General features: G+C 34.1%; 9 protein-coding genes, 2 long non-coding RNA genes and 2 pseudogenes across 13 annotated transcripts; 6 read left to right on the top strand and 7 right to left on the bottom strand.

The window, feature by feature from the left end:
• Nucleotides 1–13177: 13177 nt before the first annotated feature.
• On the bottom strand, nucleotides 13178–17690 carry LOC124436004 (NACHT, LRR and PYD domains-containing protein 12-like). Its single transcript, XM_046985931.1, has 4 exons — nucleotides 17158–17690; nucleotides 16804–17124; nucleotides 16328–16772; nucleotides 13178–14312 (listed from the first exon to the last, which is right to left on the bottom strand). Exons 1-4 carry the CDS (start codon nucleotides 17591–17593, stop codon nucleotides 13178–13180), a joined length of 2337 nt encoding a protein of 778 aa, XP_046841887.1. The 5' UTR covers nucleotides 17594–17690.
• An 11-nt stretch (nucleotides 17691–17701) lies between these two features.
• LOC124436688 lies at nucleotides 17702–18508 on the bottom strand. Its single transcript, XR_006945432.1, has 2 exons — nucleotides 17871–18508; nucleotides 17702–17785 (listed from the first exon to the last, which is right to left on the bottom strand). It is a non-coding gene; the product is annotated as an uncharacterized LOC124436688 (long non-coding RNA).
• A 16105-nt stretch (nucleotides 18509–34613) lies between these two features.
• On the top strand, nucleotides 34614–35174 carry LOC124436689. Its single transcript, XR_006945433.1, has 3 exons — nucleotides 34614–34644; nucleotides 34711–34748; nucleotides 35091–35174. It is a non-coding gene; the product is annotated as an uncharacterized LOC124436689 (long non-coding RNA).
• A 715-nt stretch (nucleotides 35175–35889) lies between these two features.
• LOC124436687 lies at nucleotides 35890–40258 on the top strand (annotated as a pseudogene).
• Nucleotides 40259–61676: 21418 nt separating this feature from the next.
• LOC124436003 lies at nucleotides 61677–62990 on the top strand. Its single transcript, XM_046985930.1, has one exon. The coding sequence runs from the start codon at nucleotides 61677–61679 to the stop codon at nucleotides 62988–62990; it is 1314 nt and encodes a 437-aa protein (XP_046841886.1).
• Nucleotides 62991–63174: 184 nt separating this feature from the next.
• On the bottom strand, nucleotides 63175–64133 carry LOC124436899. The gene is made up of 2 exons (XM_046986871.1): nucleotides 63967–64133; nucleotides 63175–63671 (listed from the first exon to the last, which is right to left on the bottom strand). The coding sequence occupies exons 1-2, from the start codon at nucleotides 63999–64001 to the stop codon at nucleotides 63224–63226; spliced, it is 483 nt and encodes a 160-aa protein (XP_046842827.1). The 5' UTR covers nucleotides 64002–64133; the 3' UTR covers nucleotides 63175–63223.
• Nucleotides 64134–67088: 2955 nt separating this feature from the next.
• LOC124436002 (NACHT, LRR and PYD domains-containing protein 3-like) lies at nucleotides 67089–88383 on the bottom strand. Its single transcript, XM_046985929.1, has 3 exons — nucleotides 87746–88383; nucleotides 67212–67642; nucleotides 67089–67132 (listed from the first exon to the last, which is right to left on the bottom strand). The coding sequence occupies exons 1-3, from the start codon at nucleotides 88048–88050 to the stop codon at nucleotides 67089–67091; spliced, it is 780 nt and encodes a 259-aa protein (XP_046841885.1). The 5' UTR covers nucleotides 88051–88383.
• LOC124436001 (nucleotide-binding oligomerization domain-containing protein 2-like) lies at nucleotides 88108–88902 on the bottom strand. The gene has a single exon (XM_046985928.1). The coding sequence runs from the start codon at nucleotides 88900–88902 to the stop codon at nucleotides 88108–88110; it is 795 nt and encodes a 264-aa protein (XP_046841884.1).
• A 2778-nt stretch (nucleotides 88903–91680) lies between these two features.
• Nucleotides 91681–133794, bottom strand: LOC124436386 (NACHT, LRR and PYD domains-containing protein 12-like). 3 transcript variants are annotated; one of them, XM_046986302.1, is made up of 7 exons: nucleotides 125545–125677; nucleotides 125224–125428; nucleotides 118972–119059; nucleotides 106827–109013; nucleotides 92745–93184; nucleotides 92394–92480; nucleotides 91681–92219 (listed from the first exon to the last, which is right to left on the bottom strand). In XM_046986302.1, exons 4-7 carry the CDS (start codon nucleotides 109004–109006, stop codon nucleotides 91867–91869), a joined length of 3060 nt encoding a protein of 1019 aa, XP_046842258.1. In that variant the 5' UTR covers nucleotides 109007–109013; nucleotides 118972–119059; nucleotides 125224–125428; nucleotides 125545–125677; the 3' UTR covers nucleotides 91681–91866. The 3 variants fall into 3 exon arrangements, with proteins under 3 accessions (XP_046842258.1, XP_046842256.1, XP_046842257.1); XM_046986300.1 differs by having other exon boundaries at nucleotides 92394–93184; XM_046986301.1 differs by lacking the exons at nucleotides 125224–125428; nucleotides 125545–125677 and adding an exon at nucleotides 133597–133794 and having other exon boundaries at nucleotides 92394–93184.
• On the top strand, nucleotides 110191–112134 carry LOC124436388 (annotated as a pseudogene).
• Nucleotides 112037–114223, bottom strand: LOC124436000. The gene is made up of 4 exons (XM_046985927.1): nucleotides 114183–114223; nucleotides 113750–113915; nucleotides 113471–113634; nucleotides 112037–113385 (listed from the first exon to the last, which is right to left on the bottom strand). Exons 1-4 carry the CDS (start codon nucleotides 114221–114223, stop codon nucleotides 112212–112214), a joined length of 1545 nt encoding a protein of 514 aa, XP_046841883.1. The 3' UTR covers nucleotides 112037–112211.
• LOC124435999 lies at nucleotides 124610–126165 on the top strand. The gene is made up of 3 exons (XM_046985926.1): nucleotides 124610–125104; nucleotides 125213–125569; nucleotides 125680–126165. Exons 1-3 carry the CDS (start codon nucleotides 124610–124612, stop codon nucleotides 126163–126165), a joined length of 1338 nt encoding a protein of 445 aa, XP_046841882.1.
• Nucleotides 126436–127179, top strand: LOC124435998. The gene has a single exon (XM_046985925.1). The coding sequence runs from the start codon at nucleotides 126436–126438 to the stop codon at nucleotides 127177–127179; it is 744 nt and encodes a 247-aa protein (XP_046841881.1).
• Nucleotides 133795–144179: the final 10385 nt, after the last annotated feature.

The raw sequence follows: 144179 nt of genomic DNA, 5'->3' as shown, positions 1-144179 counted from the left end.
GTAAAACATTGTTTCTTTTCTCCAAGCTAATACTTTGTCGAATTCAGTCACCGTATTTGAAGGTAATTTGAAAAAACTCAGTTCACGGTTTCGTTTCTTGTTCATTGAAATACAAATTGTTGTCTTTTTAAGATAACGAAATCGATGGAGAAAACTTTGTGCAATGAAATTGGTTGGAACATGCTAATAGAAATTATTAAAGATAAGAAAAGTTCATCGCTTTGTGGACCTCGGTTACCGGCATGGTAAGTGGACCGTTGGTGAAAAATGTAAGATGTGTTTGATATTATGTGTGAATCAGGTTTCAAAATGTAAATTTATGCTCTGTTTTTTTTTTGTATGAAAGCAAACTGCACAGTTAGCATCGATGCAAGTGCGGATTATAAATCATTAAAGTGACTATATCAGTAATATTGCCTTAAGAAAATAATCTATTTAGATAGAGTTGATGATTTAACAACATTTGCTATGTATTTTATAAGACAAAAATTTTATCTTCCTTGACTTTTTTGGTCTCAAATTTGGCTTTTTTTTCGTGTTTGACGGCGAGGTGTTGTGAGTGGGGCTAGCTCAGCTAATGTGACGTACATTGTAGAAAACGCTGCTTTTTAACGATGTAGTTTCTAGTGATATTTGTGACAAAGTCGAGGAATGTATTTTTATTAAACTTTAATTGTGTTGGGCTCTTTATTATTGAATCATGCTATAATTCTACGGAGTTAAAAAACAGCGTGTTTTCTAATGCACGTCACGTTCAGTGAACTAGACCAAGACACAGCACCTCACGGTCAGATACGAAAATTCAATATGCCCCATTATCACCTCCCTGCCCCTTTCCCCATAGCGGTCATGTATTAGAGAACTTTTTGTCATTACAAACGCTTTTGGTATCACTCAGCTATGTATATTTTATATAATATAAGCTGTTTATTCACGTTGAACATACACTTCTAGTGGGAACCAAATGTTGAGAACGCCTTAAGAGTGGTAAGCTGACAAAAGAACAATAGAGTGCATTGAATAGACAAATTTGCATGTCAATTACAGCACAGCACACAGGCTTAGTGACTGCTGCTAAGAGGAACCAAGTAGCAACGCTGCTGATACAGCAGTATCCATGCTTAAGTGGATCATTTGGATCAAGTCATGAAAATATAAAAAGTTAAAGTCATATTTAATGATTTTCTAAGCATTATAAAATACAACAAGAGCGATCCCTTTGTTTACATCACCACGAGTTCCACTTAATCATTTGTTGGTTAAGATAGTCATGCTTTTATAAAAGTTTGATGCTGTCTTGTCTATGAAGATAGAAAACTTTGCTGTCACTAGCTACGAGTATTACGTTTGCACAAGACTTGCAGATGCTCTTTTGGGAAAACGTGGTAGTTACGTTCTCGTGGTACTTACGTATAAAATCTACCGCTTTTTGGAATAGGCTATGTCATAAGTCACTTACTTTCTTTCTAGTTTACAATTGCTCGTTATCGTTTAACATAATAGCATAGAAAATTCTATCATTAAACTACTTTTTAACAATTCTGAGCAAAGAAAATCAAAGATCGCCTAGTAAATATAGGAAGGAAAACTGCGAGAGAGGTTAAAGTTTACACATTGTTGGCATGAAAATTACATCATGCTTTCCATGTTAGATGATTTTGACAAAACATTTTTCTTACTTACTATCCAGTTATAGTCCAACATTCTTGGCAAACTTCCATTGTTCGTTCACTCCCTTAAGAGAGGCTGGGAATCACTTAAAGCCCGTTTCCACTTAAGAAATTTTTCCAAAGAATGTATAATTTTTAACATTGCACATGCTTTCGCCAGACCAATAACGCAAAGTTGAAAAATTTCTTATACGTAAAAACGGGCCTTTATAATTGTTGTGTAACTAGATCGCGCTTCGTATTTTTAAAAACAAAAAATAGAAAAAACTCGGAAGACGCTGGTTTGGTTTATGAGAATAAAAAGGCTGGTAGAAAACGGAAATTAGTTGAATCATCACAAATTATTCCAGATATACCTGAAGGGGACTCAGAAATAACAATTAATGAGCAGCGTGATCAGTTAGTGGCTTTTTGTAAGAGCAACAAGCAGGACATGATGCTTCTACACAGTTGATGGATGGGACCTTTCCCAAAAGAAGAAGAAATATCATCGAAGAAAACGAAAGGGCTTTGAAAGTTCTTAAGGACTACCCAACCGTTGCCAAGGACAAAGAAAGAGAGGTTATTTATTCGTTGTATATACAAAGTGTGCAAAAAACTAAAAAAGATAGGGAAATATGGCTATAGTTATCACTGTGCAAGACCTGCAAAATCCTTTAATTGTATAGACAGTTGGACTTCCAATGGATCATCTGACAGAAAATTTTTGCAAATAAAAACCTTTTTTAGAATGAGAATTGTGTTACTTCGAATCTTTTTCGAAATAGCTTGCGCACGAAAACGACAATGCGAAAAACCAGGTGGAACACCTAGGGTTAAAATATGTTACATGTTGTTCAAGCTTACAAACTTCCGTAAAATTTGGCGAAACCGTGCACGAACGCCAAGCATCCAAATTGAGGATAAGTTTACATTATTTTCTTTTAAATGCCATTTTCTTTAAAACTTTCATTGGTTATTCATATTTGGATTAATTAAACCACAAATTTATGCATAATTGAGGAAGATTATAACAAGATGGTATTTAAAAGCTCAAAATAATTTGCAATTTGAAAGCTATGCGTTCGTGTACGCATCGCCCAAATTTCTTAAAACTTTGTTAGCTTGTACAGAATGTGTCATATAGCTGTTGACGTTGAATGCCCAAGAATGCGCAATTCTGTGTGTTTATAAAACAGCTGTTTAGTGTGTAGGTATACACAATTGTTTGGGTAATACAGTTTAAGTGATTGTCATAAGTCATCGTGATTGTAAACTCTTTGTCTTAATATATATCAGTTCCATAGAAAATACATGCAAAAACAAAAATGGCATATGTGTTCACTTTTAGATAAAAGCTGAGTTAAGTAGAATCCTTCAGCGCGAACGCGTATCACAAGATATTAAAAGAGGCATTTGAAATGATACGATCTCGATTGCAAATATATAATAAAAAGCAAATTGTCAGTTGGAAAAGATTTTCTACTGAAAATATTTGTGTGTTCACGTTTATTATTTAAATTTCATTGGATAGTTAAATATTTACAACATCATTAAAGTCCATCATTGCTTGTTACACTTTTAATTGTTTACAGTAAATATTGTAAAATTAAGAAAAAAATAAATGAACAATATTTGTTTGCAAATCAAACTATACTTATAGATTTAGTTGTTGACTTTAAATGAATGAACGTTTATATGAAAGGAGAGTCCCGAGATGTATAAATTGTTCACTTAACTTGTTTACAAAACATATAAAGGTTTGAATTATGAACTTCAAGCAGGAGGTGGGATGATTTTAAGTTAAATACAAGTGGCTTACACACCTACAGGCTATTTCGTTATTGTTATTTGCGTTTATATAGACAAAGAATGATATATTTTTCTGAAGAGTCAGTTTTTCCGTGTTTTACCTAATGTTTAATGCCAAAAAATGTTTTATTGTGAGGTTGAATTTGCAAATGCATCAGGAATGCATACATAGTCTACTACTCTACTTACTATATTCGGTTATTTTAGATAATTATCTACAAACAAAGCGAGAACAAAATAAAATAGAATGAAATGTTTACCTTATGTGCAAGCTAACTTGTGCAAAATTTCCCTCTGTGCTAAATTTTCGTAAAAAAAAAGGCATCTTGAATTGCAAAAAAATCATTTTGAAAAAAAACAATGATTTTTTCCAAATATTTAGTTAATACCTTCCACATGAATTTTTTTGAAAAATTATCGGTTACTGCTGCAAATAAACTTACATATAAAATAAACCTTATAAATAAACTTACATTTAAAATTGACACAACAAAACAAAATCAATGTAATTTTTATAAATCAGTTACGGCATTAACGTATACACAACTGTAAAGGCACAAACGTTTTTCTAAAGTCTTTTCTAAACAGAAAATAGCTCGCCGATTGTTGGCTACGAAAAATCACCAACCTTTTGCCATTGGCGAATAACTTTGCCAATTTTCAGATGAATAAAATTTTTACTTTTCAAAGCTTCACTAAGACATTTAAAATCTTCACCACTTAATTTGTTATTGCAATTACTTAATTCAGTAAGTTTACAATTCTCACTTTTTAAATCTTCACTAAGTTTTTCAACGGTTTTTTATCACCTATATTACAATAATTAATATTCAATACAGTAATTTTGCAATTTTCACTATTCAATACTTCACTAAGATATTTACCACCCTCATCGTTAAAAATGTTTTATGCAACATCCAATTCAGTTAGATCGCAGTTCTCACTCTTTAATGCTTTACTAAGATATTTAGCACTCCTATCACCTATATTGCTATTACTTAAATACAATTTAGTAAGTACACAATTCTCACTAATATATTCAGCACCTTGATCACCTATACTATTATTACTGATATAAAGATCTTCACTAAGTTTCACTAAGATATTTAGCGCTTTGGTCACCTATACTATTACCACCGATGTTTAATTCAGTAAGCTTGCAATCCTCACTTTTCAAAGCTGCACAAAATATTTAGAGCCCTGATCACTAATATTATTTTCTTCAATATTCAATTTATTAAGCTTACAATTCTCACTCTTCTAGGCTATATTAGGATATTCGGCACCATGATCACCCATACTGTTATTACCGATATTTAAATCAGTAAGCTTGCAATCCTTACATTTTAAAGCTTCAGTAAGAAATTCAGCACCTTCATCACCTATACTGTTATTACCGATGTATAAATCAGTAATTTTACATTTCTTCAAAGTTTCATTAAAATATTAGCACCTTCATCAATTATTTTGCTAATACTAATATGCAATTATGTAAGTTTACAACTCTCACTCTTTAAAGCTTTACTGAGATGATTCCAAAAGTATTTTCCAAAATTAAAACAGATAAACCGTAAACAAATTGAAATTTCAGCTCTTACATTTAACAAATAGTTTTTCATTGGAAAACAGCTATGATTATCAAGAAACTTGCATTGGTAAAAAAAATTTTGAGTTTCTCGCATTCAGAAAGAAATTCAAACAATGCGCTTGAATGAACAGGCGTAAAAGAAACTCTATCAATCCTCATTTCTTGAGAAAAACTCTTTAACTCCATGCAAGCTGACCTCTTGACATCTTTGTCCTTCAACTCCTATAAGCACTTTACTCCTAGAAAACCAAGGAATTTATCGCTGTCCTCAGGAAATAAATTTGAAATCCAATCTACAAATTAAATCTACAAATTTAAAACACAATTTATTTTTAAACCATTGGTTTGATAGAAGAAAAGGCCGTATATCTAATGTTGATTGACTGGAAATTGATTTGCTAATGCAATAATTCAAAATCGGTTTTAATTCTTGCATTTTACATATGCTGAATGCTATAAAGACAATAGAAATGATTAGATAAACTCTTCATTTTCTTTTGTTTTAAATGTATTTTGGCTTTTGTAAAATTCAATCTTTGAAACAGTCCTAAAATATTGAAGCAATACATTTGTAAGTTTGCTCTGTAGTCGTGTGGAGCTAGACTGTTTCCGTCTAGCAAGAACCTTTTGGTAAAAAGAAACTAAGATTAAAGTTGCCAGCAAAGTACCAAAAGACAAATTTTGTTCAACATGTGTCATGTTATATTCTTTTCCATCTCCGATCCCTCAAATCTTTCTTTTAAAATGAAAGAAATTCCTTGTTTTGATCAAAAAAATGATGAGCTAAATTTTAAAATTAACCGCTAGCTAATGCACTATATTTTTTATTATAATCAACGTGAATAACTTAATAATTGTAATTAGATAATGTTCCCATTCATTTTAATGATTTATTCATTTTATAACATCCTATAATGTATCATATTATTTAATTCATATCAATCTGCAATAAAGATGAAATTTTCGTATTGTTGAAACATGTTTGCTTTGAAAAAATCATCGTTCTTATTAAATATCCTTTAGGCTTGTTAATACTTAACTATTAATTAGTGAAGTTTATTATTTGCAATGCAAATTGTGGGAATGCCAACTCTTCTTAACATTACAAATATACATGGATTACTCAATGAGCTATTGCAAACGTTTTGCACTACATCGTAAAATGCAGTTGCAAGGAAGATCGGCTTAACACTTGGTTCTACCTCACGTTTGTTTGAGCACATCCAATGAGTTTTAATAGTATCTCTACCAAAAATTCAGATGGGGAAGACATACAAGAGTAATTGAAACGAAACAAATTACAAAAAAGTTTAAATAGTATAACGATGATCATATCAATGTAATTATTTTAAGAAAATATTTTCCTACGAACAATTGAAAGATGATTGTAAACCAATAATAATGCGATGGTGACATGTGTAAAGAATCCTTTAATTGCTGCTTTGAATACCAAATCAGGAAAATTATAGTAGAAAGATAATAAGTAATTATTTTTTTTAAATCAGCCTACTTGGATTTAATAAAAAATTTCACGTAACCACATAAAACGTGTAGAAATTCTCCATTAATACATATAAATATTTTACCTTTGTCCAACAACGTTAATATCTTCTACTTCTTTTCATTTTTTCATATCTTCAACTAAACCAGAAATGAATTCAATCACCAAATGCCATTTAGGATCTGCCACTTGATCTGCCAGTTTTCCGAGGTTTTGCCCATCGTCAACAATACACCACGCAGCTAAAAATTCCTAAAGAGTTAAATGAAGAAAATAATAAAAAAAGCCTCGTTTATTTGGAACTTGATGAAAAATACCACAGTTTGCCAAATCTTGAAATTCTGTATTATTCTCTTCCTCAAAAATCAAATTTCCTTTCTCAATACCTCATTTTGCTTTTTCTTTTTTATCGGTATCAAGCAAGGATGGTAAAGGAAAGTCAAATAATATTTTGGCGTTGTTTTCTTCTTGAGAGAAGGATGGTGTCTCCATAATAAGATTTTAATGACTCTGTTGTACAATTCAGTGATTGTCGTTGGAATATCCTCAGCATTATTTATAAAGCATTCCTTTAGGTTCATACAGACGATATAAGTGTTGACGGGGATAAAACACAGGCTACGAAGCTTACTAGAATTATCAATGCAATTCAAAATCAGTTCATTGGTATTCTTATCATCAACACAAAACTTGTCGATATTATATTTGATCTGCTCTTCAAAAAAACCTAAGATCTCCACATTTCGGTCAAATTTTAGTTCATGAAATGCGTGTTCAGCTGTGGGTCGTGATGTTACAACAACAGTGACACCAGGCAACAGTTTACGTTTTACCAACAAACTTAATAATGTAAATGCTGGCATTTTCGCATTATGGAGGGGGCAATTACGTCCCTTCTAATGCAAAAAAGCTAAGTTACATAAGGAGGCCCTAATTGTTAATTCTTTCTGGGAGAATATCGTAATTACGACTTGACTGAAGCTGCAGAGAGGAACTTACGGAGTTTTGGATGAAGCTTCAGTAATCCACTTTTTCAAGCCTAATGTAACATTGGAAGATTACGCCACATCTACGTTTGTTTCTATGTGTCTGCGTAGATTTGATATGTGAAACGTGTCGATATTATGTGGAACGAAGAAAATTAGGAAGAGCCTGAAAGCCACTACTAGGAGTCTTCGCGGTTTAAGAGTAAGACAATACGTTGCACCGAATAACCCCCTTCCAAAAGATTTTCTTCATGTTGAGTAAAGCAAGCAAGAGCTGTTTCAATTTCTCGCCCAGTGTGTCACTTCTATTGATTGAGAGCGCCAGGCAGATGCTATCCAGTGTTGTTTCAGGAAAATTAAAGTGCAAAGTGACGATACAGATGTTCAGGCTCTGACAGTATGTCTGCTCCATCAACTACAAGAGCTGACAGCTAATGATATTGAACTCTGGGTAGCACTTGAAACCTGCACACATCTAAGTACGTTGTATAGCAGCTCATGAAATAACTAATTTTTTCAGTAGGGAAGATACCGGTGCTTTTGCCCGCTTTTCATACTTTCACTGGATGTGACACCATTTCCTGTTTTTCGGTAAGGGCAAGAAAACTCCTTGGATACCTGAAATATTCATCCCAATGTTACTCCTGTTTTTCTAGCCATGAGCAATGCACTTTTGGAAGTTTGTGATGAGTGGACATCATTTTTGGAGTGGTATACTGTGTTGTTGTATGACAGAGCGTAACAAAAATGTCAATGAAGCCCTTAAGCAGTTTTACTCGCAAAGGACAACAGTTTGACGCTTTCCCATCAACACGAGCAGCAATGGTCCAATATGTCAACTGTACAATCTAACAGGCTGGTACGCATAGGTACAGGAGCTTGCGCAAATCCCTTTCCTTCCACGTCTGCAAGACTAAAGATAGATCTTAGATGGAAACAAATATTGGCCCTTGAGGACAACATTACCAGAAATGATGAAGTCATGTCAGCATTTGGTCAAGTGTGGTGGCAAAAGTGTTTGTCATGGACGTTGTGATTGCTACAAGGTCAATTTGAGTTGTACAGCTCTTTCCAAGTGTCTTGAGGATTGCGACAACAGATTATTTAATAAGGATTTGTCCATCATTCGGTAACAATTTCATGCTTTACTTTTTAAACAGGTTTTTAACCAAGTGCTGAATACGTGCCTCTCTGTATACGTTGCTCAGATATACTCAGACATGAGCACTCAGATATACTCATACACGGGCACCATCAAAATATAGTGTTCCTATTGGAGCACGTTCCTGAACACCATGCCCGGGCACTCAGTATCTGAACACATTATAATAAGCTTCACAAACGAAATAAAACAAATTTTGTATATTTGATGATTACTGATAAAATTCTTAAAATCAGCTTTGCTATATTGGGAACAACAATCTTATTCTGCAACCTTCTTTTGCCGCACCCCCACCGCACTTTTCAAATTTCTCCGCGGTCTGGAGAGTTATGTTACAAAGAACATTTTCAAGATTCAAATGTTAAGGATTAATGTTTTATAAGAAATACGGAAAACGTTTTTGTCATATTTAGTCATGTTCTTTATGACATGAAATAACTCCGCAATAAACTGATTCTAGTTACCTCATAATTAATTTTAATTGCGTGTAAGAAAAGAGTTTTAGACAGAAACCGAACGTCGTATATTATGAACTTTTGTCCAATGATTCTAGTCAGTACCTGTTTTGTGATTACTAGAATTATTTGATTGCAATGGTTAATCTGAGCGATACTTTTTAAGAACAATTTGCTTTTTTTGATATTTGCCGAAATTCCCTAGAATAATTTTGACCAATATTTTGACTGTCAGTTCAAGGTGGCTGCCATTTTAAGAACATCCCCGAAAAAGCACTAAGAACGCAATTTTTTTTATAGTACTATATCAAAATTTTGATCATTATCACAAGAACTATCTTCATACAATTTTTAGTGATTTTAACTGAAAACGAACATATTTTGCACATATCTGCTGCACTATGTTTGAAAATTTACATTTTATATACACAATAAGTATATACATAATAAACAGGCGTGGTAATTTTTTGTGTTTTGTTTGACAAACTATTTAGTAGTTGACACTGTTTAAGCTTTTAGGTTTTTATGTTTAAAGGTCTGACAATTTAAATGTCTGATGTATTTTTTAATTAAAATGAGGCTTATTATTTTGTTTGTGCCACGGAATTCAATCATCTTAAGAATAGACTGTAACGTATAGCAAAGATAAAGCTTATAATTTTTTTTGTATTTTTTTTCATTTTAATTTTTTCGTGCAAATGGATACAAAAAATTGTAAATTTTAGTGAATTATCATAAAGTATGCTTACAAAAAGACTCTATGAATGTTTGACTTTTCTGCAGTGCATATATTTTGAATTGTATTGCTAAAGTCGATTGCAAAGCAAAAGCAATTTGATTCAACATTTCCATATCAGCAAGAGAGATACATTGCATACTGAAAGCTGGAATACAAATAACTGTCCTCTTATTCCATGTTAATGACTTTATAGTTCGTGCATATTTACTTTGTTATTTTCTGTCATATTGATTGTTCCTACAACACATCAGAAAACCTTGTAAAAACTTTGAAATGAAAATACTGTAAAATGTCATAAAACATATAACATCAAAAGCGTTATAAATACTTTAAAATCAAAAATAGAAGTAATATCCTTTTATGAAGATGATTAGAAAGAGTGATTTCAATTTATATTAGCACATCAGCGTGAGACAAACGATATTTAACCAAAGCTCGAATAAAAAAAATAATTTAATATTATTCTATTCTGTGTCAATGACATGATGAAAAGAGTTTAAGCAAAGACTTTGGACGGAGCGACTAATAAACAAAAATAGCAGTTTATCTTCCTTAACCAACACATCATCACAAAATTACCTTGTTTTCTTAGATGAGAGCGATTCTTTTTTGGTGAGCAATCTGTTGTTGTTTGTCTTTGTAACTGCGTTTGATTGATATACAATAACAGAATTACATACGGGTTATTTATAGAAGATATTTTTTACGGCATTGTAGAGGGACACTTAAATTTTTTCAAAGTGTATAAATGACTTACTAGATGGTGAATAAGTTACATATATGATTACATTTATGCATCATAAACGCGAATGACAGTTAAGTGTATCTTGTCTTTAAAACATTTTAATTTTTAAAGGCTTAAACTTAGAGATTTGAAAATAAAACGTTCTTAGAACTTAGCCATCATCTGTATTCTTTGAGTTAATAACAAGCAAATTATTTTGTGCTACGGAATTTGAATAATCTAAAGAATAGATTGTTATGTAAAGCAAAGATACGCTTATGATTTTGTTGTTGACTATATATTTTATAACAATGATTTTTACGAAATTTATCAATAGCTACAAAAGTTGTATATATCGCATGCATTATAACAAAATGCTGGCTTAATACTATATGGCTCTTTAAGCATTTGACATTTTTTGCTCATATATAGGTATAGGAAGATTGATAATTGTGGGAGGGGCTCATATTCAAATATGCACGTTATAATCCTTAGAGAGCCATCGACTTCAATGGAAATTAATACTTTTTACTATTTATACATGCATATTAGCCCTTCTCTCAAACACATTATAGGGATATACAGTAGGTCCACTTCGTGTGTAATTGGCTGCTGTTTATTTAATTAGATTATTAGCTGCCGTTAGCTATTTTATCATTTCTATTGGTCAAAAAAAGCAATTGACTGACTTTGACTATGTTAATCGCATGGGTAATTTGGTAAAAAGGTATGCGTGGCACGAAAAAATTCAATGGAGTGGCCCTAATGTATATTCATTACACTGTATCTCAATTATCGACTTTCTACACCCATACGGTCATACTTTTTTTGAAGTCAAATGCAAATGATGAAGTCTTGTTATGAGCAGATAGTAAAAAACTCATTTCTCAACTTTGCTCCTTTGTTATACCTGATAGAGTTTGTGGCAAGTATCTGACGTAATATTCTGTTTCTAAATTTTTAAAAAATCGAAGGACGCTTGTAAAAAGCTAATTGTTGTCAGTGACTTTTAAATGAAGTCAAAATACAATTACAAGAAAACAACTTTTTCTTAAATAAACACTCAAATTTTGCGTTCGTATGAATGTTGTCGGAATTGTCATCAGGAAAAGGATTTTTTATAAAAATATTCGTGTGTTTATGTTTATTATTTAAATTTCATTGGCTACTTAAAAATTTACAACATCATTTCAGTCTATCATTGTTTGTAACAATTTTACTATTTACATAAATGTTATAAAATTAACAAAACAAACAAATGAAAATTGTCTATCTAAAAATCAAACAATACTTTTACTTTACAAAATGAAGTAAAATGAAGGTACGTTTCCATGAAATGAAAGTTCCAAAATGCACATAAATTATTCATTTACTGTAAAGTAAATAAAAAATTATAATCTTTTAACTAGAGGTGGAATTTTACGAAGTAAAATATAAGTGGCTTGCGTACCTACAGCGTACCTAGTACAATTTGCGCAAACAAAAGAAAATCATGGCTATATTACTCATAAATTAGATGTCGATAACAGGTATGCATCAGGCTTGGACTGCTCTACTAGCAATTGCATGCGCTATAGCATATGAGCCCATTGTAAGGCCCCTTACTGAGAAATAAAATTAAAGCAGGCAAACGGGCATTGCACAAACTAACATTTAAAAGTACTTTTGAGAGGTGTCGAAGTCATTGGAAATGGATTAACTGTTCTTTTTACAACACTGAATTATTTTGCAAAGTTAAAAACAGCTTAGGGTAGCTTAATTCTGCAGAAATTGTTGTTTATGACAATATATTATCACAAAATATTTTGGGTATACTTTTTATGGTCCCCTCTAATAGTAAAAGGCTAAAGGGCCTTAAATTGAAGCAAGTCAGAGCCCAGTACACCACTGCAAACGAATGCTTTCTTAAGAGACAATGGTTGGCCAAGCTTAAGTACTAGGCCTTTCCGTTTGCAAACTACGTTGTTAGTGTTCAATCTTAAGTATTCAGTAAGTTTACAGTTCTCACTTTTTAAGGCTTCACTAAAATATTTTGTGCCTTGATTACTAATTTTGTAAGCAGAAAAGTACACTTCCGTAAGTTTACAATTTTCATTTTCAAAGCTTCAATAAGAAATTCAGCGCCTTCATCACCTTTATTGTTGTCAATAAAGATTCAATTGAGTAAGTTTACAATTCTCACTTTTCAATGCTTCACTAAGATATTTTGCACCTTCATCACCTATATTGTTATATTCAAGAGACAATTCAGTAAGTTTACAATTCTCACTTTTCAAAGCTTCACTAAGATATTTGCACCTTTATCACCTATTTTGTTAGTTTCAAGATCTAATTTAGTAAGTTTACAATTCTCACTTTTCAAAGCTTCACTAAGATATTTAGCGCCTTCATCACCTATCTTGTTGTTATCAAGATACAATAGAGTAAGTTTACAATTCTCACTTTTCAATGCTTCACTAAGATATTTTGCACCTTCATAACCTATATTGTTATAATAAAGAGGCAATTTAGTAAGTTTACAATTCTCACTTTTCAAAGCTTCACTAAGATATTTAGCACCTTCATCCTTCTATACTGTTAGAACTAAGACCCAATTCAGTAAGTTTACAATTCTCACTTTTCAAAGCTTCACTAAGATATTTTGCACCTTCATCACCTATTTTGTTGTTTGAAAGTTTTAAGTTAGTAAGTTTACAATTCTCACTTTTCAAAGCTTCACTAAGATATTTAGCGCCTTCATCACCTATCTTGTTGTCATGAAGATCCAATTCAGTAAATTTACAATTCTCGCTTTTCAATGCTTCACTAAGATATTTAGCACCTTCATCACCAACATCGTTTTTATAAATATCCAATTGAGTAAGTTTACAATTCTCACTTTTCAAAGCTTCACTAAGATATTTAGCACCTTCATCACCTATTTCGTTAGTTTCAAGATCTAATTTAGTAAGTTTACAATTCTCACTTTTTAAAGCTTCACTAAGATATTTAGCGCCTTCATCACCTATCTTGTTGTTTTCAAGAATTAATAGAGTAAGTTTACAATTCTCACTTTTCAATGCTTCGCTAAGATATTTAGCACCTTGATCACCTATATTGCTCTCCATAATAAGCAATTCAGTAAGTATACAATTCTCATTTTTCAAAGCTTCACTAAGATATTTAGCGCATTCATAACCTAAATCGTGGTCTTTAATACCTAAATCCGCAATTTTACAATTCTCAAATTTCAATGCTTCACTAAGATATTTAGCAGCTTCATTTTCTAGATTAATCAAGTTCCTAGATGCAGTGAATGTAAAGTTACCACATTTTAAAGTTTCACTGAGATATTTCAAAAAATAACGACTAAAATCACATAAATCAAAACGCAAAGAGAGTAATTTGTCGCCTGTCCAGTTTAATAAAAACTTTTTCATTGCAAGGCAGACATGATTATCAATAAACTCACACGATTGGAACACAACCTCATTTATGTGTTTGCATTCAGAAAGAAATTCGAAAAATGCTTTCGAATCAACAGGAGTAAAAGAAACATCTTCAATCTTCATTTCTCGAGAATAGTTCTTATTTAGTTGTGTACATGCTGACCTGATGACATCTTTGTCTTGCAACTCGTATAAGCACTTTACTCCCAGAAAACCAATTGCTTTATTGCCGTCATTGGAAAATAAATGTGAGATCCAAAATGTAAACCTGCAAATGTTAAATACAAAAGTTTTTTATAAACCAATCGTTCATCAAAGACTTAATACTTGCGTACGTATTGTGGCATAATAAGCAATTAGCTAGCTAATGCAGATTATTCTCTCTGTGGTCGAGCACAGCTAGAGAGGGTACATCTTATTTGAATCTTTCGGTAAGTAAAAAACTGCACACTGTTTTAAAGTCGATGAAGTAGACTTAATTACAGTCATTAGCTTAATAGTAGAAAGTAAAAATTCCTCTATTTGTTTCTAAAACCAAGTCGATCAAACTTAAATCAAGATATATTTACTAATTAAAGATTATTCGGTTTTTAACTCTTTCGTTTTTTTCCACCTGGAAAAAATTTGCGTCGTGTTTTTGTTTATTTTATAGCTAGTGCAATGCGTTTATCCGTTTCAACTAAAAATCTTGTCAAATCAGGAGAAACGTAGAATGAAGAAAGCATTTAAATAGTTTTAATGATATATTGTACATGTAATGTTTTGATGTCTTGTGCGTCATAGTGCATGTTGCACCAGTATTAACTGAGAAACTTGTGCGACAAAACACATCGTTTCTTATCCACTATTTTAACCTTAAAAACAACTTAATCTATATATTTCACATATTACATAAATTCAAACATACTGCTTTCACAATAAATCATCGCTTCTCTTAATTTGATTTGTTTCAATAAACGTGACAAGTCAATTTCGCCAATTCTTTAAGCATGCTGGTATTTTATTTTTTTACATCAGCAAAAAAATCCTAAAGTTTAGCATGTTCCGAATGTTGGATTTCTTAGGACTTTTCATACAATGGCAGATCTAGGATTTTAAATACAGTAGGCAAATTTCAAGACGTCAGAAATATGACGTCATAAAATAGACACCATAACATATGAATTTGATAAAGTAAGACACATTATTTATGCAGGTTTACACTGTCCTGCTGACCTTAGCAACTTATCTCAATATATGTAAAAACATACTGGAATAATAAACACCTGATATCCAATTCTTCCATTTACAAATAAAATATACAGTAAGTCGATATGGATAGCCGATAATATGAATAACTAATTGGAAAGGTTTAAACAACAATCCATTTGCTACAACCGATTAACCCAAATCTTATCATTTGATGAAAACAAACAAGAACGAAGTCATGAACTATACTTTAATGGTTACATAAGTTAAGCAAGCAAAATCAATCCTATAAAGTGAAATATCAAACATTACAACAAAATGGTTTTCGAAACTATGTACACAAATAAGAAAAGCAATTTAGCCAGTCAAGTGATTATTTGATATAGATTGCTAACAATCAAATAATTCTATTTTACAGACTCCTTGCTTAACTGCTAAACCTCGTGAAATGAACGCATTTGTCTAAATCATCATATTACAAATTTAGGTTCTAGCCTGTAATTGCATCATTAATACAAAATATTTATGATTGCATAACATTAATAAATTATGGTATAATATTACATATATTTACTTCAATGTAAGAGCCTTGTCCTGCTCGTCAAGATCGTTATTTACCACATACCTATTACATACCCATAATTCGGCTAAAAGCGTTGTATGGCTTAATTAATACACATCAGCTGTTATACATTATGCACCCCACACTATAAATTAAGTAGGAAGCCTTAGCCTTTATACTTTTTTTAGAATGTGGCGTAAATGATAACAGCGTCAGCTTCAGAGTGCAAAGTTAGTAAAAAGGCAGAAACACTGTTTTTAAACAGACAGACCTCTTTTGAAACCCAGCGACATTTTCAAAACTGAAACAACTCTCTGCAGAAGAGCATGAAGCTATGCCTTATATAATTACATGCCAGCTTTATATAAAACAGCTGCGATTTCTTATAACAATCCAACAACCAAACTGTGCATATGTAGTAGACGTAGTTACTGTTCCTGCACTTCCTGTCCAGCAGGACTAAAAACTGTGTAAACAAATTTCATCGAGGACAATAACCTAAACTACACTTGAAAGAAAAATAAAGACCCTACCGTTGTTCAACATCTTCTATTGTTTTAGTATCTCTGATGCTGCCAGATCTCTTCTTGTCTCCAAATAAACCAGCAACAAACTCTATTACCAAATGCCATTTAGGATCAGACACATTATTATCCAAAAACTTTCCGATGTTTTGCCAATCATCAACAATACACCATGCAGCGAAGAACTCTTGAAGAGTCAAATGAATAAAACAATAAAGATTGCGTCGTCTATCTGGTAATTGATGAAAGAAACCGCAATTTGCCCGATGTGGAAAATTCGAGAGACTTGGTTCTTCAAAAATCAAACTCTCTTTCGCAATGCCGTCTTTTGCAAGGCTTTTCATTATTTTCAGGTCATTGTCAAGTTCTTCCGGTAAATCTTTGAGAAGATAATTCTTTGGTGATGATATACTTTTAAAATCTGGATGGTGCTTCCGAAGTAAGATTTTAACTGCTCTTTGTACAATTCAGTTGTAGTTTTGGAATATCTTTTGCGTCGTTTCTAAAGCATTCTTTCAGGGTCAGACAGACAATGTAAGCGTTGACGGGGATATAGCACAAGCTACGAAGTTCGATAGAATTATCAATGCAGTTCAAGATCAGCTCGGTAGATTCCTTATCGTTACCACAAAACTTGTGAACATATTCTTTAATTTGATCTTCAAAAAACCCCAAGATCTCCACTGTCCTCTTAAATTTCAAAAGTTTAAATGCATATTCAGCGGTTGGTCGTGATGTTATTAGAACAGTGGCACCTGGCAACAGTTTACCTTTAATCAACATACTTAACACTGTAAATGCTGGCATTTTTCTTTAGCAAACACTGGGCCTTTAGTTTTAAGATTTTTTCATCCAATGGAAGCTCATCAAGACCGTCAATGATAAGAACGGTTTTTCTGGATTTGACATTATCAATTCGTAATCTGGATATGGCAATCCCTCATCACACAACATTTCTTGAAGAGTAATGTCAACATTTTTAATCGCACGACATCGGATCAAATGAACGTGCTTATCTCGCCAATAATTATCTGTATTGTTTTTCCATTCATGCATAAGTTTTTTTGTTAACATTGTTTTACCAATTCCTGGCCTTCCAATGACTAAAATAGAACGTGGATACGATGTTTCTTTCTCACCCTGGATTGGCTTAAAAATTTCGGTCACCATTTTCAATTGTCTAGCATCATGTCTAATTTCTAGATGACATTGAAAGATTTCATGTCTTTTATATTTTTTGGGATAAGCATTCTTTAATTCTCTTTCTGCTTGCATAATGACATTGACATAAATCTCCTCAAACTTTAATGGACGGTTATGATCATCCCCAAAGTCCTCATTTGTTTGAACGTCTTCGTTGCTGTCAAAATTTTCTTTTTTTCCAAAATGTTTGAAATCTTTCACGTTTTCGTAACAAATAAACTTCACAAAATTCTCTTGATGTTGTAAATAACCTGTACTTCCAGGCTACAATCGTCAAATAAGACAGCTCTAAGATTGTCAGTATTATAAAATGACATCAACAGACGCAACAACTGAATTAACGTCTTACTTTTATCAGCGTTGAGATTTTGACAAGCAAGTAATATGACGTCGTATGAGGTGGGTATAGTGTGATTTAATGAGGTTGTTTCTTTCAATTTAGGATGCCATGAACAAGAGTAATCGATAGGAAACTTGGCTGAAAAAGTAATCCAACGAATACGGATAATATAATGAGGCGAACAACCAAATGGACGATGTAAATGTAAAATGTAGAAAATCGAAATGTAACGCTTTTAGATTTATAATTGTCTTCACCATGATAACCAACATGTAGAGGTTTACTTTCCCCATCATTGTTTGCTGGATCGGATTGACCATAATGCTCGACTCGACGTTTTACATAATATCCATAAACCATACTCCAAATTAAGACAATACCAATATTTAAGCACACCACAAGAAAAATTACATACTTGAAATTTAGCCCATCTTTGTATTGTCTGAAACATCTTGATTCAATGGTTTTGATGAGAGAATTGTCATTGTTTTTTGACAATTTCTCATTATAACAATTAAAAGAGAGATCATTATATAAATTTAATGAAATACCAGAGACGATGAAGCCAAATATAACAAAGATAATCAATATTATTCTTCCAAACCAGTTAAAACTTTTCCATGGTATATATTCAAGACACTTCTCGATCATTTTGTATCCCTTAAATCAATGAATTGAACATGAATTAACACAAGTCTAAAAATCATTATATATTCAGCACTTAGCGAATCAACAAAAGCATTTTTGCTGAACGGTTGAAAGGAAAGAAATATTTAAATATCCTCTTCTCATAAGTGAATGATGCGATAAAAAGGAAAATGAACAATTTAAGAACTTAAATTTGTTAAGCGAATACGTTAAATAAGACCAAAACAAATTTTGAAAATTTCGTCAAGAGAAAAAGAAAACATAAGGTGGCCCATAAGGGTCATAGAAACGTAATAGTAAAAATTACAACAACAAAACAAAAGTTCACACCACAAACCTAACAATCACGATGCCATTTTGAAATTTGAGTGCAAAATATTAAAATATGGTAGTTTCTTCTGTGTGCTCTTAACACTTATTGTCTTAATTGTTACAAGTTTTTTTTCGATTTTCGAAAAATTCATAAAGATACACGAAATAAAACACCAAGCGATGTTTTCCACTTCTCCCAAGATCATAAATAAGTTTAATGATTTTAAAAAACAAGATCTAAAAAACTAATTTAGGCTCGTTGAGCCAAAACTGCCTTTTCTGTTATTAACACAGCGTTTCTGCATGTCTCGTTTTTCATTCGTTCTATCTAATGCATTATTTAAACATATATTTATTCGTTGTTACAAACTCTGAACTGCTGGTTAGTCATAGTGAATGACAATTGAGTAGTTCTTAAAAAAAGGAACTTCCCTTCAAGTTTTCTGGTTCATACAGAACAAAACTTTGCTCCAAGCCTTACCAAATTTATTCACGACAATGTCGACTAGAAATGGTTTTTGAACCGTCTGCCATTCATTGCACTGTAGCTTAAACAATGCTTTTCTTTAAAGTTAGCAATGTGGTCAAGCAGTTTAAAGATTTTGCAAGGCTCAGGTTTAGAATGTGAAAAACATTGACATTTATTGTACAACCGGATCTGCCAAGCATAAAGCTAACGTTTTTGTCTAAAGCTACAGCCATACACAATATACGTAGTGGAAAAGTTGATCTTCACGTCATAACATAACCAACAACTTTGTTTGGACTCACCAGTAAACAGATAGCTAATGCCAGAGTATTTTAGTAAATAATGATCGATAAATTAAATAATGCTTACTATTTATACTGAGTGTCTGTTGTCTTGTGTTTTACTAAGATAGCCATATGTGCACATGATTTGGTGTTTGACATAGTAAATCTAAAAGTTGCAAAAACGCCTGCAGATATTAAACGACAGATGAAAATCAGTATTAAAAGTTTTGGCACCATATCCAAAAATTTACACCATTGAGTAATTCGTATTATCATAGAATTCTTCTAGCTTACTACAGTATTCTTTAAATGTTTACATGTAAATTGAAATGTTTTAATAAAGTCGATTGCAAATCAAAGCAATTTTTCTACATTGGCAAAAGAACAAAAGCATTTTTAATTAACGCTTGAGTGGAAAGAATTTTTAAATGTCCCTTTTCTTACGTGAATGGCATGATAAAATGTGAAAATCAACATTTTAATGGCCTTAATTTATTAAGCAAGCCCGTTATTTAAGACAAAAATAAATTTTCGCAAATTTTGTCGCGAGAACCAAGAAAAAAATAATGTGGTTTATGTCATAGACACATAATACTAATAAATTTACAACAACAAAACTAAACTTTACACCACAAACCTAACAATCACGATGCTATTATGCAATTCTCGCTATAAATACAGAATTCACAAACCACATAAATTTTCTAAACCACTCACCGTGTACTCAAACTTGTACATTCCTCATTTTGCTTAAGTACTTAAAGTATTAAAAACCTTTCGGTTCATCATTTACCGCAAGAAGGGCATCTTGCCGTCAAAACCTGAACTGCTAACTGCGACGTAAGCAGCAAAGCCATGATCACGTGATTTTTTGCGGTTTACCGTTTACCGTTAACGCCAAACAAAAACTTTCGAATGTCTGTCTAAAAGTTTTTTTTTCATTTTCAAAAAATTCATAAAGATAAACGAAATAAAACAAAAAGCGATGTTTGAAAACTCCCCTTCGAGCAAGTGGATTGGATATTAAAAGTTTAAACAGTTAAAAGGCAAGAGGCGACCCAAAAATCAGATGTGACAAAAGAAACGTGTTGAACCGTCACGAAGAAGTCACAGTAAATGTGAGCATTATGAAATTTGATGACCTGGAGATGAAATATTTTTTCATTCAGCATTAGCCAAATGAGAAGCACATTAAAAAGAAAACATAAAAACTTTGGAGGATTATAAGCTACTGTATCCAGCTTACACGGCGTTTACCTGATACTGTCACATTGACAGACTTGACAGTACTCAATTTTCTTGATGAGTTTAGCACAAATCATTTGCACGATCTGCAGGGACGCCGGAACAAGGCTAATTGGGGGGGGTCTATATATTCATTTATGTGCGTTTTACTATTAGTTTCTTATGAAATCAATTGTGATTAGGGATTATAACGTATGAATATATGAATATCTGCTTCCTACCTTCATGTTCCGGCGTTGCTTATATGAGTACAAAAAAAGGGTATAAAAATCCTCTTATAACGTTTTAGCTTGCTTTGAAAAGGTTTAACAGTTGCCAACCAAAGTTAAGCAAGATCGAGCAAGGGAAAACCTGTTACGTTTTCAACTGAAGTGCCTAGTACATCTATCGTTTCCTCTAGCCAAGTAGAACCTGCAGGGACGCCGGAACAAGGCTAACTGGGGGGGGGGGCTATATATTCATTTATGTGCGTTTTACTACTAGTTTCTTATGAAATCAATTGTGACTAGGGTTTATAACGTATGAATATATGAATATCTGCTTCCTAACTTCATGTTCCGGCGTCGCTTATATGAGTACAAAAAAAGGGTATAAAAATCCTCTTACAACGTTTTAGCTTGCTTTGAAAAGGTTTAACAGTTGCCAACCAAAGTTAAGCAAGATCGAGCAAGGGAAAACCTGTTACGTTTTCAACTGAAGTGCCTGGTACATCTATCATTTCCTCTAGCCAAGTAGAACCAAGAGAAAAAACTCTGATCTGCCTTCCACACCATATTTGCAGTGTTAATCAAAAAAATTAAGAAATACACTGGGTTAAGACTGTGACAGGATTTATCAAAGCAAATAGATAAATGCAACATTACCGATTTTAAATGTTATCCGCACAAACCTCTTTAACAGTGCGAAAAGAGCGCTACTTCGCAAAAGATTTCATTCAGGAAAGCTATATAACGTTGCTATCTGTTAAACTCATGGATGATGTGGGTTTGTCAGCTAGAGCCGTTACTTGAATTGGCTCCAAGAAAGAATTTTTTACTTGTATTTTATAAAAGAAGCTATATGAGTCATTTTCTTGCTTGACAGGTTGAAAGATATCTTTTATGTAGTGAATGAAAACTATCAGAGAACGAAGAGTAAATATTACTTGAAAAATCATTGCACTTTCCCTTGCAAATAAGTTCAAATAAGTATCTGGGACCGTCTTTTTCTTTTGTATAGCTTCTAACTAATTTGATATTAACTTTATTATAGCTTAATTACACACTTTTTGCAAGGTTTCGATGTCGAAAACGATATATCAATATTGTGACATCTGTACAACATAAGAACAATACAAGAATAAGAATAGCTTTAAAAGAAATACTTCTCAATAACTTTTTCTTAGTCATTGCCTCATTGACTAAGCAACTCGGGCGGAAAGTAAAATTTGTTTCTTTAATTGTTCCGGCCACTCATCACACAATAGTCTAAAACCAGTATAAGAGTTTGTAAGCATTTCATTTAACGGTAGTTATCTCACCTGTTTTTAGGTTGAGATGACCATGACGAACAACATGGCATATGTGCCATTTGCTCAATCTGGGACGAAAGTCCTGAAATTGAGACCCACCCCCCTGAAACGGCAGTGTCGACATAGTTCTTCTTTCTAGAAAAAATAGCAATAACAATTCTATAATGTTAAGCGAGTTTAGAAGGTTCCCTTTAGGTGGTCATGGGAGGAAAAATTTACAAAAGTTTAATGGAAGCGAGAATGGCGAGATACTTTGGGAGTGAGAATAAAATTGTTTAAGAAACGCAAAGTTGTGATTATTCTTAGTGTTCCGAAGACATTGGGACAGAGGTCAATTTTCGGAATACGTGGCACCTACCGACGAAGGATTGTTATTGTGATATATTGTGAAAATTTCGTACTAGATATTACGCGCCCCATACAAACATGGCAAACGACGAAGCAAAACTCAATATAAAATTAACTCAACTGAAGTTATCTGCTCAAAGAACAGCTAAAATATTAGATTCAGAAAAGCGAGAAACTATCGAGCGACAACTAAACGCACTCAAAACAACTATTAACGAAGCTACAATAATAAAAAGCTGTGGAAGCAGGAAAATCGAAAAGACGACGACCGGAAAACGAAACAAAAATAAGTGAAGCCGAAGACGAAATAAACAAGCTACAACACTGACTGAACAATAGAAAATTTTAAAATTTAAAGTCCGTGGACTCAAAATAAGTGACGAAGGTATGTCGGTGAGATTACCAAAATAAATATTACGAAATTTGAGGGGAATACATGGATTGGCCCAGATTTTGGGGCAATTTACGGAGACGGTGGAGAAATCAAATATAGCTGCCATCAACAAATTCACATATCTGTGTGGATTCCTTGGAACCAAAGTTAAGCGACGGGTAGAATCTTTACCGTTTACCACAGAAAGATACAATAGAGCGAAGTCAATGTTAAAAGATCAGTATGAGAAGAATTCGGAAATAATAAAAGCTTACATAAAAGAGATCATGGACTTGCCTCACATCTCGGGAGCAAACACAAGAAAGATTGCAGAATTTATTGAAAACTTAAATCTCAGTGTCCAAGCTTTGGAAACGCTGGGTGAACTGAAAGATGTCCAAGGAAATGTTTCCATGACTCTAGACAAACGTCTAGCCATACGTAAGTTTGGACTTTCCCAAGCTTACTGAAGCAGTCAAACAGTGGACCAAGCGAAATCCAGTCTGTGAGAAAGAGTCAGACACACCTGGATGGAAATCTAGAAGGTCAGAGAAAGTCTTTCTACCAAAGAAAAGGGGTTGCGTCTACTGTGGAGGAAATCATAAGTCGGGGGAATGTAAAGTAATAAGTAGTGTCAAGGAGAGAAAAGCAATTTTAGTCAAAAAGAAACTTTGTTTCAACAATACAGCAGGACAGCATAATGCTAACGCTTGCTCGACCAGCAAGTCATCATGCAGAAATTGCCACAAACGACATCATACGAGCATATGTGATGTCGCCAATCGAGAAGAAACACCAAAAACAGGTCAGACTGTGTTGACTACAGATGGATGTACTAATGAAGGAATTTTCCCATTCTTGTTGTCAAGATAAATGGAATTACATGTCGTGCACTGATCGACTCTGGGGCTGGAAGCTCATACATATCTGGTAAACTTGCATCTATGCTGAGTAAAAACAATTGAGACACAAACCACTAAAGTTGACATGCTTTTGACATCAAAACAACAAGACTGGAAATCTATGAAGGGAAGTCGAAGCAATAGACAGTGATTGTTCAATGAAGGTGAAGTTGATCAAGGTGGAGAAAGAAGAGTTACTCACAGTGGACAATCCACACTATGAAAACTTACAAAGAGAGTTTGAACACCTGAAGAATGCAAAATTTGTTGATAATGATCAGAAATCTCAATTACCTGTCCATATCGTTTTGGGAAGCGGGGAATATGCACAGATAAAAACTCGCACGAATCCTCTAGAGGGAACTGAGGGGCAACCAATTGCAGAAAAAAACAAAACTCAGATGCTTTGTTATGAGCCCTGGTGTGGAACCAAACAGTAAAAGGATGTTGCTTACCCAAATTTTGCAAAAGGATTATAAAGATCTCTGCAGCTTGGATGTGTTGGGTCTACAGACACTGCTGAACACGACCAATCAATGGTGTATAACGAATTCAAAGAGCAATTAACGCGATCACCGGAGGACTGGTACGAGACCGGTCTTCCATGGCGTGGAAATCATCCACTTCTCCCATCGAACAAAACAGGAAGCACATGAAGGTTAGAATCTTTAGAGCGACGACTACAACGAAAGAAACTAACTGAAGATTACAACGCTGTAATCCAAGACCACAAGCATAATGGCATAGTTGAACCAGCAACTAACGTAGCAAAAGGTAATGAATTGTACATACCTCACAAAGAAGTCGTACGCGAGTCAGCGCAGTCCACTAAACTGAGAGTGGTGTACGATGCATCAGCAAAAGCTTCACCAGAAAGTCCTTCTTGAAACGAATGCCTGTACGCGGCACCTACGCTAAATAACAAGCTGTGGGAAGTGCTGGTAAGAGCGCGAAGTTTTCCTGTTGCAATCACTGGGGATATGCAAAAGGCATTTCTCCAAATTCGTGTACTCGAAAGTGAACGGGATTCTTTAAGATTTCACTGGCGACCAAATTCACAGGCTGATGTAGAAGTACTACGGTTGACTAGAGTATTGTTTGGATTGGTTTCTCCATTCCTACTTAGAGGAGTTCTCGAAACGCATTTGGATAACTGGAAAAGCAAAGCTCCAGACGCAGTTGAGGCTCTGAATAGGTGTCTGTACGTTGATGACATCATTTCAGGTGGATGCACTGTGGATGAAGCACGAAAAGAAATTGGAAGCTATTGACATTCTGGGTGGCGCAACCTTTATCCTTCGTAAGTGGGCGTCAAATGCAAAGGAGTTGGATGAAGGTAGTGTTAACAAAAATCATGAAGAGCAAACTGCTGCCAAACAACAGTTTGGGGTGCAGCCAACTGAGACGAAGATTCTGAGTACAACGTGGAATAAAGAGAAAAATACGTTAAGTGTACAAATAGGACATTGTGGAAAATTGCAAACGAAGCGCAACATTTTAAGTCGACTGGCGAAGATTTATGATCTAATGGGAACTGCATCCCCTCTGCTTTTGCAAGGCAAACAAATCTATCGAGAGGTGTGTGACCTGAAATTACCTTGGGACACGGAATTGATTGATAAATTGAAGCAGAGCTGGGAGAAGTGGGAAAACATCTTACCAAGCGAAGTGAAAGTGCCAAGAGCGGTTCTATCATTCCAAGAACCCATCTGTAGCTCAGAGATTCATGGATTTGGGGATGCCAGCGGTGAAGGTTTGTGCGCAGTCGTCTACACGGTGGCTAAACAACCATCTGGAGTTAATAGGAATTGCATGCAGTGAAATCAACACTTGCCAAGAGAGGACTGACTATCCCGAGATTACAACTTGTTGCAAGTCATATGGCCGCAAATTTGGTCTCGAATGCTAGCAATGCGCTGAGGCACATTCCACAGAAAACACTGCTGGTCAGATAGTACTGTAGCTTTATGGTGGATTAAAGGAGAGGGTGATTATAAGCAATTCGTGTCGTATCGAGTGGCAAAATCTGAGCTTCTAATGAAATCGTGTGGAATCATGTGCAACAACCAACAATCCGGCCACCTGAGCTTACAGTAAAACCGTGGATTGACTCCCAAAAGAGAAGCAAAGGCGACGAGAGTAGTTTTGAGAATGGCTATCGAGCGGTCAGACTTTGCAATATTCAGTGATATTCTTGAAAAATATCCATTGCGGAAGGCGATGCGAATTGAGGCGTGGGTGAAACGATTTATTGATAATGCTCGACAAAACAGTGATAATAGAAAGCACGGGCCACTGACATCTGAAGAAGTGGAAAAGCAGCACATGTCATAGATAAAATGGTACAAGCCGGAGTCACAGAAAACCCAAAGTCTCCAACGGATCTGATTCATTTAAATGTACAACCCGACGATGACAAGATTTTAAGATGTCATGGTCGGATTCAAGGAGAGTTCCGTATTTACTTGCTTTATGACGCTATACTCACCGTGAAGTCAGTTGAAGATGCACACTTAGACACACTCCATGGGGGAGTTATACTTTCGATGGCAAAGGTCCGAGAAAGGTATTTGGTTCCTCGGCTTCGTCGACTAGTCAAAAGGAAGAGATGCTAAAGATGCAAGAGATTCACGACCAAGCCGTATCAAGCTCAATACCTACTCCTTTACCAAAGACTCGAACAGAAGGAACCACACCGTATAAAGTCATTGGTGTCGATTTCGCAGGTCTGATTAAGTATAAAGTCAAGAAAAATTACAATGTGACGTCAGCAAACATCAAAAGAAGTTGCGAGTGAACGCCAAGGAGTTCAGACCAAGACGACAAGCTGATGAGCTTGCAGAGGCATTGCAAAGTGTCGTGGTTTTTATGTTCAATAAGTTCCGCCTCATAGACTTCGTAAGTATCTTGATTGTAGTATCGTAACGAAATACATTGTATTTTAGTACCAATCGAAAAAATGAAAAGATTAGCTTTATCCGTAAGGGAAAAACCTCCCATAACAATATTTAGGATCTTAATTGAAAACACAGCTTTAAAAATAACATGTAGATCACGTGCGAGCTTCGTGAAAATCTGTCGCATGCCATTGACGGGGGTTAATTTATACAAAATTGGCATTTGCCAATAGCTGGTGTATAGTAATATTCTCAGTAAATATTACACTTATGTAAATTTTTCCTCCCATGACCTCCCCTGAAGGTGAACTTTCTAAACACCTTAAACATTACAGAATTGTTATTGCTATTTTTTTCTGGAAGTTAGAGCTATGTTGACACTTCCGTTTCAGGGGGGTCTCAATTTTAAGACTTTCGTCCCGGATTGAGGAAATGGCACATATGCCATGTTGTCCGTCATGGTCATTCTACCCCAAAACAGTTGACATAACTTCCGATAAATGAAATGCATACAAACTCTTCTACCGCTCCTAGACTATAAGTAGAGTTTGGTTGTTTGGTAGTTTTAAAATCGCAATCGCAGGGAAGTGTCACATATTTATTATAAAAACCTCATAAATAAAAAGCGACAAAATGATCATTAAATATGTTTGAGCCAAAGGTAAGGGAGCAGCAAAATCTTGTCTGATTTGTGAATTCTGCATTTGAGAAATATACAATAAGTTTTACGTTTTCGGTTGTGGCGAATTCATTACTATTACGTATTTATATGACACCCATGGGCCATGGAAGAAATAAACAGACTTGCAAAATTATAAAATGAGCAAAATTCTAATTTAATAATCAGGAACTGTAAATGTAATGAGGAATACTAAATTATAGCAAAGATAAACCAGTATTAACAGTTCTACTCCTAAAACAATTTAAATGTTTAAATTACTCAAGATGTCATGACATCAGTCTATTTTCAACATTTTCAATTTGAATTTGCCCGTAAGGTATAAATTTATAAATTTCATTTCATGGTAACACAAAACAATGACGTAACACATATTTCAACAATCTTCAATCTGGATAAAACGATTTCTAATTTCTAACATGCATTTTATAAAATTGTTATAAAATTTGCAAATGGTATTGAATGAACAAAATTGTTCAAATAATGTATTGTTTTCCATATGTTTGATTTTAATGCTTTATGGCCATAGAAGGACTCTATGTTTCTGCAGTGCGTATATACTCATTAACTCTTATACTTTTATGAAATCACCAAAAAAGCATTTGGCAGATTTGGTCACGAAAACAAACGGAAGCGAAAGATATTTGCTACATCGCGAAAATCTTCAAATTCAAAGACAATATATATAACAAACGATACAAGTTTATATCACTAATAAACGGATTTGCTCATTTTGCTGGTCGATATTTCTATACTTATAAAATGACTCAAATAATTGAACAATTTAACATCAGCTGTAGAATTGTACTCTTTCAAAATAAATTCGCTTTCTGAGGCATATGTGTCATTAAATCATATCACAAAGTTAGTGAAATAACACATATATTTCACTATTATACAATACTTCTTCAGGTAATTTATAATAAATATACTTTCTGGCATTTTAGCAATATTAAAACTAATTCAAAATGTAAAAAGCTTAATAGATCGCAAACAATTTACATTTATGGACTGATTTATACATCGTAAACACACAAAACGATTCAGTTTATTTTGTCTCGGATTACTATCGTAGCAAGTGAATTTCCTTTGTACTAAAATAAAAGGTAGTGAATTTGTTCAACGTCAGTAACACAATCAAATGGACTAAATTTATCAACTTAATAAGCCTTTACTCCGAACAGTTACCCTTTAAAGCAAATGAAGATGTCGTGATGAGCAAATCCGGTATAGTGTAAACGCAACCTTAGTAAACTTACGTTAAACATTTAACGTTATTTGCAGTGCACATATTTATATATTAATATAGGTGTAGGTTGATTATTAATTTTAGGGGAAGGGTACATACTTAAATATGCATGTTGTAATGCATACAAAACAATGGATTTTAAAAGAGCTTAAATTGGCTAATGATGAAAATTTGAAATCTATCCTACACAATTATCAATCGGCAAGTGGATAATTTAAGATTGCCGTTTGCCGTAAACGCTAAACTAAAACTCTTTTTTTGCGCAATACATACAATAATAAGAAAAATACAAATATCATTTGAATATAATGCCCAATTTGACTCGAGTTACAAGAAATCGAAATTTGAGCATAATCAAGAGACGTGCAAGTCTTAAGACCTAAAAGAATGAGACGCCAAACTATACAAGATGATGGAGACGTTTAGTCAGAGATACGGAGATAAAACTCCAATGAGAGTTTTATCTCGGTAAAATCAGATAGTTTGTTTAATTAGAACTCAGGAGTTGTTCTATTTTGCGTATGTTATATTTTTGTTGTAATAAACATCCACACGAAATTTTAAAAATTACCGAAGGAAAAAGTTGAAGTTATTGGTGAATGAATTGGTCGTACAAATTTGGTAATTTAGCAACCGTTTGCAGAAGAAAATAAAGTACGAAAACTCAGGTTAAGGATTGAGGGTTGTCTGTAATCTTAACTCTATCAGTTGAAATATTCCGTATCGTGAAGTACCAACGTTTGGAACACCGTCTGTAAAAATCGTGCACAGCCACTGTTAATATCCTATCAAAATGTTAAAAACAATTGTCAAAATACAGTTCCCTCATTCGAGTTAAGTTTCAGAACAGTGAACCAGACCTTCATTCAGATTGTGCGAAATTTTCTATTATTAGCTGAATTTTGAGTCTAATATTAGCTGAGTCTAATGCAAATTTTTCCTATAAATCTCATCAATATTTCTCTCGGCAAACAAATGTCACTATTGCCTCAGGGAGCACATTATTAAATTAAAGTGCCCTTTCCGAAGTATGCCTTACGAAGAAGCGGTGATCGGATCAAAATATAATGTTCAGTCAGATAATTCTGACAAAACTTTTAACAGGATACTGTATAGAAACTCGGAACTAATAAAACTTGAAGCAACAATGATTCGGATTTTGACTCCAATATATGGATGGTCAGGCACTATTCCAATCTCATCTGCTGGAAAATTAGCGTTCTTTTGATTCAACAAACTACTAAACTGACGATCCAAATCCTCTGGTTTAAGTGAGCTGAACAAATTGTTGAAGCATTGAAAGCCTCAAATACGCACTTTAACTTTAAACCCAGATATTTCGCCTTCGCTTAGTCGGGATTTTATAATAATAAGGCATAGTGTGAAGACTCATACGAGAGCTAGGCGATTTATTTGTACAAATGGCTGCAACGCAACTATTTAGCATTTTCTGCTTTTATACTAGTGCAAAGGCAAGGCTTTTAGACGCTTATAGACTTTAGCTATGCTTCAGCAGTAGTGACTTGATAGTTATTGAATATAATTAAATACACGACTCTTGTATCACGAGTACCTTGGATGACGTCGAATTTAGCTAGTTTCAGCCTCCTCATTATACGGTTACATGGTTCACAAAAATTGTTTTTGAAAAGTTAATTCGCTTTAAAAATCAAACAGTTGACCAAATTCAAAATTTCGCAGCAACTTAAAATCATATTGCTAAAAACTGGCATCTGGAATGGAAGGGCACTTTAAGGTGTACATTGCACTCCCTTATTTGTAATGACTGAATGCTGTTTTAAATTACAAACAGCGTTAAACTGATCTCTACCTGCGTCCGCATTATGATAAATTGAAAAATCGTCTTTAAAACACGTTTTCCATCAAATACAACAGTGAAAATAAATTCTTAACTGTTATTAGTATTTTTTGTCCTTAAACATCACAAAAATGTATAAAGTCAAGAATGAAGAAAACATGGCTTTATGTTACAGTGTACTTTTCCTCTTATTTAGCGTATAATTTAAAACTACACGGTAGAATTTCTTTAAACTTTTGCATATTGTGAATATTTATATTGTCTAAAATATATCAAAATCTGGAGAGTGCACAAAAAAGTTGTAGAAAATCATCGACAATTTACGTGACACGAATGCGCGTAGTATAATATTATATAATTAAGTTGAGAATTTCAAGTCATTTGCTAAACAAAGGCCTGTAAATAAAAACTACGATAGAATTTTTTAAAACTTGGCCATGTTTATTGTCTATCACATATCCAAAATCTGGAGAGAGCACAAAAATATAAAAGGAATAAAATTCCTTGATAATGTACTCTGGTTTAAGCTGTGAAGTTGGCACCACATTCCACAAACAGCTCTATAGCTAAAAAACAAGTTACGTGACACGAATGCGTAATATAATCTTATATAATTAACTGATGTCCGTGTAATTTTGTAAAACAAAAGCCTCTAAATACTATTCAAGTAATATGAGTGGGAACACTTTTACAAATGTGGATGCTTTATTTGTGGACAGCTTCCATTAAAAAGTGGAGATGCCCACAAAACAATGAAGAAAGCAACGGGAAGAAGAGGGAGAGGGGTGGAAAGTCATTAATATATGAATTCAAAATGAATAAAAATTGTCAATATTTTGTCATCCAAATACGCATATTGTTTGATTTACAAGTTAAGCCTTTGTTTGCAATAGAACCGGAACCGCTACTTATTTACATATTACGCACATCTGTAACCATACATCAACGATGATTTCGATAATTCAAGTTTTGTATTACTTTAAGATTTTAGAGATGTTTAAAAAACGGAGAAATGCATGGTTATTATAAAAGTTTTAAAGTCCTTCCAGCTTCGTTAGTTAGACAAGTTTGTTTAACCCCACTCCCCAAAAGAATTAAGAAGTTATTACGTAAGGTTATAGCCACGACAGTTTCTTGCCATCCTCTATTACGCGAATTCGTGTCGTCTAAATTTGTCGCTAATTTTCAAAAACTTTTTTTTTGTGCACTCTCCAGATTTTGGATATATTTTTAGACAATATAAATATGTGTAATATGCAAAAGTTTAAAAAAATTCTACCGTGTAGTTTTTTATTAATAGGCCTTGGTTTGCAAAATTACATGGATATAGGATGTTAATTATATAAGATTACATTACGCACATTCGTGTCATCCAACTTTGTCGATGATTTTCTACAACTTATTTTTATGCACTCTTCAGTTTTTGAATATATAATAGATAATATAAATATGTGTAACATAGAAAACTTTAAAAAATTCTACAGTGTAGATTTTAAATTATATGCTAAGTAAGAGAAATGAAAAGTTAAGAATTGTCTTTTACTGATGTATTTGATGGAAAATGTGTTTTAAAGACGATTTTTCAATTTATTATTTTGAATGATAAATTTTGGTTGAATGTTGTGATGAGTGTTGTGATGAATATGGTGCCAATTTCACAGTAGTCCGTGATTTCCTTGTCCAATAACCCATCGAATTACAATAAAACTTCAACTTAACGATAAGTATGGTGCAATTTTTATATTATTAAAAAAGGAAGCTGAATGTGTACAAATGCATCAATGAAAAACGAGTATTTGCAGTGATGAAGTCAGTAAAAGTATGTAGGCATTGATAATATTATGAATATATTCTCACATTTACTTTAATATATTCTCTGATGATGGCTTTGGAAATTTGGCATTGCCTCATCAAAGACAACTTTATATGACAATTATGGCTAAAGTTATCTTTTGCTAGTTTCCTTAAACATTAGGTTTGTCTGAATCTTTTCGTGTTGCATGATCTTTAGTATGGCTGTAAGATTCTATGTTTATAATGACGCACATATTATATCCAGACAATAAAGAACAATTTAACCAACCTTTGCTTATTTCTTTTCTTTTCTTAAGCGAGGAATATCGACGACATAACAACATTTACCAATCATTGGCTTCTTGTCTTCTTTACTTTGTAACCGAAAGTGAAAGCACTCCGATGAAGAAAACGTGAGGCGTCAAAGACAAAGATTCGACCCATTGCATGTGACGTCACAATCCTGGTGACGTACCATCTGGAATACATATTATATATTAATCCTTATATGTTTGTAAATGATGATCGTCCAGGTTAATAAAGTCCTGAGAAGGACTGTTTTTGTTGTTGTTGACTGACGTTTCGACAACCTTAGCTGTAGTCATCTTCAGAGTCAAATGAGGAATAAACGTCAGGTTAGCCGTATTTGTTATCTGGTTCTTACGTCATTGTATTGTGTGCACGGGAAATGTGTATTGTCATTGTGGATTAGTGTGAAGTGAAATATTTTATTTTCAGTTGTGATGTGTGATTTAGGTGTGACGTTTTAGTTGTAATGTGTGGGTGTCAATTGTGTATTGTCATTGTGAATTAGTTTGAAGTGTAATGTTTTAGTTGATCGTTTGTTTGTATTGTGAGTAAGTCGTTTGTAAGGTGCCGGTAATTGCTGTGATCTGTTCAGGGGGGTTTATTCCAAGTTGGTATACCAACTTTCTAAAGTAAGCCGTTGTCTATAGTCAGTACGGTAGGTGATGCATTTTGCCGAGTCCCAGTCAATGTTGTGCTTTGTGATTCGGTGATGTTCGGCAATGTGATTAGTTTTGTCTTGTTTCTTAGTAGCTCGTTTGTGCTCAGTAAGAAAATAAGAAAACCTGTCAAACATCTCTCCGAAATCTGAGAAGACTCGAAGTTGAACCTAGAGGAACCGACGGAAAACACAAATTCGGGAACCGTTAAGAAATTGAAACTTAAATCGATTAAAACTGATTTAGACGGGGAAAAAACAAAAACAGAACCCGGAATTCATAATTTTGAACACAATCCGACAACTTAAAAAGTTCCAAAACATCCGAAGTTAAAAAAACTTCTTCAAATTCGTCCGTTGAAATAAAAAGGAAAAACAGAGCACGCCTTGTCCTGCGAAAGCAGAAAAATTAATCTCCGCAAAGTCGAACACAAACTCAAAAAATGAAAATAGCGGGAACGTCAAGAAGGATATTTCCTCAAAAGGAAATGTTACAAAGAAAACCTCCTCGAATAGCCCGTTGAAACTTAAAATTAGCTAAAAATTGAAGTAGGAAAAGATGACCGTGGGAGAAAAGAAGGAATGAAAAAAATTGATAAAAACAAGGAGGAAACGTTAAAGAAAGTGAAGAAGGAAAGAAGTTATTTAGATTCAGATGAAGATAATGGGCCACTGGTATTTTTTTATATTTTTGTTGTTTATCGTTCAAAACCACATTATTATTTTATTCGTATGTCGAACATTCACACGAGAAACATTCGGAAACAAAGTTTAAAAGTCCAACCGAAAACACAAACTTGCGAATTTGACGCGTTTGCAGGTTTTCATGTCATGTGACTTCGGTGTATGAATGAAGCATTGATTTGAATATAACTGCCATGTAAGCTTAGCAATGTCTAAATAAAGCTTGCCGTTCAGTCATGTTGTCAGTTCAATGGCATGAAGGTTCCGGGGGGTGGGGAGGTGCACTTTGAGTTTTCATTGGTTTTTATGCCGTCTTTCAATTCGTTTTGTTTTCTTTTTTTTATTTATGTCGAAAAAGGCTTGAAGGTTTGTATAGCGAAAGCTTTTTTCCAATGTTTCTCGTCCATATCGTTTAGTCTTAAAGATTTTTTGGTATTCAGGACGAAGATTTGTTTGCAAAAAAAGCAATCTGTCAACCAAAGAAAACGAAAAGGTTCAAATGACGAAGAGGACGAAGATGGTTACCAGCCAGCGGTATTAGATTAGCGATTTTGTTTTTCCATTCTTTTGTAAACGACGAAGAAAGGAACAGAAACTGTGAAAACGGTGTAACTATGTTTAGGGATATTTTTTGCGGTTAGGAGTTGTTACTCATGCGTGTTTCCATTGTAGGAGAAAAAAGACAAGAAGGCTGAGGAAGTTTAGAAATGGTAAGTCAAAGTTTCCAAATGCGTTAGAATCCTACGGACGACACTTACCCAGTAAACTGTAATATTAAATGGAACGCTAACTGTTCCGCCATCTTTGAAACCAATAATGATTCTAGTTTTCTGCGTTTTAGAAGTTCCATGATACTATTTTCGAAAAAAACAACGATATACATAAAATACAGTGGCACAAATGGCCATAATAAGTTTTATCTCACGAGATTAAGTAATTTGCCTATAAACGCAGATAAAAGGTGGCTTCAAAATGGCCTTTAGCCCAAGTATTAGCGTTCCAGTTAATATTACAGTTCACTCTCTCACCTCAACTCGTGTTTTGTGCTGCAGGTGGGAGGAGGAAAAACATCCGGAAGGTATAAAATGGCTCACACTAGAACACAAGGGGCCATACTTCCCACCGGAGTATGAACCTCTTCCTGGTGATGTCAACTTTTACTAGAACGGTAAGAGCTTATGATCATAATTTTATAACATAGTGTTCATATTTATGATATATATTTAACTTCTTAATGAATAAAATAACTTTATAGCAGTCGTTTGTTTTCGGTTGTTATTCTTTAGGTGTGAAAATAGAACTTTCTCCCAAAAGTGAAGAGGTTAGAATATATTGTTGCTATATTACTTAAAGAGTGTAGCTGCCATGGTAAATGGCGACTATAAGTCGAGTTACTCAGTAGTTAAAAAATGTGTCAAAGGTCATGCTTTGCACTTTTTCGGCTGTTTTATGGGACCCTGTGCATCAGGAGTAGAAATAAAATGAACTAAACAGACTCCATTCTTTTCTCATATCCTAAAGCAATGCTGTTGAATTCCTAATGCATCTTAAATATGGATTCAGAAGAGAGTTGTGTACTTCACAAGTACAGTTCGGCTACCAATTACTTATGCACAAAATACCAATTTACCAAACAATTAAGCAAAAGCATTACTGGTTAGTGTTCAATTGAGCACACTTTCAAAAATATCCCTACGATAATATGTAACATAATTGGACAAAAACTCTTGAATGCTACGTTAACAAGTAGCCATTGAAATCCAACCAAGAGCACTCTCCTCCTCCACAAACCTACAAAACCATCGTGGATACATCTTCGATGTATCTCTCTTTCGAGTTTCTTTTCATCAGGTGGCAGGGTTTTACGCAAAGATGTTGGACCATGAATACACGTCGAAGAAAATTTTTAACGACAACTTCTTTCAAGATTGAGAAAAGAAATGACGCATGGGGAGCGAGGGACGATTAAAGACCTCAGTAAATGTAATTTCAAAGAAATTAATGCTTATTATGTTCAGGTAATGATAGTTTTTCTTTTGTTGTAACTAAGGAACTTTGTGACCAAATTATTTTGAGCGGTGAACTGACAGTTTTGATAAGTTGTAAGAAAGTTGACTGGAAGAATGTCAACAGATGTCGGATATTTGTCTACCATCCAAAATATTATTCTTTTAATTTGGACAATCAAAGAAGCAGCGCTTTTTATCTTATTGTTTTTGTTTGTTTTTTTTACTTCAACAATATCTTGATTGTAAAAGTTTTCGTGCTCTGTAATTTATTATATAATTCTGAATTTAAAACTTGCTGATTAAATACATTATCTCCCCAGATAAACTTGTGTTTTGTGAAGTATAGCGTCCACTCCCCAGCTAAATTGTCAAACGGGCTACTGTTCATTAGTTCGTGTTTTGTAAAACGAACACCCACCCACCCCTGATAATATTTAACTCCTATTGATTACCGGGTGTTTGTGTCTAGAAAAACGAAAAAAGGAAAACATGACTAAAGAGAGAAACAAGTCATCAAAGGGAAGAATGAAGAAATTTTACAGGAGTATGATGGATAATCATCGAGAAAGAGTGGAGAATTTAAAGATCGAACCTCCCGGCTTTTCCGAGGAAGAGGCGATCATCCGAAGAAGGGAAACTGAAGAAAAGACTCCTGGCTAAAGATATCATCATTAATATTGGCAAGTTAGTGATTTAGATCCTATTTCGCGTTTGTTCGCACAAAAGTATTCGAGTTTTTCAACTCCTCCACGAAAAATCTAGATTGTCTTCTTAACTGGTAAACAGAAAAATTCATATTTTGAAAATAACTATTCAAATATTTACTACACTGTAAAACTAACGCCGTCACGTCTCTTTTTACGTAGAGATGCGAAAGTTCCCGATCCTCCTACCGGGCAAAGATGGAAAGCAGTTCATCATGATAATAAGGTGTGATAGTTGTTGATGACTGTGTACATTTTCTTACAAATTATGTTCGTTGAACATGAACAATAATGGATATGTGTAGACTTTGATTGCCATGCAGTGTTTTTGATGGATGTATATGGATCTACATTGAATCTTGGTAAAAAAAAATTTACAATATGAGATTTCTCATCCATTATAGTTTACGTGGTTAGCATGTTGGATCGAGAATATCCAGGGAAGTTACAAGTACGTCATGTTAAATCCAACATCAAGGATCAAGGTAATTAATATGTGATAGTTGATTTGTGATGTGCAGAATGATGTTTTTTTTAAAGTATGAATTTTGATAATTTAGGGAGAAAAAGATCGGCAGAAGTATAAAACCCCGCGTAAATTAAAGGTATGTGCAATCATTTTTATTATTTTATGTGATTTGTCTCTCCATATTGTTGTTTGCGAAAAACTGTTAAATGAATCCATTTAAGATAATCTGAAATGCGACTTTGCTTAGCAATCTGCAAATCTTTGTCTGAAGTCCAAACTCAGAATCCCAAATCTAAACATTCTATTTATACAAGAGTCCAAATTATGTATTGGGATGCAAAAAATGTCTTGTTGATTGATAATAATTCGGTAGGGTTTAATTTGTCAAATCCGTCAAGTATATAGGAATGATTGGAAATCCAAGGAAATGCGTATAAGAAAAAGGTATATTCATTGTCAGCTGATGATTTTAACTCATACAAAGCAAACGATGTTCCAAAATATTTATTGTGCAAATTAAAAATTTTGATTAACTGTAAAAGTAGCTATATTTCGATTGAAATATCATTAAACATATTTAATTTGCACAATTAAAATAGTGAATTATCTTTTGTACTTAGAAGTCACATTGAAATATGACTTTGGGGGGGTATTTGTTATTTTATTTAACTAGGAGCGGGCGTTGTTGTTTTTGAACAAGTTAACAGCATTTTTATTTCTTTATTCCAGAGGTGTAGCGTTGTATTTCATTGATAAGGTAATGGTTTTATTTGAACATTTTGTTCTGCTTTTGAACATTCTTATACCATCTAGGTGTTTTATATTCCTACATTAGCTTGCTCTTCCTTCTGGTCACGAGAAGGACGACGATACCGTGGACACAGTGGGTTGCTGTTCACTAAGATATGAGCACATAAGTAAGTTCATTTATTGTACATAATAAGTTCTCCTTTTTCAATCAGAGTATCTATTAAAGTAAACAATCAAATTTGAGTCAAACCCACTCTTTCACACACACCTTTTGCATTTCAGCTTCTCGTGATGGGGTCAACGTGTTAAAATAATCTTTTTGTCTATTCATACATATTGGTTTCTTTGACACAGAAAAAAATATGCTGTAAGTTTTTTTATTGTACTTAAAACAAAAATGCTGACGCTTATTTTTCCTGTTTGTTGTTTGTTTACAAAATATATATGTTTACTTTATCTTATAACAAATACGAGAAAAAATACTGTGGAGCAACTATAGTAAATGGTTTGAACCTCTTTTATAGTTTGTGAAAGTTAGTGAAGTTCCGAGAAGAACTGTTGATGATGATTTTAGTAAACATCGCTTTGATAGCGTTAACTAGCAATTTTTATTTTAACGTATGACCATCCCTAACAGTCAGTATTTTATCAATCTGGCGAAACAACTTTCGAAAACTTGAGCCATTTTTAGCAAAAAAACATGTTTTATTTACCATACCAAAAGCATCCATCTTTTTGTTTGTTGATATTTTAATTTTCTATTTTTAAGAACTTCATAAACAATTCAAGGACAAAGAATACGTAGTTGAGTTTGATTTTCTGAGTAAAGATTCTATTCATTATCACAACTTTGTACCTGTTGAAAAAAAGGTAAGATTTAGTTGTGATGTAAGTTTAATGTTGTAAGCATTTCTTATTTTGAGAAAAATGAAGAATGCGTTTGTGATCCTTGATCGTGCATATAGTTGGAAGTGTCAAGATAAAAATGTAGAAATCAGAAACTGTTCGTAGCCTTTTCAGTTTACATATTTATGTGTTCCGTGATTCTAATCTACAATTTCTCATGGGATTTCAGCATTTTAATTTACTTTCTAATGGTGTTTAGCCATTATAATTTACTTCATACAAGTATTTTGCCTTTCTAATTTATTTCTAATTAGTGTTCAGCAATTCTATTTTATATTTTATACGTAGGTGTTCAAGACTTTAGAATTGTTTCAGCAAGGGAAAACTGACGGAGACGATCTGTTCGATAGGCTGACTGTGAGTTGAGAAATTTAAAACAATTTTGCTTCAATTATTTGCTGTCGATTTACATTCAACTTTCCCTAATTTATCTTTAAAATATCTATTGAATGAATTGAACTCATAGTCTGTGTTCTTCCTCAGACAACATCATTAAACAAACATCTCTCAGATCTAATGAAAAACCTTAGTGCCAAGGTCTTCCGTACACACAATGCATCAATGACCTTACAAGAACAGCTGCATAAACTTGAGTTAGAAGATAATGTTGCAGCAAGAGTATTAGTTATAATCGCGCAAACAGAGCTGTCGCCATCTTATGTAACCATCAGGTGTATTGTTGTGAACATGGACTGCATGAAAAAATTTTTGTTAAGACTTAAGAAAAAAATTTTATGGTTGTGAAAAGTAAAATGCCAGGACAGTTAATTATAGTTATCATCGTGTGTTAACTATGTTTGCAATTTACTTTAAAGCTTTACACGTTCGTTCTCTCTTGTATAGCAAGACGTTTGAACAATCGATGTCAAATCTTCAGCAAAAGGTAAAGTCTGCTTATGGATATTCCACCTTCACGTGATAAACACGTGATATCATAAGTGAACAAGTAAGATTATGTAGTTCAAATAATGTTTGTTGAAATAGATTGACGACAAAAAAAGTCATAAAGGATGGGAATGTTGAACTAAAGGATCTTAAACGTGAAGCTAAAGGAAGCGATTCAGTAACACTTGCAAAGTATGTGTCTTTAAAATACGACGCTAAAAAAAACAGTAAACTTTAATATTTTTTTAAGATTCTCAAAATTAAACTCACCTTATGAGAATTCTGCAAATGGGACGAAGGTATATTTTGTAATGTACCATATTTCCTATAAGATGATAAAACTTGCATTTCTATGCATTAGTGTTGGAGTTGAGATGTTTGATGTCGTCATGAAGGATTTTAAATAACTGTTTTTTAAGGAAAATCTAAAGGAAAAAGGTCGCCATAGAACGTTTAAAGGAACAATTGTTTAAACTGGAAGTCTCACAAACAGATAAGGTATGTACGTTTTCGCTGTTACATGTTATAGAATTGGCTGAATTTGTTCTTTAAGTCAATTTGTTCTCTGATTTTCTACAAGTAAATGCATGCTTGGTGTGGCCAGATTCCGTGATTTTTATTACAAGATCCGTTCTGGTGAACTTAGACAGCCACACCTGTTCAGCTTTACATAATTTCATATAATCTTCTCAGCACAATACTAACTAAACATTACAACTAAATGATAGTATTTTAGAAACTTTCATTAGCAAACATGTTTAAACTAAACTATAAGTCATCTTCAGTGTTAATGGATAAATTATTTACAATGTGGAATATGTGTGTTTTACCTTACTGTATCATATTTTTATTTTATGTATTCCACACTGTAATTGAATTAATTATCCATTCGCGCTGAAGATGACTTGTAGTTAAGACGGATTGACGGATTTTTGATAATAAATTATTTATATATGGCCACACTGTGCGAATTAATTCATGCGAATCATTTCGTACAAAAGTGACGTCAAAATTTTTTTGTCAAAACATTCAGACATTACATAATGCTCATAAGCATCCTTACATTATTGTAAAGTCATAAAGGAATTGTCACCGGCAAAATAAAAGTTCAATGTAGGTAACATTATGGGACAAAGTTGTAAAACAATAGATATAAGTTACACACCAAAAATAAATAGTTTACTTATTAACTGGTGTATCCTTCTCTTGCTTTAGTTAGCACGCACATTTTAAATCACTTAGATATCCCGTCTTTTTAGTATATCAATCTTTATTGTGGATGTTATTTATTACTGTTGCATTATAAAACAACGTCTGATAAGCCCTTTGTATTGACTTTGTATTACCAGATGAAATATAATATTTCTATAAAAATCCAAAAACCATATTGAAAATATTTTTTGGCCATTCATATTTATTGTTGTCTTCACAATGTTCTGTAGTTTTTGATTAGAATGAAAATAAGGAAATTGCCCTTGGGACATCCAAGTTAAATTATCTTGATCCGAGAATATCGATTGCTTGGTAAGATCCAAATGTCTTCATATCCATCATTTTTAAATTGAAAATCGTAGTTTATTCATTGATCTGATGTTAACTTGAATTCTTGAACTGTAAATGTATGATTTAGGTGTCTAAAGAACGATGTCCCTATTGAGAAAATTTACAATAAGACGCAACGTCAAAAGTTCGCTTGGGCTATTGATATGACCGAGAAAGACTTTGTTTTTTGAAAATTTAGTATGTAGTTAGTGAAAATCTTAACTCTTTGTGAATTTATCATTTCAACATATTCTAATTGGACGATTTTAACCTATTTATGTCGTTCCTGATTTTTTTTGAAAGTAGACAATTAAGGTTTTTCTTTCGACGTAAAATCAAGACCATTTGTTCAGCTGACAATCGTGTGGTAAATACCTACATCAGAATTACAGTTCTCTTTCTATCTTTGCCATTGGTTGAGTTCAATTTTATTCTATTTTTCCCAAATTAAATATGAACATGCTTTTTGTCGTCCTAAATCACCACATAGCAATGCCTGACATTGTATAGTGTTTATTTGTTTTTGTCTCTACCCGTTATAGTTTGGTCATAGACATGCATGACCTGACCAAGATTACATAAATTCTATGTACGCGTTATTTTACAATTATGATTTCCGACAACTTTTCAAAAAGACGACATGAACAGCATTTCCAAAATGCGGCATGAACGACATTTTGAAAAGAAGACATGAACGACATTTCAAAAAGTGGTTACCATACAACAGTAACATGCACAAAATCTTGTTAGGGCTTACAGCACTATATGTTGGTGACGTCAAGTTTACGTCACGACACGACTTGTTTTCGTGCATAGAACATGACTTGTCTAACAATGTTATACCTCGACATGAACGTCAAGTGAACCCCTTTCTTCAACTTGGCAATAATGATGTCATGGTTACAAAGCATAAGTCAAAGTAAATTATAAAACACATCATCTTGTAAACTCAAGATTCGATTCAAGAAAGCAAGAGACAAGATTTAAAGCAATATTTCGACTTTACTTTAAAGACATTATGAAGCTAAGTCAAAGAAACTATGTAATGTGAGCGCGAGGCAATAGACGGCAATAAATGTTATTCCATCTCAAGCTCTTGACATGTTGTAATCGGCTTGGCATGTTTCTCATATCGCCAAGTTGTACAGTAGTTGGTGCAGTGGTTTAGCTTTTCCACGCTCAAAACCGCGTCGTTTTGTGTATCTGATCACTATTTTGAATCGCAGGTGCATTTGTTTTTCAAATTTGTCGTTAGAAGTCATGCTAAACTCCCAGTAGCAGATGCGTTTTTGTGTTTGTCACAAAGATATGTAATACATGCACGTAGCTGACACTATTTTACGCACTAGTGGGCTTCACAAAACGATGGGTAAATCAATAATCGATACACATTTATGTCTATTTCGTTGGCCAAAGTAAAGACGCGTTCTTCTATATAAACATTTTAGAGAGTTCCTTTTCTTCAGTGGATGCTTTTCATCCGACTTTCTAACTACAAAAGTTTGATTAAATTTTTCTAGCGTAACGTTTGATTCCCGATGTGCTGAGTTTCAATGATAAACAACGAAACTCGTGAAGATGTGTGAATTTAAGTGCACAAGGTATGGGACTTTTGATCGCGACCTTTTTTATTCAAGCAAGCTTTTCTGCTCATAGCCAGCAGCCAAAATCATTGGTTATTCTGGAGGTTATCTTTGATCAAAGGGAAGTCTTGAAAAGTGTAAATAACTGAACAGATCGAAAGCTGTTGGTTTGGTGTTGGCTATCGAACAGACCTAATGTTGCATTATACGTTAAATTTGTTGAACTTATCTAGTACTAGGAGGCGTCATTGTCACTCAAGTTGAGTTGAACAAGGTTACAGAAAAGTGACAAGAGTATATCATCACCATATATACTTCAAAGATTTGTTCTTCTACAAAGAAAACTTGCATCTTTCGGTAAACGTATATACCGTTGAACTCTTGCTTATTACTAACAGTTTTTGAATTCGATTGCTGATTTGTTTATTGTATCTCACGTATAAATAATCAAAGTCGACAACATCTGTGAGTTCAACTTGCACAAAAAATGGAACTTTGATCAAAACCACCAGCTATAAAGTCAATGTTTATTATGGTGATTTGTTTAAGCACGAACAACGAATGTTAAACAATAAAAAATCATGTGAAATAAATACATAATAAAAAAGGTAAAACCATGCATATAAAGATATTATTCACTTCAGGTTTTGGGGATTTATAAACTACGATGCAAACATAACAAAAATGCTAGTACATTAAAAATAAATCTGAAACAATCCAGTTTAGAAACGAGCAGGAAATAACAGCATGTTAATGAAAGGGTAAGACAATGGAATAATTGAAGTCGATGAAGAAGCAAATTCAAGAGAAACAGAACGCCCTTATATTCCTTTCTCATAACCTGGCACTCAAACCCTGTTCGACTTTTTGTATTCCCACCTGCAGCGTACAAGATGTATTGTCAGAGGGGCGAAACATAGTTCTTATGCACAGGAGGACAGTAATGGCCAGTCAAGTTATGCGCCCAACATCGAATGCTTATGTTTTTTGGCGTATTTGCTCATTTTTTTAAACTTTGAAGTGGAAGAAAACGATCAGATCAGTTTTAAACTCAAGATGTTGCAATCGCCCTATAGACAGCCACAAGTGTTCGTCACGCTGTACAAAGAAAATAACAAGGATTTCAATCTGGGATGGCGTTATCACCGCACCAGCAACTATACCACTCAGCCAGAGGAGAAAAATACCATCCCGTTGACAGTATGTCAAGTAAATGGGACAAAACAATACTGCCTTGTTTTATAACTGAGGTTAACAAGATATACAGTATACTTTGACTAATGCTTCTTCGCCATCATTGAACAGTTGAAGACATGCAGGAACTTACTTGGCCATTAACAGGGAAAAATGACATAGTTAGACAATTTAAATTGTAACTATAAGGAAGGAGAGCAATAAAGTATGTAAATTGTTTGGCATTGCCATATGGTGTATCAAAAAAGTAACGCGCATGCTCGTAGTAGATAAATCATAATGGCGTTTTTACTTTGTTAGCTAGGATTACTTAATTTGTCTGCTTAGACCTAGCTCACATATGTTGTACTATCATACATAAGTGCATTGTAATGGCTTTTGCAAAACACACAGTTCCGTAGAAACTGTTACCACTTTTTTTACTTTGTAATCGTTATTTTAGAACAAACTTATGCAAGTTTAACAAGGCGTATGACGTTGTATAAAAATCCTCCACTTTTCTTGTGTCAAATAATTCTCAGGTTTGAAGGCAATGTTGCCTCCCATGCAATAATTTACGACCTATTCAAATGTACTTCACTATTACATAACGACTTTTTTAAATGTCGTCTCTTATGACTGCATTTAACTACATCCGATTACATTCGACTACATTTGACAACGCATCATGTATTTCATGATTGTTGAAGAAACAAGTACCTGACGTGTGCTTAAGTATCAAGCACCGAAGCGCTTTGTAGCTGACAATATCCACTTTCCAATGCCATTAAATTAACTACGAACTTGCGTGTTACTGTCTTGATTTACCACATAGCAATGTCAGACATTGTACTTTATTTGTCGTCTTTGCTGTTACAATTTAAAGTGTCTAACAATGTCATACTTCTCTGTAAATGGAGAAGTAATGCAGTCAACGTTCTATCATGATGTTTATATGTTCAACATAAAAAAATCATAGACATAATGACAGCGATGCATCACACCATAAAATTGACAACGAACATGTACATGGCCATTATTTACAATATGACAATGCCATATACTTGACATAACTTATTTGTCTTCTTCCTTCAAGTTATGAAGTAAGTTGTCTAAGAAAGCAACAGTTCTATACAGTGAGCACCAAGTAAGTCCTTTTCTTCGTCTGTAAAATGATTGTGACGGAGCATTGCCTAAACATACAAAATCCTTAGTTATAAATGAACACAATAAATGTTATTTTGTGCATTTACTTCATATTTTTTACTCGGTTAACATGCCTCTCGGTACAGTGATCTAAATTTCTCTGCTTTAAAACAAACTTTTTTCGATTCTTTCCAATGTTAAAAAATGGTGGTATTGTTATTCAAAATGCATGTTCTTATTTTTGACTAGAATGTGCGAGCTGTTGAAAACCGTACGAAGTTACGAGCCTTGTTTTAATGCCACAGTTTTCATATGGTCATTATTAGGGGCGGATCTAGGCTATGTCAAATCCGTCGCGCGACTGATGTTTGAAATTCAAAAATTACCTATTCAAATTAATTAAAAATTCCTTAATTATTCTTCCTTTATTATCGCATTTACTTCGTGATAAAAATCAAGCTTTATTTATTATTGAAAACTAATGACTAATGCAATGAATATCTCGTTGGTAACCAGATCAGTTGAATTTTAGTTGACCTGGAATAACCGACTGATAAGCGGGGTGGCTTGACTGGTTCGACTGATAAAGGAGTCTATGAACGCCAAAAACGCTTATTTCGTTGGTCAATAGCCAGATCAGTGGACGATCTGGAATAATCTCGACCGATAAGCAGGGTGGCCGGACCAATAAGGGAGTCCACTTGCTATCGTGTAATTGGTTCGTTTAAATTTTGTCTTACTGTGATTGGTTTGACCGATTTGGACTGATAGCCAACTGAACTAACATAGTCAAGCTCACTGTCTGAATTGAATGTTTGATCGTTTCATAGTAATTTTCTGAAGCATGATAGAAACTAAACTACAATCAGATGGAATTTATGAAAATCTTTTACAAATTCATATATTGACATGAATGCTGCTTTTCAAACAAAACAACTGAAGTGTATGCATGAATGCAATATATCAAAGTCAATTTATGCGAGTGTGTGATGCGATTTATGTTAATATGGCGTATGGTAAGCAGATTGATGCTTCTAAAATTGTTGTTGCCAAAGGAACTTTTAGCTATGATTTCTTTAGTGCTTGAGGAATCGTGGTCGTTATATGGCAGCGCAATCCTACATTCCTTTCCTGCAAATATATTTCAATGGACAAAAAATCTGTGGCCACAAGGCGCCATACTATTATTTACTTTATCATAAACAAATCTTTGGGGCTTTTCAGTTTATGATCATTGATCATTCAATCATTAGACAGTTATACTACATATTGTTTAAGATTTGAGAAAACTAAAATTGATTACATGAGAGGCTGTTTACTATAACCTGTGATTTTGAGTCCTCTGACCCATGAAGCTTTTTATTTTGACAATTTGACTGGATTGGTATTAAACCTGAGTATTTCACATACATGGAATGTTGTCCCATGTCACATATTGTCCCTTTTCTAACTGAACACCTCATGTAGAGATGTAAAGGTGTGTTAATCTACGGCTCATACCAGATTGTTTGCCATAATTTCCAAAGGGCTATTGATGTATGAAAAGCATTTTCTATAAAGTAAAAATGTCTTCCTATGTATGCAGATAAACCTTGAAATTTGGCAAAACAGCAAAGTATTTTTCATGATCACTAGGTAATTTTTCTGATGATCATTATAATTTCTAAACTAAATTATTTCAGATTTACATTTAAACGAGCTTTGATCATATGAAAATATATTTATCATAACCAGTAAGCATGACACATGAACCAATTTTAACATTCATGTTATTTTATAATTAAAGGCATGTTGGTTACATTCTGTTTGTATTTGCAAATGCAATGCTACTAGTGATTGCTATATAGCACACCTTGTAGAAGATAATAGTCAAGTGAAATGCCTAATAAACAATTATGGCATTAAGCTAACCTTAACTGCAAATTCTCACTCTGATAATTTTTGCTTAATCTTTGGCAGAAAAAAATTTTGAGTTTTTCTCAAAAGGTGAATTTGCTGGCACTGATGTGGAGATGGGTAAAGGGTTACAATAAACTTGCATGGTTTGAAGTCTGAGCTTTTCTATATCTATGAACTGTCACTTGTAGTACGAAATTTCTAACTTAACACATTACATAGATGTTTGAATGGGGTTTCTAGGGGGGTCTATGCCTGACAACTTGACAGAAATTTTAAAGACTATATCTGTTTTTGAATAGTATTATTGTAAAATAAATTTTCACGTTCCTAGACATGCTAATAAGCCATATATTTGGCATGATAATGAGCTTAAATATTTGGCTAAGCATTCAAGTATTGTTCACTTTATTTTTTTTTTGAAAAAAGACGTAAGCAAAATGTGTTGTTTTTACGCAAAAACGATGCCCACAAAATACATTTGGTATTGCTCTAAAACGCTGAAAATAGCATTTTCAAGGCCCTTAAATCCAAAATTTCTCAGGGGAGAATGCCTCAGACCCCCCACACGTGCGGAGCGCCTCCAACGTTTTATGATTGATGTTTAAAAAATTCTAGATCCGCCACTGGTCATTATTGAATTTGTCCTGTTAGACTTCCTGATTGTACTAGTTCAGCTACTGATGGAAATTCAAATACTTTGAGGAGGCGAGTGATTAGAAACCTGTTTTCAACTCTATTTTGCTTGACATAAATTTTTCGTATAGATGACTTGCTGTGTTTACGTTTTGCTGGCAGGCAGATTTGGTCAAGTGTTTTTAGGCAACACTAGCAACAATGCTTTACCTTCATTGGGATAAATATGCCTGACTGATAAACGTAAACAATGCAAGACATCTTTGATCTTTTTGTTGAAGTTAACCATCATCACGTGGCTATCAAAATTCTCCATCATGTAAGTATGGCCATTTTAGGATTTTTCGTTTTTGAAGTTAGCTTTGATTGGGAATATTTGCAATCATTGAAATCTTCGAGTATCTCTACTCATCATGCTCAACCAGAAGCTCTACGCTTTTGAGGTGCAATTTTTCCGTCACAAACTCTATTTGCTACAAAAAATCTACTTGTATCAGTATATTTTATTCAGAGACAGCTGCATTTCAGTACTTTAATGCGGTTGATAATTTTTGTCTTTTTTTGATACTTAGGTCTTTGATGCTATTGTTGTCTGTGTTTCATTTGCATTAGATGTGGCATACAGGTATGGAAACCATTTGAGCTACTTTATTATCACACAGATCACTCTTTTAGAAGCAATGCTAATTGAATGCCATTGCCCTCATGAAAAACTACATTTTTTACAGCTCAAAAAAAAATATAAACATGGTTATAGAGTTTCTAGCTTATTTCATCTTTCACTTCTGATTAGTTAACCCTTAATATAATCCCAATAGTGGTAGGCCCTAGAATGTGTTTGGATGACTCTAGCAACTAGTATGTGCCCATTTATCATTCATTGTAAGGTAGTACAAGGCCCCTAGATGTTACTCCAGCTCCCCTAACATCCCCTGCTAGTAGTGGGCTATAAAGTGTAATTGGCTTCCTATTTGTACCTGCTTAATAAAAATCGTTTCTTTTCTGTCATAATACTGATGTATAGGATGCTGCTGGTCTTTGCATCCTCTTACAGCTTTGGAGAATAGTTAGGATTATAAACGGTCATTATGATTTTAATTATTTTCAGGAAGCTGCATTTGTTGATTCTGTTTTCGTTTACAAAGAATTTTTCTGATTTCCTAAACTATTTGGTTGTTTAAAAGATCGCTCTGTCTGTGAAAATTGAAATGGACCACAAAATATATAACTTCAAAAAAGAAATAGATCACTTACAAATGCAAGTGTACAACTACAAGATGAAATGTGAAGAACAAGAGATACCGAACAAAATCTTTTTATAATCATTACTTGGATGATTGTCTTCTAAAAGATTCCCTTTGATATATTTGACTTAAGAAGTGGTTAGAAACATGACTTAAAATCTTCTTTCTATTTATTTTAATTATTGGATTTTATTGTTTCACAGAAAGAGATGACCAAGCTTCAAATTGAACTTCAAAAAGATTAGAAAATATCGGTAAATCTTGACCAACCAAAACCTGATGACATATAATTAAAACACTATTAATATTTGATTTTCATATAATACGTACATGCAATAAACTTATATTAAAGATGAATAATTTTCTAGAAGAATTTTTGTTGTCAGTCACACTTATATAGAAATGTATGAAAACTACATTTTAGTACAATGATGAGCTTCAAAGAGATATTGTCTTAAACTTTTCACTCTTCGAATGATTTGTATGATTAATAGTGCGAATACGTTTATAAATATTTCGATTCAATAGGACTTTTTTTTGAGTACCTTCGTTTGTTCATGAATATTACTTAGATTTCATAAGATAATCAAGTATTGACAACATCAGTAAAGTTTATCATTGTTTGTTACAGTTCTTACTCTTTACAATAAATGTTGTAAGGTTAACAAAATAATTAAATGATTGAACTATATTAAAAAAAGCCAAATAAATTAACAAATATGTTTACAAATCAAACTATACTTTTACTCTAAACATTAAATTGACATATAGTTAAGTAGACACATTTCAAAATTGTTTTTAAATCAAGTAACGTTTATATGAAAGGAAATTCCAAAGATGTATAACTTTTTTATTACTTTTTTCATGAAACATATGAAAGTTTAAATAATGAACTTTAAATCAAGAAGTGGAATTGTTATAGATATGCATTAAGTGTTAGAGCTCGAATCCGAGTCAAAGTACAGTTCAATAAGTTCACATTTCTCTCTTTCCAATGCTTAACTAAGATATTTGAAACCTTCATCACCTATATTTTTACCATTAAGACAAAATTCTGTAAGTTTACAATTCTTACTTTTTAAAGCTTCACTAAAATATTTAGCAACTTCATCACCTATATTGCTGCAACTCATTTCCAACTTAGTAAGATTACAATTCTTACTTTTCAATGCTTCACTAAGATATTTAGCACCTTCATCACATTTATTGCTGCCACTCACTACCAACTTAGTAAGTTTACAATTATCACTTTTTAATGCTTCACTAAGATATTTAGCACCTTCATCACCTATATTGCTGCCACTCATTACCAACTTAGTAAGTTTACAATTCTCACTTTTCAATGCTTCACTAAGATATTTAGCACCTTCATCACCTATATTGCTGCCTCTCATTAGCAACTTAGTAAGTTTACAATTCTTAATTTGTAATGCTTCACTAAGATATTTAACACCTTCTTCACCTATATTGCTGCCACCCATTACCAACTTAGTAAGTTTACAATTCTTACTTCTCGAAGCTTCACTTAGATGCTTCCAAAAGTAATTGCCTAAAGCACACATATAAAAAGTTTAACTAATCAAATTTTTCGCCCCTTTATTTAACAAATAGTTTTGTATTGGAAGACAGCTATTAATATCAAGAAACTTGCAATTGTTAAAACAAAGACCAGTTATGTGTTCACATTCAGAAAGAAATTCAAACAATGCGTTTGAATCAACAGGAGTAAAAAAAACTCCATCAATTCTCGTTTCTTGAGAAAAATTCTCTAACTCCGTGCAAGCTTACCTCATGACATCTTTGTCCTGCAACTCATATAGGCACTTTACTCCAAGAAAACCATGGACTTTATCTCCAGTGAGGAAAAACATGTTTGAAATCCAATTTTTAAATCTACAAATTTAAAACACAAATATTATTTTCAAGCCGGTTTTTTTTTGTTCAAGAAAAGGTCGTGGGCTATGTAGCTAATGTTGCATGACATGAATTTGATTTGTTACTGCAATAATTCAAGGCTGTTTTAAACATCCTAATTTACATCTGCTAAATGCATTCGAAATAGAAATGATGAACAAAATGCTCATTTTCTTTTGTTTGAAATTAACTGGTCAAAAATCTGAAGCAATCATTTAGTAAACAAATTGAGATTACATTAGGCAGTAAAATGTTGAAAAACAAATTTTGTTCAACATTTGGCATGTTACATGCACCTTTATTGTTTAAAAATAATATTTCAGTGTTTTCTATTAAAATCATTGACACCGATCACTTAACTTTTTTTTAAAAATCAAAGGAGCCCTTCGCATCAATGAAATTAATTCTGATCTAAATGATCAAATTCACCACTGGCTACAAAGTCCTCTTATTATCATATTTAATATTAATAATTTAATAAATGTTATTAAATAAAGATCCCATTCTTATTACTAACCAAGCTGCAATAACGATGACATTTTTATACAGTCGAAACGTGTTTGCTTTGAAAAAATAATTTTCCTCGTTAAATGTATTAAAACATATCATAGTTTTTTTTTGTAAAAATTGCTTTGATAATGCCTTATGTAAATATGAGAGGAGGATTTCCGACAGTAGCTAAGTAAAATAAAAAACACCGAATATTTAAGATAAATGTTTAGTTATCAAGGTAACGTTTATAAATTCCAAAATTCCAAAGTTAGGGGGTGAGGGCGTTGGACAGTTGTTAAATCTACCCACAATATCAATTATTTAGAGATGCCAAACCTCTTTTTTTGCGCTTAGAACACTTATATAACAATTGTCTGTGTGTCTGTGTGTGCGTGTGTGTGAGAGAGAGAAAAGATAATATGACTGAATTCAGCCATTCACTATATTTCGTAAAATTTAGAATTGGTGTATACAGGATGATAAGTTAGTAACCGGAGCACACACAGCGGGCAATAAGAATGCAGCGGCAAATAAACAGTCTAGAAAGCCTTTAAAAGAAACTGAATAGGCTATAGGTAAAATCTCATATGAGCAAGGCTAATTCTAGAAATCTAGTAATTTAACAATTCACTTCTCAATTTAAATAAAGTATGCGAAACCTTTTAAATCTTATCATCAGGATCCTGACGCTTTTAACGCATTTAAAATTGGTTTGAAACCTTATTTATTTCAGATTCCCCTCAACCTAGAAAACCAGAAAACCAGAACGCTAAGAAAACCAGATTTTATTCTTTCCACCCGAAACTAAGCATGCTGATGTGTCATACTTTCTTGGATCCTTTCAGAGATTTTCAGAAGGAGTTCTATCGACTATCTTGTTCTCCTGGAGAATAAGCAAACAGAAACAGTACGTACCGTTTCCCAAAAAGGTAGCTCTGGTACTTTGTAGGAAAAAGGTGAATTCAATTTTGGCAGCTGGAGCGAATGAGTAATTTTTTTGGCTTTACTCTTCAACGAGAAGGACACGTAATATATAGTATGGAACAAACAACTCGTAGTGCATTATTATCTGTTTTTACATTGCTAAACAATCAAACATATCGTAGTAAGTTTAGAACTTTGCGCTTCACAGGCCAGGAAACTTTGTCCGGCCGCTCTCATCGAAGAGTACTTCAAATGAACAGTACACTTATGAGGCTCCCAAAATAGAATTTTTATTAGTTACTAGAAATCCATAAAGACATTTCTACATATACTGCCTGCCGATAATAACTCATAGATCCATCTATATTTGCTGCTCACAGCACAGCAGCCACAACATCTAGTCCTGTCATTATAAGGTTTAACCCTCCATAAATTGCAACAGAAGGTGTTTCAATGTTATTTACCTCAGCAGGTCATCTGAAGCAACATATTAATGGCAACTTCAGGAAATATCTGCTTGTTGTTTTGGTTTGATAGGAAGAGATCTTTTTTGAGACTAAACTTTATTTCTTCAGTTAAAGATACCATTGGAGCTGTCTTTCATAAAGACCTTCTCATCTCCATCATCTGCTTGTTAGATGTGATGTCTATACCCGTCAATTACATTAATGTCTTTTTCATATTTCTTTGCTACGTAATGACATTATAAAAGACATACTTCTCTGTGAGTTGCACAGCCTAGAAATGGCCAAGGTAATCTGTGCAAAAGTGCTCCCATGTCTAAAACATATTGCCAGTCTTTATCACTACCTGGGCTTTCGACTTGGGCTTCATGAGAAAGTCTAGACCAAATGGCATCACCAAAACTGGCATGTTAGGTTGCAATAACATCAAAGAAGAACAAAAATGGGATGAAGGATGATATGATGTAAGCCGTTGGTGACCGGTCATAACTCTCCCCCTCGTTAAAACACTGCTGTCTTTTTAACTACGCATCAAAACTTGTTGGATGATAAGGTATATCGGTAGACCTACCCAGTATCTATTACTTCGTCTGACAACATGGAGCCCCGAATTAAAGATTCTTTATACTTTAGGTTTATCTTGCTCTATAAAATTCATTGATCGACAATATAACCTTGCCTAATCACTCTGCTGTGATGAAAGCACTAAGAATATCAACCATTTCCAGATATTGTAGCCATACTCTGAGATACGTCTGCGCTCTTTGAGTAATGTTTTAGTTCTTATTACGTGTTGTGCAATCTTTCCACAGTCTACTAGAGTCCACTTCTTCCTATGAAATCTCTTTGTCCAGTGGCAGCTCAAAAAGAAAATGTGCTTCTGATAAAGTTTTGCTCCCTATTTTCAAGGTATATTTTAATGAAGATAAAATATGGCATCTAACTTTTAGTGTTTCATACCAACCAAAAATTTCTGTTTCACATAGATATTCATGCTCTGAGCAGGAAATTTCTGAATCAAATCTTGCATTAATTATTTTAGTTTTAATGCTCATTGCGTTGTTATCTAAGAAGCCAAGAACCTTTCCAATAAAATTTTGCAAGCAAACCAGTGTTGCTAAATTCAAAACTGAATTTGCATCTACACATTTTGTCTCCCACTCCTTTCTTGAGCTTCCTGTGATTTCTTGATTACTTTCATTGCCATTGAGAGAAACGTTATGTTCTAAAATATTACATGATTACAATAATGTTACCTATATTATGGAAAATTGAATCAATAATGGTGTAAGCAATTTATTATCATACTACCTGTACTTGCAAACTGCAAAGACACCAAGATTTAAAGCAAAGAGAAGGGTGTTCAAAGCAGCATAAACCAAGAGGTGAACACGGTCTGCAATGGCTTTTGCTTTACCGCTGAGCATGTAGGCGACCGCATTCGATAGGTATGCCAGATTTAAAAGCATTTTTAATCCAGTCTCAGCCATTAGATGATCAATAGACCCAGGGAAGCTCATCTGTGTGTGAAATGCACCAATGCGAGCTATTACATTGCTGAAAGGACCTCCGGTTTGCTCAGTTTGAATAATAGGCCGGTCAAATGTAATAATTGGATATTTTGTACCGTGTTTCTGAGCATGTTCTGCAATGAATTTAAGAGTTGAGTAGATACATGTTTTGTTATTTGGGTCCAGATCTATCATTGGCAGAAAAAACACGGAGGATTTCTTAGATGATATTCACTAACAATTGTGGACTGCATCACACCTGACCAAATTGTACGGGCATCTAAGTTAAAAAACAACGACATCTTCTAGAGGAGAGTGTTATCTGAACATTGGTCTGTAATCTCTCTAATATCAATGTTCTTGTATTGCAAGTAAAAGGGACATCTAGGCTCGGGTGTTGAAACTATCTGAACATGTCCGGCTGCAGAAATCTCAACTGTGTTAATTGATTTTTTCCGTGAGACTAGATGAGCATGAGTTGTTCCTGGTGTAACAGATACTACTATTCCCATAGCATGAAAAGAGTCCCTACAATCTTTAAAATTGATTTGTTTCAATAAACGTCGTAAGTCTTTTCCGCCATTTTGTTGAGCATGCTGGTATTTTATTTTTTCACATCGGTACAGAAAATTCAAAATTTTAGCATGTTACAAAAGTTGGATTTCTTAGGACTTTTCACACAGGGGAAGATCTAGGATTTTAAATACAGATATGACGTCATAAAACAGACGTGATATCACTTGAAATTGATAAAGTAAGACACATTATTTATGCAGATCTACACCGTCCTGCTGACCTTAGTAGCTTATATGAATATATGTAATAACATACTGGAAAAATAAACACATAAGCTAACCTGATATTCGATACTTCGATTTACAAATAAATTATACAGTAAGCCGATATGTATAGCCCATAACATAATCAGCTTTTTCAAAACGAAAAGGCGTTTTGTAAGAATGAAATGTGGTTTCTCACACCATTCAATGAAATTATAACATTTACCACTACCACATAATCATTGCTCTCCAAATACTCAACATGTTGTGTTAGTTCATGCAGTAATGAAAAAAATAGAGTACTATAAAGAGCTTTATGCGATTTTTGATTGAATTTAAGATGCTATTCTCTTTTGTAAATGATAACTGAGGCAGGTACATACTTTAGGTTAAATGAACGTTACATATTTTACTAATAAAACAGTAACAGGAGTATTTCTCCACCACTTTTCTATATTAGCCGTCAAGTATGCAACGTCATTATATATAAGGTTAAATGCCAGAAAATTTTTGATAAGTAATATTTGATAGTTCACTAATAACCTGAATAAAATGTGAATTTATGTAACAAAACTCTACTTTGAAAGAATGTTTTATGCAGTGCGGTGTTTGGAATTAAGTGAAGATATGATCTTCGCACTTTGCTGGACAATTTAAGCAATTGTCTCATGAACCTGAAAAATTCAGGCGACTCAACGGGATTCGAGCCCATTTCCTCTGCGGTGCCGGTGCAGTGCTCTGACCAACTGAGCTATGAAGTCACACAGTTGAGAGCAGGCCAATTTTGTTGGGCTCATGCTTTCTCGTGAAAGGAATGTCATATGAAAGAATGTTTTATACAGTACGGTGTTTGGAATTAAATGAAGATATGATCTTCGCACTTTGCTAGACAATTTAAGCAATTGTCTCATGAACCTGAAAAATTCAGGTGACTCAACGGGATTCGAACCCATGAATTCATGAGAATTCAAGATCATATCTTCATTTAATAGCTCAGTTGGTCAGAGCACTGCACCGGCACCGCAGAGGTCATGGGTTCGAATCCCGTTGAGTCACCTGAATTTTTCAGGTTCATGAGACAATTGCTTAAATTGTCCAGAAAAGTGCGAAGATCACTGATTAACCCGAAAACTTATCATTTATATTTGAGGAAAGCACACACCAAAGAAAGCATGCTTTTACTTTTATGGTAAATAGAAAAACAAAATACGCCTATTCTGGCTAACATTAAAACATTTACAATTATACCTCATTACTTACAAACATCCAGACTTTAGATAAAAGTAGGTTAATGAGATGTCATGTCTTAAAGAATCCTTAGATTTTTGCTTAGAACACCAAATTATGAAAATCGTAGTAGAAACATAATAAACAATATTTTTTTTGAACATTAGTTCTCTTAGATTTGATAAGAAATTTCATGTAACCAAATAAAACGTACAGAGATTTTTTATTAATACATATAAAGATTTTATCTTTGTTCAACAACGTTAATATCCTCTACTTCTCCTCTTTTTTTCATATCTCCAAGTAAACCAGCAATGAATTCAATCACCAAATGCCATTTAGGATCTGCAACGTGATCATCCAAAAATTGTCCAAGGTTTTGCCAATCGTCAACAATACTCCACGCAGCAAAAAATTCTTGAAGAGTTGAATGAAGAAAACAATAAATAAAGCGTCGTTTATGTGATATCTGATGAAAAACACCACAGTTTGCCAAATCTTGAAATTCATTATTATTCTTATCTTCAAAAATCAAATTTTCTACTTCAAGTCCCTTCTTTGCTTTTTCTTTTATTTTTTTTATATCCGTATCAAGCAAGAATGGTAAAGGGATAGTCAAATGATTTTTCGGCGTTTTTTCTTTCTTGAGAGAAGGATGATGTCTCCATAGTAGGATTTTAATTGCTCTGTTGTACAATTCAGTGATTGTCTTTGGAATATCGTCAGTATTATTTATAAAGCTTTTCTTTAGGGTCAAGCAGACAATGTAAGTGTTGACAGGGATAAAGCAAAAGCTACGAAGTTCATTAGATTTATTAATGCAATTCAAAATCAGCTCATAGGTATTCTTGTCATTACCACAAAACTTTTCGATATAACATTTGATCTGTTCTTCAAAAAAACCTAAGATCTCCACTGTTCGGTCAAACTTTAGTTCATCAAATACATTTTCAGCTGTGGGTCATGATGTTATAGCAACAGTGACACCAGGCAACAGTTTACGTTTTACCAACAAACTTAACAGTCTAAATGCTGGCATTTTCGCATCACGGAGGATTGAACCATCAATTTTCTGGCATTCTTTTTTAAAAGATAGTTCATCAAGAACATCAAAGACAAGAACAGTTTTTTCAGGATTATTGATTATAAAGTCATAAATTTTGGAAAATTCCTGATCTAAAAATCCATCACAATCACTTAACATATATTTGAGACTAATGTTGCCATTTTTAATAGCACGACATCGCGTTAAAAGAACTAGTTTATCAAAAAAAATCATCTGAATTTTTTATCCATTCAAGTAAATTTTTTTTTATTAACATAGTTTTACCAATTCCCGGCCTTCCAATAACTAAAATGGTATGGGGATACGATTGGTCTTGCTCGCCCTGGATTGGTTTAAAAATTTCTGTCGCTCTTAATAATTTTTTTGTATCTTCTCTTATTGTAAGTTAGCAATGAAAGATTTCGTGTCTTTTAAATGTTTCTGGATAAGCATTCTTTAATTGTCTTTCTACTTGTACTATGACGTTGATGTAAATATTTTCAAGATTTCGCCACTCTTTGGTCTTATCGCCATAGTCGTCATGTATTACACATGCTTCGTTCGTGTCGAAATTGTTTTTAATTTCTTCCAAAGGTTTTCCAAATTCTTCTTCTTTCTTTTTCAACAGTTTTGCACAGTCGTCTTTTTGGAGTGGTACAAAATTTAAGTAAACTGTACAAAATTTATCCTCTTTTAAAAGACTTATCAGTCCAAGCCTTATACGTCAAGTAACACTGCTCCAAAATTGTTACTGTTATTACAATTAAATTGACCGATAAAACTACTACAATTAATGTCTTACTTTTATCACCGTTGGGATTTACACGAACAATGGTAGAAATGGTGTGATTTAACAAGGAAATTTCTTTCATTGTTGGACGTCTTTTACAGCTGTAATTGATGGGAAATTTGGCAAAGAAAAGTAATCCAACAATGACAGACAATATAATGAAGTGAAAAACTAAATGAACGATGTATATGTAATATGAAGAAAACTTAAATGCTACGTTGTTAGACTGACGAATTTCTTCGCAATATTCTGCATGTAGAGGTTCACTTTGTTCGTCACTGTTCTCAATTGGACTGTCATTATCATTATGTTCAACTTGAAGCTTTACATAATATCCATAAACGATACTCCAAAATAAGACAATGCCAAAATTCAAACCTACCACAAGAAAAATAGCATACTTGAAAGTCAGTCCATCTTTGTATTGTATGAAACATCTTGATTCTATGTTTTTTAAGAGAGAACTTTCTTTGGTCTTTGATATAATCTCATTATAGCAGTCAAATGAAATATCACCATATAAATTTAATGAAATACCAGAAACTATAAAGCCAAATAAACCAAAGATAATAAGTATTATTCTTCCAACCCAGTTAAAAGTGCTCCATGGAATGTATTCAAGACACTTTTCCATTGGTATGCTTTAAAAAAATACATTAGTTAATTACATAATTTTAAATATAAAACGATTACCGGGTTTAGGGATAAGTTTTCAAATTGAGGCAAATTTATTTGACTTTTCCTTTGATGTGAAAACTCAAAAAAATTTTCATGTTACTAATGTTTGAATGACTACACTAAGATTTTTTAAGTTTTGTGGTAAGCAAATTAGTCTGAAAATTTTTACAAAATTTTCACTTCATTAAGAGAAAAAGAGCAGTCAATAAAACAACGATTAAGTAAGACAGCATTTCCAATAAAAAAATTATCATTGGGAAACATATGATGTTCAACTTCACATAAGTTAATAGAATTCGAAAGTCGAGCATAATTAAGTAAGAGAATGGAATTGACTTTGTAAAAGTTTGTAAAAAATGCTGTGTCAGTATTACTACATGGCTTAAAAGAGAAGCTAAACTACACGATATGATAGATAATGTCAAATGAGGGGTGCGAATTGGGATGAACCCTCCATGAGAATCAATGCCTAATTCATAGAAAGACTGTCTGATTTCTCTGGTTAAGCAAATTATCTAATATTTGACGGAGCATTATGCCATTGTGAATCAACATCTCCTCATTTCAATGTTCAGTCACGCAAAATATCAATCACTTGTCCGAAGGCAACTATATAAACAAAACGTGCAAAAACGTGCCTTCTAATGTGGTGTAAGCTAATTGACATAAAGAAGCCCTAATTGTTCAATTTCTCTTAAAAAATATCGTAAGTGCGATTTGACTACAGCTGCAGAGATGAACTTAGGGAGCATCATAGTCAAAAAGTGTGCAGGGGGGGATTCTTTTAATGTAGTTTTATCTATCACAATGTCTACCTAAATGTCTAGGTAGACAATGTTTAGGTAGATAATGTCTAGGCCACAAATTGAAAAGTTGTTGCAAGCAATAATACGAGAACAAAATCATATAAAGATGAAGGCCCAATCTGTTCAAAATTGTCTAGAATAATTTTATCAACACAAAATCATTTATTTACACAACTTGATTATTAATCCTATGTCTTTGAATCATTTTTACGTTTCACGATCAATTTGTGAGCTTGTATGCATTTATTTTAATGCTACAACAGCTATGGTTTTTGAGATATGCCAATATTAATTTGTATACATCAAAATACTTGCATTTAAGCTCACAAACTGATCGTGGCACGTAAAAATGATTGGAATTCATGTGATGATTATTTAAGTTGTGTAAATAAATAATTCCGTATTATTAATATAAATCTTAGTAATTTCAACCTGATCAGATCTCCATACATTTATTATTCATAAGCACACATTTCAAGTACTTGGCCCCTCATCTGTTGGAACTGTCCTTCTACTGTTTTCAAATACTTACTTGTGTCAGCAAGTTAATATCAACAGCTGACCCATAACTCCCCAGCACCTCAAGAGCTATGACGTAGGTAACCTATTATTTGTTTGTTGAATTATATTAAGGTTAAATGTTCTATACCTTTGTTTGAAAATAAATTTTCCCAATCTTTAGGCCACACAACTTTTTTGTAGCAAAGATAAACTTATTTGGTGATCAATATTTCCACTTCTAAAACGACTTAAATATTCAAACTATTCAAAGACGACATCAGCACATTTGCAATTTCAAAATTCGATTCGTGAGGCATCATTATATTAATGATGTAGCACATAATTTACAAATATGCTGAATAGGACGGAACGACTAATAAATAATAGCAAACAATTTAGGTTCCTTAACCAACACATTATCACAAACGTACCTTGTTTTAGATGACAGTGATTTGTTTTTGGAAAGCAAATGTTTGTTGTTGCAGTTGTAACTTTGATTTATTCAAAACTACAGGATTATAAGCATCAACGGTATATCTATATCTATACGGTATCCATAAACGATACTCCAAAATAAGATAATGCCAAAATCAAAAAATACCATAAGAAAAACTGCAGTTAAAAGTTAACCATCTTTGTATTGTCTGAAACATCTTGATTCAATGCTCTTAAAAAAGAACTTTCTTTCTTCTTTGATATAATCTCATTATGACAATTAAATGAACTATCAAGATATAAAATTAATGAAATACTAGAAGCAAAGATGCCAAATATGCCAAAGAAAATCAATATTATTCTTCCAAAACAGATAAAACTGCTCCATTTTATGTATTCAAGACATTTTTCCATTTTTATGATTAAAAAATGTGTTAAATCGTCACATTACTTTGAATTAAAAACAAGACTCTAGCATTGGCGTTCAGTATCGTAGCAAGTGTGCAGATTTACTCCCCCTATTAAAATTCTAAAAGATTACCATTATTCATTTCTTTAGAAATCTACTGTTCTCACAGTCAGTGAACACAAAAATATTTGCATAGCGTAAGTAAAAAGTCGGGCTGGCTACGCTAATGCTGGCGTTACCCAAAGCTCTAGGTACAAAGTCGCATGCGAAATTCCAGTATTGTATATACCTCATGCAATAATCTACTTCGTGTCTAAATGACTATCTTGCATTAATATATATTTCCGACAACATCTGAAAAACAGGCGTGTGAATTATTTAACTAATAACCAGCACTATTTTCTCATTTCTCAGCTCGTCCTAGATCTAACTATATTTTATTCCAGACAGGGTTTTAACCTTCACTTTGCAACCTCAAAAGGTTGTGTCTTGCATTAGGCCAGAGAGTTTGTCAGAGAGTATCGATCAATTTAATGTACCATTTTTGCTTTGCTCCAAAGCCATCATCAGAGAATAAAGGCGGATCTCCACCAGACGATTTTTATGACGATCGTCTTAAAATTTCGCTGCGCCACATGCGCAGTAGGAAATAAAATCGTCAACAAAATCGTCAACAAAATCGTCAAAGACGATTGCAAATTGCAATGTGAAATTGAGAAAATGGCGGATGTGAATCAAACTTTAATGCATTATTTACTTCTTCGAAGGCATTTGATTTTACTGCATGCATGTAGAGTAAGATCCATGAAAACAAAGCGAAAACGACAAAGATTTTGGATGCGTAAACTGTACGAGGAAAGAAATGAGAAAGGAGAGTACAATTTGCTGGTTAAAGACTTGCGATTATACGATCATGAAATGTTTTTCAGATATTTCAGGATGTTACCTGACACTTTTGAGACCTTGTTGGGGTATATTGCCCCGATGATGAGAAAGAAAGAGACAAAAATGCGAGAACCAATAAGTGTAGATCAAAGACTTTTAGTCACTCTGCGATATTTGGCAACTGGGGAAGCTCATACAACTATCGCTGCCAATTATAGAATGAGCTCAACGACTGTTGGTCGAATTAACTACGAAACATGCAACGCACTTTGGGACAAACTAAAGGAAATGGGTTTCATGAAAACACCTTGCACTGAGGGTGACTGGAAAAAAGTATCTAAAGATTTTGAAGATCGATGGAACTTTCCTAATATGCTGGGAGAAATTGATGGAAAGCATGTGCAGATGTTTGCTTCTGCTGGACAGGCATTGAGTTTTTTTAATTACAAAAAGACTCATAGCATTGTTTTGTTGGGAGTTAGTGATGCAAATTATAGATTCACACTGGTTGATATTGGTGATAGTGGGCGGCAAAGTGATGGCAGCGTGTATGCCAACAGCAATCTTGGCTATGCTATTGAAAACAAGCTTCTCAACATGCCCACAGATGGCAAGATTACCCATTCAACGAAAGTACTACCCCACGTATTTGTAGGGGATGATGCATTTGGCCTAAAACGCCACATGATGAAGCCCTATCCTTTTTCAAACCTGTCTGAGAGGAAACTAATTTTCAATTACAGGCTAAGCAGAGCCAGACGTGTCATTGAAAATGCTTTTGGTATATGTGCTAGTCGGTTTCGTGTGTTTCATAGGCCTATAGTTGCCAAAGTTGATAATGTGATTGCCATAACTAAAGCTGTTGTGGCATTGCATAACTTCCTTATGAGCATAAATGAAGATGACGATTCAAATCTATACTGCCCACCATCATTTGCTGATCAAGATGGGCAAATGGGTAATGAGTTTAACCCTGGTGAGTGGCGACAAGATGCAAATTGTATGAATGGATTGGGTGACATTACAGATGTTGGTGCATCAAATAACTATGGTGCAGAAGCTAAGTGGGTTCGTGAACAATTTGCTGATTATTTTAATAATGAAAGAGCAGTTGACTGGCAGTGGCATATAGTAAGGTGTTCAAAATAAAAAACAAATTTAAAGCCATTTATATTCAATATGAGCATTAGTGATGTGAAGGGTTTTCATACAAAAGGGGTTTTTCACTTATGTAGTTAGCAATACATGTTTAAGCTATAATTCTAAAAATAAATGATTTCACTTGCTATATATCTGTATTCATTGGAAGGAATGTATCTTGTATAAGTGAGAGTATGTTATTAATTTTTAATGTGATCTGTGAAGTTCTACAACCATTTTCTTTAGGTATCTGAATATTGTAAATCATACAAAAGCTGTTGAATTTTTAATTTAGCTAGTCTGAGTTGCTTTTTTTCCATATCTCTTAAAACTGGAACAAGACTCACTCTTTTACCTGACATTCCTTCTAAATAATTTACCATTTTTCCATCCATACTCTTCATATGGTCAAGAAATGGGTTTAGTTGATCTTTAGAATTTGGATGTTTTCTTTTACCATATTTTGCCCCATCTGATATGTTTAAACAGCTTGAAGAAGGCTGACTAGGTCCTGGAGATTGTGATGAGGATATGTCCAATATGTTCTCTGGTATTGTTTGGATTTCAAGATCCACATTGCTGTGAGTTTCCAAATTGCTTGTTTTCTCATGAAGAAATCTCATAACCTCAAAATATTTGCATGTTGGAAGTGTCGAAGCAGCTGCCCCAGATTTAGACAATGCTCGTCTCCTATCAAGGCATTTTTTTAGAGAATCTTTAAGGTTCTTAAAAATTTTCTGAAGGTATGGAACTGAAAAAAGGGCAAGAAACAAATTTTGTTAGAGTTGACATAAAATACGAAATAACACATATAGTCAAGGAGCACAGTCAAACGAAATGGGGGGACGAACACTATTACGCAGAAACGTCGAGAAGTTTTCCTGTCCACTTTAGCATGTTTAACATGTTACATCACAATAACCAAACAACACATAAATGAAATTCTCAAGTTTCTTAAAGTCCTCCATTAATTTAGAACACTTACCTTCTCGCTGGAACATTCGAGACAAAGATTTCCATGCATTAAGTTTCATGGTCCTATTTTTGTAGTTTATATTGCTTGTATCCCACAAGCAACTATAGTCTCGGAGAGCTTGCAAAAACATTTCCTTATCGAGCTCTCCAACATCTTGTACCACATTTTGATCAACAAAATGTTGCACCACTGAGATATTCCTCGGAGATGCAAGTATTTGAATCTCTGACGGTATATTTTCTACAGGATTTGTACCGTTCAGTTGGAATTCGTTTTCTCCACCGGTGGCAGCCATTTTGACTTTAGAGAAATGGTAATTAGTTTCACGGGATGAAATTTCATTGGTTCAATTTACGACGATCGTCAAGCGCTCGACGAAAAGTAGAAACCGTTTCTACTTTTCGTCGAGCGCTTGACGATTTAGTTGACGATTTTTATTTCCTACTGCGCATGTGGCGCAGCGAATTTTTAAGACGATCGTCATAAAAATCGTCTAGTGGAGATCCGCCTTAACATATTATTAATCCTGACACAATTTTTATGCACATAAAAAACATGTGACTAGGACGAGTTTTGATCTTGCATCTTCAAGATATTAGTCCGCCGCTCTACCTATTGAGCCTACCCCTTGGTAGCTTGACAGGTTGAGCGGCGGACTAGTTTCTCGAAAGTGCGAGTTCCAAACTAGTCCAAGTCACATGTTTTTTATTTGCATGAAAGCCGTAACAGGATTAATAATCCTGCTTTGTAGCAATTAATTCAAAAAAATATGTTTAAAGGTAAAAAAGCAAGATTCTAGAAGAGTTTCAAGCTAAAAAGAACGCTACAAACCAAAATCAAAATCGTAAAAGTAAGATATACAAAGAGTGTAAGCGCGTTTTATGAATGACGTGCATGTAGCTATTAATTTAAGTATTGTCATTCACGAGGAATACATACGACAGTTTATAGCACAGGATAAGTTCAGAAAAACACAAAGACATTTACAATGTCTTATAAAAATTTTCACACATGGAGCACTTTTCCTTACGGTCATGCAATAATGAATTCTTCAGAAGATTACCTCAATTATCTATCTTGTTTATTTTTTACTAAAAAAATATTGCGTTTTTATGAATATTGATTTTGTATTCATATTACAGGGTTTTTCAAATGTAAAGGAAGGCTAGAAAGAACTATTAGGCACATGCTCCACTGAGTTCTATCAAACCTCTTAAAATAAACAAGAAAAACATTTCTTGATTTTATTTAGGATGTGCTGCAAATAACAAAGAAATATTTCCCATTGTTAAAAACTAATATTTTTAGACATTTTATATATTTATAGAAAGAAGAATTAAGCCAGAAGGAAATAAAATAGAATAAAATGTTTTACCTTGTGTGCAAGTCCACTTTATAAGAAAGCTTACTGTGTGCAAAATTTTCGTGAAAGCGAGAGAAAAATTACCCAAACAATAGAAATATTGAGCATATTGAAAAATTAGTTTTGAAAAAAAAAAAAATTTTTAAAATATCTTGGTGTTCAAACTGTAGAAAACTTTTTAAAAAATATCGTTTATTGCTACAAACTTTAAAAATTTTTACATTACATTTTCTTATGCTTAAAATTAACGCAATAATACATAATCATGGTTAATTTTTATAAACCAGGTACAGCAATACACAACTGTAAATGCACAAAATGTTTTGTTCAAGCCCATTATTTGCCACATGTAAGAACCAGGTCTTTCCATTTGGAGAATTACTTGTTTAGTGTTCAATACCCAAATTCTAAGTCAACAACCGATATTTAAATCAGTTGTTTACAATTCTCAATTTCAATGGCTTTACATTGAGATTTTTAGCCCTTTCAACACCAATAAATTGTTATCATTAATACATTTTATAGAATTTTGTGAAACTCGACTTTTTTAAAGTTCAATAAAACCTTTAATATTTTTATCATGTATCATGCAAAGAGAAAATTACTCTTGGGAAATATAACTAAAAATAAAAATCACTTGTAGGAATATAAATTCTCACTTTATAATGTGTTACTAAGATGTTTAGGGCCTTGAACACTCGTACTGTTACTATTGATACTCAATTCAGCAAACATACAATTCTCACTTTTCAAAGCTTCACTAAGAAACTTTGCACCTTCATCATACATATTGTTATAATGAAGAGGCAATTTAGTAAGTTTACAATTCTCACTTTTCATCTTTATCACCGGTATTGTTATTGAGGATATTTATTTCAGTAAACTTACATCTCTTATTTTCCAAAGCTTCACTAAGATACATCACACCTTTAGCTACTATTTTGTTGTTACCAATATCCTATTTGATAAGTTTCCATTCTAACTTTGAATGTTTTACTAAGATATTTAGCAGCTTCATCACCTAAATTGTTACGATACAAACTAAGTAAAGTAAGGTTACAATTCTCACATTTCAAAGCTTCACTAAGATATTTGCCACCTTCATCAGCAATTCTGTTCCTATCAAGATTTAAGCTAGTAAGTTTACAATTCTCACTTTTCAAAGCTTCACTAAGATATTTGGCACCTTCATCACCTATTTGGTTGCTATCAAGATTTAAGCTAGTAAGTTTACAATTATCGCTTTTCAAAGCTTCACTAAGATATTTTGCACCTTCATCACCTATATGGTTGCTATCAACATTCAAACTAGTAGGTTTACAATTCTCACTTTTCAATGCTTCACTAAGATATCTTGCACCTTTATCACCTATATGGTTATTGGAGATATGTATTTTAGTAAGCTTACATATCTCATTTTTCAAAGCTTCACTAAGATATTTTGCACCTTCAATGCCTATCTGGTTGCTATTAAGATACAATTCGGTAAGCTTACAATTCTTTCTTTTTACTGCTTCACTAAGATATTTTGCACCTTCTTCACGTATATTGTTTGTTTGAAGATTAAATTTTGTAAGTTTACAATTCTCACTTTTCAAAGCTTTACTAAGAGATTTTGCACCTTCACCACGTATAGTGTTTTCCCTAAGAGACAATTCAGTAAGTTTACAATTCTCATTTTTCAAAGCTTCACTAAGATATTTAGCACCTTCTTTCCCAATATTGTTAGCCCTAAGATACAATTTAGTAAGTTTACAACTCTCACTTTTCAAAGCTTCACTAAGATATTTGGCACATTGATCCCCTTTCTCGCTAAGAATAAGAGACAATTTAGTAAGTTTACAATTCTCACTTTTCAAAGCTTCACTAAGATATTTTGAACTTTCTTTACCTATACTGCTACCAAATAATTTCAACTCAGTTACTTTACTATTCTCACTCTTCAAAGCTTTGCTGAGATGCTTACAAAAAACATTGCCGAAAGTACAAAATTCAAACTCTAAGTTAATCAAAATTTCCGCTCTCTCACTTGACAAATAGTTTTTTAAAGGAAGACAGCTTTGATTATCAAGAAACTTGCAATTGTTAAAGGAAAGACCTTTTATGTGTTCACATTCAGAAAGAAATTCAAACAATGCGTTTGAATCAACAGGCGTAAAAGAAACTCCATCAATCTGCGTTTTTTGAAAAAAGTTCTCTAACTCCGTACAAGCTGACCTCATGACATCTTTGTCCTGCAACTCGTATAAGCACTTTACTCCAAGAAAACCAAGGACTTTATCGCCGTCCTTGGAAATTAAGTTTGAAATCCAGTTTTTAAACCTACAAAATCAAAATACATAGCTTATTTCTAAGGGTATATGTAATGTTGTATGATAGGAATTTGATTGGCTAGTGTAATAATTCAAGGCCCATTTTAAATGTCGACGCTTGTTACATCTTTGGAATGCGTTAAAGTTAATAGAAATGATAAGATAAAATTCTCAATTTTCTTTTTTTAAATGCGTTTGGCTTTTGTCAAATTCAACGTTTGAAACAGGCCAACGATGGTGACGTAGCATTTTTAAGTTTGACCCAGAACTATTCTGGGTCCGTCTAAGGAGAATCCTTTGGTAATCAAACTAAGGACTAAAAAAGCCTGCAAAGTTTTAAAAAAACAAATTTTGTTCAACATGGGACATATTATACAGCCTCTTCTTTTAAAATTAAATTTTCAGTCTCTTTCTTAAATCATCGATAGCGATTACTCAAAGTTTTCTTTTGAAATAAAAGAAGCTCTTTGCATCAATAAAACTAATCTTGACTTAAATGTTTAAATTTACCACTATAGCTATAACGCTCTCTTATCATATTTATAGTTAATAACTTAGTAATTGTAATTACATAATGTTCCCATGGCGATTTGTTTATATACGTGTAACTTGGGTACTCTTTGGTTAACAGACGAGAATCTGTAATTAAAATTTTGACAATAACAGTAGCATATGTTTAGTTCTCCTCAGTTGGTGTTGATTGTTATTTCTATGACAATATGATGAATATTTGTATGTAGTATGAAAAAAATTGTTTTTCGCAGAACTTGCTTTGAAATTGCGTTTTGTAAATACGATAGCAAGACTTCCGACTGTCCGACAGTAAGTAAATTAAAAAATATCGAATTATCAAGTGCGCTTTTTTGTTCTTATGTGTTATGATTGTATTACATTCCATATTTATTGTAAAAATAATGAGAAAGATCAACAAAATTTAGCAATTTTTTCTTGATTAATTTTACCAGGAATAATGCTAAAAACATTAGTTCTGTTGCCTCATTGGTCTGGTCCACACGGAGTTGTTGTAAATTGTCATGTCAAATTATTTACCGTGTAACTGTGTCTTATTATAGATTATAAGATATATTATTAAATTGATGACAAATACTATAGTCATGTCAAAGGAGCACTTTCTCACCGCAATGCGTCATTGCGGTAGGATGTAGGTTAAAACGGAATGGCAAAGTTACAAGTCATATTTAAACGCCTAAAACCACTTCCGAATAACTATACATAAATATAGCTTGCAAGCGTTGGTTCGGAAGTTCGGAAAAGTTGACGTTATTGGTGTATGAACGGGTCATACAAATTTGATAATTTATAGTCGTATTGCAGAAGGCAATAAATTTCGAAAACGCAGATTAAGGATTGACGGCTGTCCGTAATCTTAACGAGGTCAATTTAATTATTCCGTATCGTGAAGAACCAACGTTTGGAACCCCGTCTTGTAAAAATCGTGCACAACCACTGTAAATATCCTATCGAAGTGTTAAATATTATATTCAAAATACAGTTCCATCGTTCGAGTAAAGTTTGAATACAGTGAGCCAGCACTTCGCACAGATTGTGTGAAACGAGTTATGTGACAATAACTATATGAAGAATCGCTCATTCCTTAAGATCAGTTCTGCAAGAACCGTTGCACGGTCAGTGTTCAAAAACAAACCATAGAACTCAAATTACAATAACCGGAAGAAAAAAATTGATGATGGATCAAGAGGAAAATCAATTGAAAAGGAAGTTGCCATAGCAGAGGAAGAAGAATAGTTATTACTTGACATTGATGGAAGTCAAGTTGAAAATAGTTGATAACAAAGAAAACAATTTCATGGCCATGATTGCAAAAACGATAGAAAACAAAATGAAGTTGTCCGTTACACGTCTCTAACGCTGCCCAAGAGAAACTAGAGACAGAATAGCGTTGTATAGCTAAGAATCTAAAGATATATAATAACCTTTATGAAGCAGAGAAAGTAATCTTTTATTTAGAAATGTTAACGGAGTTCAAAAATAATGGCGACGCGCCAAATTCCTGTTTAAACATCTTAGTCGCTCAGGATGATTGACTTAGCAAAGTTGGTCAATATTACCATTTGCATATTACCAACTGGTAAGTGTCTCGAATTTTTCTCGTATGTTTACATTTCAAACATCACGTTTGTCAGACAGAACGTCCGGTTTCAAATAGTAAAAGTTACGTTTGTGGAAATCGCAGATTTCTACAATTGCAAAAGATCTTTCTTATATTATATGATGAATTATTAAACTTTGCAAATTGCCTAAGGTATACGAATGTAATTTTAAGTTGCTACAGCATTTGAACAATGCAAAATCGTATAAATATGTCAATGACATGACGAAGACCTGTTCAACTTGTTCCTCAAACTTTAAACAATCTTGAGCAAACGTTACGTTTCTAATTTGAAAGCAATGTTTCGCCTGACAAACGTAACGTTTGAAACGCGAACAAACGCCAAAAATTTAGGACACTTACCAGTTGAATGCAAATGGTGATATAATGGTGAAAAAAACAAACAAACGATGATCTAAGCCATAAACTGGCAGACATTTGTCAACCAATATTAATCGTTTAACTTGGAAAAAACCAAATAAATACATAAGATCGATCCAAAGAAAAGCTCACTGTGCCAAAGAATAAATGCCTGAAATTTGGTAATTACTGAATCATACGATTTGCGGCTTGTTTCTTTAAGTTGGGAGTTTTCATATAAAGCTTGTCGAAGTTTGAGTTACAATTACTTAATTAACCATAGCGTAGCTGATATTGTAACATTGCAATCTAAGCATTCGATTTGAGATACTGCAAAGCTAAACAAAGACTTGGAAAGCTGGCGACCTTTATCACCAATGCTTTAACACTACTTGGCGATATGTACATTGAGTTTTTGACTCGCAATCTTGAGCTTTTCAAGCCAAATTTAAACAAGGAATGTCGTTCCTTGTGTTTGCCTCGAATACCCGCGTAACGGAGTTCTTGTTTTGCGAAGATTTACATGTTCACATTCCTAGTATTAAAGTAATAAAATTAGCCAGACAACTACAACCAGATCAAAGGCCAATACTTACACCAATGTACATCGTCTCTATAAATGCAAAGGACATCACTCACAATGAAATTTATTTCCACTCAACAAACACAACACAGACAGCAGCAGGCAGCCTTTTTTATAACAAAGTTTGGCAACAATTATTGCCCTACCAGATGAGCCTAAAACCAGCATATGTGACTGCATATCACGGCAAAACTTTAAAACATTTCTCCAGTAAACGCTTCAATCTTCAATTCATTAGTATTATACTACTAAAGTCGCTAAGTATAGTCTCTATCTTTAGAGCAGGTAGACTTTGTTTTATGATAAATGTGAGATTATAGCTTCAAATGCTGAAGTTTTAGAAATGGTCTCATGTAAGCAACTTGATTCTCACAACCATTCTATCAGCTATATGTTCTATAAGGCAAATCAGGTTTGGATTCCGGGTGTAATGCTGACAAGAAACTTCCCTTTGAGAAAGCCTTAAAAAGTATTCAGCAAAGTTGGTGCAGCAGTTCCGTGAAAGAACGAAAAAGCGTATACATCTTGCCAAAATTCATGCCTTCAAAAAAATGGGCATGGGGTCCTTAAAATGATTATGAAGTTTAAAGGTTTAAACTAATTTATAAAATAGCATCATTACTAAATGGAATTCTTTGCTGCTACCATAACATGATAAAATTCAGATGTTTTACAGATGGAATTGATTTGAAGAAATGCATATTATTTTTTCGTACTTGCACCACAACATTGAAAATATTTAAAGTTTTCCACTGGTGAAAAATTATATGAACTTTCCTCTACCCCAATAGTTTGTCATAAAACAAAAAGAAAATTTAAAAAATGATTAAAGCCATAAACTTCTGAGTGTTTTATGCAGTGGGGTGTTTGAAATTATATGAGATATGATCTTCGCACTTAGCTGGACAATTTAAGCAATCGTCTCAGGACCTGAAAAAATCAGGTGACTCAACGGGATTCGAACCCATGACCTTTGCGGTGCCGGTGCAGTGCTCTGACCACTGAGCTATGAAGTCACACAGTGGTGAGCAGGTCAATATTGTTGGGCTGATGTTTTCTCGTGAAATGAATGTCATTCGAATGTCATTCGACATTCATTTCACGAGAAAACATGAGCCCAACAATATTGACCTGCTCACCACTGTGTGACTTCATAGCTCAGTGGTCAGAGCACTGCACCGGCACCGCAAAGGTCATGGGTTCGAATCCCGTTGAGTCACCTGATTTTTTCAGGTCCTGAGACGATTGCTTAAATTGTCCAGCTAAGTGCGAAGATCATATCTCATTTAACCATAAACTTCTATTCGCAACAGGAGGGCTATATCTATTTTACTCATTTTAATGATTATCTACAAGGCAACTATTAATGATAATGAACTTTCAAACAATGCTTTAGATACGAGCATGTAGTCTACTGAAAACTCTAGGGTTTAACGAACACCCTCAGACTTCATCATTTACCAAGCAAAGTTCTCGCAGTTCTTGGTTTTAAGATTGTATCGGTCCAAATGATTCTAACTAAGGAAAAGATAAGCAATGTAGAGACATTGTGCTGTATTTTTTACACAGTTTACCTCTTAGTATCCCTCAGGTTACATCTGTGTAAGGATTATGAATCGCTTTTTTTTCCTTATGTCTAAATTGAGCCTTTTATTTTAGACATTTTTTTGCGCATAAATTTTCAGCATTGAAAAATTATTAACAAATGTTTTATAGATGTATGAATTTGGAAAATAGCATGTGAGAATTTGCAATGTTTGATCATGTTTGCTGACCCGTTTATTCAAACGGTCAGTGGCGTAACAGTGATGGGGTGACTTGATATTATGACCCAAACAAGAATTACAATATAAATTAAGTTAATAAATAAAAACATATATGAGAAATTAATAGCAATACTATTATGTTACATCTCAGCAATTTTAGTATATTGTTATTAAAATATGAATATTTTGTTGAGAAGTTTTTATGGATGTACTTTTAACAAAATAACATGTACTAGGTGTATATTCGTGCGCAAAAAATGTCACGTATTTTATGTATCTTCCCAGTTGATTTAATTTGCATCCAATTTTATGAAATTTTCATACATGTTATAAAGGATCCGTGAAATATTAGTTGCTTTTTAAAATATCATTCATGCTTTGACAAGCTATTAAAAATGCAGTTTCTGCTTCTCTACCTTTTTTTTCAATTTTCTGCGTTTCTTCGGTTTTAGATAGTGCTGTGAATGCTAAAGTACCTATTCTAGCATAAGTATATAAGATTTTCTGCAAATTTAGAGTCTACCACACATTTAAAACTTGGTGATGTAACAAAAAGAGCAATCTGGTTCTCTAATAAAAAGTATACAGTAAATTTACCTGAAATTGCTTTATGTGAACTCAGAAACTAATTAGAGGAAATACTAAACTAATACGTACAATTATTCAATCTATTTTCTATAGAAATCCTGAGGGTCACTAATGGCTGATTGACAGAGAGCCCTCCGTGGTTGTGTTACGCCATTAAACTCACTCTCCCCACCAAACAATAGAATACTTTATTGACAGATGCATAGACTCGATGATGTTGTTGAAATCATTGCTGATAAAAAATAGGTGGCACGGGGGGGGAGCCAATGGACTTTTCCATAATCTACTCTCCTTACCAATAAATTAAAAATGCTGACCGTCTTTTTTGCGCTTAGAGGACTTAAATCAGAATTGTCAAGAAAATGTGAGTGTGTGTGTTAGAAAAGATATTATGACTCAAATAAGACATTCAAAATATTTCATAAACTTTGGAATTGGTGTATACAGCATGATAAGTTTGTAAGCAGATCATAAACAGCGGGCAATGAGAATTCAGCGGCAAATAAACAGTCTAGAAAGCCTTTGAACTGAATGGGCTATAGGTAAAATCTAATATGAGCCATCAATATGTAGAGAAACAATTATTTATCTATTCACTTCTCAATTTAATTAAAATATGCAAAACATTTTAATTCTTATCTAATCAATCCTGAGGCTTTTAACGCATTTAAAATTGGTTGGAAACCATATTTCTTTTATGATTTCCCTCAACTTAACATTATACCTATCGTTTTACAAAAAATTCTCGAGGAGAAGACCACAAGATTGATAGTAGTTTGGAGATGGCCTGCAAAATTTTGATGGCCATTTGTCTTATGTAATGCCTATTGGGGGCATCGGGGCTCTGAGGAGGGGTAGTACCTTTGGTGTCTGGCTGCTGCACTCTACCTGGTAGGGTGGACAGGCATCACTGGCCCCCACTCATCCCTGAATCTCTCACATGTGGCTCCATGCGCCATGCCCCGGTACACCGTCTCAGCAGGCGGGCTAAACCATGTGAGGGGGTGGTGTCTACACTGCACCACTGGGCGGACGATCAGCGACAGGCAGCCAACGGCCAGGGCGGAGGGTCCGCAAGTGTCCCAACAACCAAGTGCAAACTCCTGCTGGCTAGAAGCTCTAGCCAACAGGTACTCGCCAAAACGCACCGAACCAGCGTGGAGAGTCATGGTTCAATCCCACAACATGAATTCACGCAATTCAAAACGGCCCTCAGTCCCCGGCAGCCGAAAGGCAGAGGGTGCAAAGAATCTCCGGGCTCCCAAGATCTATATCTCTACATACAATGTGAGAACTTTGAAAGATGATGAAAAACTACTTGAACTGATGCAATAACTTAATGAAACAAAAAATGAAATGGCATACAATCGGCTTGGCAGAAACAAGAAGGAAAGGTGAAGAACTGACGCAGATTGATGCTGGCCACCTACTTTACACCAAAGGTGGAGATGTGTCAATGAAAGGTGTTGGTTTCTTAATCCACCAAAGCATAAAGGACAAAGTCACTGACTTTGAGGGCCTCAGCGACAGAGTAGCATCCATCGCAGTGAAGATCAACAGCAGATACTCGCTCCAAGTGATACAGATATATGCGCCAACATGCAGCCATGACGATGTAGAAGTGGAAGAACTCTATGAGGAAGTGACAAGAGCAATGGACAGGAGGCAAAGTCATTACCAGGTGGTCATGGGTGACTTCAATGCCAAAATTGGAAGACACCAACAGAGTGACGGAGCAACAACTGGCATGCATGGACTTAGAGAGATAAATGAAAGAGGAGAAATGATGGTTCAATTCGCAACATCCAATGGATTGACGATCGCAAACACAATGTTCAAGAAACCAGCAAAGAATAAGTGGACATGGCGCAGCCCAAACTGTGAAGTTAAGAATGAAATTGATTACATCCTCGTGAACAAGAAAGAGATAATGTTGAACATTGAAGTGATGAACACATTCAACATCGGGAGTGACCACAGAATGATCCGCAGCACCGTTAGAATGAACACAAAGATGGAATGAAGGAGAATGGTGAAGGCATCAGCACCAAAAATCAACATCGAAGGACTGCTTCAGAAGAGGGAAGAATTTCAAATTGAATTAAGCAACCGTTTTGAAATTCTAGGAAACGAGATTGACGACGTTGAGGAAAACGCCGCGCAACTAAGCGATACCATCCAGCGATGCGCAGAGAAGGTTGCAGGAAAAGTGATGAACAGGAAAGAGGAAAAGCTGAAGTCAGATACCAAAGCCTTGCTTAAGAAACGGAGAGAAATGAAAAGAGTAACAACAAGAGAAAAGATAGAATATTCAGAACTGTGCAAGACAATCAGAAAGAAAACAAGACAAAATCTGAAAGAAGAAAACACCAAGAGAATCAGAGAAGCAGTTGAAAGTGGCAAAGGGTTGAAAAAGAGCAAAACAGGAGATGGAAAGAAGGCTCTGATTCAAGCACTGAAGGAGAAGGATGGAAAGGTAACAACAGACAGAAAAAGAATCCTCGAGAGATGTGCAGAATTCTATCAGGCACTGTACGAAGATCCCTCCCAAAACATTCAGTTGAGACCAGCAGAAGAGACTCCAGTAATCATGAAATGTGAAGTGGAGAAGGCAATCCATCAGATGAAAAACGGAAAATCACCCTGTAAAGATCTTGTGGTAATAGAGATGATAAAGGTCGGAGGTGACATCCTAATGGAAAAACTTCAGCATCTTTACAACAAAGCCATTGAGACGGAAAAAGTGCCAAAAGAGTGGAAGAACGCCATCATTATTCTACTCTTCAAGAAGGGAGACAAGAAAGATCTTGCAAACTACCGCCCCATAAGTTTGCCATCCCACATCTACAAGTTGTTCATGAAAATAATCAAGAACAGAATCAGTGAAGAATTGGATTACAAGGAAGAGGTGTGGAAGGTTAATTTCTCAAATGTTGTTAGACAAAGTCGTTATTGTTTGTAGTTGTTGGTTATAGCGCTGTGCTATCATTCTTTTTGTTTAATAACATTCCAACTATTTGACGTTGTGATTATACTTATACATATTGCCAAGCGGGATGCTTGTAACAATCTATGTTTAACATCGATATTAGATTCTTTTCCAGTGAAAAGCGGGATGCTTTCACTGAAGGGCAATGATGTATTGTCTAACATTAACACCGGATTATGTTACTGATATTTAATATGGAATTCGAGCTTTGTCCATATGAACTGTTCAACATGCTTCCAAACAAAAAATGAGCAGGAATATTCAGTTGATTAATCTATGATAAACCTTTCACCTTTTAACTCTGCTATACCGGTCACAAGCCCGGGACTTGTAGCGTATAAGACGCTCTGCTTTTGAGCAGACTTGTATGGTTTACAAGGAAGAGGAGTGGAAGGTTAATTTCTCAAATGTTGTTAGACAAGGTCGTTATTGTTTGTAGTTGTTGGTTATAGCGCTGTGCTATCATTCTTTTTGTCTAAGAACAGAAAAGCTGAGCGAAAAGATCAATATAAAGAAAGGTGTCCGCCAAGGAGATACACTGTCACCTATCATGTTCACTGCTGCCATTGAAGAAATCGTCAAAAGAATACCATTGGATAAAGGCATCAACATCAACGGAAGAGTAATGAACAACTTAAGATTCGCAGATGACATAATCTTGTTTGCAAACAAAGAGGAAGATCTTCAATAACTTTTGACGAAACTGAATGAAGAAGGAAAAAAAGATGGTATGAAAATGAATAAGAAAAAAAACAAGATCATGTGCAATGACATCGCAAGAGGGAAGCAAAGAAGAGGGATCACAGTTGACGGAGAGAAGTTGGAGGAGGTGGAGAAGTACAAATACCTTGGAAAAATGTTAACACCAAGAAATGAAATCAGTGTTGAGGTCAATCAAAGAATCAATGTCGGATGGAGAAGATTCGGCAATACAGTCACTTTCTAAAGGAGAAAACATCCCAAACAGTTTGAAGAGGAAAATAATGGACACTGTCATTTTACCATCTATGACATACGGAGCAGAAACATGGGCGCTTACAAAACACCAATCAAGGAAGCTGGCAGTCACACAAAGGAGCATGGAGAGGAGCATACTAAATATCAGGCTAAAAGACAAGATCAGGAATGAAGTAATCAGAGAGAGAACCAGGGTGAAAGATGTCATTCAAACAGCAAAGGAAATGAAAGGCAGATGGGCAGGCCATGTGGCAAGAATGGAAAACAACAGATGGGCCAAATTGACAACATAATGGTACCCAAGAAACTGTACCAGAGGAAGAGGAAAGCCAAAGAGAAGATGGAAAGACAAGATCGAAGAGAAAACTGGAAAGACCTGGATGAAGAGAGCTAAAGACCGAATCGAATGGAAGAAGTTGTGGAGGCCATCTGCCAGCAGTGGCGTGAACGGCTGATGATGATGATGATGAATGCCTATTGGATATCAAGCAACGTTAATTAGTTCTTCCCAAAAAGAAAAACACTGTTTTCATGTCAAGAAAACCAGACTTCATTCTCTTCACCAGAAATTAACCATACTGATGTGTCATATTTTCAGGGATCCTTTGAGGGACTTTCAGAAGAATTTCTATCCATTATCTTGTCCTGCTGGAGAATAAGCAAACAGAAGCAGTACGCACCGTGTCTCAAAAAGTAGCTCTGGTACTTTAGTACGAAGAAGTTGAATTTGATTTTGGAAGCTGCTGAGAATGAGTAACTTTTTTTGGCTTTACTCTTACACCAAGTAGGGCACTGAAAATATAGTGCTTAAAACAACTCGTAGTGCATTATCATTTGTCATTACACTGCTAAACAATCAAACATTTTGTAGTAAGTTCAGAACTTTGCGCTTCACAGGACAGGAAACTTTGTCTGGTCACTCTCATCAAAGAGTAGTTCAAAAAACAGTACACATACGAGGCTCTCAAAATAGAATTTTTGTTAGTTACTAGAAACCCGTGATAACGTTTCTACATATACTGCCAGCCGATAATAAATCATAGATGCATCTATATTTGCTGCTCACAGCACAGCAGCCCCAACATTTAGTCCGGTCACTATAAGGTTGAGCCCCACACACACACACACACACACAAATTTCAACAGAAGGTTTTCAATGTTATTTACCTCAGAAGATCATCTGAAGCAACAAATTAAAAGTCCTATTCAATCCTATTTTTGGAAAAACTCCAAAATTTTATTTTTTTGTACGCTGAAAATTCAAGCAGCATTCGCATCAGAAATGTCTTTTTATGGCTAATCTTGCTCCATTTCACAAATCACTTGAACATTCTAATTGATAAAAAGGTTTTAGGTTCAAAAAAATTGAGGAGGATACGCGTATAATACCTGTATACATTGATTAAACTTTTGATTTTCGAAATCTATATATATTTTTATATTAAATTGTTATTTAATGAAATCAATTACTATTGTAAATATATAAAATACAAACTTAATAAACAGCATTTTAAAGTTCAAAGCTCATCGTCGTTGTCGCTTTTCTGGTCAGAGGCATCATCAGACAAATTGGCGCAGCTTTAGCCTTTACAATGTCCACAAACAACTGAAAATTGTAATCCATGCTTTCGGACCGTGCATTTGAGTTTGTCACATCCACTTTTGCATTTACAGCGTATAATCTGTAAAAGGCTGTCTGTTTCTGCTGGAAGATTAGTCATTTGTAGAGTCAGTGTAGTTGTTTCGTAGCTTTCAGCCCCATTTTCAGCATCAATTTTATTTCCTCACCAAAGCTGGACTTGAAAAAACACGCGGTGGCTGTGATATTTGTAGCTGCAGACGTCAGAGGAAGGTATTTTTGGCTTGATTTTTTTTCTCCTATGAGCTAGCTTTTCTCACAAACGTATGTATCGCAGATGGTCTAGACTCTGTCCTACTTTTCCATTGTGCAGTATAACAAGTGCATGAAAATGTCAAAGCAATCAAATTCAACGTAGAAGATAAGAATATATAGGAGGTCTGTGTCATCTCAAACAAGTATTTTAGATTTTGATTTAGCAGACTCACTTGTTGTTTTCACAATTAGTAAATCAGCGTCACCATTTGTATGATGTGTCTTGCAACCTTGTTCTCTTAGATAGCAACTTCAAGAAATATCTGTTTGTTCTTTTGGCTTGATAGGAAGAGATTTTTTTGAGACTAATCTTAATTTCTTCAGTTAAAGATACCATTGGAGCTGTCTTTCCTAATGACCTTCTCTTCTGCGTCATCTGCTTGATAAATGTTCAGTCTATACCCGTCAATTACAATATTGGCTTTTCCATATTTTTGCTACGTAATGACAATATAAAAGACATACTTCTCTGTAGGTTGCACACCCTGGAGATGGCCAAGGTATTCTGTGCAAACGTGCTCCCCTTTCTAAAGCATATTGCAGGTCTTTTTCACTACCTGGGCTTTCGACTTGTGTTTCATGAGAAAGTCTAGACCAAATGGCTCAGCAAAAACTGGCTAGTTAGGTTGCAATAGCATCAAAGAAGAATCATAATGGGGCGAAAGACACGTACACAGTGCATAGTGAAAGAGTGATAGGAGATATAATTGCACCTGCATATCACCTACCTTTACAGCAGATTTTGTTGGCAACGTTACAGCATGTTTTTTTTTGAACTGGTACTAGAAAAGGGACCTATCCTTCATTAAAGAAAGAATGTTTTCTCCCTCAGCCTTTGCATTTGTCTATTAAATTCTTAATTCTAGGTCTTGAGAAAATGGTTTGTGCTCTTGAAGGCAGTTAAGATTTTCAGAGTATGCTTTTTCTTTCTCTCTTTTCTTGCATGAGAAACATCCCTATCCTGTTCACCAGAGCTATAGTTTACACCTGTGTACTCTTGCATTAACCGACTGACTTCAGCATTAGCAGGCATCGCCAGAAGCCATGTAAGCCGTTGATGCGCGGTCATATCTCCCCTCGTTAAAACACTGCTGCTCTTTAAAATACGCATCAGCACTTGTTCGATGATAAGGTATGTCGGGAGACATACCCAGTATCTATTACTTCGTCTGACTACATGGAGCCCTGAATTAAAGCTTTCGTACACTTCAGGTTTACCTTGCCCTAGATAATTCATTGATTGAAGATATAAACTTGCACATTTAACGTACAGATTGTGTCAAGCTGCAGAAGAAAGGGAAGAATGTTGCTGATAACGTGTAATTGCAGATGCCACTTGCCTAATCACTCTGCTGTGGTGAAATCTCTTAGAATATCAACTATTTCGACATATTGTAGCTATAATGCTGAGGTACGTCTGCCCTCTTTGACTATATTGTTTTACTTCTGATTACGTGTTGTGCAAGCTTTCCATAGTCCACTAGATTCCACTTATTCCTATGAAATCTTTTTGTCCAGTGGTAGCTCAAAATAAGAACGTGCTTCTGATTAAATTTTGCCGCCTGTTTCGAAGTATAATTTAATGTAGATAAAACATGGCATTTAACATTAATCGTTTCATACCAACCATGTTGCGTTGAATTGCAATTCGTAAATATGCTTTGATGATTTGTTAATGTAAATTTTTGAATATTCAATCATAGCCTTGTTACTCCGTCTCAGGTTTTATTTTTGCAAGACAATTTTATGATTTCTACCATATTTTAGAAAGCCAATGTAATGGACAAGAAAGTCCAATGAGCTGCTTTGCAGAGAAATTATTGTTCTTGATCGAAGCAAAAAGCAGCTCGATGTGGTGCAAAATTTTGGTTAGTTGCAAGAAAACCTCAACAAATTTTAGGATATTAAATTCAAAGTATCCTAAATATTTGTAAAAGACCGTTACAATCTACTTGCGAAACAACTTCAAATCCAATTACGAAAGGAAGTATCTTCGTCTGGGATAGTACCCGATATGAAAGAAGTCGTAAAGGAATTGATGGTATTAACTGAGATTGAACATACTTCGGACAAAAAAGTACAAGGAATAACCATAAAGGAGAGGGAGAAAAAGATCGAGGTGATGCAGAGACTATGCATTTGAAGGTAATGGAAGCACTCGGACAATCAAGCAAAAGAATGTGTGGTGAGAAAAGGACGAGCAAACCTGTCAAAAGAAGGTCTAATGTCAGTTATGCTGTGAACTATTTACGAGATAAAAATGAAGCTATGAATGCATGGCGTAAGGAAGAGTTCGAATTAAAGCGGGCAAAACTTTAGGCGTACTGTAGAAAGCACGATAAGCTCAAGAAATAATGCTTCCACAACAACAAATGCAGGAGCAACAACATAAGCAGCATTGATCCTTGCACTATTGTCCCAATTTAACAAAAGAAAGCAAGAGCCAAAACGTTAAATCATGTACTCCCTTATTGTTTTTTTTTGCTATGTTTATGAACTGTTGATAATGGTTTTAGTTGACCAAGAATTTGATCAAAAATTTGTTGAAATATACTCAACATTACATTATATTATCCACAGGGGCGGATCTAGAGTATGTCAAATCCGTCGCGCGACTGATGTTGGAAATTCAAAAATTACCTATTCATATTAATTAAAAATTCATTAATTATTCTTACTTTATTATCGCATTTACTTCGTGATAAAAATCCAGCTTTTTTTATTATTGAAAGCTAATGACTAATCGAATGAATATCTCATTGGTAACCAGATCAATTGAATTTTAATCGACCTGGAATAACCGACTGATAAGCGGGGTGGCTTGACTGGTTCGATTGATAAAGGTGTCTATGAACGGCAAAAACGCTTATTTCATTGGTCAATAACCAGATCAGTGGACGATCTGGAATAATCTTGACCGATAAGCGGGGCGGCTGGACCTATAAGGGAGTCCACTTGCTATCGTGTAATTGGTTCGTGTAAATTTTTGTCTTACTGTGATTGGTTTGAATGATTTCGACTGATAGCCAACTGAACTAACATAGTCAAGCTCACTGTCTGAATTGAATTTTTGATCGTTTCATAGTAATTTTCTAAAGCATCATAGAAACTAAACTACAATCAGATGGAATTTATGAAAATCTTTTACAAATACATATATTGACATGACTGCTGCTTTCCAAACTGGGAATTTTTTCAAGAGGGCGAAAAATTTATGGATGAATTGTAAATGCTTCGCAAAGACGATCTCGCAAGCGACATTTCAGTCATTGAAGTTCAAAAGCAAGCCAACATTGTTTTCAGTTTTATCAGCAGAAATTTACTTCCAAAATCGTAAGTAAAGGACAACTGAAGTGTATGCATGAATGTAATATATCAAAGTCAATTTATGCGAGTGTGTGATGCGATTTATGTTAATATGGCGTATGGTAAGCAGATTGATGCTTCTAAGATTGTTGTTGCCGTAGGACTTTTAGCTATGATTTCTTTAGTGCTTGGGAATCGTGGCCGTTATATGGCAGCGAAATCCAACATTCCTGCAAATATATTTCAATGGACAAAAAATCTGTAGCCATAAGGTGCCATACTATTATTTACTTTATCATAAACAAATGTTTGGGGCTTTTCAGTTTATGATCATTGATCATTCACTCATTAGACAGTTATACTACATATTGTTTAAGATTTGAAAAAACTAACATTGATTACATGAGAAGCTGTTTACTATAACCTGTGATTTTGACTCTTCTGATCCATGAAGCTTTTTATTTTGACAATTTGACTGGAATGGTATTAAACCTTAGTATTTCACATACATGAAATGTTGTCCCATGTCACATATTATCACCTTTTCTAACTGAACACCTTATGTAGAGATGTAAAGGTGTGTTAATCTACGGCTCATACCAGATTGTTTGCCATAAATTCCAAAGGGCTATTGATGTATGAAAAGCATTTTCTATAAAGTAAAAATGTCTTCCTATGTATGCAGATAAACCTTGAAATTTGGCAAAACAGCAAAGTATTTTTCATGATCACTAGGTAATTTTTCTGATGATCATTATAATTTCTAAACTAAATTATTTCAGATTTGCATTTAAACGAGGTTTGATCATATGAAAAGATATTTATCATAGCCAGTAAGCATGACACATGAACCAATTTTAATATTCATGTAATTATATAATTAAAGACATGTTGGTTACATTCTGTTTGTATTTGATAATACAATGCTACTAGTGATTGCTATATAGCACACCTTGGAGAAGATATAGTCTAGTGAAATGCCTAATAAACATTTATGGCATTAAGCTGTCCTTAACTGCAAATTTTCACTTTGATAATTTTTGCTTAATCTTTGGCAGAAAAAAATTTTCAGTTTTTTCTCAAAAGGTGAATTTGCTGGCACTGTTGTGGAGATGGATAAAGGGTTACAATAAACTTGCATGGTTTGAAGTCAGAGCTTTTCTCTATCTATGAACTCTAACTTGTCGTACCAAATTTCTAATTTAACTCATTACATAGAGGTTTGAATGGGGTCTCTAGGGGGTTCTATGCATGACAACTTGGTAGAAATTTTTAAAGACTACATCTGTTTTTGAATAGCATTATTGTAAAATAAATTTTACGTTCCTAGACATGCTAATGAGCCATATATTTGGCAAAACATTCAAGTATTGTTCACTTCATTTTTTTTTTTAAAAACGTAAGCAAAATGTGTTGTTTTTTCGCAAAAACGATGCAAACAAAATACATTTTCTATTGCTCTAAAACGCTGAAAATGGCATTTTTAAGGTTCTGAAATTCAAAATTTCTTAGGGGAGAATGCTTCAGACCCCAGATGCGGAGCGCCTCCGACGTTTTATGACTGATGTTTGAAAAATCCTAGATCCACCCCTGATGTACCACTAGCCAATGTGGAATATCAAAAGGTTTGAATACTCCGTCTATCGATTAAACAAAGAAGTCACGAATTTTTGCGGAGGCTCAAGGCAAAAACAGTTAAATTTCCATAAAATTTCCATTCACATGTGAGTTGCAGTGCACTACATAGCAGTGCACAAAAATGTACAACTATCTACTACAGCTAAGCCCTATTTTCACATATTTTTTTGATGTCCAAAAACCTAAAGTAGTTGATAATATCCCAATATCCCAAACAGCCATTCCCCTGAAACAAAAACTCTACTCATATAAATACATAAAAGTCTCTCATGGGCTGTGTGAGTACACCATTTCTCAGAGTAGTCTAAAGATGAACATGCAGGGTATATGCTGGCTAGGTGTAAATCAGCGTTCCTCAAGATCTTGTAATAAACCGGATAATCGTAACATACATGCATCTTTTTCCTTCAACAAAAAATGTAAGTAAAAATATAAATTTCGCTACTAAGTAAAAGATGGAATGATTTAATGATGCGACTAATGAACGGTACCATAAAAAGGCTCAAATACTTCATTTGTAAAACAACAAACTGAAATTTTAAAGGAAGTACATGTTTGCATGTAAATAATAAACTGTTTGTTGATGTTCTCAAGATCAGCTGTGGGCTAGCAAAATTCAACGTTGTTAATGTTGATATATGAATAGATAATATGAAATCTTTTATACACTTTGAATGGAAATTTGGGATTTTTACAAAAATTTGCGTAGACTAAAACAAATTCTTCTTCGGCAAATACATCAAAGAGATAAGAGTTTATCAAATACTGCCTTGGCTTTTTATATGTAGTCATGATGTTAGTCGTTCCAAAACAATACAATACTCGTCTTGCTCTTCTTGGCAAATGTTTGAGAAACTCAAAGTTCACGCGAAGACGAAAACGATGTCAAACGACGACGTCACCAAAACTAGTTTCAGACCTCTTTTTTCAGACAACATTTTACCTGTTGTCCTCAAATCTTAAGATCGGTAACGCTAATGCAGTCAGCCATCATGCTGGCACAAACAATAACATATTTCTTTACAGTAGCCCATAAGAAAAACATTCTTCTCACTAGAAAATATTGTGTTACCTATCAGGAAACAGTTTAAAGACCGACAACTCCCGCAATCGACACATTAAGAGCAGGTAGAATAAAGCAATATGAACGATATTTAAAAAGAATGGAGACAATATTGTCATCCATGGAATATCAATCTCTTTTCTACCACTGTAAAAGAAAGGATGAATTTTCCTGCAATTTTTTTCAAAAGAAGACTTGGTTACAGTGCTCTAAGTACTTCAAGGAGTGTACCATCATCGCTGGTAACTTTAACAGACAGTATTAGTATTGGGGTACACCGGTAGATTCAAAGAGTGTTCAAATATCATTCGTCGTTAAGAGGGTACATCAGAATTTTGGGAAGTAGAGTGATACTATTGAAAAATTTTCCTGCAAAATAATACTTTGGCAATGAAAAGACTAACACTTCAACTGACCATGATGTTGACTAATATATGCCTAATTCTTAAAGCATTATCACTTAATAGCATACGTTTCTCGAGCATAAGAAGTAAATATTTCTCTTCCAACACTTGTTAAAAACGTTTAGGCCTGAACATTTTAAATGAAAATATGATCCAGCTGCAGCACTTAGTGAATTTAAACTACTTTCTGTGTACACTGAACAACAAAAACTATTAGACGTAATTCAAAACAGTGATTAATGGATGTTGTAAGAACGGACACGATCTCGAGATGGCCTAAAGCAGTTCTAAAGCTAGCTGGAATAAATGAATTTTCTTGCTAGAGCATAAAGGAAGCATCCTCGCCAGATGCGATATCGCATCTGGCGATAAGGTGCTTTAATCGATTAAAGCACCTTTATCAAATGATGCAATTTTTGAAGCAACTGGGTGGACAAATGATTCCACTTTTCAAATATACTAGGATAAGCCATTTTTTTATCAAAAGCTGAATTTAGCTTCCATTATTAAATGCTTCAAAAGGCTAACCATAAACTTTCTCTTTAGTAATGTTACATGTAACACTTGTCAGTATATTTGGGATTATGTTATAACTCGTTTGAATATCTCAAATGACTCCGTAGTAATGTGTCCAATTACGAAATAGAATTTAAAAATTAAATCCGATTCACCAGTAAGTTGAAATTTTATGGTAATTTTTTTTAGTTATTAAATGGATAACGATACAAAGGAGTCCTAGCTCTCCAGCAACACATTACAGAAAAAAACATCATTACTTTGGTGTAAAAATCTAATTGCACTATTTATGAGAATGCTTATCACTTAGACCCTGTCCACACTAATGCGTTTTCAGAGCGATGCGATTTTGTTGAAATAAAAACGAATCGTTTTCATTAAATTCACAGCAGTGTTTTCATAGCGTTTTTGGTTGCCCACACTAAAACACTTGAAAACGATGAATGTGTGGTATATTAAACTGCGCATGCTTATACATAAAACGCCCACGGCTATTGTGATATCAAGTGATATTTGCGCCATTTCAGGAAGTCATTGACGTCATCGTTTTTAAAAGGCTCCTTTTTGACCGTACATATCAAAACGAAACGCACGCGTTTTCAAATTTCTCCACTTTGGTTTTCAAATAGATGCGTTTTTCAAATTGCTCCACTTTCGTTTTCAAATAGATGCGTTGTCATTTGGCAGTTTATCCGTTTTTGAGCGTTTCAGTGTGGACGTAAGGCAAAAACGCATCAAAAAGTATGCGTTTTCAAAGGAAAACGTAGCTATTAGTGTGGACAGGGTTTTGGAGCACTGCAAGCTGACTCCTCTATTCGCATGGGTATAACTTTAACATGACTCCTCAATTTTCTTCTCCAATTCAAGTTTCTTCTTTATTTTTAAATTATTATGAAGAAAGCTGATTGTGTACAAATACATCAGTAAGAAACGAGAATTTGCATTGATGAAATCAGTGGAAGTATTTCGGCTATGTCTCATCTAAAACAACTTCTTGTCTTAAATATGGCTAAACAGTCTTTTACTAGTGACTTTGCAGCATACGTGTTATCTGCATCTTTTGGTCTTGTATGATAAGATCTTTCATATGGTTTTAAGCTATTAACTTAAATAATCGAATGCTTAATCAAATTAACTATTCTATGTTTACAAATAAGACATGTCTTCATGTCTTATCTTGAAAAAAAAGAACAATTTTACAAACCTTTCTATTTCGTCTTTTGCCGCTGAGATTTACCAAAATTGACTGATTTTTCGAAAATTTCTCAGTTTCCCACTCCCAAATACACAAAATGTATGTGTGTATTTGGGATTCGGCATGCAATTTTTTGATGAAAATCAATGTAAAAACCTTAACTTTATAATTACTCTTTTAAGTTATAGTTTACATCCGTTTCGCTTGTTGCTTCTGTTCGTTTTGAAACAATTTCGAAAATAGTCCTACACTATTGGTACGTAGTGTTTGGAGAATCCACTTGATTTGTTTTTTTTCAGGGTTTTTTTTTCACTTAAAGTTTGACCAAAAGGTTTATTTTATGGGCTTGATATTTTAGTATCTTAGTGTGCATTATGCTGAAGTCTTTTATTTGCTGTTTAAATAACTTCCCAGTGCATCCAAATACTCGAATGAAGGTAGAGAAAAAGGTGATCAGTGATCTACAGTAATCTACATGCACAAACATGTAAAAACCATGTTATGAAGTATACAACTAACGATCACGAAATTATTTCCTCCAAACTCAACGCCACGTTTTAGTTTAAACTTATTGAGGAGGCGTTACTTTAATAATTGCTTATCTGGCTGACAAAGTTAATGTTAAGATTATGGTGATGATGAATTAATTTGGAAAAAAATACATATAGTCACAAACTATATGAAGCTATAATAAAACATTTTCAATGATCATAAATTTAATACCTCTTTAGAATAAAGCTGATATCTTTTCCCGTCATTTTCTTTATATTTCCAACCAAACCAGCAGCAAATTCGATTACCAAATGCCATTTAGGATCTTTAGCCTGATCATCCAAAAACTTTCCAATGTTTTGCCAATCGTCAACAATATACAACGCTGCAAGAAACTCTTGAAGAGTCAAATGAAGAAAACAGTAAAGATTTTTTTTGTCACAAATCTTATTGAAAATGCCAGAGTTTTCCAGATTTTCAAAGTTACTGTTAGTGTCTCTTTCAAAAATTAGGCGTCCGTCTTTAAGCCCTTCCATGGCAACATGTTTTATTTCTTGTAGATCATTATCAAGCTTGGATGGTAAAGGAATTGTTTAGTAATCCTTTGGTGTAGTCTTGCCCCTGAGAAGTGGATGGCTTTGCCATAGTAAAACTTTAATTGCTCTATTGTACAATTCAGACATAGTCTTTGGACTATAGTTTTCATCATTTGCAAAACATTCCTTTAATGTCATACAAACAATTTTAGTGTTAATAGGGATATAACAAAAGCTGCGAAGTTCAAGAGAATTTTCAATCTTATTTAGAATACGGTCAGCGATATTCCTATCTTCATGACAAAACTTTTCCTCGAATACTTTTATCTCATCCTCAAAAAAGCCCAAGATTTCAAATGTTCTTGTGAATTTCATATCTTTCATATCTATAAATTTACGTTCAGCAGTGGGTCGTGATGTAATAAGAACAGTAACATAAGGCAATAGTTGACCTTCAACAAGCTTACTTAAGTGTCTAATGACGGCCCTTTTTTCATTAGGGGACCCTGAGTTGTCAGTTTGAAGAACTCCATTATCTAAAGGCAATTCATCAAGACCGTCGACGACAAGAACAGTTCTTTCAGGATTTAACATTATAAATTCGTAAATACCTGAAAACTGTTCAAATGAAAGTCCAACGCAATTTCTTATCATTTCTTCAAAAGTAATGTCTTTCTTTTCAATAGAACGACATTGCAATAAAATGACCAGCTTATCTCGCCAAAATTCGTCTTCATTTGTCTCCCATTCATGAATAAGTTTTTTTGTCAACATAGTTTTACCAATTCCTGGCCTTCCGATGACTAAAATGGAAATAGGATGCAACTTGCTTTTTGGATTTGACTTAAACATGTCAGTTGCTCTTTTTAGGTTTTATGCATTTTCATTAAGTTTGAAATGACAATGAAGGATCTCGTGCCTTTCATGCGTTTCTGGGTAAGCTTTACTTAATTGTCTTTCTGCTTGCATTATGACGTTGACATAAATATCTTCAAGATTTTGCATAGACATTTGTGCATTGCCTACGTTATCGGGGATATCAAATAATTTGTTGAAGTGAAACTCATTTTTTATTTCTTTTATCCAATTTCGAAATTCTGCACGTTTTGAAAAGAGGTATTCCGTGAAAAACTCCTTATTTGATGTGAAAAAATTGTCATTAATGGCCTCATTTAATAGGTATATTAGCTGACATATCGTCATTATTATCGATAAAACATCAACAGCTACAACAAATTTATTCCACCATTCACTGTTACCATCGCGAATTTCACAATTAACGAATGTCTCGTTATATGGAAAAAGAATTATACTGTTGAACGAATATTTTTCGTTTGTTGTTGGACGCCAAGAACAAGTATAATCAATGGGAAACATGCCTGGAAAGAGTACTGTAACAAATATCAACAAACCGATCAAACGTCCAATCAAATAAATGATGTAATAAATACATGCCCAAGAACTAGATGCAACCTTTCTGACTTCACTGCTTCTTTCTGACAAGAACTTATCAATGTTTTCAAGTCGATGGCTCACAGACTGTCCTTAGATCATACTCCAAAGTAAGGGAAAAACGACATTGAAGAATACCACATAAATATTATCCCAAGTCTCATTTTGGTATTGTCTCAAACATCTTGATTCAATGTTCTTTATAAGTGAAGTTTCTTGGAAGTTTGAAATCATCTTGTCAAAACAAGTGAAAGACGTTTGAAGATCAAATGTTTTCGAAATTCCAATGTCAAGTGGTGCGATGATTGTAAATGTCAAGTAGATATAGAGATTCGAACCTATGACCTGCTCACCACTGTGTGAATTCATAGCTCAATTACTCAGAGCACTGCACCATCAACGCAGAAGTCATTCGTTCGAGTCCCGTTGAGTCACCTGAATTTTTTAGGTTCATGAGACAATTACTTAAATTGTGCAGCAAAGTGCAAAGATCATATCTTGATTTAATCTTAAACACCGCACTGCATAAAAACATTCTTTTATATGACATTCCCTTCACGAGAAAACGTGAGTTCAACAAAATTGAACTGCTCACCACTGTGTGAATTCATAGCTTAGTTGGTCAGAGCACTGCACCGGCATCGCAAAAGTCATGGATTTGAATCCCGTTGAGTCACCTGAAATTTTCAGGTTCATGAGAAAATTGGTTAAATTGTCCAGCAAAGTGCGAAGATCATATCGTCCTTTAATTTCAAACACCGCACTGCATAAAAACATTCTTTCATATGACATTCCCTTCACGAGAAAACATGAGCCCAACAAAATTGACCTGCTTACTACTGTGTGACTTCATTGCTCAGTTGGTTAGAGCACTGCACCGGCACCGCAGAGGTCATTGGTTCGAATTGCGTTGAGTCACCTGAATTTTTCAGGTTTATGAGACAATTGCTGAAGTTGTCCAGCAAAGTACGAAGATCATATATTCATTTTACCTCAAACACCGCACTGCATAAAAACATTCTTTCATATGACATTCCTTTCACGAGAAAACATGAGCCCAACAAAATTGACCTGCTCACCACTCTGTGACTTTATAGTTTAGTTGGTCAGAGCACTGCACTGGCAACGCAGAGGTCATGGCTTCGAATCACGATGAGTCACCTGAATTTTTAGGTTTATGAGACAATTCCTTAAATTGTCCAGCAAAGTGCGAAGATTATATCTTCATTTAATTTAAGTTTTGTCATTTACAAAGAATACATACGACAGTTTATAGGATAAGTATACAGGATAAGTTCAGAAAAAAAAAAGTTAATTACAATGTCTGTATAAAAATGTTCACATATGGAGCACGTTTCTTTACGGTCATGCAATAACGAATTCTTCAGAAGACTACCTCAATTATATATCTTGTTTATTTTTAACTAAAAAAATATTTCTTTTTTATGACTATTAGACGGAATTTATTCATAAGTCTGTTGACTGGAAAGGAATTTTTTAAGGAAAACATTCAATGTGTTCATGTTTATTGAAATTTCTTTTGATAATTGCAAAGTGATTATAACATGATTTAATTCCAACATTGTTTGTTAAAGTCTTTACTCTTTGCAGTAAATAATGCAAAAAGAGCAAAAGAAATAAATGAACAATAGATGATTACTAATCAAACTATCTTTTTTCTCTGCAAATGAATTAACATAGCTATGTAAAGAGATTTGAAAAAAGTTTTTAAATCACGAAACACTTTATCAAAGGAAAGTCACAAGAAAGATATATTGTTCACTGTGAACAATTTTTTACTTATTTTGCTGATAAAACATATAAATGTTTAAATTACAAATTTTGAAGCAGAAAGTTATATACATTTTTACTATTTTTATGATGTATCATGCAAAGAGAAAAATCGTTTGTAGGAAATATAACTAAAAATAAAAATCACTTGTTGGAAGATATATTCTCACTTTATAATGTGTTACTAAGATATTTATCACCTTCAACACCTATACTGTTACTATCAATGCTTAATTTAGTGAGCTTACAATTCTCACTTTTAAAGTATCACTAAGAGATTTCGCACCTTCATCACATATATTGTTATAATCAAGTGACAATTCAGTAAGTTTACAATTCTCACTTTTCAAAACTTCACTAAGATTATTTGCACCTTCATCACCCATATTGTTTATAAGGATATTTATTTCAGTAAGCTTACATCTTTTTTTTCAAAGCTTCACCAAGATAGATCACACCTTTAGCTGCTATTTTGTTATTACCAATATCCTATTTGATAAGTTTACAATTCTAACTTTGAATGCTTTACTAAGATATTTAGCACCTTAATCACCTATATTGCAACCCATTCTTTCAAACATTCTTTCGTATATTGTAACCCTTTATATACAATTGAGAAAGTTTCCAATTTTCACTTTTCGATGCTTCACTAAGATATTTTTCACATTCATGACCTATTTGGTTGCTATTAAGATTTAAACTAGTAAGTTTACAATTATAACTTTTTAAAGCTTCACTAAGATATTTTGCACCTTCATCACCTATTTGGTTGCTATTAAGATTTAAACTAGTAAGTTTACAATTATAACTTTTTAAAGCTTCACTAAGATATTTTGCACCTTCATCACCTATTTGGTTTCTATCAGGACTTAAATTAGTAAGTTTACAATTCTCACTTTTCAATGCTTCACTAAGATATTTTGCACCTTCATCACCTATACTGTTATCATAAAGATACAATTCAGTAAGTTTACAATTCTCACTTTTCAAAGCTTCACTAAGATATTTAGCACCTTCATCTCCTATGTTGTTACAATGAAGATGCAATTCAGTAAGCTTACAGCTCTCACTTTTTAATGCTTCACTAAAATATTTTGCACCTTCGTCACCTATATTGCTAGAATTAAGATGCAATTTAGTAAGTTTACATGTCTCACTTTTTAAAGCTTCAATAAGAGATTTCGCACCTTCACCTTCTATTTTGTAATTATAATTAAGCTGCAATTCAGTAAGTTTACAATTCTCACATTTCAAAGCTTCACTAAGAGATTTCACACCCTTATCTTCTATCCAGTTAACACTAAGATCCAATGTAGTAAGTTTACAATTCTCACTTTTCAAAGCTTCACTAAGATATTTTACACCTTCATCAAATATACTGACAGACCGAAGAGTTAATTCAGTAAGTTTACAACTCTGACTTATCAAAGCTTCACGAAAACATTTAGCACCTTCATCACCTATTTTGGCAACTAAAAGTTCCAACTTAGTTAGTTTGCAATTCTCACTCTTTAAAGCTTCAATAAAATGCTTACTGAAAAGATTGCCTAAAGTACAACGACAAAACTTTAAGTTAATCAAAATTTCCGCTCTCCCACTTGACAAATAGTTTTTTAAAGGAAGAAAGCTATGATTATCAAGAAACTTGCAATCTTCAAAAGAAACACGTGTTATGTGTTCACATTCGGATAGAAATTCAAACAATGCGTTTGAATCAACAGGCGTAAAAGAAACGTAATTAATTTTCAATATTTGAGAAAAATTCTTTAACTCTGTGCAAGCTGAGCTCATGAAATCTTTGTCTTGCAACTCGTATAAGCACTTTACTCCAAGAAAACCAAGGACTTTATCGCCGTTCTCGGAAAACAAATTTGAAATCCAGTCTTTAAACCTACAAAATCAAAATACATAACATATTTGTAAGGGTACATTTAATGTTGTACGACAGGAATTGAATTGCTAGTGCAATAATTCAAGTCTCATTTTAAATGTCAACGCATGTTACATCTGTTGAATGCATTAAAGTTAATAGAAATGATAAGAAAAAATTCTAAATTTTCTTTTCTTTCAAATGCGTTTGGCTTTTGTAAAATTCAACGTTTGAAACTACAATGGTGACGTAGAGCATTTGTAAGTTCGACCCAGAACTATTCTGGGTCCATCTAACAAGAATCCTTTGGTAATCAAGCTAAGGATTTAAGTAGCCAGCAAAGTTTCAAAAAAAGAAGTTTTGTTCAACATATGACATACTATACAGGCCTCTTCTTTTAAAATTAAATTTTCAGTCTCTTTATTTAAAATCATTGACACCAATTACTCAAATTTTGCTCTTGAAATAAAAGAAGCTCTTTGCATTAATAAAGCTAATCTTGTCTTAAATGTTCAAATTTACCACTATAGCTATAACGCTCTCTTATTATTTTTATATTTAATGACTTAGTAATTATAATTAGATAATGTTCCCATGGCGACTTGTTTACATACGTCTAAGTTTGGGTATTGTTTGGTTAACAGACGACAATCTGTAATAAAAATTTTGACAATAATTGTAGCATATGTTTAATTCTCCTCAGTCTGTGTTGATTGTTGTTTTTATGCGATGAATTGTTGCATGCAGTATGAAAAATTTCTTTTTGTAAGAATTGGTTTTGAAAATGCATTTTGTAAATATGATCTCAAGACATCTAGTCCAGTCAATCTACGACCAAAAACACTCTAAGCTTGAACAAATTTCCACAAAAGAAATTCCAACTTATTTTGGTATATTTGATATCCCTTTACAACATATCGAAAGTCCCACAAAATCCTAGCACGGCAACATCGTGTAAATTACGTTTTAATTGAGGCATTTGGATTGAAAATATGAGCGACATGGAAACGAGGCTCAAAAATTAATGTTTTAGATTTTATCCTTTTAGAACACTTAGTAAAGCACAAATATAAATATTATAGATTAAAAACATGTGGATAATGATATTTTGTAAATTAATTAATATTTTGTCCTTTATTTACGTCAAAAATGCTGATCTTGCTGTTTTGGGTACTAATTTTCGCTGACTTGGTAGTTTTTTAGACAAACGCGTGTTTGAAGTACGTTTGTTTACGTATATTTTGCACGTGTTTAGATGGATATTTATTATATTTAATGTGACTTCCCTTTCAATACTTCAAATTGAAGCTTTAACTCATTATTGGCATCAAAATGTGACGTTTCTTTGTTCTCCTCAAGGTAAGCAAAATAGATAACTTGAAGACAATGAGTTAATGAATGTATTATTTAATACGTGTGATAAAAATTAATGCCCAACATAAAGTTCTGATTAGAGCCATAGAAATAGACCAAAGAAAAAACAAATTGTAAAATTTAAATTTATTGTGACGTTTCGTCTTTACTCAAGACATCTTCAGACAAAATAATAGATAGGACGTTAATACAAGATATTATATTTACAAAAAGGTGTTAAATTACTACTAACGGAAGCGGTGTCGAATGGATACATGATAAGGAAGTTTGGAGGTGAGATGAAGAGAAATTAAAAGAGGTTAAGTGGAATGGAGTTTCCTTGCACATTAAGTGAAGGCTTGTGTTTATTGATTAGAAGGCTTTCATGGATGGAGAGTTCATAAGTATCGTTGGAAGAGGAAATTATTTTCAAGTCGTCTAAGTTGGGGGTGTGTCCAGTTTCGTTAATGTGAGCAAGAATGCTTGATATTATACGTGAAGGAAATTGACCAAATCACACGTCGCTTCCTTAACAACACCTTTGCCCCTAAACCACCTGTCTTGACTGCTCACAAAATGCCCATCTATTTCTGTCTTCCTTTCACCGGCATACACTCCCTTCAAATTCGCACACAAATCAATAACCTTTGTGCTGCAGCCTTCCCACATATATCCATTAAATTTGTTTTCCGCCCTTCTCAACGCATCTCTTCTTTCTTCCCCTTTAAGGACAAAATTCCCAAACCTCTGAGATCTGGTGTAGTCTATTTATTCAAGTGTCGAAGCTGCAACGCTTCGTATGTGGGTCAAACCACACGTCAGCTACACACCAGATTTTCGGAGCACTTGGAATATCCCCCCTTACAGGCAACCAAGTTTCCCACCCAGCATCATCAAGCATTCTTGCTCACATTAACGAAACTGGACACACCCCCAACTTAGACGACTTGAAAATAATTTCCTCTTCCAACGATACTTATGAACTCTCCATCCATGAAAGCCTTCTAATCAATAAACACAAGCCTTCACTTAATGTGCAAGGAAACTCCATTCCACTTAACCTCTTTTAATTTCTCTTCATCTCACCTCCAAACTTCCTTATCATGTATCCATTCGACACCGCTTCCGTTAGTAGTAATTTAACACCTTTTTGTAAATATAATATCTTGTCTTAACGTCCTATCTATTATTTTGTCTGAAGATGTCTTGAGTAAAGACGAAACGTCACAATAAATTTAAATTTTACAATTTGTTTTTTCTTTGGTCTATTTCTATGGCTCTAATCAGAACTTTATGTTGGGCATTAATTTTTATCACACGTATTCGATTTCCGCTCGGCAAGTCTCTCGCTACAATGTATTATTTAATTGCCATTACATTTTACAATGAATGAATACGTCAATATTGTGGGTCACAATAATTTAAGTTAAAACTAACAAGAGGGGGCTATAATTAGCGACCTAATTACCAAATACAATGTTTGCATTATAATACCGCGTTCAAAGCCATAGATACATTAGGGCTGTAAAATATCGCATAAACCAGTAAATAAAACCAGGCTTTTTTGTGTTGTCGAACACTATTTTGCTTGTGAATCATTATAGGATGGATCAAATTCTGCGTCAGTACTGTGCAATATGTAAAGAATCAATTGTGAACAACGGCGTGGCTCTAACATCTAAAGGGATAGATGGTATAAACCGAGCTAGTAAAGAAAGAGGCGATACAGTTGACGTCCGTGAAGGTGACAGCGTTCACATAGCATTTAGGAAACGATATACAAATCCATCATATATTTCTAAATCGCTACGTCAGAAGGAAGAGCGTCATCCCGTACCAAGAACCCTACGCTCACAAAATTTAGTTCAGTTCGATTTCAGAAGAGATTGCTTGTTTTGCGGAAATGAAATTAATCAAGAACAAGAGCGCAATAGGGGGCGTGTTGTTTGCACTGTTAGGACTATGGACATTCAAGACACTATCTTGAATGCTTGCAAAGTGAGATGCGATGAGTGGGCCGAGTCCGTAAAATCAAGGATCCAAAATGTGTATGACCTACCGGCAGCTGACGCAATGTATCATCATCTATGCAGTACAAACTTCAGGACAAAAATGAGAATTCCAGCGCCATTTAATGACCAACCATCGCTCAAAAAGCGCAAATCAGGACGACCAATCAACAACACTGCCAACGATGCATTTTTAAAGGTAACTCAATATTTAGAAAACATTGATGACCAAGTTACTGTATTAGATTTAATAAAAAAGATGGAGGAGTATTTGGCGGAGTCCGCGACTGATAGTACCGCATATATCAACCGCTACATGAAAAAAAAGGATTCTAGAGCACTTTAGGGATAATGTGATTATCACAAATCAACCAGGCATGCCAAGTATTGTGACATTCAGAAGAACTGCTGCGTCTATACTAGAAGAATTCCACATGCAGCAGAAAGAAAATTCCAATCCTGAAGATGAGAAACTGAATGTTATAAGAGCAGCAGCAAAACTTTTTACGTAGTGACATAAAATGTATTGAAACACCAAACGACATATATCCGTTAATCGACAGTGACATTGACAAAAATCTTGAATTCTTACCCCCAACACTTCAGCTTCTTCTTAATCAACTGTTTTCAGGAAAAGACACATCTCCGAAAGTAGCTTTTGTTGGTCAAGCGATTATGCAGTCAACTCGTCCTCGTGCTTTGCTTGCACCTTTACAGATTGGAATGGGTGTTTTACTCCATCACAGCTTTGCCTCGCGTTTTTTAATAGACACGTTTAATCATGCTGGTTTCTGTTCGTCATATGAAGAAGTCCTCTCATTCAAACGAAATGCAGCCGTAAGCCAAGGGACTACAATCCAGGATTTTAATGGTGAGTTTACACAGTATGGTTTGGATAACCTCGACCATAATCTCCGAGCTATCGACGGGCATGGTACATTTCACGGTACAGGGATAATTGCAATGGTAACACCAAGTACAAAGAAAAATAAGCCAAGTTCCAAGGAAAAAGGTTAAAGATCAAGACATCTTATCAACTGGTCAAATAGAAATTGTACCGGTTTCATCGCGTACCATGGCGAAAGAAAGCAACCTTTCAAGAATTGTGCCAGAAGTACTGCCACTATGTAAAACAGAAATATGGGGCAGGAAGTTGTATTGTTTTTGACGGTTATGATAACCCATTTACTAAGAACATGGCGCAACAACGAAGATCATCCGGAAAGGTTGGGGCAACAGTGTCATTCAAAGCTGACATGAAGATAACAATGAAAAGAGATGTATTCCTGGCTAATATACACAATAAGAAACGACTTATAACTACTCTTCGAAATTATCTGGATTTGAATGGCTGTACTACACTCCAAGCCGATGGCGACGCTGATCTTCTCATAGTAAAGTCAGCTGTTTCAAGTGCCATGAAATCTCCTACCGTTCTTGTTGGAGATGATACAGATCTTCTTGTTTTAATGTGCTATTACGTCAAAGTGGATGAGGGATGTGGTCTTTATTTTCGTCCAGAACCAAAGAAAACAACTAAACGTAGAACGGAAAGAGTATGGAACATGAGAATAGTGAGATCAGAGCTGGGTGAATCTCTGTGTAAAACATTTTGTTTCTTCATGCTATTGCTGGTTGTGACACGACATCCCGGCCCTTTGGCCTTGGAAAATCGGCACCTCTTAAGAAATTCACAGATTCAAACTATTTCCGTGAACAAGCATCAGCATTTGAAGTTTCAAACGTCAGCATGAATACGGTTATCCAGAGTGGTGAAAATGCCTTGGTCTGAATGCATGGAGGAAAAAAGGCGAGACTCTAGACAGTTTGCGCCACAGGAAGTACTACGAGAAGGTGTGCACTAAAGGCCGAATGGTAAAGCCCCAAAGTCTTCCCCCAACATCTAGTGCAGCCAAGTATCATTCATTGAGAGTCTTTCTTCAAGTTAAGCAATGGCAGAGTCAAGACGAAGGATTGATGCATTTGGTTGGAAAATGTGTGGTTATGTTATCGTACATAGAACAACTGATCTTCTCTTCCAGCAGCTCCTGAAAACTTGCTTAATATGATACGATGCAACTGTACCACAAATTGTTCAACTGCAAGATGTACCTGTCGTAAAAATGGACTTCACTGCACAATGGCATGTGGTCAATGTAGAGGTACTGGTTGCACTAACAGTGGTGTTGATGTTGAAGATGATTAACAAAAGTATGAAATGACAGAAATGTCTTTGTAAATCAAAGTACATTATATCAACCATATGTAAATTTAGTGACATTCTTGTATTACTATGTAACCTAAAGGATTCCTTTTTTTCGGTCGTTGAAGACTTAACATGATTTTTAATAGCCACGCTGCAGATTTATATAATCAAATATAATATTCGTTAGGTCAAAGTAGTGTTATTTTGTAATTCTTGTTTATATCCTCGTTTTCATGTCATAATTTCACAGAAAACATTATTTTACGAAGTTGTCGGCCTCAGATCATGTGGGACTTTTAATATGTTGTTCTGTACATGAAAGGAAAGATATTTTTGAAGAGTGAGCTTTTGTGGGAATTATTTCAAGGTTTAACCATAAATCTAATGGACTAATCCGACTGTCCAACAGTAAATAAATTAAAAAACACCGAAATATAAGGTGCACTTTTTTGTTCTTACTTGTTATGATTGTATTTTATTCCATATTTATATTAAAAATAATAAGAAATGATCAATAAAATTTCTCAATTTTTTTGACTAATTTTGCCAGGAATAAGGCGAAAAACATTAGTTCTGTTGCCTCATTTGTCTGGTCCATACGGAGTTATGTAACATTAGCTAGATGAAGAAGCGCTCATTCCTTAAGATCAGTTCAGCAAGAACCGTTGCACGGTTAGTTTTCAAAAACAAACCATAGAACTCAAATTACATTATCCGGAAGGAAAAAATTGATGATGGATTAAGAGAAAAATCAATTGAAAAGGAACTTGCCACAGCAGAGGAAAAAGAATAGTTATTAGTTGACATTGATGGAAGTCAAGTTCAAAATAGCAAAGTTGAATACAAAGAAAACCATTTTACGGCCATGATTGCAAAAACCATAGAAAACAAAATAAGTTGTCCCTTACACGTCTCTCACGCTGCCCAAGATAAGCCAGCGACAGAGTAGCGTTGTATAACTAACAATGTAAAAAAATATAATACCCTTTACGAAGCAGAAAACGTAACCTTTAATTTAGAAATGTTAACGAAGTTAAAAAATAATGGCGACGCGCCAAATTCCTGTTCAAACATCTTAGCCGCTCAGGACGATTGACTTAGCAAAATTGGTCAATATTAACATTTGCATATTACCAACTGCTAAGTGTCTCGAATTTTTTTCGTTTGTTCACATTTCAAACGAAACGTTTGTCCGACAGAACGTCCGGTTTCAAATGGTAAACGTTACGTTTGTTTAAATCGCGGATTTCTAAATTTATAACAGCTCTTCCTTATAATTTATGGTCAATTATCAAACTTTGCAAATTGCCTAAGGTATACGAATGTAATATTTAGTTGGTACAGCACTTTATCAATGTAAAATCGTATAAATATGTTAATGACATGACGAAAACCTGCTCAAATTGTTCCTCAAACTTTAAACATTCCTGAGCAAGCGTTACGTTTCCAATTTGAAAGCGGTGTTTTGCCTAACTAACGTAAGGTTTGAAACGCGAACAAACGCGAAAAATTTAGGACACTTACCATTTGAATGCAAAGAGTAATATAATGGTGAAAAAACCAAACAAAAGATGATCTAAGCCAGATGGAAGAAACCAAATGAATACATACGTTCGACACAAAGAAAAGCCCGCTGTGCCAAAGAATAAATCTCTGAAATTTGTAATTACTGAATCATACGATTTGCGGCTTTTATCCTATAGTTGTGAGTTTTCAGATGAAGCTCGTCAAAGTTGGAGTTGAAATTACTTAATCAACCATAGCGTAGCTGATATTGTCACATTGCAATCTGAGCATTCGATTTGAGATACTGCAAAGCTAAACAAAGACTTGGAAAGCTGGCAACTTTTAACCCCAGTGCTTTAACACCACCTTGAGCCTGTCAAGCCAAATTTAAATAAGGAATGTCGTTCCTTGTGTTCGTCACAAATACCCGCGTAACGGAGTTCTTGTTTTGCAAAGGTTTACAGGCTCACATTCCTAGTATTAAAGTAATAAAATTTGCCAGGCAACTACGACCAGCTCTAAGGCTAACATTTACAGCAATGTCCATCGTCTCTATAAACGCAATGGGCATCACTAATAATGAAAATTATTTCCTCTCAACAAACGCAGCACAGACAGCAGCAGGCAGCCTTTTTTACGGCAAAGTCAGGCAACAATTATTGCCTGCATAAGACGGCAAACTTTTAAGTATTTATCCAGTAAACGCTTCAATCTTCAATTCATTATTATTATACTATTAAAGTAACTATGTAAGGTCTCTATATTTAGAGCAGGTAGACTTTGTTTTATGATAAATGTGAGATTATAGCTACAAATGCTGAAGTTTTACAAATGGTCTAAGGTAAACAACTTGAATTCTCGCAACTATTCTATCAGCTATATCTTCCACAAGACAAATCAGGCTTAGATTCCCGCTGGAAAGCTGAAAAGACAAAAAAATTAAGAAAGCCTTAAAAAGTCCTTAGCAAAATTGGTGCAGTAGTTCTGTGCAAAAACGGAAAAGCGTATACATCTTGCTAAATTTCATGTCTTCAAAAATATGGGCATGAGGTCCTTAAAACTGATTATGAATTTTAAATGTTCAAACCAATTCATAAAATGTCATCTTTACTAAATGGAATCATTTGCCGCCACCATAACATGTTAAAACCCAATTGTCTTACAGATGGAATTGATTTAAAGGAATGCGTATAACTTGCTCCACAACATTGAAAATATTTAATGTTTTCAAGTGGGGATAAATTATATGAGCTTTCCTCTACCCCAATAGTTTGTCATAAAACAAAAAGATAATTTAAAAAATTATTAAAGCCATAAACTTCTATTCGTTAGAGCTGGGCTATATCTATGTTAGTCATTTTGATGATTATCCACAAGGCAACGATTAATTATAATGACCATTCAAACAGTGCTTTAGATACGACCATGCAGGCTACTGAAAACTTTAGGGTTTAACAAGCACTCTCAGAATTCATCATTTACCATGCAAAGTTCTTGTAGTTGTTTGTTTAAGGTTATATCTGTCCAAAAGATTCTAACCAAAAAAATAGATAAGCAATGCAGAAACATCATGCTGTATTTGCTATACAGTTTACACTTAGTATCCCTCAGGTTGCATCTGTTTAAGGATTATGATTCGCTATTTTTCTTTATGTCTACTTTGAACCTTTTATTTTAGACCTTTTTTGCGCATAAAAGTTCAGCATTGAAAAAATATTAACAAAATTTTTATAGATGTATGAGTTTTGAAATAGCATGTGAGAATTTGCAATTTTGAATAGCAATTTTGCAATTGTGGCAAGAGTAGAGGTCCCGACACACTGGATTTCATGTATGGTAGCTGTGCAAAAGAAAGATGGAAATATTCGTTTATGCATTAACCCAAAGCCATTAAATAAAGCATTGAAACGTAATCACTATTGTCATCCAGATATAGAGGATCTTCTACCTAAATTAGCAAAGGCTAATTAAGGTATTCTCGGTTGTGGATGCAAAGAATGGGTTTTGGCACATACAATTGGATAATGAAAGTACCTACCTAACCACATTTGCAACACCATGGAGCCCTTACAAATGGAAACGAGTGACTTTACCAATTCTCCAGCTCCCGAAGAATTTCAACGCTATCTGGACGAAGTTCTGGCAGGATTGGATGGAATTAGAGCCATTTGTGACGATATACTGGTTTGGGGAGTAGGCGAATCCTATGAGCAATAATTGAAAGATCATGATAATAAGAAAGTTCGTCTATTGGAAATATGCAGAAGTACTTGAATAAAGCTAAGCGCAAAGAAATTGTTGTTTCATTGAGTAAGTTTTATAGGTCATTTAATTACCTCAGATGGAAGGATTCAATCATGATACTGAAAAGGTTGAAGCAATCCTGAAGATGCCTATACCAACTGATAGACAAAAGGTACGACTCCTTCTAAGGATGATCAGCTATCTTCAAAGCTTCGCACATAACTTATCCTCAGTCATAGCACCTTTAAAAGAGCTCCTTAAAGAGCAGAACAAAATTCACTGGAGATAAGACGTTGAATAGAGGTCTTTCAATGTAACCAAGGAAATTTTGTCAACAACTCCTACTTTGAAGTATTATGATTTTGATCACGATCTTGAATTACAGGGTTGATGCGTCTGAGAAGGTTTTGGGAGCTTGTCTAATGCAAGATGCGCAACCTATTGCATATAAATCGAGGTCATTAAGCGTAATTGAGCAACAATACTGTCAGATTGAGAAGGAAATGGTGGCGATTGTAGTTGGAACAGAAAAGTTTGAACAATATATGTATGGGACACGAGTAATGGTTGAAACTGATCGCAAGCCAATTGAGAGTATTATAAAGAAGAGTCTCCAAAATGCACCGAAGAGATCAAAGCGAATGATGCTTAGTTTACGGAAAGATCAAGTAGAATTTACGTACAAGAAGGGATAACAGATGTATTTAGCTGATAACTTGAGTCGTGTGTATGTAGAGGGAGATCGTAAAATGTAGTGTTTTGATCACGAAGTGTTGTCATTTGGAAACAGTATCAAACAAGATATGGAGTCCATTGATATGGTTAATAACCTTGCAATCTCTGAAGAATCATTGACAATGATTAAACAAGTTATAGTAGCAGATAATGATTTAGAGAAGCTAAAAAAGTTTGTCAGACTAGGATAGCCAGAGGTAAGAGATCAAGTACCACCAAGTATAGCAGAATACTTTAATTTTCAATTCAAACTGGTCTGATATTTAAAGGTGAAAGATTGGTCATTTAATTTGGGGCAAGATCATATATAATGCATGAATTCATGCAAGTCATATGGGTGTGAAGGGATGTCTAAGACATACCCAAAATAGTGTGTATTGGCCTGGTATGACGAAGGAGATCACAGACTGTATTTCAAGATGTCCAACGTGCAACGAGAATATACGTGAGCAACAGAAATAACCGTTAATCGGCTACACAAATCCTCAACGACCATGGAAAATGGTTTGTTGTTACCTTTTGAGCATGAAAGAAGTCATTTTTTAGTAATAACTGATTTTTTCTCAAATTTCTTTGAGTTGGATCAGGTAAGCAATAAAACTAGCAACAAAGTCATTAATAAACCTAAATTACATTTTTCAAGACACGGAATTCCAGAATAGATTGCGACCGACAATGGGACACCAAGAGAATTAGAGTTTGAACAAATTACTAGCTAACCCGGATGTCCAAGGTTAACGGAAAAGCTGAAAATGCTGTGCGGACAGCAAAACATTTATCGAAAAAAGCGTAGAAGAGTGGAAGAGATCCTTATTCATCCCTATTGAAGTGGAGTAATACTTTTAGTGAAGGGATTGAGTATTCACCTGAGGTTGTTTTGTCAGCCAACTAGAACACTAATTTAAACGTTCAAAAGTCTTCTAAAGTAGGAAAACCAGAAAAATCTTAGTTATCGCAGAAGCGTAAGCCATGGGTACAGGCGAAAGTTGAAGGGAAAGTTGACAATCGTTAATATCAAGTTCGAACGGAAAAGTGTACAGACAAAATCGACAACACCTAAAACATTCTAAAGAACAACAAGAGTAAAATACAACGATGTCTGATTTGTAATCACCAATGACAGAAAAAAGGATTAAAGTGTCCAGCAGTCAAGTAAAGACCTTTTTATTTCCGGTCAACCATTATTAACATTCCCGGTCCATTTCCGGTCAACAGATATTAAAAAGGATAAAAATGTCCAGCAGTCAAGAAAAGACCCTGCTGTTTCCGTTCAACCAATATCTGTTCCTATAAATATCTTTGAGAAGACAGAGCATGTTATCATTGAAGATCAAGAGAGAGCGAGAAGTGGAAGAGTTGTAAAGAAACCCTCTTGCTTTCAATTGGGTGTGAACTGAAAAAAAACAACTATGAGCTATGAGCTAGATTACAGCTTTAATCATGTTGCTAAGTTTAAAATTAACTAATTAATTAAAGGTATAAATAATGCCATTGAATTAGGAAGTCTTGTTCCATATAGTCTTATATCTTCATTTTCAATTGGATACTTGAAATTGGCCTTAAAATGCGAAGCAAACAATTTTTAAGTTTGCTTCGTGGTCGTGTAGAGCTACACTGGGTCCGTCCAACGTGAATCTTTTCGAAAGCAAATTAACGATTAAAGTAGCTAGCAAAGTTTAAAAAACAAGTTTTGTTCAATATGTCGCATGTTACACGTTTCTCCTTCTATTAAAAGTAAATTTCAGTATCTTCATTTTAACTCATCCAAACCTATCACTTAAGTTTTCCTCTTCAAATGAAAGAAGGTCTTTCAATCAATGAAACAAATCTTGATTTAAATGCTAAAATTCACCACCAGCTATAACACAATCTTTTTATTATATTTAATGTAAATAATTTGATGAATGCAGTTATTTAATGTTCCCATTCATTCTAAATAATCAATTTTTTTATAACATTCTATAATTTATCATATTACTTAATACTAGTCATTCTGCAATGTTGATAACATTTTTATATTGTCCAAACATGTTGCTTTGAAAACATCCTCATTTTTATTGAGGTGGATGTCGACGCTCTCGTCGTAGAATAAAGAAAACGTAAAAGGGAAACTCGCGGGTGAAACGCTTGGCACTTTTTTTGTGTGAATGCGTTAAGTCCGCCATTACTCTGGCTAGTAACTTGGCGTTGGCGTTCTATGAACTTATACTGGAAAAGTGCAGTTTCGGGATATTAGTCGCCTCATACGTAAAAGATTTTGGAAGATCATAAAATATTGTGATAAAACATGATAGAAACAAGATAAGAGATCATTATTTCATTGCCAACAAGTAAGTAAAGGTTTTTATTGGTAAAAATGAACCGTTTTAATGTAGCTCATTGAGTTGTAAATAAGGTTATATTTATGAAAGTATGAAATAGAATCTCTTGCATTTTCGTCAATTCTAAATTATAAATATCGCATAGTTTAAGGTGTATTTATGAAGGATAATTACAAAAATGACAGAGAAACTTACTGGTACGAACGCTGCAATATTTTATATTGCAAAATGGTACTGCCAAACTTACTATGTAAAGTAATATTAACCAAGCAATAAAATAATCATTCATTATGCTTGTTTATGAATGATAACTAATAATAGTCTAATAGACCTTTAGTTTTTAGCAACAATCAATTCAAAGCAAGGGAGAGTTTGTTTTATCACTTAAGCATGAGTGAACAGCTCAATATGTCAGGCATTTTCGATATCAAATATTATTTTTTGAGGTATACAATTTTTTTGTATATAGTAATTATTATAAATTTGCTTCAAAGCAATTTGCGCTCTGTAAAAGTTATGACAAAAGTTCATTATAGTTGATTTTTGATTTTTTTTCTAGTTGCTAGCCAAGTGATTGCTTGATTCTAAAGTGAAGATTGTGTTGCGAGTGACTTGTACTGTGTATTATTTCATTCAAAGATCAACAGTGCTTGTATTTTTAACAATGAAGTTATTTAATTTTTAAATGAAATGTACAGACTGGTTTCATGTATTCTGTATTCTGTACATTCTACTTTACAATATACACACAATTTAAATTTAAACTGATTTATGAATGGTTCTAAAAACAGCAAATACCATAGTGAATGGTTAGATTAATATAATTAGTTGATAGTTCTTAAAAGAACTGTTTTAAGTAAAGAGCACTAAACCAATAGTTCTAAATTAATGCACCCTACGCTATAAATTATGTAAAATGCCTTAGCCCTTATACCTTCTTTACATTGCGGCGTCAATGATAACAGCATTAGATTCAAAGTGCAAATTTAGTAAAAAAAGGCAGAAACTTTGTTTCGAAACAGACAGACGCTTATGCAACTCAGCGACATTTTCAAAACTGAAACAACACTCTGCTTAAGAGCATGAAGTTATACCTTGTATAAATATATGCCAGCTTAATATGAAACTGCTGCGATTTCTTATAACAATTCAGGAACAACTCTGTGCATATGTAGTAAACGTAGTTAGTGTTCCTGCGCTTCATGTTAAGCAGGACTAAAAACTGTGTAAACAAAACTCATCGAAGACAATAATTCAAACTTCACTAGAAACGAAAGTAAAGACCTTACCGTTCTTCAACATCTTCTAATGTTTTAGTATCTCTTATGCTGCCAGATCTCTTCATGTCTCCAATTAGACCAGCGACAAACTGTATCACCAATTGCCATTTAGGATCACGTTTATTATAATCCAAAAACAGTGGAATTTTGCTCCATTCGTCTACAATACATTGCGCAGCCAGAAACTCTTGAATAGTCAAGTGTAGGAAACAGTACTGTAAGCGTTTTGCATCCTGTATACGGTGAAATATACCACAATTTGCTACCTCATGAAAAGCACTATTACTACTTTTTTCAAAAATCAAATTTCCTTTGGTAATTCCACTAACTGCAATATCTTTTATTTTGTCAATATCGTTTTTAAGCTCGGGGTGCAAAGGAATTATAAGATAATCATTTTCTCTTGGTATTTTACCTGATTTGCAAAGTGGATGATGCATCCACAGCAAGACTTTGATTGCTCTATTATATAACTTAGTGATGGTCTTTGGAATATCTTCAGCCTTACATATCAAGCTCTCTTTTAGGGTTAGACAAACAATGTAACTATTCACAGGAATATAACACAAACTTTTAAGTTCAAGAGAAGTATCAATGTGCTCATAAATGCTTTTGGCTGTATTCTTGTCTTTACCACAAAACTTGTCGACGTATTCTTTAATCTGATCTTCAAAAAAGCCCAAGATTTCCACAGTCCTGTCAAACTTTAAACATCCATATGCATGTTCAGCTGTGGGTCGTGATGTTACTAGAACAATGGCATCAGACAGCGTTTCACCTTCAACTAATTTTTTTATTAGTTTAAATACAGGGTTCTTTGTTTCATGGAGCTCTAAACGATTTAGAAATAATTCATCGAGTCCGTCGATGATAATGACAGTTTGTTTTGGATAAGTGATTATGAATTTGTAAACTTGAGAATAATGTTTATCTTTTAGTCCATCACGCCGCTTTAACATATCTTCGAGAGTAGTGTCGCAAGTTTCAAGATCACGACATCTCACTAAAATAACAAGTTTATCTTGCCAATATCCATCTCGATTATTTTTCCATTCGTATATAAGTTTTTTAGTGAGCATAGTTTTACCAATTCCCGGCCTTCCAATGACTAAAATAGAGTTTGGACACGACGTGCTCTGCTCACCTGGGATTGGCGTAAAAATCTCATTTACTCTTGTTAGTTTTTTTACATCATTTCTCACTTTTAGGTAAGAATGAAAGATTTCGTGCCGATTAAACGTTTCTGGGAAAGCATTCTTTAATTGTCTCTTTGCTTGTAGTATGACGTTGACATAAATATTATCAAGATTTTGCCTTTCTTTGTTCTCATCACCAAAGTTGTCGTGTATTTCAAAAAATTTGTTCGTGTAAAGATCGTTTATATTTTCCTCCAACCATTCTTTAGGTTTTTGAAGCAGTACAAAATTCAAGTAAACTGTACAAAATTTATTCTCTTTTTTAAAAGAGTTATCAGTCCAAGCCTTATACGTCAAGTAACACAGCTCCAAAATTGTTAGTGTTATTACAATAAAATCGACAGATAAAACAGCTTTAATTAAGGTTTCCTTTTTATCAGCGTTGAGATTTTCACAATCAATGGTAGAAATGGTGTTATTTAATGAGGAAATTTCTTTCAAAGTTGGACGTCTTTTACAGGTGTAGTAGATGGGAAACTTAGCATGGAAAAGTAATACAATGAAGACAGACAATATGATGAGGCGAACCACTAAATAAACGATGTATATGGAAAATGAAGAAAAATTAAATGCAACGTTGTCGGATTGAGGAGTTCCTTCACTATAATCCACATGTAGAGGTTGACTTTGTTCGTTCCTGTTTTCTATTGGACTGTCAGTATCATTTGGTTCAATTCGATGCTTTACATAATATCCATAGACAATACTCCAAATTAAGACAATGGCAAAATTTAAAACTACCGTAAGAAAAGCAGCATCCTTAAAAGTTAAACCATCTTTGTATTGTCTGAAACATGTTGATTCAATGCTCTTTAAAAGAGAACTTTCTTTCGTCTTTGATATAATCTCATTATGACAATCAAATGAGCTATTAAGAAATAAAACTGATGAAACAGTAGTAACAGGGATGAAAACTATACCAAAGACAATCAATATTAATCTTCCAAACCAGTTATAACTTCTCCATGGTATGTATTCAAGAAAATTTGCCATTTGTATGCTTAAAAAATGTATTAAATCGTCACATTACTTTGAATTCAAAACAAGACGCTAACATTGGAGTTCAGTATCGTAGCTAGCTTGCAGATTTACTCCCGCTATGAAAATTCTAAAAGATTACCATTATTCATTTCTTTAGAATTCTACTGTTCTCACAGTCAGTGAACACTAAAAAATTTGCGTAGAGGAAGTAAAAAGTTGGGCTGGCTACGCTACTGCTTTGCTTATCTACAACTCTAGGTACAAAGTCGCATGCAAAACTCCAGGATTAATAATACCTCATGCAATAATCCATTTCATGTTTAAACGACTTACTTGCATTATGAATGTTTTATGCAGTGAGGTGTTTGAAATTAAATGAAGATATGATCTTCGCACTTTGCTGGACAATTTAAGCAATCGTCTCAGGAACCTGAAAAAATCAGGTGACTCAATTCAAAATTCTGCGGTGCCGGTGCAGTGCTCTGACCAACTGAGCTATGAAGTCACACAGTGGTGAGCAGGTCAATATTGTTGGGCTCATGTTTTCTCGTGAAAGGAATGTCGTATGAATGTTTTTATACGACATTCATGGGTTCGAATCCCGTTGAGTCACCTGATTTTTTCAGGTTCCTGAACATTATAAATCATTAAGATCATTATTTCAAACACCACTGCATCATTTTCCTTTCACGAGAAAACATGAGCCCAACAATATTGACCTGCTCACCACTGTGTGACTTCGTAGCTCAGTTGGTCAGAGCACTGCACCGGCACCGCAGAGGTCATGGGTTTGAATCCCGTTGAGTCACCTGATTTTTTCAGGTTCCTGAGACGATTGCTTAAATTGTCCAGCAAAGTGCGAAGATCATATCTTCATTTTAATACTTGCATTATGATATAAAGGAATTTTAGTAGACACATCTGATAGTCAAAGCAATAAGTGTTGTTTTGTAATTAAATAAAGTGTACAATTATGTTCTTTCGCTGTTGCGTATAACCAGCTAGGGCACTGTAGGGGAAAGTATATTCATGTACGTGTGCTCTACAATAATAATTCTTTTACAAAGATGGCTACGAGTTTGCATTGGCACCATAATCAATCTTACGTAACTGTTCCTCAGGCTACTGATATTGGATTAAATATGAAACAATTTGCTATTTGTTGATGTAATAGCATGGTTCTGAGTGCAATAGGCCTTTTGCAGCTAGAGGTCACGTGCTTAGGTAATGCCATACTGGAGAGCACGCTTTCCATTAAACAATGGCGAGTACAAGGCAATTTACTATGTAGAGTAAATTTTCTTTGTTTTTGTGGCGATTTCGGCTAGACAACACTAACATGGCGTCGAATCAAGGTATGTGACAAGCAAAATTTTTCATCAATTCTTTTTCTTGACTTTTTTTAATCGAAAAATGAGGCACAAGTAGGAGATTTGGCTTTCGGGAAGGTATTAATGATTAATCTAATGTATTTTCATGTTTTTATGCATGCTTCTCCAGATGATTCGTGTACCGAAAGTAAAGACATAAGTTCTCTTCCTAACTTGTCTTTTGCATTTGTCGAGAAGTATGCAAAAGAGTTGTCAGGATGTCAGAGTACCGCAAAGGCCTACAGGTTTGTTGCTGAACCTGGATATTTACATGAAATGAGGTAAATTGCCAATCATTGTTCGCGTTTTCTTTAGTTACTAAGCTTACTTTCAGAGTGTGATTACTTTGATCTCATAAAAATTTTAATATTCTTTTGTCAGTTACAACCAAGGATGATTTAGCTGTAATAAATGCTCGATGCTATCGATCAATGAAGAAAAATGAGCCTCCACGTGTACTTGAAACCAAGATCAACATTGTTAACAGTTCAATTTCTGCAAGGTGTTCATGTGTAGCTGGTGTTGGGGGATACTGCCATCATGTCGTTGGATTGCTGTTCTTTCTAGCCCATTGCAAACAGCTAGGTCTTCGCTCATTGCCCGATTCATTGACATGCACTAGTATGCCTCAAAGATGGAGTGTACCCAGAGGAAAAAAGATAGAACAGAAGAAGATTCAAGATGTGCTTGTCAAAAAACCAAGAGCAGGGGCTAATTTCACCAAATTTATTAAAAGCACACTATATTCACCTTCAAATGTTTATTTACCAATGACAAAAGAAAATTTTGATGATTTTGAAAGCAAACCATTAATAGCAAGTATACTTCCAAGTGAAAAGAACCTTGCAAGTATCCCACATGTGCAAAGTAAATTTGGAGAAGTTCCTAAAGGATGTGTTCTTTCTTACCAGCAAAAGCTCTCTCAAGACTATGTTATCAATGATTTCAGTTGTACCAACTTTCCAACACTACCATTGTCTTCAGCGCAAATGAGATTTAAGAATAATTGTTCCAGTTGTCTCACAAAGCAACAACAAGCTTCTTTAGATGCTATAATGATTACTCAAGAAGATTCACTTGACATCCAAGAGAAAACAATCACTCAAAGTGCAAACAGTTTGTGGCATATGTTAAGAAGTAAAAGAATCACAGCAAGTAAGTTTGGGATTGTTGCAAGACGGTCGAGGGATTTTGAAAATCTTGTAAAACAGCTCAATCCATCTCGTCATGTCATAACTGCAGCTATGAAAAGAGGCATTGATTTAGAATCTACAGGTGCAATGGCCTATGCTAATGTTGCTAAGAATGGGTCTGTGAATCTATTTCCTTCTGGATTAATTATTCATCCCAGATGTCCTTGGTTGGGCTGCAGTCCAGACCGATTGGTATATGACCTACAAGCAGCTGAGAGTTGTTGCAACCCTTTTGGATTGTTGGAAATCAAAGTTGTCAAGGAAGGTGAAAATGACTTTGCTAATGTTAGATATCTTTCAAAAAATGTGGCTACAAATGACTTTATTTTGAAGAACACTGATATTTACTTTTACCAAGTACAGTGTCAGTTAGCTTTGACAGGTCTTGAGTGGTGTGACTTTTTTAGCTACATAAGTGACACACATTTTGTTTGCAATAGGATTAAATTTAACAAAGACTTTTTTCAAGAGGCAAAAAATAAGGTTGATGGTTTTTATTTTCAATATTTTTTAAAGTGATTGTCGTAAACTTGTGATAATTTTCTACAATTTTGTGAAAATCTCTTTTATTCTCATAGTCATAGTCTGTTACATATTTTTTAGCTACATTTAATTCTTTTTGACAAGACAACTGTAATCCAATATTTACAATTGTTAATTCTTACTAGGATCAGAAATTAGTGGGCCTTGGAAATTGGTAAGCAAACATGCAACTGTGTATATTTGATTAATTGACCCCAATGAATTAAGTGGTATATCAGAATAAAAAATATGATACTCTTTTATCCTTCGGATAGCCCTTTCCACATGTATGCGGACACTTGCAATTTCTTTGGTTTTTTGAACATCATTTTGAGTAAACTGAACATTACTCTCTAAGAAGGGGGGAATATTAAGTATTGCTTTCTTTTCTAATAACAGATATTCTATATCAAAACCTTTGTCTGCCATTATTGAATCTCCCTCCTCAATTAAATCTAAGATGCCACAACACCTAGTTATTTCTTTATCTGAGATTGCTCCAGTATATAACCCAGATACAAAAGAGACTGCCCCATGAGGAGAGATCCCAACCAAACCTTTAAGGGTAGTGTTGCTTTTATAGCTTGAGTATAATTGTGACTGTAATAATAAGAAGCTGGGAGTTTGTAAGAAAATTTCTGTGCAATCTATTATAACTCTAGTACTTGGGTAAAGCCTACGAAAACACTGGGGCATGTAGTTATTGACATTTTCCCTAGAAGGCCAGATTACTTGACATCCCAACATGAAATATAAGTAATTGCTCCATGTAACTATTTTTTGGCTAACAGTGGATATATGTATTTTAAATCTGTAAGCAAGGTCTTGCTCAAATAAGCCCAATCTAATACGAACCAGGAACATAAACAACTCGTCTATAACTAGCATGGTTCGTGCTTTTGGACGACTTTCTCTATCTCCTGTAGCATAACAATAGGTCATTCTCTCAGCAGTTGGTTTTATGATTTCATAAAAAGCCTTAATGTGTTCATAAGAAACAAATCCTGTGTAGAATCTGACTAAGTCATTGTTAGTTGAAAATCTTTCTAAACCAAATTTGGATAGTGCTAACTCCTCGGCGGCAGCCTTCTTGGTATTTTCAATTTCTTTATGTGCTTGGGCCTTGAATGCATTCATTTCTTCCATAACAGAAGCTGTTTCTTCCTTACTTTTTTTTAATTCTTGGGTTTTCAGAATTACCTCCAATCTTAATCCTTCCAACTCTTCTTGCATTTTTAGCAAAGGATCGACTGTGCACACTTCACTGCCAGTTTCTTCAATTGCAGTTTCTTCAGTTTGTGTCTCTCTAAAGCAAATAACATTTTAATCATTAAGAAACAAGGTACAGGTGAAGGCGATAATATAAACTTATTATTGACAATTCCGCATACCCAGTACAAGTGCGAATTAGTTTTCTTCTTTTTGGAGTCATTGAAGACCAGTCAAATTGGCTGGGAACAGACCCTTTTTTTAATAAACACCGTCCTGCATTATCAGGAGGTAGGTAATCGTCCTCTAAAAAGTGTCTCGAGCAAACCCTTGTGCTGCTTGATATCTTATAAAGTTAAAACAAAACATAGCATTAGTGCGTATTTATTTACAAATGATGCACTATCTAAGATTCACTGAAGAAATATGCAAGAGCTTTTTTTATAATAATACAAAGCTACCTTGAAATCAGGCCCTTCGTCTCTTCGTATTTTGACCAGCCAAAGTTTACGGGTTTCTTTGCCGTCATTGGCACTTGGAATGCGATGGAACTTCAGGTCTTGGTGATATCTGGAATCTCCATTACATAGAGGCACACAACAGTGGTAGCTTGATCTTTTTTTTTGGCTTTAAAGTCGCTGAGCACTGAAGTTTATTTTGAACACTTGCGGAATCTTCGAGATTGAGTGAAAATTTACTCCTTTTCAGTTAAAAGTCAAGAAAAAGAATTGATGAAAAATTTTGCTTGTCAAATACCTTGATTCGACGCCATGTTGTCTAGCCGTGTTGTCAAGCCGAAATCGCCACAAAAACAAAAAAAATTTACTCTACATATTAAATTGCCTTGTACTCGCCATTGTTTTATGGAAAGCGTTCTCTCCAGTATGGCGTTACCTAAGCACGTGACCTCTAGCTGCAAAAGGCCTATTTGGCATTAACATGAACGAGTGAAATTTTCAATGACTGACAAGCTCTTAGCCAATCAGAATTTAGAATTTTTTTTATGTATATTATTACTGGAGAAAAAGGCATTAGCATTTTGCTCTTACTTTATACATCCCATATGATTCTACTTACATTTGAAACAAATGAATGAACAAGCTCCAATTAACATCTCTCAAAATAATAAAGCTCATTTAGTAAATGGTTTTCTGTAATATTTTAAACCAGACTTAAATCACATCAATTATGTTAATTATATGAAAAGGGTAGGAAAATGGACGGTATTTTGTTTAACTCGGATATTTAATGAACAGGTCGTGAATGAATTTTTGAAAACAGGTCACATAACGCAAAACAATAATAAATAAAAAACTAATTATACAAACCGAACCTTGAATGTTCTCTTACCTTAGTTGTAGATCATTTACTCTATACTTATACGCTTTCTTTGTACTAATTAAGCCGGTTTTCCACTTGCAAATTTTTGCGCCAAAAGCGATAATTTTTGAATTAAAAAAGTTCATGCGACTGGGTATATTTGTTTTCAACGTGTAAAAATTAACTCATAAAATGAAAAGAAAACAATGGAACATGGCTGAATCAAACAGTAACTAGATTACTACTTCGGAATAACGTGTTATGATTCTCATTGCTACAAAGACGACCATAACGACAAAGCAAAAACAACAATGGCTTTTTATACATCGCTGTATGTTGTAACGGCAATGAAAAGGAGAATTTCATCTGCTCGTGAGAGAGCTTAGCAATCACCGCATATAATACGCTTCCATGAAAATCGTTTGTTTCGTATTTCGTCCATGAAAATGTTTTCTAAACTTGGTTCTCTGCAAAGTATCTTTGTACGATGAAAGGGAAGTTCAATCAATTCCCAAGCAAAAAACTCCTTAACGTCCATCATTTTAAATACTGAGTACGGCAGACAAACGTTCATGCAAAAGGGAAAAACGACTGAAAAATCTGATGGGCTAGCGAACTATTTTGGCTGCAAAAATTAAAAATCATAGGAACTCAAATTTTCGTCGAGGCGTGAGGACGGCTTTGCCGTTTACGTTGCGTTTAGCAGTTTAGGTTTTAAGGGCAGGAAGCCCTTTTTGTTGTAGGTAAAGTAACGCAAGCTTTTTAGTATCTCTACTAAAACAAAATGACTTTTGTGAAGCATAGTAATTATTTTAATTTAGTACAAATCATAAATATTCCTATTAAGCTATCAACAGAGTTTTAATAAAACATGAAATACACCTCTTGACAATGCAAATCTTAAATAACAAATGCAAAACTACGTATTAAATTCGACTTTTTCGAAACAACAAAACTCAATGGCAAATAAATAATTTAGGATTGCCGCTTGTCGTAAACGCTAAAAACTAAAACTCTATTTGCGCAATGCAAAAAACAATAAGAAAAATACAAATATCATTGGAATATAATGAATAATTTGACACGAGTTACAAGAAATCGAAGTTTAAGGATAATTGACAGAAGAGCAAGTCTTAAGGCCTAAAAGCAGGGGCGGATCTAGGGTATGTCAAATCCGTCGCGCGACTGATGTTTGAAAATCAAAAGTTACTATTCATATTAATTAAAAATCATTAATTATTCTTACTTTATTATCGCATTTATTTCGTGATAAAAATCCAGCTTTATTTATTATTGAAAACTAATGACTAATCCAATGAATATCTCATTGGTAACCAGATCAGTTGAATTTTAATTGACCTGGAATAACCGACTGATAGACGGGGTGGCTTGACTGGTTCGAAGGATAATGGAGTCTATGAACGCCAAAAACGCTTTTTCAGTGGTCAATGGCCTGATCAGTGGGCAGTCTAGAATGGTCTCCACTGATAAGAGGGGTGGCCGGACGTATAAGGGAGTCCAATTACTATCTTACAATTGGTTCATTTGATTTTTTGTTTTATTGTGATTGGTTTGACGGATTTCGACTGATAGCCAACTGAACTAATATAGTTAAGCTCACTGTCTGAATTAAATGTTTGATCGTTTCATAGTAATTTTTATAAGCATGATTGAAACTAAACTACAATCAGATAGAATTTATGGAAATCTCTTTACAAATTCATATATTGACATGAATGCTGCTGTCGAAACTGTGAATTTTGTCACGAGGGTGAAAAATTTATGGATAAATTGTAAATGCTTGGCAAAGACGATCTCACGAGCGACATTTCAGTCATTGATGTTCAAAAGAAAGCCAACATTGTTTTGAGTTTTATCAGCAGAAATTTACATCCAAAATCGTAAGTAAAGGACAAGTGAAGTGTATGCATGAATATAATATATCAAAGTCAATTTATGCGAGTGTGTGATGCGATTTATGTCAATATGGCGTATGGTAAGCAGATTGATGCTTCTAAAATTGTTGTTGCCGAAGGACTTTTAGCTATGATTTCTTTAGTGTTTGGGGAATCGTGGCCGTTATATGGCAGCGAAATCCTACATTCCTGCAAATATATTTCAATGGACAAAAAATCTGTAGCCATAAGGCGCCATACTATTATTTACTTAATCATAAACAAGTGTTTGTGGCTTTTCAGTTTATGATCATTGATCATTCAATCATTGGACAGTAATACTACATATTGTTTAAGATTTGAGAAAACTAACATTGATTACACGAGAAGCTGTTTATTATAACCTGTGATTTTGAGTCTTCTGATCCATGAAGCTTTTTATTTTGACAATTTGACTGGAATGATATTAAACCTTAGTATTTCACATACATGAAATGTTGTCCCATGTCACATATTGCCCCCTTTTCTAACTGAACACCTTATGTAGAGATGTAAAGGTGTGTTAATCTACGGCTCATACCAGATTGTTAGCCATAAATTCCAAAGGGCTATTGATGTACGAAAAGCATTTCTATAAAGTAAAAATGTCTTTCTATGTATGCAGATAAACCTTAAAATTTGGCAAAACACAAAGTATTTTACATGATCACTAAGTAATTCTTCTGATGATCATTATAATTTCTAAACTAAATTATTTCAGATTTACATTTAAACGTGGTTTGATGATATGAAAACATATTTATCATAACCAGTAAGCATGAAACATGAACCAATTTTAACATTCGGGTAAATATATAATTAAAGACACGTTGGTTACATTCTGTTTGTATTTGCAAATACAATGCTACTAGTGATTGCTATATAGCATATCTTGCATATACTTACAGAAGATAATAGTCTAGTGAAATGCCTAATAAACATTAATGACATTAAGCTGTCCTTGGCTGCAAATTTTCACTATGATAATTTTTGCTTAATCTTTCGCAGAAAAGAATTTTGAGTTTGTTCTCAAATGGTGAATTTGCTGGCACTGATGTGGAGATGGGTAAAGGGTTACAATAAACTTGCAAGGTTTGAGGTCTGAGCTTTTATATATCTATGAACTGTCACTTGTAGTACCAAATTTTTAACTTAACTCATTACATAGAGGTTTGAATGAGGGTCTCTAGGGGGGTCTATGCTTGAAAACTTGTTAAAAATTTTTAAAGACTATATCTGTTTTGGAATAGCATTATTGTAAGATACATTTTACGTTCCTAGACATGCTAATGAGCATATATTTGGCATTATAATGAGTCTAAATATTTGGCAAAACATTCAAGTATTGTTCACTTCAATTTATTTTTTTGAAAAAAACGTAAGCAAAATGTGTTGTTTTTACTCAAAAACGATGCCCACAAAATACAATTTGTATTGCTCTAAAACGCTGAAAATGGCATTTCAAGGCTCTGAAATTCAAAATTTCTCAGGGGAGGATGCCTCAGACCCCCCATGTGCGGAGCGCCTTCGACAATTTATGACTAATGTTCGAAAAATCCTAGATCCGCCCCTGCCTGATAGAATGCGACGCCAAACCATACAAGATGATGGAGAACATTTAGTCAGAGATAAGGAGATGAAACTCCGAATGAGAGTTGTATCTCCGTAAAAATCAGATAGTTTAATTAGAACTCAAGGAGTTGTTGTATTTTGCGTATGTTATATTTTTTGTTGTAATAAAGATCCACACGAATTTTTAAAAAAATTAAGACATGAAAAACGAAAAAGTCTTTAACAAAGTCAGCGCAGACAGACGTTTATTTAAAAAAATCCACTCGACATGAGCACGATGTGCGCATTCAAATTGTCAATAGTTCCCCACTTCCTAACTGTATGTAGCCTCCTCAAAACATTTGGCAACAAATTTTGTAAAGAGAACAAATGGAAACGAAAGATAATTGCAACATTACTAAAATTAGTATAATTCTTGTAATAAGCGATGCTTATCTATAGCAAATATAAACCGATTTACATAGTACTTTTAACTTGCTTTGTTTAAATACTCTACAAACCCTATGAAATTGAATGGGCGCAAAACTGTCTGAAAACCACTTTTTACTGACATAATTTAATAAAGCAAACACGCTAAAGAAGCAAATGCAAACAAAAAAGCATTTCGCCGAGTTCCACATAAGAACAAACCGAAACAAAATACAATTGCAACATTAATAAATTTAGCAAATTTTCACAGTCAGAAACCATACATTTAACGAGCAGTACAAGTTTACAGCAAAAATAAGCAGAATTGCTGAAAGTATTTCCATACTTCAAAAACGACGCAAATGTATATCCTATTTAGACTATAGTCTAATGATTTCTAACAAACAATTTAACATCCTTAACATACCAACACATCATCACAAACATACCTTGTTTTGTTTTTGCTTAGCAAATCGTTGTTGATGTTTGTAGTTTTAACTTCTTTTAATTGATATTCAACAATACGGTCATGCGTTTCTACAGGTAATATAAAATAAATATGATTTTATGGTATCAGTCAAGATCAAAATTTATTCAAACTTATTAAATGACTTAATTTATGGCGAACAATTACATTATGATGACAATTATACATCGCAAACGCGCATAACGATTCTGTGAATTTTGTATGTCAAACCTTTTACTGGCTCACAGTCCAATTTTTCGTATTTTCCGATATAACGCAAAGCAAGTTATAAGCTTCACACATACCTTTACGTTGATATGTGGCCAGGGGCAAATTATTTTGTGCCGCGGAATTTAAGTCATTTAAAGAAAGATTGTAATGCAAAGCAAAGATACGGTTTATGATTTTTTTGTTTTATTATAATTTATAGGTTTGATTTTAATTTAGAGATTTAGAGTATGTTGATTGATAAGTAAAAAAAATGTAAAATGTAATGCATTATCATAAAGTATATGCTTACTCTAGGATTATTTTACATTCTCTGCAGTGTGTATATACATACTTATATGCATTATGGAGTCGATTGCAAAACAAGAGGATTTGATTCAACATTTGCATACCAGCATGAGACAAACACTATTTTAAATATGCTCGTTTCATTCTTTGTTGAAGAATTTGAGTTTGAGCATATTTATTTTTCGTTCTCTGTGCCAAATATTTTAAAATACTTTAAAATCGAAAAGAGAAGTCATATCTTTTTTATGCAGTCGATTGCAAAGTCAGAGTATCTTGATTTTATATAAGCATATCAGCATGAGGCAAGTAACAAGCTAAAAGCTTGAATAAAAAGAAATGAATAAAAGTCTTTTTATTTAGTGTTAGTGACAAGATGACAATTAAGATTGAAGCAAATCTATTTTTCCATTATTTTGATTATACTAACGACAAATCCAAATCATTATACAGGGTGTTAGAAAAAAAGGAATCCCTTTAAATAATTATGTACGCATTAAATGAAATCTGCTTGAGATAACTTAGTCTGGATTGGAGATTTTTTCTGCCTGTTTTATTTAGTTACACGTTTTTCGATGTTCAAAGCAAGTAATGGAAAATATGATTACGTTTTTGTGGCTTTATATTCTAATAATATGTCGCTTTTTTATGTTACAAAGATGTAATATTGCTCGCGCAACTTATAAGGGTCACATATATCGTTTGCGTCGATACGTGGCAAATTATTTCGTTCCACGGAATTTAAATCATCTTAAGAATATATTCACTAATTGTTACGAAAACAGGGAAACGCTTATAATTTTGGCTTTTGTTTAGGCATTTATTGTATTATTACATAATGCATGCAGCAAGCTTACTATATACAACTCTTAGCTTTTTATGGGAATAATTAAATGTATGATATTTTCTCTCGGGGATGTGTATACTCATACAGGCGTATGAAATACGATAATTGGGGGGTGGGGAGGGAGAAAGCATATATTCATATATGCATGTTATAATCTGTCGAAAAACAATGAATTTAAAATACGGCATAATTTGCTTGTATTCTCCACAATTATCGATCTTTCTACACCCATGCATCATGGGGTGATGTTTTTACATTGAATCAAGATTTTTTAAATAAACATTACGAAGCGTTCTCCTTCCACTTCACCTTACGGCTTACCTATGTGTTACGTTTTTACAGGCAACTCAATCATACGAAATATACAATTCAAAAACAAAATCCAATTGTATCACACAAGAGAAATAAAGTTTTGAAAAAGACATCACCCCCCGTCAAGGGGCATGCGATGCTCGCGAAGCTCGCACGTTATCTACATGTTATTTTTAGAGCTGTGTTTTGAATTAGGGTCCTAAATGTTGTTATTGGAGGTTTTCCCTTACGGATAAAGCTTATGTTTTAATTTTTTGATTGGTACTAAAATACAGTGTATTTCGTTACTGCATTCAAAATACTTATGAAATCAATGAAGCGGAACTTATCGAGCAAAAAAAACAACGACACTTTGCAATGGCGCCGATATTAACAGAATGTCCGTGTACGAGATATCTAAGATAAAAGACACTGCATTGCATCCAAACTTAACAATACTGGGGTTAAAATCTTATTTTTGTCATCAGTGATCAAGAAAATGTACAAGATTTGCCGAATACTTTCAAGATTCGGCAATAAAAAACCACTCAAGACGGCAAAATATGACTAAGTGAGTTAAGAAGTTAGATATGCGAAATATATTCTATCGTATGCCAGCAAAAACAATGTCAAATGCTTGAAATAACGAATAATTAGAGTGAGTTGAGTGTGGTTTTTCATCCTTTATGATTTTTCTTTGAAAATACGAAAATTCAATCTCTGACAAGAATATTTGTTAATTTATGCAAAATTGGCATTTGACCAAAGCAGGTATATGGTAATTTTCTCAGTAAAAATTAAACTTATGTAAATTTTTCCTTCATGACATCCCCTAAAAGTGAACCTTCTTAACACCTTAAACATTACAGAATTGTTATTGCTATTTTTTTAAAGAAGTTAGAGCAATGTCGACACTACCATTTTAGGGGGTCTCAATTTTAAGACTTTCGTACCGGATTGAGCAAATGGCACATATGCCATGTTCTTTGTCATGGTCATTTTACCCAAAAACAGTTGAGATAACTTCCGTTAGATGATATGCATACAAATTCTAATACAGGTCCTACACATATTGATTATTCAAAAACATCATAAATAAAAAGCGAGAAAATGATCATTAAAGAAGTTTGAGGCAAAGGTCATGGAGCTGCAGAATCTTGTGGGGTTCGTGAATTCTGCATTTAAAGTGTCTATCGGAAATTTGCAATAATTTATAAGTTTTCGGTGTGAACTTTGGCCTTTTTTGTGGCGAACTCATTACTGTTACGTATTTGTATGACATCCATGCGCCTAGGAAGAAATAAACAGATTTGCAACTATACTAAAATTAGCAAAATTCTAAATAAATAATCAGAAACTGTAAATGTAATGAGCAATATTAATTTGTAGCAAAGATTAACCAGTATCAACAGTTCTTCTAAAACAGTTTAAATATTTAAATTAGTCAATGATGTCATGATCTCAGTTTATTTTTAACATTTTTAATTTGAATTTGCCCGTCTGGTATAAATATATATATTGCATTTGATAATAACACAAAATCAATTTCGTAGCACATATTTCACAAATATACTATGTGGATGAAACGATTATTAATTTTTAACATACAATTTATAAAAGTGTTATAAAAGTTGCAAATGGTATGGTGGCCGAATTAACAAAATAATTGCATACAAAATCGTTGCATAATAGTACTTAGTAACTAATAATGATCATATTTATACATCGTACGTAAGCACCTAAAACACGCCTAATGATTCTGTGTATTTTGTCTTACAAACCTTTCACTGATTGATGGTTAAAACTTTCAGGTTTTCATGTTTATACTGTTGAGCGTGATATTTATCCTTTGTTTCGATACGTGGCAAATTCTTTTGTGCCACGGAATTCGAATCATCTTAAGAATAGATTGTTATGTAAAGCATATACATTGCTTATGATTTTTATTGTTTTCCATATGTTTGATTTTAAATTTAGAGAAAATTGATTGAATTGTGCAAAAAATGTAAGTTTTAATACCTTTTGCGCGTAATACGACTCTATGTTCCTGCAGTGCGTGTATACTCATTAACTCATGTACTTTTATGAAATCACCAAAAAACATTTGGCAGATTTTGTCAAGAAAACCAACGGAAGCGAGAAGCATTTGCTACATCGCGAAAATCTTTAAATTCATAGACCATATATATATAACAAGCGATGCAAGTTTATATCACTAATAAACGGTTTGCTCATTTTGCTGGTTGATATTTCTATACTTATAAAATGACTCAAATATTTGAACAATTCAACATTAGCTGTAGAATTACTCTTTCAAAGTAAATTCGCTTTGTGAGGCATATATATCATTGAATCATATCACAGAGTTCGAGAAATAACACATATTGCACAATTAAACAATACTTCTTCAAGTAATCTATAATAAATATATTACTGGCATTATAGCAAGATTATAATTAATTCAAAATGTATAAAAAGCTCAATAGATCGCAAACAATTTACATTTATGGACTGATTTGTACATCGTAAACACACATAATGATTCAGTTTATTTCGTCTGACAAACCTTTTACTGGTTGACGGTTTAAGTCTTCGGGTTTTCACATTTCACGTTCTTGGCAAATTAAGCGCTGTATGTATACCTTTTGAGTCGATACGTGGGATATTATTTTATGTCACGGAAATCGAATCATCTTAAGAATAGATTGTTATATAAAGCAAAGACACGGCATATGATTTTTATTGTTTTGGTTTATGCAATAGATGACCATAACTTTGAGCAATATTATCAATAGCAAAAAATGTTTATTATAACGCATTATCATAGATTACTTTGGCCCCGTTTACACTATACCGGATTACTATCGTAGCAAGTTGAATTTCCTTTGTACTAAAAAAGCAGTGAATTTGTACAACGTCAGAAACATAATCAAATGGTTCAAATTTATCAGCTTAATAAGCCTTTACTCCGTACAGTTACCCCTTAAAAGGAAATGAAGATGTCGTGATGAGCGAATCCGGTATAGTGTACACGCAACCTTGTACAGCTTACTTTAAACACTTGACGTTATTTGCAGGGCATATATATATATATGTTTATATATATATACTAAAATGGGTGTATGTTGATTATTAATTTTGGGGGGGAGGGCTCATACTTAAATATGCATGTTGTAATGAATAATAAACAATGGATTTAAAAGAGCTTAAATTGGCTAATCACGAAAATTTGAACTCTAGCCTACACAATTATCAATATTCCGTACGCGCCCCTACAGGTATAAGTTGTTGTTCGATGAAACACGTATGAATTAGATGTTTCTAGTACAATTGAAATGCAAAGAAAAAAGTGGCTTTTCGTATATTTAAGAATTTTCTTGATAATCTACATTTGCAAGGTGTGTTCTGATTACATTCAGATGTGTCATTTAGTTTAAATATATATGGTATAGGCACAGAATATAGAATATGCAGAAAAGTCACTCGCGTCGGAATATCTGATGTCCTCACGCATGTTGTGCCGCGCATATTGGCTGCCATAATCCAGCAAGATATTTACTGCTTTTCACTTGCGCCCAACCATTAAAATGACACAACGTCAGTTCTTATATTAAAATATTTTTGATTTCCTTAATTTCGTAATAGCACGATTGAAATGATGCAATTAACGTAAACGACAACTTTTTTTAAATTTTTTATTGCAGACATGTTTCGCAAACTTATGCCATCTTCAGTGCGGTATAATGAATGAATATTTGAATGGAGTCAATAAATAAAGAAATATGATACAAGACGTGTGTATAGACTTTGCAGTGACGTCACGCACGCTTTAGCAGTTGTGCTGGTGGAGCATCTGGAGGACAAGCAAGTCAGCGCTTTCTAGGTAAGAAAAGTTTTTTTGCCGAGATATATAGAAAATATTCAGTGTAAGGATAGTAAATGCGTTACAAAATGAAATTAGGACATTGCAATGGAGATGTTCCGACGCCTACCATTTGGTCTAACCCTTAGTCCTGCAATATTATCAATGTTTATTCGTCACCACGTTTTGAATTACAAGAATGTCGATCCAGAAATAGTCTCCTTATTAATCGAGTCGTTATATGTTGACGATTTCGCTAGTGGAGCTTCTAATGAGGAGGAAGCTCTATACATCTATCATAGATCTCGAAAATTAATGAGCGAGGGAGGGTTCAAGCTTCGAAAATGGCATTCAAACTCGCAAAATGTCCGAAATGTTATCGCGAATGATGAAGATCGACCGTTTGTTAAGTTGGGAAATGAAAAGGGGTCATCAAATGTTAAACATATACCAAGTACGATGGTGGAAGACAAGTTAGTAAAACCTCCTTTGCCTCATACAGAGCCAAAACCTAAGTCCACATCTCAATATAACCGTTTTAAAATTCTAGGAATCAGCTGGGATGAGAACAGCGACGAACTTTGTTATGATCTTGAAAAGCTAGTGCATTATTAAAAATCACTTCTTGCAAGTAAGAGGTCAGTTTTAAAGCTATCTGCAAAGATATTCGATCCTATTGTCTTTTTTACACCCTTTACTATCACTATGAAGATGTTTCAAACCTTCTGCTCTTCTGGCAGTAATTGGGGTGAAGATCTGTTTGGCAAGGCCTTATCACGTTGGAATTCTCTCGTTCACGATTTAATGGCATTAAGTGACATACGAGTACCACGTTGTTACTTCCATGGTGGATACGATTCATCTCCAATTCATCAGATACATGGATTATGCGATGCATCGGAATTTGCCTTTGCCGTAGTTGTATATCTACGAACGGAACATAAAAACGGTGAAATTGAAGTGAATCTAAAAGCAGCCAAGACAAAAGTCGCTCCTATCAAACGACAGACCATAGCAAGACTTGAATTGTTAGGCGCAAATACCTTAGCAAGATTAGTCGATTCGATTGTGAAAGCGTTGACTTCAATAAAATGTACCCTGATATTATCCTATGGACGGATTCATTTACCACATTGTGTTGGATTCGAAATCATAATCTGTGGAAGTCGTATGTACAGAACTGCGTAAATGAAATCAGAAAGTTAACTAGTGGTTATAAATGGAGACACTGCCCTGGGGTAATAAACTCTGCCGACTTGCCTTCTCGTTGGTACTCCGGAAGGGAACTTGTGCGATCTAGAATCTGGTGGAATGGTCCGCAGTTTCTCCAAGATACTGAAGTAAAATGGCCCGAAGATCTTCAACCTACAAAATTGGATGAGGACCATTGCTACACAGAGACAACACAAAATCCTCTTCAAATAACACATTCGTTGACGTTAACATCGCTTCCTGACCGTAATTCAATCCACTTGGAGAAAATTATTGATCAAGACAGATATGGTACAAAGAACAAACTACTTCGTGTCACAGCACAAATTTTAAGGTTTATCAAGAAATCAAGAAAGCAACTATGCTCTGTTACGTCTGAGTTAAATGCTAATGACCTATTCAAAGCTGAGAGATTATGGATCAGAATTACAATGTGTACGAGCCGGTCGTAAAAATGTACGAGTTCAACAACTTGGTTTGTTTCTCGACGATGATCAGACTATTCGGTGTGAAGGTCGAATTGACCATTCTACATTACCTGATTGTGCCAAACAGCCGATTTTGTTGCCCTCTAATCATACCTTTTCGAAATTAATTATACGCGACTGTCACAATATAGTATACCACGAAGGAATTAGAAAAACTCTGAATTGCGTTTGAGAAAAATACTGGATCTTGCGTGGTCGAGAGTGCGTCAAGGGCGTTGTGCGTAGTTGTATCAAATGCAAGAAATTCGAAAGTATAGCTTTCCAACAGCGAAGGAAGCGTGTTTGCCATCAAGTCGAGTAAGCAAAGAGCCTCCCTTTTCAAACACCGGTATTGACTTTGCAGGCCCTTTATACGCTACTAACCATCAAGAAATGGATAAAGTATTTATCTGTTTGTTCACTTGTGCCTCCACTCGAGCGGTTCATCTTGAACTTGTTTGTTATTTGTCTGTGCTATCGTTTCTGCAAGCTTTCCGAAGGTTTGTCTCACGAAGAGGTTTGCCGTCTAGACTAATATCAGACAATGCCAAGACCTTCAAAAGTGCTTCAAAGGAAGTTGCTAATATACTGAGATCAACTGACATACAAAGCGAACTGGCTTCTAAGGGTGTCAATTGGGAATTTATCATTGAAAAGGCACCTTGGCAAGGAGGATTCTACGAACGAATGATACAAAGTACAAAGAGATGTTTAAAGAAAACTCTCGGTCGATCCTCAATGGATTTTGACGCGCTTGGAACCATTTTGGTAGAAATTGAGGCTACCATTAATAATCCTCCACTTACATACATCTATGATGACCAAAAAGGAATTTCTTACCCTCTGACTGCATTTCAATTAATTTACCGATGGCAACATACTCTTACGGCTAGTGATCGACAATTTGAAATCATCAGTACGAATCGAACACTAACCAGAAAGATGAAATATCAGAAACGTTTGTTAGATCAGTTCATTAATGGTTGGAAGTTGTTTTAAGTGTCAAAGAGACTTCCCGTTTACTTCATGGAGCACAGAAGGAGAAGATAGCTGTCGGTGATGTTGTTGTGTTAAAAAATGATGTTTCTCATCGAATTTTGTGGAAATTGGCAAGAGTTACCGAGCTCAAGTAAGTAAGGATGGTGTTGTTCGAGCAGCAAAGGTCTGTGTTGCGAGTACTACAAAGGCTCTATCGTCAGAACTACGTCGTCCAATACAACAACTGATACCACTTCAGTTGAATATGCCTCCCGCGAATACCGTGGTTCTTAAAACCACTAGTGGAATTTAGTCTAAAGACGAAAACTCTATGAAAACCCGACAACGAAGAACTGCAGCCGTGATTGGAGACCTATTGCGACAGTCAAATAGCAAAAACTCGTGGAAATAAATTGATCAATATGATTAACGTCGGGAGTGTGATGAACATTTGTTTTATCTTTGTTTTTGTTGTTGCGGATAGCGTGCATTTCACGTGATTGACACTTTCGTATTATTACCGAAGGGAGGAGTTGTTGTTGACATTATAGATTCGAGATGTTGTTATTGAATTGTGAAGTAGTTTTCTTTTAGACGACTTCGTTGCACAATGAAATTTCAAAAATAAATCATTTAAACTAACGTAAATTTCAAAATTATGTGTTCGAGAATAAAATTAGCGATTTTATCGTTCAACGTGCATGACACAAGCTAAATAAGGAGGATAAGTTCAAGCAGTTAGAGGTACAACTCAAGGTAGTAGAAGATGAGGGGTTACTAAAATGTCAGGGTAGGCTAGCAGAATCAAACTTGGAAGAGGAAACAACTTCCAATCTTATTACTAAAGGAAGGTCAATTGACTGAATTAATAGTTGAGCATTGCCACAAAAAGGTACATTATAGCGGAGTTAGGGCAACTTTAGCAGAGATAAGGTCATGGTTCTGGATTCCACAAGAGAGAGAGAAGGTAAAATCAATTCTCAACAAGTGTGCCATGTGCAAAAAATTAGAGGGTAAACCATATAATAGACCGAACGAAGCAAACCTTCCGGCATTGAGAGTGGAGCAAGCAGAACCATTTTTAAAGACTTTAAAAACAGGGGTAGATTTTGCTGGACCACTATATGTGAAGAATACATCAAGGGGGACATGTATACATCGCATTATTTTCTTGTTGCGTAACTAGGGCCTTACAATTAGACCTAGTTTAAGATTTGTCTGCGGATCAATTCATGAAATGTCTTAGACGAATTCAGCGAGAAGGTGGACCCCATCATTTATGGTATCAGACAATGCAAAAACATTCAAAGCAACAGTCAAGACTTTAGGAAACCTCTATAATAATGCAAGTGCGCAAAGGTATTTGGGAAACAATAGGATAGAGTGGGAATTCAATCTAGAAAGAGCTCCCTGGTGGGGTGGATTTTTTGAAAGGATGGTTAGGTCAGTGAAGAGGTGCTTGAAGAATGTATTAGGAAATGGTAGATTGACATTTGACGAACTTCTGACAGTGATGGTAGAAGTTAAGGCAACATTAAATTCTAGGCCATTGACGAACGACGAGGTGGGTGGTGAACCACTAACTCTGTCGCATTTGGTGACGGGAAAAAGGTTGTTGTCCATGCCTGACGAAGGGTCTGGTGAAGAGGAGTCTGATGAGGGTTACTGTAAAGAACTGTATCAGTATTTGAGTAAAAAAGATGCACTTCTGGAATACGTGGCGTAAAGAGTTTTGGTTGGTTTAAGTGAGTTCCATAGCAGGACAAGGACAATGCTATTAGGCTCGTAGAGAAGGGAGATGTCGTGACTGTTTCTGAGGATAATGTCAAAAGAGGAAATTGGACGACAGGTGTAATAAAGGAGTTGTTTTCAGGGAGAGCTGGGGTGGAATGAGGCGCTAATGTCAGGCTAGTTAAAAACGGTAAAGTCGTTCACTTCAATTGTCCCGTCCAAAAGCTTTTTCCTACCGAGTTACAGCACGACGAAAAGGAATGAGAGCGAAAAGAGAATGAAAAAGGACTGAGAGGAAAGGAGAAAAACATGAGGGTAGACGCAAGAGAACCGCTGCTCTTGATTTTGTATGGAAGACACAGAGTATGCTTGATTAGTGGGACTAATCAATGTGGGGAGTGTGTTGTAAATTGTCATGTCAAATTATGTAGCGTGTGACTGTGTCATATTATACATTATAAGATATAACGGATATTATTATATTGATGTAAAATACTATAGTCATGTTAAGAGAACAATTCCTCACCGCAGTGCGTTATTGCGGTAGGATGTAAGTAGAAACGGTATAACAAAGATGAAAGTCATGTAAAAGCCAAAAACAATTTTCGAATAATTATTTATAAATATAGCTTGTATGCGTTGGTTTGGGAGTTCGGAAAAGTTGACGTTATTGGTGTATGAACTGGTCATACAAATTTGATAAATTAGTAGTCGTATTGCAGAAGGCAAAAAAGTTCGAAAATGCAGTTTAAGGATTGACGGTTGTCCGTAATCTTAACGAGATCAATTTAAGTATTCCGTATCGTGAAGTACCAACGTTTAGAACTCCGTCTTTTAAAAATCATGCACAACCACTGTAAATATCATATCAAAGTGTTAAATATAATTATCAAAATACAGTCCTATCGTTCGTGTGAAGTTTGAGAACAGTGAACAAGCACTTCGTACAGATTGTGCGAAATGTGTTTTTCTTTGGAGAACGATTGAGCAAACGCGAAACAACAAAAAATATATACAACTCACATTTGGAATTATTATAAAATAAGATGATTCCGTAAAAATACTTCAATGCTAAATGAGACTTCACCCTGACGAAATCAGTAGAAGCATTCAGGCTTAGTCAAATCAAAGACAACTTCATGTCACAATTTTAACCAAATTAGCTACCTTTTGCTGGTTTCTTTTGTACACAACATTTTGTCTTTTTTTATTTGGTATTAGATGATCTTGAGTATATTAATATGGCAGTAAGCTTTCAACTTAAATAATTGAATGCCGATTCTATTTTCTTATGCCATGTTTATAATGACACGTGTATTATCGAGAGAATAAGGAAATTTTCACCAACCTTTGGGCCTTGGGGGTATACCTTTTCCTATTTTCAGTTAGAGATATGTAATGTATGAAATCCTTTACCAAAAATTAGCTTCTCGTATTCTTTACTTTGTAACAGAAAAGATATATGTTTTGATAGAGAGCCCAATAGTCCAAGCTTAAAATGGACTTAACCTTTCTTTTGTCTATACTAAATTTGAAGAGTGTGAGCACCCATCGTTTGTGACGTTAATTGAAATGTGATATTGGCTTTGTTGTTGCGACCATCAAAGATGCTATAGCCGAAAGGAACTCTGGTGAATTTGCATGAGCTATCATTTTCAGCTTATTTTCGTCAGGAAGTTTATGTTTTGATAACTCCTTTTTCCTTTTGCAACTAATTTATATTACCATTAGACAACACACAAAATTATTTTTACTTGGGGCGAAAACTACCAAACACTTATATTGAAGGCTAATTATTCTTTCAAAGATTTTGTTTGCGTCATGTGAAAATAACAAAACATCTAAGATCTTTATATAAAATGAATATCACATTATTTAAACGCTATACTTAAATAATTATGAAATTTATGCAGCTGTTTATAAATATAAATAACACGAAAAAATGACATTGAAAACGTCATGAAATGTACAGAAATGTTATAACTACCAACGATTCTATTAACATTATTTCAAAGAGCACAATTCCATACCGAAGTAATGTAAAAATATACTAATATAAACTTGTCCTCGCATGCCCTTCAAAAATAGGCATCATAAAAATGGGTGTTTTTAAGAAAAAGCAAACATACAACAAACATGTTAGATGTTGTTGAATTAGTACAAAAAAGTTCTCTGCGTGCAAATACATCAATTATAAACAAGAATTTGCCCAGAGCAGGAAATCAAAGGAAGTATTTCGGCTTTGTCTAATCAAAGACAACTTCCTCCAAAAATTATGGCTTTAATTACTTTTAGCTAGTTTTATGTACATTACATTTTGTCTGCTGTATCTTTTGGTCTTATATGATCTTTGCTATGCTTGTAATCTATTAACATGAATAATTGAAAATGATTGTATTTTACCTATTCTATGTTTATAGTGAAACGTGTGTTATCTAGAGAATAAGGAACACTTTCACCAAGCGTTATTCTTTTCTTATTTTCTGTTACAGACTCTAATGCATAATATCTTCTACCAAATATTGGCTTTTTTCTTTTCTTTGTAAAAAAAGCATAAATGCTGTAATGGAGCATTCGTGACTCAAAGCCAAGAAAGGTCTCGAAGCTACAGTTAAGTTTGACAATTGTGGCCACCTTGTTGTTCATGACCTTAATATTAAATATGATATTAGCTAAAGAAAATCCCGACGGCTGAATTTGCGAATGATTATAACGATAATCTAGCTATCTTTGATAAATCCGCTGTATGAGACTGTTAAATAAAAACTAAATGTGATCAAAACGTTCAATATTGGGAGAAAACCAGCATGAGCTAGTTTTTACTTATATTGCGGCGGAAGTTTATGGTTTGATAATAGCTAAGTCATTTCAACTGAACTGAACCTGTTTGCAACAAACAAAAATTATTTTATGTCTATCTTTCAAACAAGGAATGAGGAATCCTAGAAGGGAGCGAGGAAGGGAACAGGGATGCGAAAACAAAGAATGAAAAAAGCCGAAATCGTTAAAACAAGGAATGAGAAAAGCCGGAATCTTTAAAACAAGGAATTTGTAATTAGGCAAAAACCGTGTATATTCAAAACAAATTCGTACGACATCGTACTAATTCCCAATTTTTCACAAATTTTATGCAAACGGCTAGTTAAGATGCGTTATTTTTAAAAAAGCTTCCAAAGAATGGTTTACAAGGCAATTACCAAGGAGTTTCATCGAATTGATTGCGAAAATTTTTCTTTTAAAGCGAGATATGAGTCTGGGCATGTTGCCAACTGATTTTGGACTTCGAACCACTTGCGTTCTCGTATAAAGTTAACAAAGCGATTGGTATGTACTCAGTAAACCAACGTTTCTTTCGATTTATGACTGCCAAATGTGTCTAAACAATTGAACTGATTTCGGTCGCTATTTGGTCATTTGTCAACACTGTGTCATCACTGCATTTTGAAAGTTTCGAGGGGGAAAGCAACTGTTTTAATGGTATTTTTTTATTTTTTTCTCTTAAAAGTTGAGATTTGTGATGCTCTAATTTCAGTTGATTTCTGCTTGCTTTTTTGCATCATCTTAATTCAAATTCCACGGTGTGTCGTAACTCGTAAACATTCTCACATTGTTAACTAAGTATAAATAACTCATGTAAATTTCAGCATATAATGCAATAGAGTTTTTAAAGTTTTGCATTTTTAAATTTCATGAATAAGATAAGTTTTAATATTTCAATATTATCTTTGGGGAATAAAGAGCCTTGCATTTCTCTTGACTTTCACACCATGCAACATTTGTTATTATTAAAATACAGTGATGACGCAATGTTGACAAATGAGAAAATAGCGACCGAAATCAGTTCAATTGTTTGGGCAAACGGGACAGTCATAAATTGAAAGAAACTTATTGAGTACATATCAATAGCTTTGTTAACTTCATACGAGGACACAATTGGTTCGAAGTTCCAAAATCAGTTGGCAACATGCCCAGACTCATATCTCATGAAGAACTCATAACGAACTCACAGAATTTCTACATACTCTTCAAAATCTGTTCAGGCAAACACAACAAACGTTAGTATGAAACGACCATCTTGGCTTAGAGCACTGTAAAAGTAAAATTGAGCATTGTATACCAATTGCTTCTGCGATTTTACTTTCACTAAATGATCCTCATCCTCAAAATGACCCCTGCCTTACAGCGACGCAAAATGCACAAATACAAACGCCAACGCTTCGATCGCTGGTGGAAAAATTAATTTGTGACATGGAAGTCGAATTTGAGAAGGTTACAGCTGCTTTGGAAACATCTTATGATGAAGACGTTAGAGATGTTATTTCATTTCTTTTTGGAGAAAGATTGAGCAAACATGAAATAAGCAATAAAATATGCAACTCACATTAGGAATTATTATAAAAAGAGATGAATCCGTACAAATACATCAATGATAAATGAGAATTCGCCCTGACGAAATCAGTAGAAGCATTCAGGCTTAGTCAAATCAAAGACAACTTCCTGTCACAATTTTAACAAAATTAGCTACCTTTTACTGTGTTTTTTTGTACAAAACATTTTGTCTTTTTTTATTTGGTGTTAGATGATCTTGAGTATATTAATGTGGCAGTAAGCTTTCAACTTAAATAATTGAATGCTGATTCTACTTTCTTATGCCATGTTTATAATGACACGTGTATTATCGAGAGTATAAGGAAAACTTTCACTAACCTTTGGGCCTTAAGGGTATATCTTTTCCTATTTTCAGTTAGAGATCTGTAATGTATGAAGTCCTTTACCAAAAATTAGCTTCTTGTGTTCTTTACTTTGTAACAGAAAGGATATACGTTTTGATAGAAAGCTCGTTAGTCCAAGCCAAAAATGGTCTTGACCTTTCTTTTGTCTATACCAAACTTGAAGAGTGTGACCACCCATCGTTTGTGACGTTAATTAAAATGTGATATTGGCTTTGTTGTTGTGACCATCAAAGATGCAAAAACCAAAAGGAACTCTGGTGAAGTGTCATGAGCTATTTTCAGCTTGTTTTCGTGCGGAAGCTTATGTTTTGGTATTACCATTAGGCAACACACAAGAATTATTTTTATTTGGGGCGAAAACTACACAACACCTATAATACAGGCTATTATCCTTTCGAAGATTTTGTTTTCGTTATGTGAAAATAACAAAAGATCTAAGATCTTTATATAAAGTGAATATCATAATTATTTAAACACTGTACTTGAATAATTATAAAATTTATATAGCTGTTTATAAATATATATAACACGACATTGTGAAAAATGACATTGAAACGTCATGAAATGTACAGAAATGTTATAACTACCAACGATTCTATTAACATTATTTCAAAGTGGACAACTCCATACAGAAGTCATGTAAATATATACTAATACAATACTTCTCCTCGCATGCCCTTCAAAAATAGGCATCATAAAAAATGGGTGTTTTTAAGAAAAAGCAAACATACAACAAACATGTTAGCCGTTGTTGAATTAGTACAAAAAAGTTCTTTGCGTGCAAATACATCAATGACAAACAAGAATTTGCCCTGAGCAGGAAATCAGTGGAAGTATTTCGGCTTTGTCTAATCGAAGACAAATTCCTCTAAAAATTATGGCTTTAATTACCTTTAGCTAGTTTTTTGTACATTACATTTTGTCTGCGGTGTCTTTTGGTCTTACATGATCTTTGCTATGCTTGTAATCTATTAACATGAATAATTGAAAATGATTGTATTTTATCTATTCTATGTTTATAATAACACGTGTATTATCTAGAGAATAAGGAACACTTTCAACAAGCGTTATTCTTTTCTTATTTTCTGTTAGAGATCTCTAATACATGATATCCAGGGGCGAATCTAGGATTTTTCAAACAGCAGTCATAAAACATAGGAGGCACTCCGCACCTGGGGGTCTGAGGCTATCTCCTGAGAAATTTTGAATTTCAGAGCCTTAAAAATGCCATTTTCAGCGTTTTAGAGCATTACAAAATGTATTTTGTGAGCATCGTTTTTGCATAAATACAACACATTTTGGTTACGTTTTTTTCAAAAAAAAAGGAAGTGAACAATACTTGAATGTTTTGCCAAATATTTAGGCTCATTATTATGCCAAATATATGGCTCATCAGCTTGTCTAGGAACGTAAAATTTATTTTACAATAATGCTATATTCAAATACAGATATAGCCTTTAAAAATTTCTACCAAGTTGTCAGGCATAGACCCCCCTAGAGACTCCCATTCAAACCTCTATGTAATGAGTTCAGTTAGAAATTTGGTACTACAAGTGACAGTTCATAGATATAGAAAAGCTCAGACTTCAAACCATGCAAGTTTATTGTAACCCTTTACCCATCTCCACATCAGTATTAGCAAATTCACCTTTTGAGGAAAAACTCAAAATTTTTTTCTGCCAAGATTAAGCAAAATTATCAGAGTGAAAATTTGCAGATAAGACAGCTGAATGCCGTAAATGTTTATTAGGGCATTCACCACTATTATCTTCTTCAAGATGTGCTATATAGCAATCACTAGTAGCATTGTATTATCAAATACAAACAGAATGTAACCAACATGTCTTTAATTATATAATTACATGAATGTTAAAATTGGTTCATGTGTCATGCTTACTGGTTATGATTAATATCTTTTCATATGATCAAAGCTCGTTTAAAAGTAAATCTGAAATAATTTAGTTTAGAAGTTATAATGATCATCAGAAAAATTACCTAGTGATCATGAAAAATACTTTGCTGTTTTGCCAAATTTCAAGGTTTATCTGCATACATAGGAAGACATTTTACTTTATAGAAAATGCTTTTCATACATAATAGCCCTAGAATTTATGGCAAACAATCTGGTATAAGCCGTAGATTAACACAACTTTACATCTCTACATGAGGTGTTCAGTTAGAAAAGGGGACAATATGTGACATGGGACAACATTTCATGTATCTGAAATACTAAGGTTTAATACCATTCCAGTCAATATGTCAAAATAAAAAGCTTGATGGATCAGAAGACTCAAAATCACAGGTTATAGTTAACAGCTTCTCATGTAATCAATGTTAGTTTTCTCAAATCTTAAACAATATGTAGTATAACTGTCTAATGATTGAATGATCAATGATCATAAACTGAAAAGCCCCAAACATTTGTTTATGATAAAGTAAATAATAGTATGGCGCCTTATGGCTACAGATTTTTTGTCCATTGAAATATATTTGCAGGAATGTAGGATTTCGCTGCCATATACGGTCACTATTCCCTAAGCACTAAAGAAATCATAGCTAAAAGTCCTTCGGCAACAATAATTTTAGAAGCATCTATCTGCTTACCATACGCCATATTAACATAAATCGCATCACACACTCGCATAAATTGACTTTGATATATTACATTCATGCATACACTTCACTTGTCCTTTACTTACGATTTTGGATGCAAATTTCTGCTGATAAAACTCAAAACAATGTTGGCTTGCTTTTGAACATCAATGACTGAAATGTCGCTCGCGAGATCGTCTTTGCCAAGCATTTACAATTCATCCAAAAATTTTTCGCCCTCTTGAAAAAATTCCCAGTTTGAAAAGCAGCATTCATGTCAATCTATGAATTTGTAAAAGATTTCCATAAATTCCATCTGATTTTAGTTTAGTTTCTATCATGCTTTAGAAAATTATTATGAAACGATCAAACATTCAATTCAGACAGCGAGCTTGACTATGTTAGTTCAGTTGGCTATCAGTCGAAATAGGTCAAACCAATCACAGTAAGACAAAAATTTAAACGAACCAGTTACACGATAGCAAGTGGACTCCCTTATAGGTACGGCCACCCCGCTTCTCGGTCGAGATTATTCCAGATCGTCCACTGATCTGGCTGTTGACCAATGAAATAAGCGTTTTGGCGTTCATAGACTCCTTTATCCGTCGAACCACCCCGCTTATCAGTCAGTTATTCCAAGTCAATTAAAATTCAACTGATCTGGTTACCAAGGAGATATTCGTTGGATTAGTCATTAGTTTTCAATAATAAATAAAGCTGGATTTTTATCACGAAGTAAATGCGATAATAAAGTAAGAATAATAATGAATTTTTAACTAATATGAATAGGTAATTTTTGAGTTTCAAACATCAGTCGCGCGACGGATTTGACATACTCTAGATCCGCCCCTGATGATATCCTCTACCAAACATTGGCTTTTTTCTCTTTCTTTGTAAAAAAAGCATAAATGCTTTAATGGAGAATCCGTGAGTCAAAGCCAAGAAAGGTCTCGAACCTGTAGTTAAGTTTGACAATTGTGGCCACCTCTTTGTTCATGACCTTAATTTAAATATGATATTGGCTTCAGCAAAAATCCAACTGCCCGAATTTGCGAATGATTATAACGATAATCTAGCTATCTTTGATAAATTGGCTGTATGAGACTGTTAAATATAAGCAAAATGTGATAAAAACGTTCAATATTGGGAGAAAAACACGATTTAGCATAAGCTGTTTAACTTATGTTGCTGAGGAAGTTTTAGGGTTTGATAAAAGCTAAGTCCTTTCAACTTTACTTAACCTGTTTGCAACAAACAAAAATTATTTTATAACAATAGAGAAAACTACTATTATACTTCTTAATAGCTACATGTCATATCAAATGATGATCTTTTCAACAATTTTATTCCCATTTGATCAATGTAACTAAAATATCCAAAAAAGGTGCTTTTAAAAAAGCAAATATACTATAATTATCTATATGCTTTTAGTTGAATGACTGTTTATAATGTACAATCATAAAAAAATATAACATTGAAAACGGAGTAAAATGTACTGAAACGTAGAAACCGTCAACGATTTTATCAACTTTATGTCAAAAAGCACAACTCTACACAAATAAAACCTGCAAAGTTATACTAATTTGAAACTTGTCCTGGCATAGCATTTACAAAAACAGTCATTGAAAAAATGTGTTTCTGTTTTGTAAGAGCAAACGTACAACAAATATCTTAGCCGCAGTTGAGTTATTATAAACGGAAGTTGTTTGAATACACATACATTCATGACAAATGAGAAAATGCCCAGACGAAATCAATGGAAGTATTTACAGGTTTGCGTAATCAAAGACGACTTCCTGTCACAATTATGGCTAAAATTTCCTTTTGCTAGTTTCTTTGTACATTACAATTTGCCTGAGTTATCGTTTGGCTTGACATAATATTTGGCATGATTGTAAGTTAACAACTTATATAATTGAATGTCGATTAAACTTAACATATTTTACATATTTACAATGACATATGTATTATCTAGAGAACGAGGAAAATTTCACCAATATTTGCCTATTTCTTGATTTATTTTCAGTTAAGGACTTCTGCTGCCTGAAATCCTTTATCAATTTTAAAAACCTTTAAAAAATATCCTTTGTCTATGGCAAAATTAACGAATGAAATCGGCAACTTTACGCAAAGAGCAAATTTTTAAGAAGGAGCAGCATCCTATAATTTCCAGTTTGTTTCAAAACAATGCAGGTCGACCTTGTACCATCTCAGTTTTCTGCCATCATAAAGCCAAGAAGACAAATTTTTCAGGATTAAATGTCTTTGCCGGTTGTTCTGTCTCTTTCACAAAAATTTTGCTAGAATCAAAAGTTTGTAGAATGAAAAAATACCGCAAAAACTGTGATTTTGTAATACAAAAGTATAGTAAGCTGGACCGATACCCCTACGAAGGTCATAATCAGATGAGTCAACTTCCGGCTTCAATTATCTTACTATATATTATACATGTATGCGTTACCCAGTGTAATATACATATCAGTGATGACAACACCTGACGAACTATTATTACAGAAATTTGCATATTTGTGTTCTTTAAGAAGATTGTAAATATCTTTTCTGCTTTCAAGAGCGACACACGAGCAGTAAAAGATGAGAAACGTAAGTTTCTAAATCAACGTCGTCAACTTACTACAAGCCTTTTCACTCTAACTACACATGTAACTTTACCATAAATAAATTTAACGACATCATTTTTGTTAATGGTGGTGTAGTTAAGACATACACAACACATAAATATCAAATGAAGCTTAGGGTGTTTAAATTATGAGATATGATCTTCGCACTTAGCTGGACATAATAATTAGGATTCGAGTGCAATCAGTGACGCTGGTCACCTGATTTTTTTTCAGGTCCTGAGACGATTGATTAAATTTTCCAGCTAAGTGCGAAGATCATATCTCATTTAATTTCAAACACCGCACTGCATAAAACATTCATATGACATTCATTTCACGAGAAAACATGAGCCCAACAATATTGACCTTCTCACCACTGTGTGACTTCATAGCTCAGTGGTCAGAGCACTGCACCGGCACCGCAGAGGTCATGGGTTCGAATCCCGTTGAGTCACCTGATTTTTTCAGGTCCTGAGACGATTGCTTAAATTGTCCAGCTAAGTGCGAAGATCATATCTCATTTAATTTCAAACACCGCACTGCATAAAACATTCATATGACATTCATTTCACGAGAAACATGGCCCAACAATATTGACCTTCTCACCACTGTGTGACTTCATAGCTCAGTGGTCAGAGCACTGCACCGGCACCGCAGAGGTCATGGGTTCGAATCCCGTTGAGTCACCTGATTTTTCAGGTCCTGAGACGATTGCTTAAATTGTCCAGCTAAGGAACATCATATCTCATTTAATTTCAAAACACCGCACTGCATAAACATCATATGACATTCATTTCACGAGAAAACATGAGCCCAACAATATTGACCTGCTCACCACTGTGTGACTTCATAGCTCAGTGGTCAGAGCACTGCACCGGCACCGCAGAGGTCATGGGTTCGTATCCCGTTGAGTCACCTGATTTTTTCAGGTCCTGAGACGATTGCTTAAATTGTCCAGCTAAGTGCGAAGATCATATCTCATTTAACATAAATATCAAATTGACAAAAAAAAGGAAGTTATCACGTATAACTTCCAAGTTTACATGAATTGACGAACTTGTGAAGTAGGACATGAAAGACAATGGATTTAAAATAGCTTAAGTTTGCTAATCATGAAAATTTGAATTCTAGCATACACAATTATCAATGTTCCGTACGCCCATACAGTTATATGTTCAGATGAAGTCTGTTGCAAAGCAAGAATGATTTGATTCCACACTAGCCAATTAATTTTTTGACAAGCATTGTTTAATACAAACCTCAATGAAAAGAAATAATCAAATATCCTTTTATTCAGTTATTATGTGTTAATAACGCGATGACACGAAATTAAGCCATCATTCACATCGATTTGCATAGCTGTTAGAAAAATTGCTGTGCTCATTTGTGATTTAAAATTTTACCTGTATGTATGAAGTTCATTGATATCTCCTGTCATAATGATAGCAGGGTTTAAAAACTCAGACTGTGAAATTTGTAAGAGAGATTTCAATTTAATATAATTGGCATATGTATTGTGGTATAAACATGCTTAAATGATGTTTTTAAATTTCGTGGTAAGCGTTTTGAACTTAACTCGATGTTCATCAATATAAAGCTTTGTTAAATTTCACATCTTTTTGAGTTATACAAATATAAAACAAACTTCTCCATGTGCTTTGTTTTTGCAATCGTCCCTAAATAGCTTATATTTATTTGTATTAACAAGATTATCATGCAGGAACTGATCTTTTAGTCATGCCTCACTAACAAATAGCCATGTCAATGTCCTGTTGTTAGATGAAACATGTATTATTTAGATGTTTCTACGGTGGCCCGTATGTGCCACAGCTTCTGCGTAGAAATATGTAGCTGTTGCATACAAATCGAGTTTCTACGTACAAACCCGAGTGTTCTCCGAACAAATATAATGTTGCTCCATGGAAAACGAACTGCTCACACAAATGTTAACCTTCTGCTTGTTGAAATGCTATCCACACTTAAAGAAAGGTTGCTACGAGCAAATAACCCTCTCCACGCTGAAATTATCTTTTCTATACAAATAAACATACCGAACACTCTCTTACCCCCTTGCAAAAATAACACACGTGCACACACTCAACGTCAAAACCAACTCAAAACAAACTCCTACTACACCATAACGAGCAACAAGGAATGAAACCATGAAGTTGTGTATACAATGCGGAGAATATGTTGAAGATAAGTCGAACTTTGTCCGAGCTGTGGAAAGTATTTAATAGTTTTAATAATGTGTAGCAGAAACTGAGTACATTTTGCTTAATTGAAGTTTATTTGCAATATATCAATCTTTGACTTTGTGTTGCACGTGTTCGTTCTTAACGGAATTATATTAAAGTTTTATCCCCAAATATAATTATAAAGCTTGAATTATTATGTTTCAGGTTTGTCAGAGATGCAGCAATATAGTTGCAATGCATCCACGCCTGAAGCACACGCAAAGCTCGGCAATTACTTTGAAGAATTTAAACAAGCAAAGCAAGGGTAAAACCTTACCATCAAGTGGCGTGCGGTCATGAAGCGTAGTGGCAAGCGCCGCTTGCTAAGCATTTTACCGAACATTTTGGATCAATCTCTGAGCAAATCAGTTTAAATTTTTCTGTTCTAAACAATGTCAATGTAATCTTTGTCTAAATTGTCTTTACAGTTGAAATGCTTGCTATTTATACGCGATTTACTGTCGTGATTTTCGGTTTCACTTTTGCTACACTTGTAAGATGAGTCAAGTGTATTAAATTAATGGATTAAATTAATTTATTTTATTAAGCAAGGCAAGCGCTTGCCTTCGGAGCTCAATTTGAACATTTGCGCATGCGTTAATCTAGATTTGGTGCCTATTCGAGGAATATCGAGAGGCAAGCGGCGCTTCTAAGGCGCCGCTTGATAGCGATTGGTCAACAGTCTTATACGCTCGCAATTTTAAACATATCAGCGCACGAAATATATTCGTATATTCAACACATTGACATCCGAATTATTCACGCCGTTAATGTTATCGTTTATTAAAGATGACTGAGAGCGAAAGGTAATGTTCTGATTTCAAATTCAAAGTAGTAGTAGATTTCTAATTTATGTATGTAGAAGATATTATCTGTGCATGTTATAACTTTAGCGTTATATGTCTTGCGTATGAGCTCTGAACGTGATTTCGTACTAGAACGCTATTAAATTTTGTGATTATTTTATTCACTAGCAAAGAAGTTGTTACAACAGTCGTGAGTATTCTATATGTTAGAATTTATTGGCTTTTATATATTTTGATAAACAAGGTGCAGTTATTACACAGCGGATAATGTACTTGAAATTTGAGTAGATTTACGTAATTATAAAGTTAAGTGCGTAAGTTTAGCGCGTTTTTTCAATACTGTTTCAGTCATGACAGATACATTTTTTCGACAAAGTACTCCCAGAAATCGCGGGAAATGCGCTCCAGTAGCCGTCAAAATCAAAAAATTTTCTGGGGGAGCATGGCCCCAGAACCCCTAGATAGCTTCGCGGCATGCCGCGAACCTCACCCCAGCGCCTGCCTACAATTCGGTCACCGCACGCCACAAATATCAAAAAGCATCTGCGTGGAAGAGGAAGATACAGATCGGGATAAAACAGTACGATAAAGATGTTTCAAAATCCCTAAAAGAGAAGAACCCTTCCTCAACAGTTGATGCTGACATTGCCAAAGAAACATAACTCGAACATTGAACATTTAGTTGTGAGAAGAAGTATTCACAGCGATAACAACAGAAGTTGCGTCTACGGTCATTCACAACTTGTCAATATTCACAAAATAGGGAAGAGTTAAGTTATTCAAGAATATCTTTATTTCAGTGCGATTTGGGGAAGGGCTGAATGCACGAGCTGGACTGTGATGATGATCAAATGGAAGTTATATTTTCAACTCATTTTTGGCAGTTCCATTATATATATTGTCATAGTACCAATTATTAGTTTATTGCCCCATCAACCAGTATTGATGTTGGGTAATATTATTGTTCATCAACTAGTACTGATGCAAAGTGTGTTATTCCTTCCTATCCACCACTATCGTCTGTGGTTTCAAGCCGAGATGAACCACCATCTGATATCCAGGCCATAGACAATGTAATATTAGTTGAAAGTCATGAGGCTCATGATTTAAACAAAGATAGGCATTGTCCAACATTACCTACCCAGTATTTTGCCATTCCTTGCACATGATGGTGATAATAATAGCAAAAAATTCCGATAGTGGTGGATAGGAAGGAATAACACATTTTGCATCAGTACTAGTTGATGGAGCAATAGAAATATTACACTTGGCATCAGTACTGGTTGATGGGGCAATAGGACCAATAGATTGGGTACTATGACAATATATATTGGAAGGACTGCCAAAAGAAGGAGTTGAAAATATGGCTTCCATTTGATCATTATCACTGCTTAGTCCAAGCTCGTGCATTTCAGCCCTTCCCACACATTCATCAGCACACAAATAAAGATGTATTCTTGAAAATGGCTTACCCAACTCCTCTTTATATTTTTGTAGTGTGAACAAGTTGTGAGATGACCGTAGACGCTTAACTTCTGTGTTATCGAGGTATAACAAGTGATACTTCTTCTCACAACTAAATGTTCGAAAATGTTTCGAATGTTTGGTTATCGCTTCTTGCAACAACTGTCGTGCATCATTGTCAGCATCAACTGTTAGGGGAAGGGTTCTTCCTTTTAGGGATTTTAAGGAAACATCTGTGTCGTACTGTTTTATCCCGATCTGTATCTTCACTCTTCCACGCAAAGTTGCTTTTTTCCCCTTGATGGTAAGGTTTTTACCCTGTTAGTTGCTTTTGCTTGGTTAAATTCTTCAAAAGTAATTGCCCGAGCTTTTGCGTGTGCTTCAGGCGTGGATGCATTGCAACTATATTGCTGCATCTCTGACAAACCTGAAACATAATAATTCAAGCTTTATAATTATATTTGGGGGGATAAAACTTTAATATAATTCCGTTAGAACGAACACGTGCAACACAAAGTCAAAGATTGATATATTGCAAATAAACTTCACGATTAAGCAAAATGTACTCGGTTTTCTGCTACACACGTTATTTAAAACTTATTATTAAATAGTTTCTTTCCACAGGTCGGACAAAAGTTCGACTTATCTTCAACACGTTCTCCGCATTGTATACACAACTTCATGGTTTCATTCATTGTTGCTCGTTATGGTGTAGTAGGAGTTTGTTTTGAGTTGGTTACCCCCGACGTTGAGTGTGTGCACGTGTGTTATTTTTGCCAGGGGGTAAGAGAGTGTTCTGTATGTTTATTTGTATAGAGAAAGATAATTTCAGCGTGGAGA

Source organism: Xenia sp. Carnegie-2017, unplaced genomic scaffold (assembly GCF_021976095.1).
Source record: "Xenia sp. Carnegie-2017 unplaced genomic scaffold, XeniaSp_v1 HiC_scaffold_16, whole genome shotgun sequence".
NCBI lineage: Eukaryota > Metazoa > Cnidaria > Anthozoa > Malacalcyonacea > Xeniidae > Xenia > Xenia sp. Carnegie-2017.
This window is presented reverse-complemented; position numbering and strand designations above follow the sequence as displayed.

What these genes read in the sequence shown, in the direction of transcription:
- LOC124436386 (XM_046986301.1), bottom strand. Translation starts at nt 109,006, where the DNA reads ATGGCAAATTTTCTTGAATACATACCATGGAGAAGTTATAACTGGTTT. An exon ending in TTAGAAGATGTTGAAGAACG is followed by an intron (nt 93,185 to 106,826) that starts GTAAGGTCTTTA and finishes TTGATTTTGTAG; the next exon opens with GTTTAAAGACTGGATTTCAA. An exon ending in TAGCAATATAGGTGACGAAG is followed by an intron (nt 92,220 to 92,393) that starts GTGCAAAATATT and finishes TAGGTGATGAAG; the next exon opens with GTGCAAAATATCTTAGTGAA.
- LOC124436001 (XM_046985928.1), bottom strand. Translation starts at nt 88,902, where the DNA reads ATGTTTAAGTCAAATCCAAAAAGCAAGTTGCATCCTATTTCCATTTTA.
- LOC124435999 (XM_046985926.1), top strand. Translation starts at nt 124,610, where the DNA reads ATGGAGATGTTCCGACGCCTACCATTTGGTCTAACCCTTAGTCCTGCA. An exon ending in GTTATGATCTTGAAAAGCTA is followed by an intron (nt 125,105 to 125,212) that starts GTGCATTATTAA and finishes ATCACTATGAAG; the next exon opens with ATGTTTCAAACCTTCTGCTC. An exon ending in CAAGATTAGTCGATTCGATT is followed by an intron (nt 125,570 to 125,679) that starts GTGAAAGCGTTG and finishes TCGTATGTACAG; the next exon opens with AACTGCGTAAATGAAATCAG.
- LOC124435998 (XM_046985925.1), top strand. Translation starts at nt 126,436, where the DNA reads ATGCAAGAAATTCGAAAGTATAGCTTTCCAACAGCGAAGGAAGCGTGT.
- LOC124436002 (XM_046985929.1), bottom strand. Translation starts at nt 88,050, where the DNA reads ATGGAAGGGCTTAAAGACGGACGCCTAATTTTTGAAAGAGACACTAAC. An exon ending in ATCAGCTTTATTCTAAAGAG is followed by an intron (nt 67,643 to 87,745) that starts GTATTAAATTTA and finishes TTGATTTTGTAG; the next exon opens with GTTTAAAAACTGGATTTCAA. An exon ending in ATTATTTGGTAGCAGTATAG is followed by an intron (nt 67,133 to 67,211) that starts GTAAAGAAAGTT and finishes TCTTATTCTTAG; the next exon opens with CGAGAAAGGGGATCAATGTG.
- LOC124436899 (XM_046986871.1), bottom strand. Translation starts at nt 64,001, where the DNA reads ATGGAAATCTTTGTCTCGAATGTTCCAGCGAGAAG. An exon ending in TCGAATGTTCCAGCGAGAAG is followed by an intron (nt 63,672 to 63,966) that starts GTAAGTGTTCTA and finishes ATGCCTTGATAG; the next exon opens with GAGACGAGCATTGTCTAAAT.
- LOC124436003 (XM_046985930.1), top strand. Translation starts at nt 61,677, where the DNA reads ATGGCGGATGTGAATCAAACTTTAATGCATTATTTACTTCTTCGAAGG.
- LOC124436004 (XM_046985931.1), bottom strand. Translation starts at nt 17,593, where the DNA reads ATGCAAGCAGAAAGAGAATTAAAGAATGCTTATCCCAAAAAATATAAA. An exon ending in CCATTGGATGAAAAAATCTT is followed by an intron (nt 17,125 to 17,157) that starts AAAACTAAAGGC and finishes GCTAAAGAAAAA; the next exon opens with TGCCAGCATTTACAGTGTTA. An exon ending in TAGAAACGACGCAAAAGATA is followed by an intron (nt 16,773 to 16,803) that starts TTCCAAAACTAC and finishes TTGTACAAAGAG; the next exon opens with CAGTTAAAATCTTACTTCGG.
- LOC124436000 (XM_046985927.1), bottom strand. Translation starts at nt 114,223, where the DNA reads ATGCCAAATAGGCCTTTTGCAGCTAGAGGTCACGTGCTTAG. An exon ending in GCTAGAGGTCACGTGCTTAG is followed by an intron (nt 113,916 to 114,182) that starts GTAACGCCATAC and finishes GCGACTTTAAAG; the next exon opens with CCAAAAAAAAAGATCAAGCT. An exon ending in CTAATTCGCACTTGTACTGG is followed by an intron (nt 113,386 to 113,470) that starts GTATGCGGAATT and finishes TATTTGCTTTAG; the next exon opens with AGAGACACAAACTGAAGAAA.